This window comes from Pseudophryne corroboree, chromosome 5 (genome assembly GCF_028390025.1).
Source record: "Pseudophryne corroboree isolate aPseCor3 chromosome 5, aPseCor3.hap2, whole genome shotgun sequence".
Classification (NCBI taxonomy): domain Eukaryota; kingdom Metazoa; phylum Chordata; class Amphibia; order Anura; family Myobatrachidae; genus Pseudophryne; species Pseudophryne corroboree.
The window spans coordinates 782929484-783051379 of NC_086448.1; the positions used below are offsets into that span (position 1 = coordinate 782929484).

A 121896-nucleotide genomic window follows, 5' to 3' on the forward strand; every position below is an offset into this window, starting at 1 on the left:
CTTACTGATTTCAAGAACAAGATGAAATCAATGTTCCGTCTTTACCCGTTAAATGATCAACAGAAAGTCGAAATCCTTATCGGACAGCTGAAGGGGTCCGCACATCGAGAGGTCCTATCGTGGCCCAATGAGGAACGAAAAACCATAGAACAAATCTTACAACGGCTAGCAACTACGTTCGAACTCCAAACTATTTCGGAATTAAAGATGAAATTCTATGCGAGAAAACAACGGGTAGGAGAAACATTGAGGGATTATGCCCTTAGTCTACAAGAGGCCTTGAAGGCCATCCGGACAGTTGATGAAAGTGAAATTGAAAATGGAGACGAGGCTCTGGTCGCCCAATTAATAGAAGGGGCTAGCAGAGAGAGTGTAAGAGCTCAACTTAGACTACTAAGAATGCAAAAACCAGAACAGTCGTTTTTGGATTTTAAAGAGGCTGCAATTAAAGTGGTGGGCAAAGAATCCAGTCAAGAAGTTGAATTTCCGGAAATGCCCGGTTATCAAGAAAGATCGATATCAACTGAAGATGGTCATAGCACTCCAGTTAGGAGTAGGCGAATGGGAGACACCATTGGTCAGAGCTTACAAGCTCCCGCGGTGGATCCAATACGAGCTCTGAAAAGTCAGATGGAGGAGCTAGCCGTAGGAATGGCGGAAATGTGCAAAGAAGTACAGAACTTGGCCAGGAAACAAAATACCCGTTCCAATGACAGTAGGTGGCCGCGGGAGCGTAGGAGAGTAAGAAACGATTGGTGGGCCCCACCGCCGACCAGGGGAAGAAGGAGTACAGATCAATTCGACTCCCAAGGCCGCCCGATTTGTCGGCGATGCCAACAGCCGGGTCATATAGAACGAAATTGCGAACAGGGGGAGGAGTCTTTAAACTCCAGTGCCCCGAGGTTGGGGACCGAGCCTCGGGGGGAGATGCCACATTAGGCTCAAGGTCTGAGGAATGGTGGTCCCAATACGTTGGCCAATGCCCCCATATTCCTATCAATATCAATGGAGTAGAAATTATGGCTATGATTGACACTGGGTCACAAATAACTACCATTCAGCATTCAACATTTGTTCAACATTGGGGCAACCAACAAATTGTGATGCCCCCTCCTGCATGGTTACAACTGATCGCCAGTAATGGATCTAGTATATCATGCATAGGATATTGGGAAGCTAATGTAAAAATCGGAGACACTGAAATACCTCGCCAAGGGTGTCTGATAACGCATACGGATGACCTTAATGCTATTCCTATGATTCTAGGCATGAATATTTTACAAAACTGCCCGGAAGAACTTATTGCGATACTGAAGCGAGCTTTGGAGGAGAAACCGGTAACTAGACGATCCATACTCCAGAAGACTATTAGGACGTTACAAAGTCAACGAGCCTTTGTACATTGTGATGGCTTGGTGGGAAAAGTAAGGATTACGGACAGCAAGCCCATAAAGTTACTTCCCAATTCCGAAGTGATCATATGGGCCAAGGCTCCCGGGGGACCGGGAGGAAAAAGTTATGAAGCTTTGGTGGAGCCGTGTGAGAAGAATGAGGAGGATGGCATTGTAGTGGCGCATTGTTTAGTACATAGCCAGAATGGAAGGGTTCCGGTACGAATATTAAACCCACATAACCATATCGTGAGGTTATCCCGACAGCGACCCATTGCTAACTTAGCATGGATCACCTTTCAGGATGTGATATATGCTCAAAATGAAATTCCGCCTCGGACTGAGGATGTTGACAAAGAAGAAGAGGAGAAATCAACAGAATGGTGGCGAGAAATCCACATTGGAGACGAAAATACTCCGGCAGAACACAAAGAAGGAGCTTTACAAGTAGTAAAGAACAATTTCCGGACATTCAGCCAAAGTCCATTAGATTTCGGAACAGTAACAACCGTGAAGCATCGCATTGTAACCGGAACCGCGATACCTATTAGGGAGAAACATCGACCGTTAGCACCAGCCCTGTACCAACCAGTACGGAAAATGCTTGAAGAAATGAAAGCGACCGGAGTCATTCAGGAGAGCCATAGCCCCTGGGCTGCACCAATGGTACTAGTCAAAAAGAAGAACGGACAATTACGATTCTGTGTAGATTATAGGAAATTGAACCAGATCACTCATCGAGATGCGTACCCACTCCCCAGAATTGAAGAGTCTCTGGCTGCCCTGAAGTCGGCAAAGTATTTTTCTACCCTCGATCTAACAAGTGGCTACTGGCAGATTATGATGGCCCCTGAAGATCAGGAAAAGACAGCATTCACTACCCCTATGGGGTTACATGAGTTTAAAAGAATGCCCTTTGGACTGTGTAACGCCCCCGCCACGTTCCAAAGAATGATGGAACATTGTTTGGGACATCGAAATTTCGACATGATACTACTATATCTCGATGATATAATAATATTTTCTAAGTCATATCCAGAACATTTGCAACATCTGAACGAAGTTCTCCAGCGGTTAGCCCAATATGGACTGAAAGTGAACCCAGCTAAGTGTCACTTATTAAAACCACAAGTTCACTACTTGGGGCATTTAGTCAGTGCAGAGGGAATCGCCCCGGATCCAGAAAAAATTAGAGTTGTACAAGATTGGCCATCACCACAAAATGTCAAAGATGTGAGAAGGTTTCTGGGCTTCGTAGGGTATTATAGACGTTTTGTGAAAAACTTCGCGAAAATAGCCGCTCCACTCCACGAGCTATTACGCGATATACCGCAAGGGAGTCAAAGTCGACGACTAGCCATTATCTGGACTGATCGACAACAGAAGGCATTTGAACATCTAAAACGGATATTAACCCAAACACCAATTTTAGCGTATCCGGATTATAGTAAACCCTTCATCCTCCAAACCGATGCGAGTCAACAAGGGCTGGGTGCCGTACTGGCACAATTACAAGATGGCCAAGAGAAAGTAATTGCCTATGCTAGTCGAGGTCTTCGAAAAACAGAACGTAACGATGCTAATTATAGTGCATTCAAATTAGAATTCTTGGCATTGGTATGGGCGATTACAGAAAAATTTCGAGATTACCTGGCAGCTACGCCGTTTGTGGCTTATACCGATTGCAATCCCCTGGCCCACTTGGCTACTGCCAAGATGGGAGCCTTAGAACAGCGGTGGTACGCTCGCCTATCCAATTACCAGTTTACCATCCAATATCGGCCCGGACATAACAATGCCAATGCGGACGCATTATCACGAATTCACCATGTAGAAGATATGGAGGAGGGAGATCAATGAGAAGCAGTCGAACTACCTCCCTTCCAAGTAAAACAACCCACAGTGATACAACACAATTGTGTACTCAAACAACAGGGAACGGAAGTCGAGAATTACGTAGCCGAAGAAAAATGGAGCGAATGGCGAGGGTGGCAAGAAGAGTATCCACCTTTTCGGCAATTGAAGAGGCTAATACAACAAAAGAAAAAAATGTCCAGGTCCGAAAGACAGACATCCTCCCAGGAAGTGGTGAAATTATGGAGACAACGAGATCGGTTGGAAATCAGGCATAATGTTTTAACCCGAAAGAGTATCGACCCAAAAACACATTTGATCCTAATTCAGATATTAGTACCATCGACTAAAGCTCCCATTCTGCTAGAGGCCTATCATAATCAGTCCGGACATTTCGGGCATAAAAAGACGGAGTCAAACCTGAGACAAAGATTCTACTGGACCGGATTAAGACGAACCGTGGAGGACTGGTGTAAAAATTGTCACGAATGCAGCCTCAGAAAAGTACCTCTCTCTACTGAAAAGGCCCCACTCCATCCGATTGTTAGTCAGCAACCCCTAGAGTTAGTCACCATTGATCACGTGAAACTCGAAAAGAGTAGGCTCGGATATGAATATGCTATAATGATAGTGGATCACTATACGAAATTCGCAGTGGCTTTACCGGTAAGAGACCTTACAGCCAAGTCTACGGCAGAGATTTTCTGGAGAGCCTTCGTAAGACCTTATGGATTTCCCGATAAAATTCTGACCGATCAGGGACCGGCCTTTACATCTAAACTTTTCCAAGAACTATGTATGCTGTACGGATGTAAAAAAATTAAAACCACCCCATACCATCCTCAGGGGAATGGGCTCTGTGAAAGGACCAATCAGACACTCATCCAGATGTTGCGAACCCTACCTTCGCCACAACGCAAGGAATGGCCGTTATTATTAACGGAATTTATGGCCCTCATTCCGAGTTGTTCGCTCGTTCTTTTTCATCGCATCGCAGTGAAAATCCGCTTAGTACGCATGCGCAAAGTTCGCACTGCGACTGCGCCAAGTAACTTTACTATGAAGAAAGTATTTTTACTCACGGCTTTTTCTTCGCTCCGGCGATCGTAATGTGATTGACAGGAAATGGGTGTTACTGGGCGGAAACACGGCGTTTCAGGGGCGTGTGGCTGAAAACGCTACCGTTTCCGGAAAAAACGCAGGAGTGGCCGGAGAAACGGTGGGAGTGCCTGGGCGAACGCAGGGTGTGTTTGTGACATCAACCAGGAACGACAAGCACTGAACTGATCGCACAGGCAGAGTAAGTCTGGAGCTACTCAGAAACTGCTAAGTAGTTAGTAATCGCAATATTGCGAATACATCGGTCGCAATTTTAAGAAGCTAAGATTCACTCCCAGTAGGCGGCGGCTTAGCGTGTGTAACTCTGCTAAATTCGCCTTGCGACCGATCAACTCGGAATGAGGGCCTATGTTCATTTATAATAATACCAGTCATAGTTCGACCGGCTATACTCCATATTACTTACTCTTTGGACGTCCAGGGAAATTACCTGTGGATATAAGTTTAAACACCAACATGGACTCGGAACCAATGGTGGAAACTGATTGGGTAACCGAACATCAGCGCCGCATAAAGAAGGCTCACACCCTGGTAGAGCAATATAGGAAAATAGCTCAAGAGAGACAGGAAAGTTGCTATAATCGAAAGGCACAAGCAGAGTCATTACCGATTGGTAGTAGAGTGTTAAAAAGGAACCATCAACGTCAAAGTAAATTAGACTATCAATGGGAGCCCCTTCCTTATGAAGTAATTGGAAAACCGAATTCAGAAATTGCTGTATATTGTATTAGAAGGGAAGATGGAAGCAAACAAAGTTTAGTCCACCGTGACCAATTGAAACTGTGTCCAGAATGGCCGGAAGTAGAATGTATAGATAACCCCCTTACAGACGTAACTTCAAGTAGCGAGCCATTCCCTGATGCAATGATGAGTCTTTATTGGCCAGTAATGAGCAATTTAAGGTTTCCTACCTTGTCGGCAGATCCGGAACCCACGATCGAAAGTGTAATTACTCCGGTAGGAAACGAAGTAGAGGCCGTGAGACGCTCGGAGCGGAGCACGAAAGGAAAGTTACCCCTACGTTACCAGTCTTAATCGAAGATTAATTAAATTATAGTTAAGAGAATAAAATATGGAGTTGGTATTATCAGTTTAAAAGTAATGATAGATAAATGTTAAGCGTGAGGACACGCACGAATTTAAGTGGGGAGGTATGTGATGCCCTGATAAATATAAAGGAATGTTGTTATCATTCGTTTAGCTTTTTACCTATTGTATTATATACTGACAGGTTATATAGAGGAATGTTATTATCAGTTTTCAACCCCATGGAGTGAAGGGTACCTAATATAAACTGTTCAACCGTATGGAAAAATAAATATTAATTGCGGACCCTGGGAGGCAAGGTGGTACAGACTGGACTGAGGATAGGACAGAGGGGAGGTTGGCTCGTGGCCCTGAGACAATTCCATTTAGCCAAACTAAGGGGGATCCCCGTACAGTGGAGGAGTTCTGGACAGCGCGCGGCCAACAAACGGCGGGACAGATCCGGGAACCCCAGCAGAGGAGATAAAAAGGAGAAGAGACAGACCGTTAGGAGTTCTGAGGTACGGAGCGGAAGAGAGCGGAGTGACGCGACGGAGCAGTGCAACAGAGACGGGCAAGCGGCTCCGGTCGTACTGTCGGGTGACTGCCTGGGATAGTCCTACCTGACCGGTATCGCCGCCTAATTGCTGGAAGGGACAGACCAGGGTCGCGGTGGCGCTGAAGTCTGACCGCCGGTGACAGCCACAGTTGGCGAGGAGGAAACCGCCCTTAAGGAGGTGGCAGCGGCTCGTATACCAATCCAGTGGGACAAAGGAGGATCCCAAAATCATGAGTGACCGTGTGGGGGGGGGGGCCCGGTCAGGCCACATAAGGTCAGGGGTATCCCTAAATAAAGTGATACAAGAGACTCATACCCATACTGCACCGAGTCAGCACAGACTGAGCACAGATAGGAAAACTCTATTCTATAAGAAAGCGATAGATCTCAGCCTTACAAAAGGGGGAATCTGATGATAGTTGCTCCTGTCACCATTACAGAACAAGTAATTATAAAAAGGAGGATAACCTCAGCTTAGGAAAAGTCAGATTGCATTCATAGGCAGAAACAACGCATATGCCATACCATAACAGTACGATATTAGACAGTGCAGCCAAAAAGAAAGAAAGGAAGTACAGCCAGATATAGACTTACCTCACCTATCCCACAGACAAGGAGAATAGTCCGTTATCTAGCGGTGTATCCAGTTAGTAGCAGCTCAATGCCGTCCATCAACAGGAGTCGGGATACAGTATAACGTCACAAGTACCTGCGGATTACAAATATAAATAGCATTAGACTAAGAAACCCTCCCAGAAACCACGGAGATTAGCTCAGTTAAAGAATAACTTTCCAATTGAAGTGCAGTCAGGATACAAGCTTAAAGAACAAGAACTATATGTGCACCAACGAGATGGCCAGTATAAACTGAGTACTAAAGTTAATAGTAATGGTAAAACAGTAGGATGTAAAGTTATATAGTCGTAGTAAGATAAATACCGTATTAGTTTTAACAGAGGTACAGGGTATGTACATAGAAATCTATTGAAAAGGTATTGTCGTGGTGTTAACCCTTTTCTCCGATTCAGAAACGACCGACGTGGATGAGCAGTGCAGTTAAATAAAATTTCACTGTTGTTGTATTGTAAATTGATGTGTAGGGGTAAATTGTATTGACCGATTAAGGGTATTTCAGAGTTTTCTTTGTTCCAGTTACATTAATCTCACTCAACCCTGTGTATTGTAATAAAGAGCAGGAATACAGTTATCCTTTCAGAACTAAAAATCCAATGCACTGTGTCCTCGTGTGTTATTCAATTCATTAGTAGTGAAAAATTGGGTCGCTGAAGACGGCCGCGACAATTGAAATAGTGGCGTCACGAACAGGATTTGAAACTTAACCCGGGGAAGACTCCATAGAGAAAATATGTCCAAAGAACCGACTAAGTCGACAGGAGCGTCTGACGGAGCGCAGAGTAAAACCACTGCCGAAACGCCTAGTATGACCACCATAAACCCCATCACCTTACCCTATTATTTTGGGGCACCTTGGCTTCCCACCTATCATGGGGATAGACATCAGGCCGAAGGAAATACCCTTACTGATTTCAAGAACAAGATGAAATCAATGTTCCGTCTTTACCCGTTAAATGATCAACAGAAAGTCGAAATCCTTATCGGACAGCTGAAGGGGTCCGCACATCGAGAGGTCCTATCGTGGCCCAATGAGGAACGAAAAACCATAGAACAAATCTTACAACGGCTAGCAACTACGTTCGAACTCCAAACTATTTCGGAATTAAAGATGAAATTCTATGCGAGAAAACAACGGGTAGGAGAAACATTGAGGGATTATGCCCTTAGTCTACAAGAGGCCTTGAAGGCCATCCGGACAGTTGATGAAAGTGAAATTGAAAATGGAGACGAGGCTCTGGTCGCCCAATTAATAGAAGGGGCTAGCAGAGAGAGTGTAAGAGCTCAACTTAGACTACTAAGAATGCAAAAACCAGAACAGTCGTTTTTGGATTTTAAAGAGGCTGCAATTAAAGTGGTGGGCAAAGAATCCAGTCAAGAAGTTGAATTTCCGGAAATGCCCGGTTATCAAGAAAGATCGATATCAACTGAAGATGGTCATAGCACTCCAGTTAGGAGTAGGCGAATGGGAGACACCATTGGTCAGAGCTTACAAGCTCCCGCGGTGGATCCAATACGAGCTCTGAAAAGTCAGATGGAGGAGCTAGCCGTAGGAATGGCGGAAATGTGCAAAGAAGTACAGAACTTGGCCAGGAAACAAAATACCCGTTCCAATGACAGTAGGTGGCCGCGGGAGCGTAGGAGAGTAAGAAACGATTGGTGGGCCCCACCGCCGACCAGGGGAAGAAGGAGTACAGATCAATTCGACTCCCAAGGCCGCCCGATTTGTCGGCGATGCCAACAGCCGGGTCATATAGAACGAAATTGCGAACAGGGGGAGGAGTCTTTAAACTCCAGTGCCCCGAGGTTGGGGACCGAGCCTCGGGGGGAGATGCCACATTAGGCTCAAGGTCTGAGGAATGGTGGTCCCAATACGTTGGCCAATGCCCCCATATTCCTATCAATATCAATGGAGTAGAAATTATGGCTATGATTGACACTGGGTCACAAATAACTACCATTCAGCATTCAACATTTGTTCAACATTGGGGCAACCAACAAATTGTGATGCCCCCTCCTGCATGGTTACAACTGATCGCCAGTAATGGATCTAGTATATCATGCATAGGATATTGGGAAGCTAATGTAAAAATCGGAGACACTGAAATACCTCGCCAAGGGTGTCTGATAACGCATACGGATGACCTTAATGCTATTCCTATGATTCTAGGCATGAATATTTTACAAAACTGCCCGGAAGAACTTATTGCGATACTGAAGCGAGCTTTGGAGGAGAAACCGGTAACTAGACGATCCATACTCCAGAAGACTATTAGGACGTTACAAAGTCAACGAGCCTTTGTACATTGTGATGGCTTGGTGGGAAAAGTAAGGATTACGGACAGCAAGCCCATAAAGTTACTTCCCAATTCCGAAGTGATCATATGGGCCAAGGCTCCCGGGGGACCGGGAGGAAAAAGTTATGAAGCTTTGGTGGAGCCGTGTGAGAAGAATGAGGAGGATGGCATTGTAGTGGCGCATTGTTTAGTACATAGCCAGAATGGAAGGGTTCCGGTACGAATATTAAACCCACATAACCATATCGTGAGGTTATCCCGACAGCGACCCATTGCTAACTTAGCATGGATCACCTTTCAGGATGTGATATATGCTCAAAATGAAATTCCGCCTCGGACTGAGGATGTTGACAAAGAAGAAGAGGAGAAATCAACAGAATGGTGGCGAGAAATCCACATTGGAGACGAAAATACTCCGGCAGAACACAAAGAAGGAGCTTTACAAGTAGTAAAGAACAATTTCCGGACATTCAGCCAAAGTCCATTAGATTTCGGAACAGTAACAACCGTGAAGCATCGCATTGTAACCGGAACCGCGATACCTATTAGGGAGAAACATCGACCGTTAGCACCAGCCCTGTACCAACCAGTACGGAAAATGCTTGAAGAAATGAAAGCGACCGGAGTCATTCAGGAGAGCCATAGCCCCTGGGCTGCACCAATGGTACTAGTCAAAAAGAAGAACGGACAATTACGATTCTGTGTAGATTATAGGAAATTGAACCAGATCACTCATCGAGATGCGTACCCACTCCCCAGAATTGAAGAGTCTCTGGCTGCCCTGAAGTCGGCAAAGTATTTTTCTACCCTCGATCTAACAAGTGGCTACTGGCAGATTATGATGGCCCCTGAAGATCAGGAAAAGACAGCATTCACTACCCCTATGGGGTTACATGAGTTTAAAAGAATGCCCTTTGGACTGTGTAACGCCCCCGCCACGTTCCAAAGAATGATGGAACATTGTTTGGGACATCGAAATTTCGACATGATACTACTATATCTCGATGATATAATAATATTTTCTAAGTCATATCCAGAACATTTGCAACATCTGAACGAAGTTCTCCAGCGGTTAGCCCAATATGGACTGAAAGTGAACCCAGCTAAGTGTCACTTATTAAAACCACAAGTTCACTACTTGGGGCATTTAGTCAGTGCAGAGGGAATCGCCCCGGATCCAGAAAAAATTAGAGTTGTACAAGATTGGCCATCACCACAAAATGTCAAAGATGTGAGAAGGTTTCTGGGCTTCGTAGGGTATTATAGATGTTTTGTGAAAAACTTCGCGAAAATAGCCGCTCCACTCCACGAGCTATTACGCGATATACCGCAAGGGAGTCAAAGTCGACGACTAGCCATTATCTGGACTGATCGACAACAGAAGGCATTTGAACATCTAAAACGGATATTAACCCAAACACCAATTTTAGCGTATCCGGATTATAGTAAACCCTTCATCCTCCAAACCGATGCGAGTCAACAAGGGCTGGGTGCCGTACTGGCACAATTACAAGATGGCCAAGAGAAAGTAATTGCCTATGCTAGTCGAGGTCTTCGAAAAACAGAACGTAACGATGCTAATTATAGTGCATTCAAATTAGAATTCTTGGCATTGGTATGGGCGATTACAGAAAAATTTCGAGATTACCTGGCAGCTACGCCGTTTGTGGCTTATACCGATTGCAATCCCCTGGCCCACTTGGCTACTGCCAAGATGGGAGCCTTAGAACAGCGGTGGTACGCTCGCCTATCCAATTACCAGTTTACCATCCAATATCGGCCCGGACATAACAATGCCAATGCGGACGCATTATCACGAATTCACCATGTAGAAGATATGGAGGAGGGAGATCAATGAGAAGCAGTCGAACTACCTCCCTTCCAAGTAAAACAACCCACAGTGATACAACACAATTGTGTACTCAAACAACAGGGAACGGAAGTCGAGAATTACGTAGCCGAAGAAAAATGGAGCGAATGGCGAGGGTGGCAAGAAGAGTATCCACCTTTTCGGCAATTGAAGAGGCTAATACAACAAAAGAAAAAAATGTCCAGGTCCGAAAGACAGACATCCTCCCAGGAAGTGGTGAAATTATGGAGACAACGAGATCGGTTGGAAATCAGGCATAATGTTTTAACCCGAAAGAGTATCGACCCAAAAACACATTTGATCCTAATTCAGATATTAGTACCATCGACTAAAGCTCCCATTCTGCTAGAGGCCTATCATAATCAGTCCGGACATTTCGGGCATAAAAAGACGGAGTCAAACCTGAGACAAAGATTCTACTGGACCGGATTAAGACGAACCGTGGAGGACTGGTGTAAAAATTGTCACGAATGCAGCCTCAGAAAAGTACCTCTCTCTACTGAAAAGGCCCCACTCCATCCGATTGTTAGTCAGCAACCCCTAGAGTTAGTCACCATTGATCACGTGAAACTCGAAAAGAGTAGGCTCGGATATGAATATGCTATAATGATAGTGGATCACTATACGAAATTCGCAGTGGCTTTACCGGTAAGAGACCTTACAGCCAAGTCTACGGCAGAGATTTTCTGGAGAGCCTTCGTAAGACCTTATGGATTTCCCGATAAAATTCTGACCGATCAGGGACCGGCCTTTACATCTAAACTTTTCCAAGAACTATGTATGCTGTACGGATGTAAAAAAATTAAAACCACCCCATACCATCCTCAGGGGAATGGGCTCTGTGAAAGGACCAATCAGACACTCATCCAGATGTTGCGAACCCTACCTTCGCCACAACGCAAGGAATGGCCGTTATTATTAACGGAATTTATGGCCCTCATTCCGAGTTGTTCGCTCGTTCTTTTTCATCGCATCGCAGTGAAAATCCGCTTAGTACGCATGCGCAAAGTTCGCACTGCGACTGCGCCAAGTAACTTTACTATGAAGAAAGTATTTTTACTCACGGCTTTTTCTTCGCTCCGGCGATCGTAATGTGATTGACAGGAAATGGGTGTTACTGGGCGGAAACACGGCGTTTCAGGGGCGTGTGGCTGAAAACGCTACCGTTTCCGGAAAAAACGCAGGAGTGGCCGGAGAAACGGTGGGAGTGCCTGGGCGAACGCAGGGTGTGTTTGTGACGTCAACCAGGAACGACAAGCACTGAACTGATCGCACAGGCAGAGTAAGTCTGGAGCTACTCAGAAACTGCTAAGTAGTTAGTAATCGCAATATTGCGAATACATCGGTCGCAATTTTAAGAAGCTAAGATTCACTCCCAGTAGGCGGCGGCTTAGCGTGTGTAACTCTGCTAAATTCGCCTTGCGACCGATCAACTCGGAATGAGGGCCTATGTTCATTTATAATAATACCAGTCATAGTTCGACCGGCTATACTCCATATTACTTACTCTTTGGACGTCCAGGGAAATTACCTGTGGATATAAGTTTAAACACCAACATGGACTCGGAACCAATGGTGGAAACTGATTGGGTAACCGAACATCAGCGCCGCATAAAGAAGGCTCACACCCTGGTAGAGCAATATAGGAAAATAGCTCAAGAGAGACAGGAAAGTTGCTATAATCGAAAGGCACAAGCAGAGTCATTACCGATTGGTAGTAGAGTGTTAAAAAGGAACCATCAACGTCAAAGTAAATTAGACTATCAATGGGAGCCCCTTCCTTATGAAGTAATTGGAAAACCGAATTCAGAAATTGCTGTATATTGTATTAGAAGGGAAGATGGAAGCAAACAAAGTTTAGTCCACCGTGACCAATTGAAACTGTGTCCAGAATGGCCGGAAGTAGAATGTATAGATAACCCCCTTACAGACGTAACTTCAAGTAGCGAGCCATTCCCTGATGCAATGATGAGTCTTTATTGGCCAGTAATGAGCAATTTAAGGTTTCCTACCTTGTCGGCAGATCCGGAACCCACGATCGAAAGTGTAATTACTCCGGTAGGAAACGAAGTAGAGGCCGTGAGACGCTCGGAGCGGAGCACGAAAGGAAAGTTACCCCTACGTTACCAGTCTTAATCGAAGATTAATTAAATTATAGTTAAGAGAATAAAATATGGAGTTGGTATTATCAGTTTAAAAGTAATGATAGATAAATGTTAAGCGTGAGGACACGCACGAATTTAAGTGGGGAGGTATGTGATGCCCTGATAAATATAAAGGAATGTTGTTATCATTCGTTTAGCTTTTTACCTATTGTATTATATACTGACAGGTTATATAGAGGAATGTTATTATCAGTTTTCAACCCCATGGAGTGAAGGGTACCTAATATAAACTGTTCAACCGTATGGAAAAATAAATATTAATTGCGGACCCTGGGAGGCAAGGTGGTACAGACTGGACTGAGGATAGGACAGAGGGGAGGTTGGCTCGTGGCCCTGAGACAATTCCATTTAGCCAAACTAAGGGGGATCCCCGTACAGTGGAGGAGTTCTGGACAGCGCGCGGCCAACAAACGGCGGGACAGATCCGGGAACCCCAGCAGAGGAGATAAAAAGGAGAAGAGACAGACCGTTAGGAGTTCTGAGGTACGGAGCGGAAGAGAGCGGAGTGACGCGACGGAGCAGTGCAACAGAGACGGGCAAGCGGCTCCGGTCGTACTGTCGGGTGACTGCCTGGGATAGTCCTACCTGACCGGTATCGCCGCCTAATTGCTGGAAGGGACAGACCAGGGTCGCGGTGGCGCTGAAGTCTGACCGCCGGTGACAGCCACAGTTGGCGAGGAGGAAACCGCCCTTAAGGAGGTGGCAGCGGCTCGTATACCAATCCAGTGGGACAAAGGAGGATCCCAAAATCATGAGTGACAGTGTGGGGGGGGGGGCCCCGGTCAGGCCACATAAGGTCAGGGGTATCCCTAAATAAAGTGATACAAGAGACTCATACCCATACTGCACCGAGTCAGCACAGACTGAGCACAGATAGGAAAACTCTATTCTATAAGAAAGCGATAGATCTCAGCCTTACAAAAGGGGGAATCTGATGATAGTTGCTCCTGTCACCATTACAGAACAAGTAATTATAAAAAGGAGGATAACCTCAGCTTAGGAAAAGTCAGATTGCATTCATAGGCAGAAACAACGCATATGCCATACCATAACAGTACGATATTAGACAGTGCAGCCAAAAAGAAAGAAAGGAAGTACAGCCAGATATAGACTTACCTCACCTATCCCACAGACAAGGAGAATAGTCCGTTATCTAGCGGTGTATCCAGTTAGTAGCAGCTCAATGCCGTCCATCAACAGGAGTCGGGATACAGTATAACGTCACAAGTACCTGCGGATTACAAATATAAATAGCATTAGACTAAGAAACCCTCCCAGAAACCACGGAGATTAGCTCAGTTAAAGAATAACTTTCCAATTGAAGTGCAGTCAGGATACAAGCTTAAAGAACAAGAACTATATGTGCACCAACGAGATGGCCAGTATAAACTGAGTACTAAAGTTAATAGTAATGGTAAAACAGTAGGATGTAAAGTTATATAGTCGTAGTAAGAGAAATACCGTATTAGTTTTAACAGAGGTACAGGGTATGTACATAGAAATCTATTGAAAAGGTATTGTCGTGGTGTTAACCCTTTTCTCCGATTCAGAAACGACCGACGTGGATGAGCAGTGCAGTTAAATAAAATTTCACTGTTGTTGTATTGTAAATTGATGTGTAGGGGTAAATTGTATTGACCGATTAAGGGTATTTCAGAGTTTTCTTTGTTCCAGTTACATTAATCTCACTCAACCCTGTGTATTGTAATAAAGAGCAGGAATACAGTTATCCTTTCAGAACTAAAAATCCAATGCACTGTGTCCTCGTGTGTTATTCAATTCATTAGTAGTGAAAAATTGGGTCGCTGAAGACGGCCGCGACAGAATTACAGGAGGGTGTGAGCAGGGACACTGAGGGGGGAGTCACAGGGAGGCTGAGGTCAGGGACACTAAGGGGGAATAACAGGGAGGGTTCGGGTAGGGAAAGTGAGAGGGAGGGGCTACAGGGAGGCTGAGGTCAAGGACACTGAGGGGCAATTAGAGGGAGGGTGCGGGAAGGGACACTGAGAGGGAATTACAGGAGTGTACGGGCAGGGACACTGAGGGGGGAGTCACAGGGAGGCTGAGGTCAGGAACACTGAGGGAGAAATACAGGGCGGGTGCAGGCAGGGACACTGAGGAGGAATTACGAGTAGGGTGTGGGCAGGGAGACTGAGGGGGAATTACGAGGAGTGTGCAGGCAGGGACACCGAGGGGGAATTACGGTTAGGGTGCGGGTAGGGACACTGACGGAATTACGGGGAGGGTGCGGGCAGGGTTACTGAGGGGAATTATGGGAAGGGTGTGGGCAGGGACACTGAGAGGGAATTACAGGAGTGTATGGGCAGGGATACGGAGGGGGCAGTTACATGAATGGTGCAGGCAGGGACACTGAGGGGGAATTACAAGGTGGGTGCAGGCAGGGACACCGAGGGGATATATGCACACATACGTACAGTTAAAATCCCCTCTCTAGGTGTTATGGCACTAGATGTCCTAGCAAATCCAGTTGACAAGGTGTGCTGGGAATTGTAGTCTCAACACAGCTGGACAGGCAGTCACTGGTCTAGATACCTCTCCATACAGAGCTCTTTGTAAGCTGTGATCCAGACTGCCAGGATAGACCATGCAATGCAGCTACGGTACCGCAGAAAATGTACAGGTATGATAATGCTGCACTGCTGACTGGTGCTGATTGTAGTGGCTGGTGTTTGGTGACAAACTGCGTGGGACCAATGAGAAGGGGAGTGGATGAGGAAGAGGAGGTGCCTCGCCCCTCCCCATACCTGGAAGTGCCCCGCTCCCTGGCTATATTCACCATCATTGTGACTGTAGTCACAGAGTGTGTTAGGGTCAGTGGCGGAACAAGCGAGCGGTGGGCCCAGGTGCGACAAAATGCTTTGGCCCCCCCCCCCCCCCACATATCCCCACACACACACATCCCATCCAAGTCCACCCCCTCACCCCTGGAGAGGATCTGGTGAGGGGGACCTGCTCAGGGCCAGAGAAATGGATACCTAGCAACAGTGCCGTAACTAGACATTTTAGCACTGTGTGCAAGAAACAGCATCGGAGCCCCACCCCTGCATGCAAAACAGGGGCAGTGCGCGCCGTAGGCGCGCGCAAAAATACATAGTGGCGTGGCTTCGTGGGGAAGGGGTGTGGCCACAAAATAATACCAATTCATAAAACGGTGCACAGTAGTCTCCATTATTCAAATTACGTCGCACAGTAGCACCACTACACCAGGTAGAGACCCTTTTACACCTTACGGCGGACAGATTCCTCTTTTTACACATTACGGCAGACAGCGTGCTCTTTTTACACATTACAGCAGACAGCGTGCACTTTTTACACATAACGGCAGACAGCGTGCCCTTTTTACACATAACGGCAGACCGCGTGCCCTTGTTACACATAGCGGCAGACAGCGTACACTTTTTACACATAACGGCAGACCGCGTGCCCTTGTTACACATAGCGGCAGACAGCGTACACTTTTTACACATAACGGCAGACCGCGTGCCCTTGTTACACATAGCGGCAGACAGCGTACACTTTTTACACATTGCGGCAGACCGCATGCCCTTGTTACACATAGCGGCAGACAGCGTCCCCATTTTTACACATTACGGCAGGCAGATTCCCCATTTTTACACATTGCGGCAGGCAGATTACCCCTTTGTACACATAGCGGCAGGCAGATTACCCCTTTGTACACATTGCGGCAGCCAGATTACCCCTTTGTACACATTGCGGCAGCCAGATTACCCCTTTGTACACATAGCAGCAGGGTGATTCCCCCTTTTTACACATTACGTCAGGCAGTCCCCCCTTTTTATACATAGCGGCAGGCAGTCCCCCATTTTTACACATTGCGGCAGGCTGATTCCCCCTTTTTATACATAGCGGCAGGCAGTCCCCCATTTTTACACATTGCAGCAGGCTGATTCCCCCTTTTTATACATAGCGGCAGGCAGTCCCCCATTTTTACACATTGCAGCAGGCAGGCCCAAGAAAGAAAGAAAGTAAAAAAATAAAGAAAGAAAAAGAGAAAAAGAAAGAAAGAAAGAAGAATTATACTTACCCTCTCCGCCGGCTCAGGCTCCTCGGTGCAGCTGCGTCAGACGACGATTCCCGGGCAGTAGAGAATGAGGAGGAGGGAGGTGGAGGAGGGAGCCGCAGCAGCGCTTTGTTACTGGTGGAGGCGCTGCTGCTGCTGCTCCTCTGCTTCCCTATAGGCTGTTCTCGGAAGACAGCCTATAGGGAAGCAGAGGAGCAGCAGCAGCAGCGCCTCCACCAGTAACAAAGCGCTGCTGCGGCTCCCTCCTCCACCTCCCTCCTCCTTCCCCGTCCGTGCCGCTGCTCCTCTCCTCGCCGGGTGGCTGTGCGCTGCGGGCAGCGGTTGCCCGCAGCGCACAGCGGCATGTAATGAGTCAGTTTGACTCATTACATGCTTGGGCCCCTGGACAGAGGCGGGCCCCAGTGCAGTGCACTGCTTGCACTGCCGGTAGTTCCGCCTCTGGTTAGGGTGCAATACGCTTCTGAGAGTCCAGCAGTGGATGAGCACTGCTAAGGGATGTACTCAGTGAGAACTACCGTGTCACTCTACCCCATGGCGTGTCTGGCACTGCTGGGCAGCGCCCCCCCCCCCCCCCACACACCCCCCCCCCCCGCTCCCCTCACCCCACCCCCCTTGGCCGGCGCCCCTGGCAAGTGCCATCCTGGCCAATAGGAAGATACACCCCTGTGTTTAACCATCGATAGTGAGTCTGATGGTGACGTGAAAAGGTAAGTATATCGGAGATGGTGAACTCAGGAATACTTGGGTAGCTGAGGATATCCGGAGCCTGTGAGGGGAATCCTGGACTGAGCACCGCAGACTGGTAACACACTGAGATGGAGATAGTGGAAGTCTCTAGCGGCAGTAAGTAACCAGGAAAAGCAGGTACAGCAGGACATAGGTAAACGGATCTCTGGAGCAAGCCTGGAGCCTTGAGAGCGACGCTGGAGAACTTGCAGAGGAACTGACAAGTTGTTCAAGGCAATGGGGACTCTGGGAAGCCTGCTTATATCCCCCCAGAAGGATGCTGATTGGTTGCTGCTGGCAGCAGCAGCAGCATGCACATAACCAAGAAGTAATTACCTGGATCATGTGACTCTGCATCATGTGACTCTGCCAGAGTCAGTGGAAATCATGCTAGTAACCACAGAAAGCACCAGTGGCTGATCCACGGCACAGAATACACCAGCGTGCCGGTAAGGGGTGTGTGCAAGCAGTGCATGAACTGTGGTTCCTGACAGTAGCCCCCCTTTTAGGGTGGGCACCGAACAACCATGAGGCTGGGAAGGATTGTCCCTGTGGAAGGCTGAGATCAGACGAGGAGCGTGAACATCAAAGGCATTAACCCAGCTTCTCTCTTCTGGGCCATAGCCCTTCCAATCGATAAGATACTGGATATGCCCATATCTTTGGTGAGAATCCACAATTTTATTGACCTCGAACTCAACTCCTTGATGGGTGTACACTCTGGGGGACTCAGGGGAAGATTTTTGGAAGCGGTTGAGAATGAGAGGCTGCAGCAAGGAGATGTGGAAAGAATTAGGTATTCTCAGGTAGGCTGGTAGTTTTAACTTGTATGCCACAGGATTGATCATTTGTTCCACGGAGAATGGGCCTATGAATTGAGGGGCAAACTTCATGGAAGGAACCCTTAAACGTAGATTCTGAGTGGAGAACCAAACTTTGTCTCCAGGTTTTAGCAGAGGAACAGCTCGCCGTTTGAGATCAGCAGACTTTATATCGCTTGGAAGCTTTCTTGAGCGAGACATGGACATTTTTCCAAACTAGAGAGAAGTGCTTAAGTGTAGAAGATGCAGCTGGCATTTTTAAAGCTGGTAGCACCTCGACGTTAGGTGGACGTGGATGTTGACCGTACACAATATAGAATGGTGAATAACCCGTAGCCGTATGGTACCTGAAATTATGGGCAAACTCTGCCCAAGGAAGTAGACTAACCCAGTTATCCTGTGAATAGGAAATGTACAGCCTGAGGAATGCTTCAAGGTCCTGGTTGACCCTCTCCGTTTGCCCATTGGACTGGGGGTGGTACGCTCTGAAGAAACTTAACTTCACTTGTAAGGCAGAACAAAGGGATTTCCAGAAGTGGGCTACGAATTGTACACCGCGGTCGGAGACAATTTCTGTAGGAAGTCCATGAATCTTGAAAATATGCTGTATGAATATTTGGGCGAGCTTGGGAGCCGAAGGTAGACCGGTGAGTGGTATAAAGTGTGCCATCTTTGAGAATCGATCCACCACTACCCAGATGGTATTACACTCTTGGGACTTCGGGAGCTCTGAGATGAAATCCATGGATAAGTGTGTCCATGGACGCGTAGGAATGGGCAATGGGAGGAGAGCACGTGCAGGAGCTTGGCGATGTACTTTATGTTGGGCACATGTGGAACAAGAGGCCACAAAATCTTGGATGTCTTTACTCATTTTGGGCCACCAGTAAGAGCAACTAGCAAGTTCAAGTGTCTTGAGAACCCCAGGATGTCTGGAAAAGGGTGATGCGTGAGCCCAAGATAGTAACTTTGGACGAAGTTCAGGCGACACATATATCTTCCCTGGAAGTGGCACAGGAGACACATGAGTGGTGGCAAAGGCAGTGGGACTGATGATGGGATGCTGGTCATGAGGCTAAACATCTTCCTCCATGGACCGTGATAACGCATCTGCTTTTACATTCTGAGAGCCTGGGCAATACAAGATCTTGAAATCAAAACGCGAGAAGAATAGTGACCAGCAGGCTTGGTGAGGATTCAAGCACTGGGCCGCTTGGAGGTAGAGCAAGTTCTTGTGGTCTGTAAAAATGGTTACAGTGAATTTGGCACCCTCTAACAAGTACCTCCACTCTTCCAATGCCAACTCGATCGCTGACAACTCTTGATCGCCAATGGAGTAGTTTTTCTCTGCAGGAAGGAATTTTCGTGAGAAAAAACCGCATGGATGTTGCTTCCCATCTTCCATGGTCTGGGATAGCACTGCGCCAATACCCACATTAGAGGCATCAACTTCAAGGGAAAAGGGCTTATCAGGGTCTGGTTGCTGGAGAATAGGAGCCGAGATGAAGGTTTGTTTTAGCAGATGGAAGGAGGACAAGGCTTCTTCGGACCAGGCTGCGGGATTTGCTCCTTTTTTGGTCAGGGCTGTAATTGGAGAGATGAGCGTGGAGAATCCCCTGATAAATTTTATATAGTAATTGGCAAAGCCAATGAAGCGCTGGACAGCCTTTAGCGTAGTTGGTTGGGACCAACCATTGATGGCCTCAAGTTTTTCGGGGTCCATCTGTAATTTTGACCCGGAGATAATGTACCCCAAGAAAGGTATAGAGGGTACTTCAAAGGTACACTTAGAGAGTTTACCGTACAATTTATTTGTGCATAAACGGGACAGGACTTCTTTCACCTGATTGCATGGGTTTGGAGATCTTGGGAAAATATCAGGATGTCGTCAAGATATACTACGAGGAACTTGTATAATACATCTCTGAATATATCATTCACAAACTGTTGGAAAACTGCAGGGGCATTACTTAATCCGAAGGGCATTACAAGGTACCCGTAATGCCCATCTCTGGTGTTAAAAGCTGTTTTCCATTCATCGCCCTCACGGAAGTACTAAGTCAGGAGAAGGAGGAGACTTTATTAAATGGCCTAACCTGACTCCCCCATTGCAGGTTAGGGGTTGGTGTTCCCTCGGACGCTCAGGACAGAACCCAATAAAGTGACCGGAAGTGGCACAATACAAACACAATTTTTATTTTTGCCTCCTGGATCGTTCTTCCTGGGAGAGCCTAGATCTACCTGTTTGCTTAGGTTCTTCTGTGCTACCGGACACTGGACGATGCAGAGGCGGGGAAGAAACTCTGGAGAAAACTTTTTCCTGCCGCTCTAGACCTCTCTCTCTGAGACGTAGGTCTATCTTAACACACAGGGAGATTAAATCTTCTAACTGAACTGGAAGATCACGGGTAGCCAACTTGTCCTTAATGCACTCTGAAACTCCTAACCAGAAAGCAGCAGTTAGTGCTTCATTGTTCCACTTTAATTCGGAAGCCAAGGTCTGGAATTGGACTACAAATTGTCCCATGGGACGGGAGCCTTGTTTAATATGGAGTATCTCTGTAGAGGCGGACGCCACATAACCTGGCTCGTCGAATATGCGTCTGAATGTGGAAACAAATTTGACGTAATCAGTGAGTAAAGGGTCAGACCTTTCCCACAGCGGTGATACCCAACTTAAAGCTGAACCAGTTAGCAGGGAGACAATGTAAGCTATCTTGGTCCTAGAAGAAGGGAAATTCTGTGGTTGTAGTTCAAATTGGAAGTCACATTGATTGAGAATTCCTCTGCAGAGCTTGGGGTTGCACTCATATTTATTAGGAGCAGGAAGCTGTAAGCGAGAGACAAACACAGAAGAATGAGCAGCTGGTGGAGTGGACACAACAGGGGCAGGTGACCTGAGTGACTGCTGGAGGGCATCCAAGCGAGTGGACACTTCCTGTAGGTAGGTAGTGACTTGCTGCTGTGTGGCTTCCTGTGTCTCTATTCGTGAAAAAACTTCCTGAAGAGCCACTGGGCCCACACTGTGGTCATGTGCCGAGTCCATCGGCCTTGAACAATCTGTCACGGGCTGGTCTGATTGTGTTCCCGGTAACGACCTGGGTGAGCCAGTGGAAGGCGCAGGGAGGCAGAAGTTAGGTGGCTTGAGATATGGACAAGTCATATGCTGGAGCAATCTAGAAGGTTACACAGTGAGCACAGAGAATTGGAGAGACCTGAAGCAGAGGCGCGGAGTCTAGCTCACCAGGGGTTTTCGCCAGTGACCCCCGCCAGGGGATATGGTCTTCACTGCGCCTGACGGGCAGGTCGCGGCACTCTGCTTAGGTTCCTCTGTGGAGGCTGTTAGAGCTGATTAACTTACAGGACGAAAAAGCAATACCTTATTACAATAAAATTTGAGCCGCTGCGGCCGCTGAATATAATCCTTAACCTCTGTACTGTTTACACACTTTGCGTACACAAGCCCGTACTGTGTACGCACTTTGCGTACTCACGCAGAACGGGCATAATAAGTACACACTTTGCATACACACGCCGACACGCGGTGAGCACAATGCAGCAACACGTGTGGTTGAAATACACTTTAAACCTTTAGCAGAAAAGGAACACGACACCAATTGTATTTAAAATGTTGGGATCCAACCCACCAACAAATATTTACTCAAAAGGGGGTTACAACAATAATACAATCACATAAGAGAAGAGGCTACAATCAATGGATACATACGTTTGTTCGCCAGCGTGACTTGTCCGAATCCGTTCCTCAGTCAATCTGGATAGATGACCTTCAGAGAATGAGAGTAACCGGCCAGGCAGCTTGGCTTTTTATACATTAGTCCAAATCATGAAACAATAGAAACTGTAATCTCTTCACCTATAGGTCAGGGGCTGGTCATTTACAGTACAGAAGGGGTCATAGGTTGGTTTGAATAGGTGGGCGATGCCTGGTCCAGGTGTACTTGCAGATGGTCTCCACTGGGTTCCCGACGAATATCAAGAGTACAGTAAATACTATAAATTGTATTATCGCTGGTATCTGGTCCCGACTAGATTGCATTCTATTTATCCAATGTGCTCGGACGAGTGCTGGAGATTGTGTGGTTGCAGGGGGACCCTGTTGCATGTTTGGTGGTCTTGTTCAAAAATTAGCCAGTATTGGGGACAAATTCATAAATTGGTTTTAGAAGTTATGCACTTAACCATGCCGGACTCACCCTTTTACTCATTGCTCTCCCGCCCCGTCCCTGACACCTCGCACCACCAACGAGCCCTAATTAAACACATTCTGAACACAGCCAAATGCCTAATAGCATCTAATTGGAAATCTGTGGCCCCTCCCACCATGGCCGCTACTATTAACGCAATTTGGTACACATATAAGTTAGAGCGAATCACGGCTTCTCTCCGAGACTCCCCTACCTCCTTTATTGAGACATGGACACCATGGACCTTGCATTTTAACGCTGAACCACCATTGACAACCATTTAACAGCTAATACTTAGTGTTTCATTCTATATGTTTGACTCTGAATATTTGAGACATCAACCAGACCTTATTTACACCTGAATTTGGCTTCTATAGGTGGCTCGGACTGGCCGACCCTTTTTCTCTTTTTCTCTCTTCCTCCCTCCCCCCCCCCCTCTCCCTCTTCATGCTCTTTGTCTCTTTCACCCCTTCTACTAACTTTAAAGAATAGTTGTAGCAACTAGGTAATTTGGCTACTTGGAGGCAAGCGTCACAACTACTTATTGATATGTCTATTGTGTGCCCCTCCATCCTGATTATTATTTCTCACTAGTTCCTTATATGCCTTCTATTGTTACAACGATGTATCTATCTGTTTATATGCTTATATAACCAATAAAACGTTATTTAAAAAAAAAAAAAAAAAGAGTACAGTAAATACAGTGTAATATTAATATGGTACACCTGCGCATATCTATGCGCAGGAACGTGCTATCATCTGCCAACTGCTACCGGAATATTGCTCTTAAAATACTGTATAGCTGGATACCAGACACCACCTCCTAACCTAATTCTGTCCCCTCATATCCTGTAAAGTTGAATCCCTCTGTTGTTATACCTTTTAAGCAAGTGTAATTCGCTGATGTGGTGCATGTGGGCTATGTGTAAATTGTGCACTATGTGGATTAAATATCAGATATGTCTTTGTGGCTTTTCCATGCGAATGCATATGCTACCGTATTTACTCATACCACGCGCTAATACGCAGGACCGCGTGAGCGATTATACGCACCTTGCGAGCATGCGCACGCATGGCAGAACATGCACCCGCACGGAGGCCATCTGTGTGGTGTTTGTACGTGATGTGTGTGGCTGTAATATTTTCGACTTCGACAAGGCTGTGAGACACTCGGGTATACAGGGATGCGTATTACCGGATTATTCTGAAGTGTTTAACCATTGATGGTGAGTCCGATGGTGACATGAAAAGGTAAGTATATCGGAGATGGTGAACTCTGGAGTGCTTGGGTAGCTGAGGATATCCGGAGCCTGTGCGGGGAATCCTGGACTGAGCACCGCAGACTGGTAACACACTGAGATGGAGATAGTGGAAGTCTCTGGCGGCAGGTAAGTAACCAGGAAAGGCAGGTACAGCAGGACACAAGTAAACGGATCTCTGGAGCAAGCCTAGAACCTTGAGAGCGACGCTGGAGAACTTGCAGGAGAACTGACACCCATAGTGCAAGATAACCCACTTCAGTCTGCTAAAAAAAAAAAGAAAAACAATGCTTGCTAGCAAGTTCACCTTTCAGCAGGACAATTATCCCAAGCAGAAGAGCAAAGTAACACTGGTGTGGTTGAACACTGAAGAGGTAACTGTTCACCAAATTTTCAAATGGGACTCTTTTAATATTGCAGTCCACAAACTGAACAACCTGGAAAAATCACTCCCAGACAGTGCACAAACCCGGTAAAAATAATGGACTGGAACAATCTGTATACTGTAAGTGTAATTTGTAATAGCACAAATTGGTTGACTTTTTATGGGGTTGAACACTTTTGCAGGCCACTGTGGGGCATATACAGGGGGGGGATGATTTTTTTGGCAAAAACCCGTAGGAATTCTTTTAAAAATTAAAAAATCATTGGGTATATACTGTATATAGATGTTAATTACTAGCCCAAATAAAGATATTTTGATCTTTAAAAAAGTTTAATATGGATTTTAGTTTAAAGTTAAAAAAAACCCTCTAAAAAGCTTATTTTTTTTAATTTAAATAAATACTTAAATTTGGGGTGTATAAAAAAATGAAAAAGTTAATTTTTAAGTAATTTGAGGTCTCTTTAAAAAAAAAAAAGTAAAAAAACCCCCCACATGTAAATCCCACCTGCCCCATCCATATAACATCCCACATCTTCTAACCCATTATTCTGAATTTTACCCCAATATTTATATGTAATTATTGACCCAATTGAGCAAATTGCCTAAATAGTCATTAGAGGGGAAAGGTGAGTGGGGTGGCCCAGGGGCTCTGAACCAAGGGGGTCATTCCGAGTTGATCGCTCGCTAGCTAGTTTTAGCAGCCATGCAAACGCTATGCCGCCGCCCACTGGGGAGTGTATTTTAGCTTAGCAGTGCGAACGCTTGTGCAGCCGAGCTCTGCAAAAACAGTTTGTGCAGTTTCAGAGTAGCTCTTAACCTACTCAGCGCTTGCGATCACTTCAGCCTATACGTGTCCGGATTTGACGTCATACACCCGCCCAGCGAACGCCCAGCCACGTCTGCGTTTTTTAAGACACGCCTGCGTTTTTGCAAACACTCCCTGAAAACGGTCAGTTGACACCCAGAAATGCCCCCTTTCTGTCAATCTTCTTGCGGCCATCAGTGCGAAGGAAAACTTCGCTAGAACCTTAGCACAACCGCAAAGAGCTTTGTACCCGTACGTCGCGTGTGCGATTTACTGAGCATACGCATGCGCAGAAATGCCGTTTTTTCACCTGATCGCTGCGCTGGTAAAATCGGCAGCGAGCGATCAACTCGGAATGACCCCCCAAGTCCTGACACTTTTACCTTAAAATAATGTTTTTTTCTAAACTTGCCTATTCTGAAGCTGTGAGAAAAACACTGTGTTAACATCTATAGTAATTACGGCTGCTAAAATTCTTGCATCTAACTGAATGCTAAACCCACACATTTTGTGTGCCGTGGGGAAAAACAAATCTACAGCACATAGGAAGTTATTCAGTTAGCCACGGTAATTTACTACGGTTAATTGATCCAGAGGGGACTATCCAATTAGCCCCAACAGTTGGCAGTATCGTGGATTTTTTTTCACGTACAGTATAATGCCCCTTTTTTCGCGATTGCTGACGGAACTTATCCTGGATGATCCTATGTATATTCTCCCAGAAATGGGTGATTTTTCGCACAAAAAAAGCGGGCTACAATTGAATTGAATTGCTTGATAATGCCCATTTTTACGTCTGAAACATTTTTCGTGGGTAATTGAATAGCCCCCTTAATTGGATAAGCCCCATTATGTACATGGACTTTAACAGCTAAGATGTGAAAATGCTTGGATATAATATACAATAAAATCATCCAGCCATGTCCTGGAACAGAATCAGAGTGGGCGTTGTTAGATGATGGATAGTAACACGTTATATGTGTTTCTCACCATCACCCACTCTGGGCTGTGCCTTCAGGTATAACAGATTGCTGATTTCTTCTAGCTTTTTTTTTTTTTTTTGTAAATTGTTTCCCTAAAGACCTCTATGGCAAATGTTTGATACACAGGGCAATCCTATAACACAGAGATAATGAGATAATTAGCTGTTATGAAGAGTCGTTGGGTAGACACAACTTAGGTCAGCAGTCATTAGGTCGACCATGGAAGGTCGACATGCATTAGGTCGACTGGGACAATAGGTCAACATGGTCATTAGGTCGACGTGTACTAGGTCGACAGGTCAAAAGGTCAACATCTATTTTTTTATACTTTTTTTTGCGTTGTTTGCTTCGTAAAGTGACGGGGAACCCCAATTAGTGCACCGTGTCCCCTCGCTTGGCTCGGCACAGGTTACCATTCCAATCGTAGTCCATGTGGATCGTTAAGTATGAAAAAATCCAAAAAATTATTATATATTTTTTAAACTCATGTCGACCTAATGACCATGTAGACCTATTGACCATGTTGACCTAATTCATGTTGACCTTCAGTGGTTGACCTAATGACTGTCGACCTAAGCTGTGTCGACCTAACGACCGTATCCCGAAGAGCCAATAGTTGCAGATTAGGTTCTCAAACTCTGTCAAATCTCAATTCTTGCAACACAGTCCTTGGCCTCACCACTCCGGGAAAACGGGGGCAACACCGCCCCCCTCCCTTACCCCGAACGCTTCTGCCTATCAATCAGGCAGAGGCATTCTCATTACTGCAATGCGATCTCATGACCTGATTATTGGGAAACTGCGTTGAGGATCACTAATGCGATCCATACTGAACAAGCCCCTTAATTAGCACCTCTGTCAATTTGATTTAACCATCTGTGCTGAGCCACGGCTATATATAAAACCTGTACCGTTGGGGTGCCTTGAGAACGGCGTTTGAGAAACTCTGGGTTAGGGTGTGTTCTTGAGATAGTGATTAGTGACTCTGGACAGAACACTTATGGCATGAAGAGCTGTAGTAATGCTAATCTGGTGGATTGTTGATACTGTATATAGAAATGCTGACTGACTCTTAAGGTGCATAATAAACTGACAATAATACACACTGCAACAAAACACAAAACAACAGCACAACAGTCTGCAAATCGTTTACAGGCTATATTCTCAGCAAGTGGGTTTTCTGCTGAAATCGTCCTATTCTTCCCCTCCTTTTCTCTGTCTTCCTGGATAGACTGCCCATGCCTGGATACTAGACTGGATAGACTGGCCATGCCTGGATACTAGACTGGATAGACTGGCCATGCCTGGATAGACTAGGGTTTAAATTGGAAGTCCACCTCTCCCAGTTTAATTAAACATGCCTTTCATCTATTTTACACTATTCAAAATATAGTTCTTTATCAATAGTAATAGAAGAAATTTGCTGATCTAGCGCCAGACCAACTTATATTTTCCTTCCTGTTGAACTACAACAGAGCCAGTGGCGTAACTACCATGGGTGCAGGGGGTGCAGCTACTATGGGGCCCGAGCTGCTACCAGAACCCGCTGCTCCCCCTAGACCCAGTCATGGGCTGCCTCCAAGGCCCGCCAATCCCCCTTCACACCACCGCCAACAGCATCACCCTCCCCCCGCAGGCGTCAGCCACGCAGAGGATGTAGAGGCGGTTGCGGGGGCCCTACCTGGCCGGCTCCACGTTCCCAGTGCCACAATTTGTGGGTCATTTAGGGGCGGGCCTAATTCTGTGAAATGCCCACCCCCATCAGAGACCTCTGCTTTCATCAGGACAGGTAATGTATCTCCTGCTCATTCCCCCTCCCTCTATCTCTCTTCTTGTTCTTACCCCCCTCTCTCCCTGGCATATTCTCACTCTCTCTCTCTGACGTTGTCTCTCTCTCCCTGATACTGTACCCCTCTTTCTCTCTCTGACACTCTTCTCTCTAACACACACACACACACACACACACACACACACACACACACACACACACACACACACACTCTCACTCTCTCTCTCTCTCTCTCTCTCTCTGACACTGTCTCTCCCTTTCTCTCTGATACTGTCTCCCCTATCTATCTCCCGCTCTCTCTCCCTGCCTCCCTGACACTGTCTCTCTCTCTCTGACACTGTCTCTCCTTCTCACTCTCCCTGATACTGTTCCTCTCTCTCTCTCTCTCTCTGACATTGCCTCTCGCTCCCTGACACTGTCTCTCTCCCTCTCTACCTGACATTGTCTCCCTCTCTCTTTCTCTCTCCCTCCTTAATACTATCTCTCTCTCTCCCTGACACACTCTCTCTCTCTGACACTGTCTCTCTCTCTCCCTCTCTCTGACACTGTCTCCCTCTCTCTCTCCCTGATACTCTCTCTCTTTCCGTCCCCGACACCCTATCTCTCTCATTCTTTATAAATCATTTGACATACAGATGAGTCCCTCTCATCGTTGGCGTGATGTGTTCGCACATGCACACGCATAGTGGGGACTACACACGCCCAGGTGCGAATAATCGCACCCGCGATCGCACAATGCATTTCCTATGGATCACAGGTTGCGACTATTTGTATGTGCCTGAACATGGGCACTCTAATCGCGGTAAACCAGCTGCACCAGGGAATAGTCACGGGTGCGATGAAGATGGACATATCTATAGATAGGGTTGTTCAAAGTAAAATATTAATAAAGATTAATAACAACATAATTCTCTGTACATTCCGATACTCCACGTGAAGGTAATTCAAACACTGGAGGACTGTTCCCTGTTCATGCCAAAACTCTTGTTTACTGAGGTGACAGCAGAGAGTAACAAGAGGAAACATGACTGTCCTCTCGTACTGCGGTTACAATGGTTACACTGTTCCAGAGAGTTTGGCAGCCGCAGAGACAAATATTAAATATGTGTTCACATAATAACACTTAATAAATTAGCCTGTAGACAATAATCCTGGTTCGTTAAATGGTTTAAAAACAAATTTGTCATATTAATTATGTATTTATTTTGTCATTATAAATACCTGCCCAGACCTTGACCAAAGACACTGAAGTCAACTTATGTGCAGGGATTTTCTGTATGTACAATTGGGGTTACTGGAATAATCAATTTGTAGATCGGGGTCTGGCCGTAAATTATGCTATGTCCAATTTAGGACATCCCCTTCATTCACTTACACTTTTATCATGTTCTTCTAAAATACTACTGATTTACGGCTCAGAGTAGTAATAAATTGAGACGTTAAAGGTTTTCCCAAACTGTTCATTGAAATATTAAACTCAGCATGCATTACGTTGGGAAATGTCACGCGTTTCACCAGCAGAATTGGGCCTTAAGTATTCTTCATGGAATTCCCTTGTTCATTTTTGTTCCGCATTATTATTATTTTTCTTTTTATTATTAATAACACTTTGTTTATTTCCTGACCGCGGAATGCATTGATACTGTCTGTGTCCCAGCTCTACTTATACACTATAAATTCTGCAAAAAGTGCAATGTGTATTAACCCCTTTGTGTCCATTGCGGGAGGTAACGGAGCCGATGGTAGCTGCAACTAATTACTCGCTACAATATATAAAGAAGAGGGGGTGGGAGGCTTGAAGCAGCTCTTGGTAACCATTTTGGAAGTGGTAGATTTCCACATGCTTTAAAGAGATTATATACACAACTGTAATAACGTGATTTTAAAGTCACTTATCACTTACCCCTTTCCTGAAAGTGGGGAGAGGAAAAAGTGCGTGTACTCTTATGCATCTTTTCTAAACGGATTCATTGGAGGACTTTTTCCATTCTGAGCTATGCTGACCCAGGTGTGCACTTCTTTATATGTTTATAACAGTTAGTATATGTTTTATTAGAAAAAGAAAGTGTATATATTTATATATCACAAATTAGAATACTTTTATTATTTCAGCAATACGGTTCATCCATATTAGCGCAGCTCCATTTTAATATTTTGTGCAGATAACGGGTGTTTCTCTTAATTGGGTTCACCCGGATATCAATTGTAGTGCAGGGGCAGATTGGCCACAGGGCTCACCAGGAAGATTCCTGGTAGGCCGGCGTGTCTATGGGGCCTGTTTTGTGTGTTGTCATGTGGCTCCACCCCCAGTGGTGCAAGTAGAAAAAATGTCTTACGGGTACTGTGTGCGCGCGTCGAAGGCGCGCGCGCAAAAAAATGGGTGTGGCCAAATGCCACATGGGGCGTGGCCAATGAAAATGGGGGCGTGATACACATATGGGGGAGGGGCAGATACACATAACCCCACAGTGCCAGATATACATTGCCCCACAGTGCCAGATACACATTGACTAACAGTGCCAGATACACATTGCCCCACAGTGCCAGATACAGAAATGCCCCCAGAGTGCCAGATATACATTGCCTCGCAGTGTCAGATACACGTTGCCCCACAGTGCCAGATATACATTGCCCCACAGTGCCAGATACACAAATGCCCCCACTGTGTCAGATATACATTGCCCCCCGTGCCAGATACAGAAATGCCCCTACAGTGCCAGATATGCACCCAGTGCCAGATATCCCCCAGTGCCAGGTATACATGCCCCCCTGTGCCAGATATCCCCCAGTGCCAGGTATACATGCCCCCCTGTGCCAGATATCCCCCAGTGCCAGGTATACATGCCCCCCTGTGCCAGATATCCCCCAGTGCCAGGTATATATGCCCCCCAGTGCCAGATATCCCCCAGTGCCAGGTATATATGCCCCCCAGTGCCAGATATCCCCCAGTGCCAGATAGAAATGCCCCCCCAGTGCCAGATATCCCCCAGTGCCAGATAGAAATGCCCCCCCCCCCCAGTGCCAGATATCCCCCAGTGCCAGGTATAACATGCCTCCCCCCTTCCCCCGCTCACCGTTGCCGCTGGCCGCTGCCGTCCTGTGTGAGGGAAGGAGAGCGCAGCCTGTGCCTCTCCTTCCCCTCAGTCTCCGGCGGGTGTCTCACAGTTTAATTCAGCGCCGATCCGCGAGCTCTGATTGGCTAACGGATCGGCGCTGAATTAAACTATGACACCCGCCGGAGACTGAGGGGAAGGAGAGGCACAGGCTGCGCTCTCCTTCCCTCACATCAGCGGCGGTGCGAGGAGCGGCGGCCCGTCGGTGTGGGTACGGCGTACCCACGGCTAAATTCTTACGGGTACGCCGTACCCACCCGTACCCGCCCACTTGCACCACTGTCCACCCCTCACATGACAGGCAGGACACTGCACTCAGTACACTGCATTGTCCCCATTCATACTGTTATTCCATCTCTGCAGTACAGCAACACTGCCATCCGGTGATGCTGCCATGACTACACGGTATGTTACACCTCTTATGCTGCCCATGACGGGCCACTTCTACAAAATTTTACAGGCCCACTTTTAATTCCCAATCTGCCCCTGGTCTCAGACACAACTGCAGTAAAAGACGCAAGGAAGGCCGCAATTGCGTACAATCAGGCCCTATAAGGAGGGATCCTGTCCCCCTCAACAGACCCCACCCCCTCATCAGACCGCACCCCCTTTAGGGCTGCTTCCATAAATTTCCCGGTCTGCTTATCCATCCCAATCCGCCCCTAAGTGTGATCCACAAACACGCTTCAGAGCTGCAGCTTGGTCAAATTACATTGAGAAATATTTAGGATCACTGGACTAATTAGCAGCACCCGTGCTTTGGTCACTATATATAGTGAGAAAACAGTGAATTCCACGATATTGGAAATATTTCTCTACTCTGGGCTTTTTATTTTTTAAAGTTTGCAAGCAAGTAATAAAAGCTGTAAGAAACACTACTATAGTATAAAGACAAGTCACTAACTTGAATCAATAAATTAATACATATTGTAGGCAGCCTTTATAAAAGCAACATTACTGTGTACAAGTTGCTCCACATATGTCTTTGACATAGTTGTTTGGGAAAGTCTCTTCATCAGTGATATGGACGATATTAAAGGCTAGCTCCACTAGTAACTAACGTTTAGTAGAATATGCCCATTATCCTACCTGACTTATCTCCTGCCTTGTAAATTTACTGGTTCACAGATAATCGTCACTGCTACTACTCCTGCATCCTATTTGGCTGCATTAGGGGGTCATTCAGATCTGATAGCTGGGCCGCGAATTTTGCTGTCCTGCGTTCAGATAGTTGCCGCCTCCAGGGGGGGTATAAATTTGCCGTGCAAGTGTGCAATCCTATGTGTACGCCGAGCTGCTAATATCCACTTTGTGCAGCCTCTGCGCAGCCCAGCACTTACTCCTATAGTGCGATCAGATCAGGGTGATCGGGCCAGATCTGACGTCACACACCCTCCTTGAAAACGCTTGGGCGCGCCTGCGCTTTCCCGAACACTCCCAGTAAACGGTCAGTTACCACCCACAAACGGCCTCCTCATGTCAATCACCTTGCGAATGCCCGTGCGACCGGATTTTTCGCACCATCCTGTCACTGTCAACAATGCCCTTTGTTGCTGTCCAACGTGCGGGCGCATTGTGGTGCATACGCTTGCGCAGCTAGTTCCTGATCGCCCGCTAGCAGCGATCAGATCTGAATGACCCCCTATTCCGCTAATGTAAGAAAGTGAAAGTTCTCCTGTAATGTAAGAAAGTGAGAGTTCTCCTGTAATGTAAGAACGTGAGAGTTCTCCTGTTTTGTTTTGTTTTTTAAAGTGGCAATCGTATACATGGCAAAATCAGACTGACTTTCCCATGTAAATGATTACCACTTTAAAAAAAACAGAACTCTTCCAAAATCTCTCACTTTCTGATTCTTACACCCTATTACATTCCCCATCTCCAAGTGTTATTTAGGTTATGGGAATTATCAAGTGAACATCTAGAGAAAAATTGCCTGTACTGCCTTCTAGAATAAATATGGCAGCACGCAGCATGCAACTTCTGAATACTTTAATGATAAGAGAAGTAAGCACTCCTGGCGACCAAGAAAATGTAATATAATTCTATGACGTCAAATTTTTGTCTGGGTTTAGTTCCACTCTAATTGCCTGCCAGAAACTAGGATTCTCCACAATACACTGAGGTTATGTAAACAGTTATTTTATTTCTTTCAAGTTTGTTAAGTCTCAAAAACTAGCCGGCAATCTAGCAGCTCTGGGTGTTGGCCTGGGGTGAAGCACCATGGTGACTGAGGAGTGGCTTTGTTTGTGGAACAGGATTTGGGTCCTACTGTACGTACCTTCCCCGTCTCAGCTGGGGACAATGGGAGCAGAATCCTGGTGGTTTTGGATGTGACAGTGTACGGTGCATGGTGCTGCAATTAGAATGTAATACTATTCTGGGCACACGAAGACCCTGTGATTGCCAATATAGTTCCAGGGAATCTCTGCCCACCTGGTGCAATGAAGAATTTCTATAGACCGGGGTTAATAAATGACAGCTGACTGAATATAAATTTGTCCAAAGTACACCCATTCATACTTAGATCAGCGCTAAAGAAATGTTGTGTTTATTTTGCATTAGATATTCCTTCCTGGTGATGTTTCCAAGATTCCTATTTAATAATATTTGTCAGTAAATATTACTGACAGTCGGTAAATATTAGTCCATCAGTGCCGTGTACCACCCCGGTGATTCTATTAGCGTCATTAATTGGTCGTATGCTTTCACTACTTTAAAATACACTTAGTAATAAATAAATAAATAAATAAATAATTGGTATAAAATGCTGGCCGTCAGTAAATGCTTAGAAATCTGGCAGCAGCAAAAAGATTTACAAGGGGCGGGAACCCTCTTTTCCATCTACCTCATGAAATGTAACTTTTAAATAAAAGCGATTTAAGCTTTTGGGGTATATTCATGAAGCAGTGAAAACAGTGTAGAAGTGAGCCTGTGGAGAAGTTGCCCATGGCAACCAATCAGCTGCTCCGTACAATTTTGTAGTATGCAAATTATAAATGTTCCTTCAATGCTGATTGGTTGTCATGGACAACTTCTTCACTCTTTTCACTGCTTCATGAATAGACCTTTGTGAGCCAGAGGCTAATCTGTTTTGGTATCACCTCTTCATGTTTGGTTTTGCATTCCTGCATGGGCTGGAAGATGTGTACGGTCACTTCAACATTGTATCAAAAATTTGTGGTCTTTTTGCAGGGATGTATCTAGGGGTCCGAGCGCCCCTGGCAAAGTAAGGGGCTGGCGCCTTCATCCCCCCCCCCCCCCCCCTACACACATTTGGAAAAAGGTGTGAGTATTGGAAATGGGGCATGGTCTTGTGGGGGAAGGGCGTGAACACAATAGTACTTCCAATTCAAATTATGCCGCACAGTAGTGTCCCTCATTCACATTACACCACACCACACAGTAGTGTCTCGAATTCATGTTACACCATCCCTCCCCTCTAACCCACCTTACCCACAGCCTGACCTTAACCCACCCCTCCCCCAAAGCCACTTCAATGGTGCCTAACCCTAACCCACCCTTCCTAATCTCCCTCCCTGCAGCCTAACCCTAGCCCTCCCGCCCTTGCAGCCTAACCCTAACCCTTCTACGTGGCTTGCCAGGGGAGACTTTGGCACCAACTCGATCCGGATTTTGGCATTCTGCATCGCTATCTATGTTGGGATGCCAGCATCAGCATTCCGAGCAGTTTCGGGATGCTGGCGTCAGCTTTCCAACCGCCGGGATGCCAAACGCCCACATCTTGACTGTATCCTGAATGAAATGCTAATGAGATGCTGTGAGATGAGCCTCAAATGGACCCAGCCATTATCCAAACACCATTACTTGGATGGTAGAAGTGCTTCCGGTTAGAAAAAACATCAGGGTGCCATCACTTCCAAGACATTTCCTTGAACATGGCCTTGAAATAGGTAAGATATGTATTTTCTCTATTACACTCAACAAGTTAAAGTTTTCACTTACTTACTATTTACTTACATCTAACATGCATGAAAATCGTATAGTTTTCCAGGTACTACAGTCACTTCTCCCAAACACTGCCACTTTTTTATTATCTTCAACAACAAATAGACCTATAGCACTGTGCTATATAACAATTGCTGTGTACCTAGTGAGAGTCTGTTACTGCCGCTGCTGCTCCGGTGTCCGGCAGCACCGCACTGCACTAGTGATCAGACTAGTGTCCGGCAGCACCACACTTGTAATCAGACTGACAATAAACTACAGTTCCCAGCAGCCCTTACTGCTGGGAGCTCCCAGCAACAAGGGCTGCTGGGAGCTGTTGTTTATTTTGAGTCTGAATACAAGTGCGGTGCTGCCGGACACCAGCGCCGCTCCAGCAGTAACAGACTCTCACCTGGTACAGTCTGACAGTACTGCTTTTCTATCCTTTGTCCGTGGGTGGGGCAGCCAGGCGGCGCCCCCTCCTTGCCTGGTGCCCCTGGCGAGTGCCATCCTGGCCAATAGGTAGATACACCCCTGTCTTTTTGTGGACTTCAGTGCCAACACGTTGTCATCCAAATGAGATCTATGGACTTTCAGTCTTTCAGTCAATCTGGACACCAGATGTCCAGAGGCATCTTCTGGACAGTCCTACATTACAGTGGAAACAGCCATCCACATACTGTATGTGCTAACATTAAACTTCCTGAACGCTGTACCACTAACTCTGTGATATCTGAAGCAGTGTTCCAGTATTGTAGACTTTATGTGACCTCTTGGTTTCTTCAAGGATAAAAGAAACTGATGAACTGATGTCACAGTGTGGAAAATGCCACAGGAAAAAATACTTAGTGACCCTGTGTCTTATGGCCTGGTGACTGGTAGCCCACCAACCTGACATACAGTGGAGGCTATTGCGAGCCGTGAACCCAGGTGCATAAATATTCTTTGAGCCCCCTCCCTTCTAGGCCCCATGCTGAATTCATGATATGGCACATGGTAGTGCGCCATGTGACCGCCAACAATACAGATAGCATCCCAGTATCTACTAATAATCTGTGCCCCTTTAATAATAATAATAAAAAAAAAAAAAATAGTAATCTGAGTCTCTTTAATATAATAATAATAATAATAATAATAATAATAATAATAATCTGTGCCCCCTTCAAACTCATCAGTGTCTGAGGGTGCGTCTGCTGGCAGAGACTGATGGGGATAGGCAGAGGGTGATGGACAGATGGTGATGGGGAAAGGCAGAGATTGTTGGCGAGAGGGTGACGGACAGAGGATGACGGGAGAGGCAGAGATTGATGGTGAGAGGGTGACGGACAGACAGTGACTTGGAGAAGCAGAGGGTGATGGGGAGAGGCAGTGGGTGATAGACAGAGGGTGACAGTGCACGGCATGGGGTAACAGACAGAGGATGACGGGAAAGGCAGAGATTGACAGTGAGAGGGTGACAGATGGAGGGTGATGGGATAGGCGGAGATTGAAAGTCAGAGTGTGACAGGCAGACAGTGACTTTGAGAGGCAGAGTGTGACGGGTAGAGGCAGTGGGTGATGGGCAGAGGGTGACAGTGAGAGGCAGAGGGTGATGGGCAGAGGCAGAGGGTGGAGGGGAGAGGCAGTGGGTCATGGTCAGAAGCTGACAGTGAGAGGCAGGGGGTGACGGGAAGAGGCAGGTGGTGATGGGCAAATGGTGACTTGGAAAGGCAGAGGGTGATGGTCAGAGGGTGACGAGGAGAGGCAGAGGGTGAAATGCAGTCTGGGCGGTGGCGGATAGCCCTCTCCTCTCAACAGCAGCATTTACAAGATCGCCATGACTGCCTCGAGTCCCCAACAGGCAGTGCATGTTCAGCAGCACACCCTGTCTGGGACTGCTGACAGTCTTAGCTCAGTGCGTTCATGGTGGAGAACAATCTAGAAATATACCAGATGTGGCACTCACAGCATACACCAGCAGCAGAAAAGATCATTCACATGCTGTGAGTGCTGCACCTTGGTGTGTATATGTATGTATGTATGTATGTATGTATGTGTGTATGTATATATATATATATATATATATATATATATATATAGTCAGGTCCATAAATATTGGGACATCGATACAATTCTCATATTTTGGGCTCTATACACCAAAATATGGATTTTAAATGAAACAAACAAGATGTGCTTTAACTGCAGACTTTCCGCTTTAATTTGAGGGTATTTACATCCAAATCAGGTGAACGGTGTAGGAATTACAACGGTTTCAATATGTGCCTCCCACTTTTTAAGGGACCAAACGTAATGGGACAAACTAAACAATCCTGAATCAAACTTTCACTTTTTTAATACTTTGTTGCAAATCCTTTGCAGTCAATTACAGCCTGAAGTCTGGAACGCATAGACATCACCAGACGCTGGGTTTCATCCCTGGTGATGCTCTGCCAGGCCTCTACTGCAAATGTCTTCAGTTCCTGCTTGTTCTTGGGGCATTTTCCCTTCAGTTTTGTCTTCATCAAGTGAAATGCATGCTCAATCGGATTCAGGTCAGGTGACTGACTTGGCCATTGCATAACATTCCACTGATCTGCCTTAAAAATCTCTTTGGTTGCTTTCGCAGTATGCTTTGGGTCATTGTCCATCTACACTGTGAAGCGCCGTCCAATGAGTTCTGAAGCATTTGACTGAATATGAGCAAATATTGCCCAAAACACTTCAGAATTCATACTGCTGCTTTTGTCAGCAGTCACATTATCAATAAATACAAGGGAACCAGTTCCATTGGCAGCCATACATGCCCACGCCATGACACTACCACTACCATGCTTCACTGATGAGGTGGTATGTTTTGGATCATGAGCAGTTCCTTTCCTTCTCCATACTCTTCTCTTCCCATTACTCTGGTACAAGTTGATCTTTGTCTCATCTGTCCATAGCATGTTGTTCCATAACTGTAAAGGCTTTTTTAGATGTTGTTTGGAAAACTCTAATCTGGACTTCCTATTTTTGTGGCTCACCAATGGTTTACATCTTGTGGTGAACCCTCTATATTCACTCTTGTGAAGTCGTCTCTTGATTGTAGACTTTGACACATATACACCTACCTCCTGGAGAGTGTTCTTGATCTGGGCAACTGTTGTGAAGGGGTTTTTCTTCACCAGGGAAATAATTGTTCTGTCATCCACCACAGTTGTTTTCCATGGTCTTCCGGGTCTTTTGGTGTTGCTGAGCTCTCCGGTGCGTTCTTTTTAGGAATGTTCCAAACAGTTGATTTGGCCACACACACCTAATGTTTTTGCTATCTCTCTTATTGGGTTGTTTTGATTTTTCAGCCTAATTATGGCTTGCTTTGCTTCACTGATAGTGGCAACTCTTTGGATCTCATATTGAGAGTTGACAGCAACAGATTCCAAATGCAAATGTCACACCTGGAATCTACTCCAGACCTTTTACCTGCTTAATTGATGATGAAATAACGAGGGTATAGCCCACTCCTGTCCATGAAATAGCTTTTGAGTCGATTGTCCCATTACTTTTGGTCCCTTAAAAAGTGGGAGGCACATATAGAAAACATTGTAATTCCTATGCCGTTCACCTGATTTGGATGTAAATACGCTCAAATTAAAGCGGAAAGTCTGCAGTTAAAGCACCTCTTGTTTGTTTAATTTCAAATCCATTGTGGTGGTGGCGGCTTACAGAGCCCAAAATATGAGAATTGTGTCGCTGTCCCAATATTTATGGACCTGACTGTATATATATATACAATATATGTACAATTTTCATGCACCCCTATGTAAACTCAATTATCCTAAACCTGTGTCAGCTGTTCCTTAGTAGGTTATCAGCCAGTGTCAGGTGACTAGTGTACCTTTAAAAGCTATAATGTGTATGGCAGGTACACATTAAACCAAGTAGGCATATTTTCAGTTATATTATGTGTGATACAGTTGCCAGGTTTTAATTTTTAAGACTTTGATAGTGTAGGACCTGCTTGAAGAAGGTGGGGTACCTTGGCGAGCGGTTTGCAGGCTACCGTGCATTTGCCAATTCACTAACTAAACCCCCATCATTTATTTATTGATGTTGTGAGTATAAGTGAGCTTGCTTTGGTGAGTGCTGTATTTTCTGATTGTATATATTTAAGTAGATGGCCATGGGCTACATGCACCCCACCCTATGAGTGGTGAGTGCAGACATTGCACCCCGCTTCTGGGGTGGCAAGTGCTGTGGTTTTATATATATATATATATATATATATATATATATATATATATATATATAAAAAGAGAGAGAGAAAGCTAGAGCAAGAGAGAGAGAGAGAGAGAGAGAGAGAGAGAGAGGTGGTGGTATGGGGTAATTAGCTTAGTATGGGTTGTATTGGTGCAGTGTCTCAGTACTAAATCAAGATCCAAAGACAGCTTTTCCGGTGACTAAATGAAGTAGTAAAGCTGTGCTGACATCATTCAACACAAAATGCACAGAATGCAACAAACACCCATCTCCCATTCAGGGCACTGACTCACTTTTTCGACCCATACTATCATTAAGGAGCTAGTCTGCAAACACAAAGGGGGGAATTCAATTGTTTGAAAAGTCAGTTGGGTGTCTGTTTTTTCCCCGTCTATTAGACATTACTTACTTTTCAAACAATTGAATGCCCCCAAAGTCTCTCCGTTTTTCCAGTCCTGTCTCTCACAGGTGTAGCTAGCCTGGCCTGGCTTGGTCTCTGGCTTCTCACTTCCCAGCCTTTCTTGCTGTTTTCTGCCATAACACAGGATCCGGCCTGCTCACATTCAAGGCTCACTGTTTGGCCTGCTTCCTTGCATCTAATGCAGGCTCCTGCCCGGCTTCTTCTCAGCAACATGTCCTAGAGTTTGTTGGCCTTCCCTGTCTCTTACAGGTACAGGCTCAAGCCTCCTGACCCTCAGTAGCTTCCTAGCATACTGAGCTCTGTCTGGCTTTCCCAACTCCAGTTGGGCAGGATACACAGGCCACAGCCTGTCTTGGCTGCAGTCTTCCAGACTGACTCTACACTTCAACAAGTAGGTGTACTCACACCTCACTTTCCTTCCCTGTGGGTGTGTATCCCTCCTGTTCTACACTGAATACGTGTCAATAATGTAATTTTCCTTCATACTGCCACACTATATTTAAAATAACAAGACAGGAAGGCGCTTATAGTGTAATACGTATAACGCCACGTGAATGCGTTTTGAGCGTACTTGAGCATATATGGAAATCACCAAAAGAGCCTTAGATGACACAGCTGGTCAGCATATCCTTACAGGCTTTCATATCTGGAAACATAGCCCAACACTGAAAACACAAAACATCTCATAGTGTAATTAATATACAGTATATATGTAATACATTGCAAAAGCACACTTTTGTAATTTAGATACATTGCATATCAATAATAAGATCACCAGAATCCTAGGCCTGGTAGCGACCAGCCTCAGGGGGTATAACTGGATACACTACAGGGCAGTGGCGGATCCAGGGGGGGGGGGGGGGCACTCGGGCCCGTGCCCCCCTTGTCATTTGTGGCCTTCTGTCCCCCGTCCCCGGCGCCGCACAGGGAGATGCCGGGCGCCCGCTGAGATTGTGTTACCAGTGGACGCCCATCTCCCTGCACAGCGGCAGCCGGAGGCAGGAGCTCAGTACTGAGCTCCGGCTTCCGGCGCTGTCACTGTGCGCCGTGCGCTATGGGAGAGACGTCAGTCATGACGTCTCTCTCATAGTGCTGACTGAGGAGCGGACGCCCAGGGAGGAGGAGGACTGCAGCGGCCTGGAAGCGGGAACGGGGCTCGGTAAGTATGTTTTTTTCTTCCTTAATGCAGTGGGGGCATCTACTGGGGGCAAACTACGGTGGACATTACTACTGGGGGGGGGCATCAACAAGGGGCATTACTACTGGGGGGGGCAAACTACTGGGGGCATTATAACTGGGGGCATCACTACTGAGGGGTCATCTATTGGGGGCAGCTACTGGGGGACATTTTTACTGGGGGCCATCTACTGGGGGCATTACTACAGGGGGGTCATCTATTGGGGCAAACTCGTAGGGGGCATTATTATTGGGGGGTCATCTATTGGGGGCAGCTACTGGGGGCATTATTACTGGGGGGCATCTACTGGGGGATTACTACTGGGGGGTCATCTATTGGGGGCAGCTACTGGGGGACATTTTTACTGTGGGCCATCTACTGGGGGCATTATTACTGGGGGGCATCTACTGGGGGCATTACTACTGGGGGGTCATCTATTGGGGGCAAACTCCTAGGGGGCATTACTACTGGGGGCAAACTACTGGAGGACATTATTACTGGGGGGCATCTACTGGGGGCAAACTGCTGGGGGACATTATTACTGGGGAGCATCTACTGGGGCAAACTGCTGGGGGACATTATTACTGGGTGGCATCTACTGGGGGCAAACTACTGGGGGACTATTACTGGGGGCCAACTACAAAGGTGCTAACTACTGGCGGCGTAACTACAGGGGCATTACTACTGGCGGCTTAACTACAGGGGCATAACTACTGGCGGCTTAACTACAGGGGCATTACTACTTGGGGGCTAAACTACAGGGGGGCCAAACTACTGGGGGCTTAACTACAGGGGCCAAACTACTGGGGGATAACTACAGGGGCCAAACTACTGGGGGCATTACTACTGAAGGCTAAGCTACAAGGGGGCATAACTACAGGGGCTAAACTACAATGGGGGCAAACTACAGGGGGGCATTACTACTGGTGGCTAAACTACTGGGGGCATTACCACTGGGAGGCTAAACTAAAGGGGGGGGGGGTAAACTACTGGGGTCATAACTGCAGGGGAATTACCACTGGGGGCATAATGACTGGGGGCATTACTACAGACAACATTACTACTGGGGGCAATACGGGCATTGCAAAAGGGGCACCACTACTATGGGGTCTATATAAGGGGCGCTACCAGTACAGTGGACATTGCATAATGAGCGCTACAACTGTGGGCATTGTAAAAGAAGCGCCACCGCACGCAAATGTACTTGCCCCTTCCATGGTGCCCCCCCTATCATTTTCTTCTGGATCCGCCCCTGCTACAGGGGGTATAACTGGATACACTACAGGGGGTAAAACTGGATACACCACCAGCTTTGAACACGGATTATTGCACATGATCATGCTTAACCCGTGTTGCTGTTTGGTGTAAAAGGGCCGAGTTGGAATAATCCGAGTTGAGTGACCCGGTATTCCAACTCGGTAGCTTGCATGGTTGAACACGGGTTCAACCCGGCAAGCTGTGCTGTGTAAACGGGAGCCAGGTCGCATCGTTCACAGTGTATGTACAGCGGCACTTGGCGGTCATGTGATCTCCAAGTGCCGCCCCCGCCGCGTCACTGCTGACGTCACCAACCCATCAATATGCCATATTGGAAAGTGCGGCTATGAAGGTGCCTGAGGCGGGTCACGCCTCGGAAGCTCCCGTGTCAGGCTCAGGGGTGTGACCCGCTTAATTTGGTCTATAAGGGGTATAACAGTGCAACCTGTTTCATTGTAAAGTGTCGTATAATTTAGGCCAGATCCTAAATAACTGACACAGAAACAGTTACACCACTTCATACACCCTATATGGTCCCTATCCTGCATTTCATTGTTGTTTTTTTAAATACAGTTTGCAGAGGAATGAATCCAGATTCACTTTGCAGAGGAATGAATCCAGATTTCACTTTGCAGAGGAATGAATCCAGATTTCACTTTGCAGAGGAATGAATCCAGATACACTTTGCAGAGGAATGAATCCAGATTCACTTTGCAGAGGAATGAATCCAGATACACTTTGCAGAGCAATGAATCCAGGTACACTTTGCAGAGGAATGAATCCAGATTTCACTTTGCAGAGGAATGAATCCAGATTTCACTTTGCAGAGGAATGAATCCAGATTTCACTTTGCAGAGGAATGAATCCAGATTCACTTTGCAGAGGAATGAATCCAGATTTCACTTTGCAGAGGAATGAATCCAGATTTCACTTTGCAGAGGAATGAATCCAGATACACTTTGCAGAGCAATGAATCCAGGTACACTTTGCAGAGGATTGAATCCAGATTTCACTTTGCAGAGGAATGAATCCAGATTCACTTTGCAGAGGAATGAATCCAGATTTCACTTTGCAGAGGAATGAATCCAGATTTCACTTTGCAGAGGAATGAATCCAGATACACTTTGCAGAGCAATGAATCCAGGTACACTTTGCAGAGGAATGAATCCAGATACACTTTGCAGAGCAATGAATCCAGGTACACTTTGCAGAGGATTGAATCCAGATTCACTTTGCAGAGGAATGAATCCAGATTCACTTTGCAGAGGAATGAATCCAGATTCACTTTGCAGAGGAATGAATCCAGATACACTTTGCAGAGGAATGAATCCAGATTCACTTTGCAGAGGAATGAATCCAGATACACTTTGCAGAGCAATTAATCCAGGTACACTTTGCAGAGGAATGAATCCAAATTCACTTTGCAGAGGAATGAATCCAGATTCACTTTGCAGAGGAATGAATCCAAATTCACTTTGCAGAGGAATGAATCCAGATTCACTTTGCAGAGGAATGAATCCAGATATACACTTTGCAGAGGAATGAATCCAGATTCACTTTGCAGAGGAATGAATCCAGATATACACTTTGCAGAGGAATGAACACTTTGCAGAGGAATGAATCCAGCCCATAACTTTCAAAGGGGCATGTGAGCAGTAAGTAGTGCGTCCACCCCGCCTTTGGTGAAATTTAGTATAGGGATGGTGGGTAGACACCAATGCATGCTCTGCGCCACATCTCTGGTTATAGACACCCTTAATCACTGGTGCCTTAGTGAACCGCCTGTGTTCGCCTAGTGGTAGCTGCAGCCCTGCTTAATCTCTGTATCCGTAATAGTTTACAGAAACAATAGATTTGATGTAAATGAGGACTTGTCATAGTGCCAGCTACATATTCCGGACTGTAGAACGCAGATAATTGAGACTCGTCATCCTTAGTAGAATCTCGGACTGCTAGTGCTGAGTCATCAGTAGATGTCTCTCTCTTCCAGCCAGCCGGTTCTCTAAGTATGACCTGGCTGAGAGAGATCCTGGGCTGCATGACATCCGGGATGCTGTTTTCTGCTCACAGTAACAATGTACACAGAAATATCCTATTCCAAACAAATACTAAGTGACCAATTAGTGGGAAAGTGCACAGAGACTGTAACACCATTTGTTTGTCTTTTCACATTTACTGGTTGTGGACTTAAGGGGGGTACTGACGGGAGAGATGTGTGCCGAGCGATCTTAAAGGCCCATACACACTTGCCGATAAAATGAGCGACGTCGCTCATTTTCCCCCTTCCTGAGCGACGTCGCTCATATTATCGGCAAGTGTGTATGCCGCCAGCGACGACCGATGCACGGCCCCGCGGGTCGGCAACGATCGTCGCTGTCGTCAGTGCATGCATGCAGGATCTGGACTGTCGAAGACGTGACGTCACTGAGTGATATGAGCGGTCATATCGCTCAGTGTGTACAGTCGGCCGCCGACCGGCCGGCCCGGGAGGGGAAACATTAGACGACGTCGCTCACAGACCTTTAACACAGACCACTCAGCACACATCTCTCCCCCCACTCAGCACAGCGCGATGTGCTGAGCGAGGGGACGGACGGACGGACGGGCCGCTCACTTCACAGAGCGGTGAAGTGAGCAACCCGCTAGATTGAGCCTGCATGCAGGCTCAATCTAGCACCGGCGATAGCGATGCGCGGGGCCGCGCATCGCTATCGCTGGGGGGCATACACACGGCAGATCCGTGCTTAAAATCTAAGCAATATAGTCAGATTGCTTAGATTTTAAACACGGATCTTTCCGTGTGTACCCCCTAAAGAAGCATTGCACACCCGTTATATTGCAGCACACACAACTGATGGTGAATCTGCTGAATGGCAATCTCGCATAGGTGCATGCTGTATTTTCCATTCCAGGTGTAGCAAGGTAACACAGTGGTTAGAATTGCTGTCTCACAGAGTTGCTTTCAGTGGCTGGCTGGCAACTTTTCGGCTGGGGGGCAAATGCATGCAAGTGGCCCTGGCTTTTCTACCTGTGCACAGCAATGGAATAAGGGGCGTGAACCAAGCGTACAAGAGATGCAGAGTTGAACGCATCTCTAGCCAGTGCCAGATTAAGGTCCACATGGGCCTGGAGCTGAATTTCCAGAAGGGCCTATTATGAGCTGTCGCAGGTAGTGTGATCAGAGCCATAAAGAAGTTCTTCCAGGTGGGTAGGGGGATGTGGTGACATACCATTCTAGCGCATCTCCACTTATGGATGCAAGGGCATAACTGGGCTGTAAAGGGCTATCTCACATAGATAAAGTTCAGTGAGGGTGTATTGTCGGAACTGCAGCCATAAAAATGCCTGTTTCGCTGCGTTCCGCTCGCCACCCCTGTCGGGATTGTGTGGTCGGGATTCCGGCGTCGGTATTTCGACCGCCGGGATTCCGGCCGGCGGCATTTAGTACTGATCCCGTTTCCAGGGGCATCTTCTGTAACAAGTATAACTGATGGGCACTGTAACAAACAAAGCATAAGGATAGCGGGCAGGGGCATCACCAGACGTATAAAACTCTGCATACGGTGAAATAGACACAGTTTTTTTCTGTACACACAAAGTGGAGAACATGGGCCCTCATTCCGAGTCGTTCGCTCGGTAATTTTCTTCGCATCGCAGTGAAATTCCGCTTAGTACGCATGCGCAATATTCGCACTGCGACTGCGCCAAGTAATTTTACAATGAAGATAGTATTTTTACTCACGGCTTTTTCTTCGCTCTGGCGAACGTAGTGTGATTGACAGGAAATGGGTGTTACTGGGCGGAAACACGGCGTTTTCGGGGCGTGTGGATAAAAACGCTACAGTTTCCGGAAAAAACGCAGGAGTGGCCGGAGAAACGGGGGAGTGTCTGGGCGAACGCTGGGTGTGTTTATGACGTCAAACCAGGAACGACAAGCACTGAACTGAACGCAGATGCCGAGTAAGTCTGAAGCTACTCTGGAACTGCTAAGTAGTTTGTAATCGCAATATTGCGAATACATCGGTCACAATTTTAAGAAGCTAAGATACACTCCCAGTAGGCGTAGGCTTAGCGTGAGCAACTCTGCTAAATTCGCCTTGCGAGCGATCAACTCGGAATGAGGGCCATGCTCCGAATTCTGGCTGACCATTATTACGTCCAGAGGGAGCAACTCTCCCTCTCTTAGGGGCCCCATTTTATTTATCAAGAATTGCCTATGCCATGTGATCTGGGCGTGATATTAGCACCAAGAATCGTATTGCATTATGTGATTCTTACAATGGGACGTATCATTGAGCACCGGCAGGAACAGGGGCCCTGAAAGGAGCCAGTCCCTGAAATGTGCTCTGAATGTTGTCAGGGCTCCTGCACATGCGAGGTCCTGCAGACCACCAATGCGTGAAGGCCATTGCCAGAAGGGTTCCAGGGGAATCCTCGCATGGCTAACTATGCAATATGTATCCCATAGGCTACAATGGGCTACCACCATCTTCAGATGACAGTAGCTGCAGGTGCTAATCTAAGGAATGCTTTGCATTCTGGAAGTTGGTAAACCTGACAGCATTGCATACACCATAGAAACCTATGAGAGTTGTGGCTTCAGGCAGGAATGGAGTGATTGCAGCAGATATTGGAGACCATGGTTAGGTGCCGTTGTAGAGAGTATGGAGTAGATGATAGTCTAAGTAAGTAAGGAAGAGCACATGAGGGGAGAGGCCTCTATTCGTGATGGCTTACATTCTAATGGAAAGGGGCAGACAGACTGTGTAACACAGATGGAGTAGGCTGTGAGTGTGGAACAGAGGGTTAGGATGAGAGATGGCTGGGTTTGGTGAAGAAGTAGGTCTTGAGCCCATTTGAAGTTTTGTAGAGAGGTGGAGAGTCTGATAAGGAGAGGGAGATATTTCCAGAGATCGGGAGCAGCAGGTGCAAAATCTTGGAGGCAGGAATGGGGGGAAGTGATAGGTTGGCAGGAGAGACTGCATACATATGTGGAGAGAAGAGGGCGGGTGGGAGTGTAAAGGGAGATAAGGTCAGATTTGTAAATGAAAGTGGAATGGGTGAGGGCTTTGTAGGTAAGTGTGTAAAGGTTGAATTGGGTTCTGATGTGGAAGGGGAGCCAGTGAAGGGCTTGTAGGTGCGGGGAGGTAGACATAGTATGTTTGGAGAGGAAGATGAGTCAGGTAGCAGCATGGAGGAAAGATTGGAGTGGAGAGAGGCTGTAGTCAGGGAGGCCAGATTGGAGGAGATTACAGTAGTCCAATCTGGAGATGACCAGTGAGTGGATGAAGGTTTTACTAGCATCCATGGTGAGAAAAGGTCTAATCCTGGAAATGTTTTTGAGATGGAAAGGGCAGGTTTGTGAGAGGTGCTGAATGTGTGGTTTGAAGGAGAGGGAGGAGTCAAGGATAACTCCAAGACAGTACACTTGAGGGCTAGAGGAGATGGTGGTGCTGTCAATAGATAATGGTGTTGTGGGAGGTGAGGTTTTGCTATTAGGCCTGTCCATCCCTATTCATACGCAGTGCTTGCTACTTGTCACCATCATGAGTGCGCAAGTGCTTAGTATGCAACTCCTGTAAACCCATACAGCAAAGATCCCTGGGAAAAGTCCAGATCCTAAATAACTGAAACCATATATATAACCCCTATCCTGCATCTAAATGTTTTCTAAATACACCTTGTAGAGGAAAGTAGTATACAGTCCATACATTTATATTCATCATTCTCTGGGGTGGGGTGCAACAGTAGACACATACCTGAAACTGCCCCAGGTGTAAACTGAAGACTGGAACACTTGGCCACCAAATCTGCAGGAAAGGTAACCCCTGCCTGGTCAGGTCACAAGTACACTTATTCCCTTAGACTGATCTGGTGGAGTGGTCAACTAACCCTTACCACTCGGGTCAGTATCGGTGGAGAAGTCGAGTCTCATTCATCTGCCTGGTAAATTGCGGTGACAGCTGATTTGGTTTTTTTTTTTGCTGCGATTAGCTGCAATTAAAAAAATTGGCCTTATTGGCCCTCTTTCCGAGTTGTTCGCTCGCTAGCTGCTTTTAGCAGCATTGCACACGCTAGGCCGCCGCCCTCTGGGAGTGTATCTTAGCTTAGCAGAATAGCGAACAAAAGATTAGCAGAACTGCTACTAAATAATTCCCTGCAGTTTCTGAGTAGCTCCAGACCTACTCCTAGATTGCGATCACCTCCGTCCGTTTAGTTCCTGGTTTGACGTCACAAACACGCCCTGCGTTCGGCCAGCCACTCCCCCGTTTCTCCAGCCACTCCTGCGTTTTTACCTGGCACGCCTGCGTTTTTTAGCACACTCCCTGAAAACGGCCAGTTTCCGCCCAGAAACTTCCTGTCAATCACACTACGATCACTCGAGTGATGAAAAAACGTTGCTCGAGCTTGTGTAAATCTACAAAGTTTTGTGTGAAAGTACTTAGCGCATGCGCATTTTTGAAGTTTTTTTACTTAATCGCTGCACTGCGAAAATCGGCAGCGAGCGAACAACTCAGAATGACCCCCATTAATAGAGACTACAGCCTGAATAAAGTTTATATTGATCATAGACTACGTTGATCATAATAGTATAATAATAATAATAATAATACAAAAATAATATCAGATATCAGGATATTCTTAATCAGCTAATAATCGGTAAATACTATTTTTTCTTTGTCAGGGGTAAATAATAAAGATTGCTGTAGTCTGACCAGGTACACCCCTGATCGTGAGTCATCACATAGACAATGTACCAAGCAGGGGTGTATCTGGAAATTTGGGACCCTGCAAAGCAACTGGAATGGTAGAGACAGGGCTTAAAAAAACCAAGAACCCTTCAATGGGCGGAGTTGTGCGTTACTTGCCACTGACTGTAGCTGACATGAGAAGTATGCGGCTTGGAAAGACGCTGTGCGCACATTGCAGATTTGGAAACTTATTTTGGAAAAGGGACAAGTGCTGGCCAGGATTTCCCATACATTTTAGGTACAACCTTCTGCAGACCGTTCTCAAGCTATTCAGTGATAGGTATCGCAGCCACTTGTTGACTTTTTGTGTTAAAATCCATCTATGTATCACAGCGTACAGCCCAAAAGTGTATTTGCATTAGATACTGATAGTGTACCTTGGCTGAAGTCAGACATCTTTCCCCAGAGATTAACACGACTGTTGCAGGCTACTGCCAAACAGACTGCAGCTCGCCAATACTATAACTGAATACCCCAGTTGTAACATGTAACCTTTTCTCATACCCACTGAGGGAGTCCCCAGGGGTAAACATGTAACTCTAAACACTGGCTGAGTGTAACTATGGTCATTTGAGTCAGAGGGGCTGAGTCAGATGTGGACGGTAATTTTGCTTCCAATGTGACTTTGGTGGTCATTCCGAGTTGTTCGCTCGCTAGCAGTTTTTAGCAGCCGTGCAAACGCTATGCCGCCTACCGCTGGGAGTGTATTTTAGCTTAGCAGAAGTGTGAACGAATGGATCGCAGAGCGGCGGCAACATTTTTTTGTGCAGTTTTTGAGTAGCTCCAGACCTACTCAGCGCTTGCGATGACTTCAGACTGTTCAGTTCCTGTTTTGACGTCACAAACACGCCCTGCGTTTGCCCAGCCACGCTTGCGTTTTTCCTGGCATGCCTGCGTTTTTTTCGAACACTCCCTGAAAACGATCAGTTTACACCCAGAAACACCCTCTTCCTGTCAATCACTCTGCGGCAACCAGTGCGACTGAAAAGCTTCGCTAGACCCTGTGTGAAACTACATCTGTCGTTGTAATAGTACGTCGCGTGTGTAAATGGGATGCTTCCCGTCACCACCCCGCTGCCGTCCCCAAACGCTAGCAGGATGTCAATCAAGCTGCTGAGTTTGGGCCACTGCAAGTGACATTGCATCCCCTGATCTGCACATGCACAAACCTGAACATATCAGAGATTTACATAAATATCCAATTTACGTAACTTTCTGAATTAGGCCCAGAGTTACTACAATTATATTAATATGTGAGATATATATATATATATATATATATATATATATGTTACTGCTATCCTGGTGTGTCTTGAAAAAGGAGTGGACGCTCCGAAACGTTGATGGTTGATGACCTGCAAATACGGCAGTGTCTTATTGCACTATACCTAATGCCTTGTGAGTGCCGCTTATATTCCTCCGTTGTACTTGCATATGTTTGAGGATTCGGGCACCAAGGCTGGCTGATACTTAACAAATGGAGTGCCGACTGAATATGTGCTGCAAAGTGACCCTAGTGCAGTAAAGTGATGCTGCAAAGCGGCAGCGTACTTTACAGCACCGGGGGTCACCGCAGCGCACAGGATCCGGCGCCGGGCAGCCCAGCAGGAACAGCGCGAACCGGCTCCCTGGACTGGTGAGTATATTGATCTTCTGGGGGGGGGGGTCCACGGCGCGCGAGGGTAGTCGCTACGGGGGGTCGACCGGGCGGCGGCGGTAGTGGCAATGACGGCGGGGGCGGCGCATGCGCAGCGCATGCGCAGCAGGACATCAGGGTATTTTTTTTCGAAGAATACCCCGATGATGCTGCGGGGTATCATCACAGGGACAGAGCTTGACCGCAAGCTCTGTCCCTGCACGCGATAATTGATACATCCCTGCGATGTAGTCCATTATCGCAGTGCGAGTTGGGGCAATTTTAGCACCTGTCATCCGCATCCTGGATGCAGATGGTGATAAATAGGCCCCTAATTCTCTTACTTCCCGTTATGTTAGGAAGATGAAAGTTAACATAGGTATTCTTCTACGTAATTAGAATTTTAATAAACCTCCTCTAAGGGGATGAAAAATGGGTTGACTTAATGACATCATTACCGATGCGTGGCTTGCGTTGCGTGAACGATAACGCCCAAACGGACAATCGGATCAAAATTTGGATTGCACTTCCAGTGGGTAGAATTTAATAAACTACAAAATGGTCCCGTCACTTTTTACCGTATCTGCTACGGGTGCTCCTTGGGTAACGCCAAGAACCATGGATTAATATTAACTAACATTAAGACGTCTCAAATTTACATCTCTATAGATTTACCACATTTTTAACACTCATTTATATTTACAATTCATACTCAACATACTGCACAAAAGAGTTCTTTTTGCTGCTAGTTTTGCATGAAAATACAATTTCAATAAATTGGTGCAGTATGTTGAGTATGAATTTGTGGCAATGAAGAGGCAATAGCGGTAGACGTTAAACACGTACAGTAAATTCTACTGGGGCATATTTACCAAGGAGATTTTACACAAAAAACAACCCAAAGTAGCCCCAGGTTTTTAGAATGGGGGACCACAGCAGATATCCGTAATCTGCCGCAGCCCCCATAGGTTTCTCTACATTGTCAAATATACCAAGCTCCGAAGAAACACAATTTCTTATTGCCGCAAGAAAACACAACATAAGTTTTGGGACCAATCTGGGATAATTAGTAAATATACCCCTGAATAACGTTCCTAAAGGCTCTACAATGATGACGCCGACTGAATGCCATTGTAAAACAACATTTCTCTATGCTGAGGTGTCCTAAACCCTCACATCTACAAAACACTTTCAACTGAGCGATATTTTCTTTGTTCTCTTCTTGTACAAATATTTGCTTGTGTCATACTGGGAAATATATGTTGCTCGTCAGAGTTCACACTGGCCATCTGCAGAGCTGAAATGGCCAACACCCAATTCTGTTGGAGACGGATATTGGAATAGATCCTGTTCCGCCAGTTCAGCTACTTATTTTTTTTTTTGTCCGCCGGGCCCGAGGAGATAGATAAGAATTTTTATTTTAGTGACCAATTTATTAGTCTATACAACAATATCCTGATTGCAGTGAGGCAAGAGAGATATAAATGAGAAGGGGACATCGGGATTAGTACTACACGTGGCACGTTTGTGGATGTAAGCCTTCCTTTTACATGTGGCAGTAAGAAGGTGGAGATGAGAGTTAAGCACGCCTCTATTTGCAGTTACACGTATCTTTAGCTATGCAATCCAGTAGCTGGGTTTTGTGCGTCCAGAGGCTAGGAGCAAGATTGTGCATTGCACTGTCGCTGAGAGAAGGGAGAGAGGGGTACTAATTACCTGGCCATGGGCTTGTTGGAGGGGCCAGGTTTGTGCCCCATCTTTCTTACCTGTAAGCCTGCAGCCTCTCTTCCCTGCCCAGCAAACAGCAGCATGCAGTGGGTCCGGGGAGGCGGCTGCCCCTCAGTTCAGCAGACTCCTCTGCCTGCAGGGGAGTTTAGAGATTGCACCTTCTGTACCCAGTGTATGTGAGTGCCTAACTCTATGTTGCATATTTCTGCTGCGGGGTACACTGGGCTCCACAAGTCTGGACAATGGGGTGTAGAGTTGGATCTTGATCCGAGGCACCAACAGGCTCAAAGCTTTGACTGTTCCCAGAATGCACAGCACCGCCTCATATATCACCCCGCCTCCCAGCTAGAGATGTGCACCGGAAATTTTTCGGGTTTTGTGTTTTGGTGTTGGATTCGGTTCCGCGGCCGTGTTTTGGATTCGGACGCGTTTTGCCAAAACCTCCCTGAAAATTTTTTGCCGGATTCGGGTGTGTTTTGGATTCGGGTTTTTTTTTACAAAAACCCCTCAAAAACAGCTTAAATCATAGAATTTGGGGGTCATTTGATCCCATAGTATTATTAACCTCAATAACCATAATTTCCACTCATTTTCAGTCTATTCTGAACACCTCACAATATTATTTTTAGTCCTAAAATTTGCACCGAGGTCGCTGGATGGCTAAGCTAAGCGACACAAGTGGCACTGCAGTGTCAGGCAGGATGGCACTTCAAAAAAATAGTCCCCAAACAGCACATGATGCAAAGAAAAATGAAAGAAAAAAGAGGTGCAAGATGGAATTGTCCTTGGGCCCTCCCACCCACCCTTATGTTGTATAAACAGGACATGCACACTTTAACTAACCCATCATTTCAGCGACAGGGTCTGCCACACGACTGTGACTGAAATGACTGGTTGGTTTGGGCCCCCACCAAAAAAGAAGCAATCAATCTCTCCTTGCACAAACTGGCTCTACAGAGGCAAGATGTCCACCTCATCATCATCCTCTGATTCCTCACCCCTTTCACTGTGTACATCCCCCTCCTCACAGATTATTAATTCGTCCCCACTGGAATCCACCATCTCAGATCCCTGTGTACTTTCTGGAGGCAATTGCTGCTGGTGAATGTCTCCACGGAGTAATTGATTATAATTCATTTTGATGAACATCATCTTCTCCACATTTTTTGGAAGTAACCTCGTACGTCGCCGATTGCTGACAAGGTGAGCGGCTGCACTAAACACTCTTTCGAAGTACACACTGGAGGGAGGGCAACTTAGGTAGAATAAAACCAGTTTGTGCAAGGGCCTCCAAATTGCCTCTTTTTCCTGCCAGTATACGTACGGACTGTCTGACGTGCCTACTTGGATGCGGTCACTCATATAATCCTCCACCATTCTTTCAATGGTGAGAGAATCATATGCAGTGACAGTAGACGACATGCCAGTAATCGTTGGCAGGTCCTTCAGTCCGGACCAGATGTCAGCACTCGCTCCAGACTGCTCTGCATCACCACCAGCGGGTGGGCTCGGAATTCTTAGCCTTTTCCTCGCACCCCCAGTTGCGGGAGAATGTGAAGGAGGAGCTGTTGACGGGTCACGTCCTGCTTGACTTGACAATTTTCTCACCAGCAGGTCTTTGAACCTCTGCAGACTTGTGTCTGCTGGAAAGAGAGATACAACGTAGGTTTTAAATCTAGGATCGAGCACGGTGGCCAAAATGTAGTGCTCTGATTTCAACAGATTGACCACCCGTGAATCCTGGTTAAGCGAATTAAGGGCTCCATCCACAAGTCCCACATGCCTAGCGGAATCGCTCTGTTTTAGCTCCTCCTTCAATGTCTCCAGCTTCTTCTGCAAAAGCCTGATGAGGGGAATGACCTGACTCAGGCTGGCAGTGTCTGAACTGACTTCACGTGTGGCAAGTTCAAAGGGTTGCAGAACCTTGCACAACGTTGAAATCATTCTCCACTGCGCTTGATTCAGGTGCATTCCCCCTCCTTTGCCTATATCGTGGACAGATGTATAGGCTTGAATGGCCTTTTGCTGCTCCTCCATCCTCTGAAGCATATAGAGGGTTGAATTCCACCTCGTTACCACCTCTTGCTTCAGATGATGGTAGGGCAGGTTCAGGAGTGTTTGCTGGTGCTCCAGTCTTCGGCACGCGGTGGCTGAATGCCGAAAGTGGCCCGCAATTCTTCGGGCCACCGACAGCATCTCTTGCACGCCCCTGTCGTTTTTTTAAAAATTCTGCACCACCAAATTCAATGTATGTGCAAAACATGGGACGTGCTGGAATTTGCCCAGATGTAATGCACGCACAATATTGCTGGCGTTGTCCGATGTCACAAATCCCCAGGAGAGTCCAATTGGGGTAAGCCATTCTGCGATGATGTTCCTCAGTTTCCGTAAGAGGTTGTCAGCTGTGTGCCTCTTATGGAAAGCGGTGATACAAAGCGTAGCCTGCCTAGGAACGAGTTGGCGTTTGCGAGATGCTGCTACTGGTGCTGCCGCCGCTGCTGTTCTTGCTGCGGGAGGCAATACATCTACCCAGTGGGCTGTCACAGTCATATAGTCCTGAGTCTGCCCTGCTCCACTCGTCCACATGTCCGTGGTTAAGTGGACATTGGGTACAACTGAATTTTTTAGGACACTGGTGACTCTTTTTCTGACGTCTGTGTACATTTTCGGTATCGCCTGCCTAGAGAAATGGAACCTAGATGGTATTTGGTACCGGGGACACAGTACCTCAATCAAGTCTCTAGTTGCCTGTGAATTAACGGTGGATACCGGACACACGTTTCTCACCACCCAGGCTGACAAGACCTGAGTTATCCGCTTTGCAGCAGGATGACTGCTGTGATATTTCATATTCCTCGCAAAGGACTGTTGGACAGTCAATTGCTTACTGGAAGTAGTACAAGTGGTCTTCCGACTTCCCCTCTGGGATGACGATCGACTCCCAGCAGCAACAACAGCAGCGCCAGCAGCAGTAGGCGTTACACTCAAGGATGCATCGGAGGAATCCCAGGCAGGAGAGGACTCGTCATACTTGCCAGTGACATGGCCTGCAGGACTACTGGCTTTCCTGTGTAAGGTGGAAATTGACACTGAGGGAGTTGGTGGTGTGGTTTGCAGGAGTTTGGTTACAAGAGGAAGGGATTTAGTGGTCAGTGGACTGCTTCCGCTGTCATCCAAAGTTTTTGAACTAGTCACTGACTTCTGATGAATGCGCTCCAGGTGACGTATAAGGGAGGATGTTCCAAGGTGGTTAATGTCCTTACCCCTACTTATTACAGCTTGACAAAGGCAACACACGGCTTGACACCTGTTGTCCGCATTTGTGTTGAAATAATTCCATACCGAAGAGGTGATTTTTTTTTGTATTTTGACCAGGCATGTCAATGGCCATATTCGTCCCACGGACAACAGGTGTCTCCCCGGGTGCCTGACTTAAACAAACCACCTCACCATCAGAATCCTCCTTGTCAATTTCCTCCCCAGCGCCAGCAACACCCATATCCTCATCCTGGTGTACTTCAACAGTGACATCTTCAATTTGACTATCAGGAACTGGACTGCGGGTGCTCCTTCCAGCACTTGCAGGGGGCGTGCAAATGGTGGAAGGCGCAAGCTCTTGCCGTCCAGTGTTGGGAAGGTCAGGCATCGCAACCGACACAATTGGACTCTCCTTGGGGATTTGTGATTTAGAAGAACGCACAGTTCTTTGCTGTGCTTTTGCCAGCTTAAGTATTTTCATTTTTCTAGCGAGAGGATGAGTGCTTCCATCCTCATGTGAATCTGAACCACTAGCCATGAACATAGGCCAGGGCCTCAGCCGTTCCTTGCCACTCCGTGTCGTAAATGGCATATTGGCAAGTTTACGCTTCTCATCAGACGCTTTCAATTTTGATTTTTGGGTCATTTTACTGAACTTTTGTTTTTTGGATTTTACATGCTCTCTACTATGACATTGGGCATCGGCCTTGGCAGGCGACGTTGATGGCATTTCATCGTCTCGGCCATGACTAGTGGCAGCAGCTTCAGCACGAGGTGGAAGTGGATCTTGATCTTTCCCTATTTTAACCTCCACATTTTTGTTCTCCATTTTTTAATGTGTGGAATTATATGCCAGTATCAATAGCAATGGCCTACTACTATATATACTGCGCACAACTAAAATGCACCACAGGTGCAGATAGTATACTTGACGACACAGAGGTAGGTAGAGCAGTGGCCTTCCGTACCGTACTGCTATATATACTGGTGGTCACTGTCAGCAAACTGCAAAACTAAAATGCACCACAGGTATAGAATCTAGATGGATAGTATACTTGACGACACAGAGGTAGGTAGAGCAGTGGCCTTCCGTACCGTACTGCTATATATACTGGTGGTCACTGTCAGCAAACTGCAAAACTAAAATGCACCACAGGTATAGAATCTAGATGGATAGTATACTTGACGACACAGAGGTAGGTAGAGCAGTGGCCTTCCATATCGTACTGCTATATATACTGGTGGTCACTGTCAGCAAACTGCAAAACTAAAATGCACCACAGGTATAGAATCTAGATGGATAGTATACTTGACGACACAGAGGTAGGTAGAGCAGTGGCCTTCCGTACCGTACTGCTATATATACTGGTGGTCACTGTCAGCAAACTGCAAAACTACAATGCACCACAGGTATAGAATCTAGATGGATAGTATACTTGACGACACAGAGGTAGGTAGAGCAGTGGCCTTCCGTACCGTACTGCTATATATACTGGTGGTCACTGTCAGCAAACTGCAAAACTAAAATGCACCACAGGTATAGAATCTAGATGGATAGTATACTTGACGACACAGAGGTAGGTAGAGCAGTGGCCTTCCGTACCGTACTGCTATATATACTGGTGGTCACTGTCAGCAAACTGCAAAACTAAAATGCACCACAGGTATAGAATCTAGATGGATAGTATACTTGACGACACAGAGGTAGGTAGAGCAGTGGCCTTCCGTACCGTACTGCTATATATACTGGTGGTCACTGTCAGCAAACTGCAAAACTAAAATGCACCACAGGTATAGAATCTAGATGGATAGTATACTTGACGACACAGAGGTAGGTAGAGCAGTGGCCTTCCGTACCGTACTGCTATATATGCTGGTGGTCACTGGTCAGCAAACCTCTGCACTGTACTCCTCCTATATAATATACTGGTGGTCCCCAGTACCCACAATAAAGCAGTGTGAGCACAGATATATGCAGCACACTGAGCACAGATATGGAGCGTTTATCAGGCAGACAACGTATACTGGTGGTCACTGGTCAGCAAAACTCTGCACTGTACTCCTCCTATATAATATACTGGCGGTCCCCAGTACCCGCAATAAAGCAGGTGTGAGCACAGATATATGCAGCACACTGAGCACAGATATGGAGCGTTTTTCAGGCAGACAACGTATACTGGTGGTCACTGATCAGCAAAACTCTGCACTGTACTCCTCCTATATAATACTGCTGGTCCCCAGACCCCACAATAAAGCAGTGTGAGCACAGATATATGCAGCACACTGAGCACAGATATGGAGCATTTTTAAGGCAGAGAACGTATAAAACTGGTGGTCACTGATCAGCAAAACTCTGCACTGTACTCCTCCTATATAATACAGCTGCTCCCCAGTCCCCACAATTAAGCAATAAGCACAAACGGAGAGGACGCCAGCCACGTCCTCTCCCTAACATTTCCAATGCACGAGTGAAAATGGCGGCGACGCGCGGCTCCTTAAATAGAATCCGAATCTCGCAAGAATCCGACAGCGGGATGATGATGTTCGGGCGCGCTCGGGTTAACCGAGCCATACGGGAGAATCTGAGTATGCCTCGGACCCGTGTAAAATGGGTGAAGTTCGGGGGGGGTTCGGTTTCCGAGGAACCGAACCCGCTCATCACTGCTCCCAGCATAGGAGCTCAGTTTGTCAGTTGGTGCTGCAGTAAGCAGGCACTTAACAGAGGGGCTGCTCCAAGCAGCCCTGAGAAAAGCTTTTTATGAGGTAAAAAGTGAAGACTTCAAGGGCAGCAGCGGTGGTAAATGTCTTGTGACATTCACTGCTGCAGCTCCAGCTCTCCCCAGCGGCGCTGTACACTCCCGAGCCCTGGTTGCCGGGTACCTACAGCGGAGGCTCCGGTTTTCTTCATGTTAGACACACACCGCTGGGCCTCTCCAGGATCACGTGGCCGCGCTTCGGGAGGTGGTAAGTGGGTCCCGTTCGCGGGACCTGGTCTTTATCGTGATCCGGCGCGGTCAGTGGGAGGCGGGCCGAGCGCGCTGGCGGTGGACACTGTGGCAGTACAGGCGATCCCACTAGATCACCAGGGCATGGGCGCAGGTCAGGTTTTCTCTTCAAACCGATTTTAATATCGCCCACAGTACCCGGTGGTTTTGCCAGCAAGGGGGATAAGGCTTCGACCTGAAGCCCCTCCCCCAGCCCCAGGGCGCCATTTCCAGCAAGTGTTCCCGCCCTGGAGCTGCATCTCTGTCTTTTCCTCACTCCCTGTCAGTGTCTGCAGTGCCATTACTCCTCAGCTCACTGTTCCTGGGACTGCTTTGGCAAATCCTCCTATGTAAAGCCGCCTGGTTGTCAGCGCTGTGTCTTTACATGACACTTAAGTATTCTACCTGCCTTTTTAGTCAGTGTTAATAAGAAAGAGTGCATTTAGTCAGGGGTTTATAGTACAATTACCCTGTGATATACATCCAGTTTCTTACTGTGTAGTGTTATATCTATTAACTATATAGCTGTGTAAGCTAGTCCAGTGCAGTATTATTGTCTGTAATAACCTCTGCATTGTACAAACTGTGACTTTCTGTGTGTGCATTGATAGCTGAGTGGTGTCCATCTCGTGTCTTTCACTCAACTTGCTATCCCTATATTCTATAACCTGAGGGGGCTTGGTGCGTCAGGTGTTATTTAATATAGGATTTTCACAAAGATATACTGTATTACGTATTTTTCTCTGTGATTTAGTCACAATATCTCTCCTTTATCTCTGTTGGTGCTGACTACACTGCGCAGGGGTTTGGGTTTAGGGATATAGTGCTGCTAATAATTGTACTGTGTTACCTCATACTGCAAGTTATATCGTGTCTGCTTCTGAGGGTAACGGTTCTGGGGCGGAACACACTGCTGGTGTTGCTGAAGCCACAGGCACATATGGGGAGAATAAAGCAGCTGTGGGCTCTGGTTCTGGGGGCTCCTTGCCCCCCAGTGGGACTGTGGCAACGGAAGCACATACTGACCCTCCGTGGGCCGCTTTTTCCACGCTTCTGCATACGCTAGTTCATAAACTAACACCCCCTATGGGACCCCCAATGCCGGTACAACCATATGTGGTCCCTGCAGCTAACCCGCCGTGGGCGGACGATTTATCTGCTCAATTAAAGAAGTTGAACCAGTCCCCGACTACTAAAAAGTCTGACCAACGCTCGCCTAAGTCCAAGAGGTCCTCTAAGCGAGCGCTCGTCTCCTCACAATCCACTGCTGTCACTGACACCTCGTCTGATGAAGACAGCACATACACTGACCCCACAGGTTCTGACTCAGATACGGCTGATGGGGAGGGAAGTTCACATGTGGATGTTCCTGATCTTTTGGAGGCTATTAAGTTAATTCTGCAGATTACGGATGATCCCGAGCCATCCGTTCCTCCTAAGAAACCAGATAGGTTCAAGCGTCAGAAGGTGATTAAACAAGTTTTACCTCACTCTGACCACCTAGTGGATATACGTCAGGAACCCTGGCAAAGCCCGGGTACGAAGTTTGTGCCTCAAAAGAAGATGCTGGCTCGCTATCCCCTCGCTCCAGAGCTGTCAAAGAATTGGGAAACGCCTCCTCCAGTAGACTCACATGTGGCTAGGATGGTGGTTTCCTCAGCTCTACCTGTCACTACCGTCACGTCTCTAAAAGAGCCTACGGATAAACGTGTCGAGGGTTGTCTAAAAGCGATTTACACCCTCGCGGGTGCTGCACAAAGGCCCACTATTGCAGCTACATGGGAGGCAGAGGCTGTTGAAGCATGGGCCTTGGAGTTAGAAGCTGAAATCTCCTCTGACCATGCCAGACAATGCTTGTCATATATTGTCACAGCTTCTCGCTATATTAAAGAGGCGGCTTCTGATGCCGGTATCCTAGCAGCCAAGGCCTCTACTACGTCAGTCCTGGCTCGCAGGATATTGTGTCTGAGATCCTGGTCTGTGGATCTGGACTCTAGAAAAACCCTGGAGGTACTCCCTTTCAAGGGGGATATTCTGTTTGGGGAGGACTTAAATAAGATAGTGGCTGACTTGGCTACTGCCAAAACTGCCTGTCTGCCTAATACAGCTCCTTCTGTGTTGAAGGCCAAAGGCACGTCCTTTCGCCCCTTTCGTCCTTCAGGTAAAGCAAAAGGTCAGGCGTACTATAAGCAGGCCCGCACTTCCAAACCTGGTAAGCCGAAGCCCAAAAGAGCCTGGGCTGCCCGTCAGCCAGCAGCCAAGACCGATAAGCCTGCCGATAAGCCAGGGTGGGGGGCCGGCATCTAGGGTATACCCAGGAATGGTTGATGACCACTTCAGATGCCTGGGTACGGGAAGTCGTCACTCGAGGTTACGCCATAGCCTTCAAAAACCGATCCCGATTTTGCCAGACAGACGTCCCTTTGGACCAGACAAAGGCAAAAAATCTACACTCTGTGGTACAGACCCTCCTGGATACAGGAGTCGTAGTACAGGTGCCTCTTGCTCAGAGGGGCCGGGGGTACTATTCTCCGCTGTTTCTAGTCCCGAAACCGAATGGGTCCTCCCAGCCCATTCTCAACCTCAAGGCACTGAACAAGTTTGTGAAGGTTTCCAAGTTCCGTATGGAAACCCTTCGCTCTATAGTTCTGGCCTTGGAACCTGGGGACTACATGGTCTCCCTGGACATACAGGATGCTTACCTGCATATTCCTATAGCAGTGTCACATCAACAATACCTGAGGTTCGCTATTGGCAACCTCCATTACCAGTTTCGGGCGTTACCTTTTGGTTTAACAACGGCTCCGCGAGTCTTCACCAAAGTTATGGCGGTGATGACGGTGGTACTCCGCCGTCAAGGGGTCAGGATACTGCCGTATCTGGACGACTTGTTAATCCTGGAAAATTCCCCAGATCTTCTCCTGCGTCATCTGGATATGTTGGTCCGGTTTCTACAAGCCCACGGGTGGCTCATCAACTGGAAGAAATCCTCCCTGGTCCCTGCTCAGAGCATGGTGCATCTGGGAGCGCTGTTGGACACTCACAACCAGAGGTTGTTCTTGTCTCAGGAGAAAGTCCTGGAACTTCAGGACAGGATTCGTTGCTTCCTTTTTCGTCCGCAAGTGTCGATACATTCGGCAATGCAGATGCTGGGCCTCATGGTATCAGCATTCGACATGGTGGAGTATGCTCAATTAAATTCTCGCCCCCTCCAGAAGCTGATTCTAGCCAAGTGGGACGGCCTGCCTCACCGGATCAGGTCTCAAATGATCTCTTTGACTCTGGAGGTCCGTCTGTCGCTGCTCTGGTGGCTCCAGGACCGACAATTGTGCAGAGGCCGTCCCTTCTGGATATCCAACTGGGTCCTGTTGATGACAGGTGCCAGTCTAAGAGGTTGGGGTGCGGTGCTGTAGCAGCACTCCTTGCAGGGTCGGTGGACCAAGGAGGAATCTCTCCTCTCGATCAACATTCTGGAATTGCGGGCGGTCTTCAATGCGTTGAACCTAGCCCAGCATTTGATTCAGAACCGTCCTGTTCAAGTATAGTCGGGCAACGCCACCACAGTGGCTTACATAAATCACCAAGGCGGCACTCAAAGCCGTTTGGCAATGAAGGAAGCCTCACGGATTCTACGTTGGGCAGAACACCATCTACCGGCAATATCGGCAATATTCATTCCGGGAGTCCTGAACTGGGAAGTGGACTATCTCAGTCGTCAGGACGTGCATGCCGGCGAGTGGGGCCTCCATCCAGAAGTGTTTCAACTTCTCGTGGAAAGGTGGGGTCTTCCAGATGTGGATCTGATGGCGTCTCGACACAATCACAAGGTTCCGGTCTTCGGTGCAAGGACAAGGGATCCTCAAGCAGCATTCGTGGATGCACTGGCAGTGCCGTGGAGGTTTCGGCTGCCATACGTGTTCCCTCCGGTGTCACTCCTGCCCAGGGTAATTCGGAAGTTCAAGCAAGAAAATGGAAATCTGCTTCTCATAGCTCCGGCGTGGCCCAGACGGCACTGGTTCTCCGACCTGCAAGGCCTATCGTCAGAGCGTCCACTTCTACTTCCACAACGCCCAGACCTCCTCGTTCAGGGCCCCTGTGTCTACCAGGACCTAGCCCGGCTGTCTTTGACGGCGTGGCTCTTGAAGCTTCCGTCTTAACAGCAAAGGGTTTTTCTGAAGAGGTCATTAAAACTATGTTGTGGGCGGTCTGGCATTCCTACTTTGTTTGGTGCGCATCTAACCATTATGACGCTTCCAAGTTTAGTACAGCCAAACTTTTGGCTTTTCTACAGCAGGGCCTAGATTTAGGCCTGCGTCTGGCCTCCCTCAAGGTTCATATTTCTGCCTTGTCGGTGTGGTTTCAGAGAAAAATTGCGACTTTACCTGATGCTCATACTTTCACTCAGGGTGTGTTGCGTATCCAACCTCCCTATGTCCCGCCTGTGGCTCCTTGGGACTTGTCGGTGGTTTTGGAGGCGTTGCAGGAGCCTCCATTTGAACCTCTTGGTTCAGCTGACCTTAAGTGGCTTTCCCTTAAGGTGGTGTTCTTGCTGGCTATTGCCTCTGCTAGAAGAGTGTCGGATTTGGGTGCCTTGTCTAGTAGTTCCCCATATCTGATTTTTCACCGTGACCGGGCGGTTCTTAGGACTCGTCCCAGATAATTACCTAAGGTGGTTTCTTCGTTCCACCTTAATCAGGAGATTGTGGTTCCAGCTTTTGTCTCTCCTCATTTGTCTCCCAAAGAGCGGCCTTTGGATGTGGTACGGGCTCTCCGTATCTATGTGAAGAGAACTGCTTCTATTCGAAAGTCTGATTCTCTCTTTGTTTTGTTTGGATTTCACAAACGTGGCTGGCCTGCTCACAAGCAGACCCTGGCCAGGTGGATTAGAATGGTGATTGCGCATGCTTATGTGAAGGCTGGTCTGTCAGCTCCTGTTCATATTACGGCCCATTCTACTCGGTCTGTTGGACCTTCTTGGGCGGCCCAACGTGGTGCGACCCTTGATCAATTGTGCAAGTAGGCTACGTGGTCCTCCGGGAACACGTTCATAAGGTTCTATGCCTTCGATACTGCCGCTTCCCAGGATGCTTCCTTTGGACGCCGGGTTCTTGTGCCCGCTACAGTGCGTCCCCTCCCATAAGGAACTGCTTTAGGACATCCCCATTGTCCAGACTTGTGGAGCCCAGTGTATCCCGGAGCAGAAAACGAGTTTTATGGTAAGAACTTACCCTTGTTAAAACTCTTTCTGCGAGGTACACTGGGCTCCACAAGGCTCCCACCCTGACGCACTTAGCTTCTTTGGGTTGATATGGCATTAGCTGCTGACACTTCTCTTGTCGTGAGAGTGTGGTGTATGTGGCTACTAACCGTTGTCGTCTCTTTTCCTGCTACTGCATTGGGCTGGTTAACTAAACTGAGCTCCTGTGCTGGGAGGCGGGGTGATATAGGAGGCGGCGCTGTGCATTCTGGGAACAGTCAAAGCTTTGAGCTTGTTGGTGCCTCGGATCAAGATCCTATTCTACACCCCATTGTCCAGACCTGTGGAGCCCAGTGTACCTCGCAGAAAGTTTTAATAAGGGTAAGTTCTTACCATAATACTCGTTATGTACCTTAAGATACAGCCCCACACATCCCTAAACAGTGTTATATGTAAAATTCATTTAAACGCTCCACCCTGATAAAGTGCTGATGACGAAACGTGTTGTGGGTGGGGCTTGGCGTGAGTTTTAACGCGCTCTCCTCTAATATGTAACATGCCACTGTGGCTTTGGACAGTGCTAACAGATGCACATAGTACAGCTTAGATGGTGCTGCTTTCCTCTGTGTGTCAGCATAAGGTGACTATTATTACCCCATGGCAGCGCCCATTTCTGTATTTCATATTAGAGCTTTAAAAAGTCCCAGCTGACACAAAACTACTCACACTTGATAAGTCATTGGAACCTGTTTTGACGGGGCATTTACCTATAGTTATATGTCCTCAACAGTACTTGTTTGTACCCAAGACTAACATCCAAAGTAGTAGCATTTTATCAAAGAGAAGTAGGAGACTGATATTACCGCACCAGGGCATGTGCAGGATGATATTCCAATGGTAGCCAGAAGATAATGGGGGTTATTCAGACGTGGTAGGAGGTGCACTGTGCATCGTACAGTACAGAGTATCAATACTTTGCACATGTGCAGGACGCATTCTGCGTGTACCCGAACAGCTCCTGTGACGTCGCAAGCAACCCGGCATCAGACTGTCAGTGATTGGTGGTCTGATGCTGTATGGGATCAGGGAGGGGGCAGCCACCGCCTCCATTTCTCCAAATGAAGGCAGGTCGCTGCCATTTAGGTGGAGGGAAGAGGCCAGGGATCTCTGTGGTTGGGCGTATATATTTTTTCCTGGCCTCTGCGACGGGCGGCTTGCGCGTCCCCATGGGTGCTGCAGGCTGCCCAGTGGTGAGTGAGTGTTCCGACGCTGCACCATAGGGCATAGCTCAGATCACTACTGCAGCAGGAGGCGTCTGCTTGTAATAGACGCCTCCTGCTGCATCACCGTACAGCACTAACACTGCTGCTTCCAAGGAAGTGATAGCACCTCCAACCACATCTTAATGAGCCCCAATGTTCAGACAACATGGGGCAACAGAGGGCCTAATTCAGAGATGTAGGCAAATGCCATAGCAGCTGCGAATTTGTACTCAGCGCTTGTGCAAAAATTTGCAAATGTCGTAGCTGCCAAGATTTGTATTGATGTGCCCACTGGAGGCACAAAGATGCAACCATCGGATGCACATCGGTCAAACACCGAACTTCTGAGTAACCCTAGGGTCTGCCCCAGGCAGAGAAAGCTGAGCGTGGACCGGGCTCCAGTGATCAGCACTGTGTGTAAAAAATGTTAAAAAATAAATAAATCATACTTACCAGTCCTAGGAGCGGGTGATCAGTGCTCCTGTGCTGGCGCCAGGTACTCCCTGTGCTGTGCTGTGACCCCCGGTGCAGTAAAGTGACGCTGCAAAGCAGCAGCTCACTTTACAGCTTCGGGGGTCACAGCACAGAAGAAGGACCCGGCGCCCGGCAGCCTCCTGGAAGCAGCGGACACCAACTCCTGGGACTGGTAAGTATAAACCTGGGGGGGGGAACTCTTCTGCGGCGCGGTGGTAGTAGCGACGGAGGGGGGGAACCCCGCTGCGGCAGTAGCAACGGACGGCGGCGCATGCGCAGCAGGACATCAGGGTATTTAAAAAATAAATGCTGCGGAGAGGCATCGCAGGGACAGAGCTTGCCTGCAAGCTCTGTCCCTGCATGCGATAATTGATACATCCCTGCGATATACTCAATTATCACCTGTCATCCGCATCTGATGAAGCGGATGGTGATAAATAGGCCCCTTAAATATAGAGAACCTACATAACATTCCTCAGACTTTCCATTGTTCAGTGTTTTTCGGTCAATGGTTGGGTGAACACTTATGAGGATACTTGCGTGGGTCACTTATATACGCAATATATCACTATTTTTATACTGCTTCTAGACTTGTCATGGTGATAATAATAAATATAGTGTACAAGAGAGTATATAATTAAGCACTAAACACAGAGAAGAAATGCACACAACAACATTTGTTAATTTTCTAGAAGATTGTTATATTCTCATAGATTACTATAAAACATTGAATTGTTCAGTTTTTTATCACTTTTATTAGCACACACTTTGGAAGGAGCGGCGGCACCAATGCAGGGACTTCTGGGACAAGAGCCACAAAGCCACTGGTAATTAGCTATATGTTGGATATTCATTTTGTAAGGACTGAAGTGAAAAGTAATGTAAAAAAGAGTAAAAAATGGCCGGTGATGATTTCAGTCTTCAGGTCCCGTTATTGCTGCAGTCCAGATAGACGGTCAGAGCTCTGTTTGAAGAAGACGCAACGCTTTCTTCATGTTTTCTATCACTGCATAACAAAAATATTTTTTATTATTATTATTGCTTATATATATTATATTATTCTTATTCTGAAAGAATTAGAGTGCAGCTGATTTTTTTCCTATCTTTACATCTGCAGAGGGCTCCCTTGAGAATCAACGCTGGGAGTGGTGAGTGCCAGTCTATCTTGCAAGTCTATATATATAATATTTTAGGCAGCGTAGTGCAGATAAAATGTCATCATTCACAATAATTCCTTTCCCCAGAGGAGCTTACATTCTAAAATCCATGCTGCATGGACACGCACAAAATCTATCGGGGAGATCCAGTTGTTTTTTGGGGCACTCTAAAGGGCCCCATATACTACAACGATATGTCTGAGGCTGAAGTCGGATGTAATTTCCCTTAAACTCCCCCTGGGACCTTCCTGGGAGTGATTCCATACGATTTGGTACGATTGATGAAGCCGCTATACATCGCATGCAATATATCGTACGGCATACAACTGTACCATGAGATATATCTGATGGGCTGGATAGAGGTCTACTGGGGCTGGAAGTGTCCTGAGAATGCCAGTCACACTTCCCTGTGATACATCGCATGTGATATATCACATGCACGAAAAACACACTTTTTTCATCCGATTCCATCCAATTCCGATATATCATTAGTGCAGCACCAACGACCTAGGGGATCCTGTCCGACCGCCACGGGGCAGCGCATCAGATTGGATACGTTCTAAAACAAATACGATTGTACATAATTTCATACAATAAATCAGACGGATATATCGGAATTGTATGAAATCGTGTAAGATCATCCCAGTGTATGGGGCCCTTAAGTAATGTGCGCAAGATGGAGCTATGCAATTGTTGCTCCGATCGGGCGCCCAAACAGAGGCGGCAAACAGAAAACAGCTAAAGGTTCATCTATTGGGCGGTCAAATTGCTGCATGGGCAACACGCCCAAAAATAAGAATTTACTCACCGGTAATTCTATTTCTCGTAGTCCGTAGTGGATGCTGGGGACTCCGTGAGGACCATGGGGAATAGCGGGCTCCGCAGGAGACTGGGCACTCTAAAGAAAGATTTAGTACTATCTGGTGTGCACTGGCTCCTCCCTCTATGCCCCTCCTCCAGACCTCAGTTAAAGAAACTGTGCCCGGAAGAGCTGACATTACAAGGAAAGGATTTTGGAATCCAGGGTAAGACTCATACCAGCCACACCAATCACACTGTACAACTTGTGATAAACTTACCCAGTTAACAGTATGAACCACAACTGAGCATCACTCAACCGATGCTACATAACCATAACCCTTTGTTAAGCAATAACTATATACACGTATTGCAGAAAGTCCGCACTTGGGACGGGCTCCCAGCATCCACTACGGACTACGAGAAATAGAATTACCGGTGAGTAAATTCTTATTTTCTCTAACGTCCTAGTGGATGCTGGGGACTCCGTAAGGACCATGGGGATTATACCAAAGCTCCCAAACGGGCGGGAGAGTGCGGATGACTCTGCAGCACCGAATGGGCAAACACCAGGTCCTCCTCAGCCAGGGTATCAAACTTGTAGAACTTTGCAAATGTGTTTGAACCCGACCAAGTAGCAGCTCGGCAAAGCTGTAATGCCGAGACCCCTCGGGCAGCTGCCCAAGAAGAGCCCACCTTCCTTGTGGAATGGGCTTTCACTGATTTTGGATGCGGCAATCCAGCCGCAGAATGAGCCTGCTGAATTGTGTTACAGATCCAGCGAGCAATGGTTTGCTTTGAAGCAGGAGCACCCAGCTTGTTGGATGCATACAGGATAAACAGCGAGTCAGTTTTCCTGACTCCAGCCATCCTGGCAACATAGATCTTCAAAGCCCTGACTACATCAAGCAACTTGGAATCCTCCAAGTCACGAGTAGCCGCAGGCACCACAATGGGTTGGTTCAAATGAAAAGATGACACCACCTTTGGCAGAAACTGCAGACGAGTTCGCAATTCTGCCCTATCCATATGGAAAACCAGATAGGGGCTTTTACATGACAAAGCCCCCAATTCTGACACACGCCTAGCTGAGGCTAGGGCCAACAGCATGACCACTTTCCACGTGAGATACTTTAGCTCCACTGTCTTAAGTGGCTCAAACCAGTGGGATTTCAGGAAAGCCAAGACCACGTTAAGATCCCAAGGTGCCACTGGTGGCACAAAAGGAGGCTGAATATGCAGCACTCCCTTAACAAACGTCTGAACCTCAGGCAGTGAAACCAGTTCTTTTTGAAAGAAAATGGATAAGGCCGAAATCTGGACCTTTATGGACCCTAATTTTAGGCCCATAGTCACACCTGACTGTAGGAAGTGCAGGAGTCGACTCAGCTGGAATTCCTCTGTAGGGGCCTTCCTGGCCTCACACCAAGCAACATATTTTCGCCATATACGGTGATAATGTTTTGCTGTCACGTCCTTCCTAGCCTTTATCAACGTAGGAATAACTGCGTCCGGAATGCCCTTTTCTGCTAGGATCCGGCGTTCAACCGCCATGCCGTCAAACGCAGCCGCGGTAAGTCTTGGAACAGACAGGGCCCCTGTTGCAACAGGTCCTATCTGAGAGGCAGAGGCCATGGGTCCTCTGTGAGCATTTCTTGCAGTTCCGGGTACCAAGTCCTTCTTGGCCAATCCGGAACAATGAGTATTGTTCTCACTCCTCTTTTTCTTACGATTCTCAGTACCCTCGATATGAGAGGAAGAGGAGGAAACACATAGACCGACTGGAATACCCACGGTGTCACCAGTGCGTCCACAGCTATCGCCTGAGGGTCCCTTGACCTGGCGCAATACATCTTTAATTTTTTGTTGAGGTGGGACGCCATCATGTCCACCTGTGGCAGTTCCCATCGATTTACAATCTGCGTGAAGACTTCTTGATGAAGTCCCCACTCTCCCGGGTGGAGGTCGTGTCTGCTGAGGAAGTCTGCTTCCCAGTTGTCCACTCCCGGAATGAACACTGCTGACAGTGCTTGCACGTGATTCTCCGCCCAACGAAGAATCCTGGTGGCTTCCGCCATTGCCACCCTGCTTCTTGTGCCGCCCTGGCGTTTTACATGAGCGACTGCAGCGATGTTGTCTGACTGAATCAGCACTGGTTGGTCTCGAAGCAGAGGCTCCGCTTGACTCAGGGCGTTGTATATGGCCCGTAGCTCCAGGATATTTATGTGCAGACAAGTCTCCTGACTTGACCACAGCCCTTGGAAGTTTCTTCCTTGAGTGACTGCCCCCCACCCTCGGAGGCTTGCATCCGTGGTCACCAGGACCCAGTCCTGTATGCCGAATCTGCGGCCCTCGAGGAGGTGAGCACCTTGTAGCCACCACAGAAGAGACACCCTGGCCCTGGGGGACAGGGTGATCATCCGATGCATCTGAAGATGCGATCCGGACCACTTGTCCAGCAGATCCCACTGAAAGATCCTCGCATGGAACCTGCCGAAGGGAATGGCTTCGTATGACGCCACCATCTTTCCCAGGACTCGTGTGCAGTGATGCACCGACACCTGTTTTGGCTTTAGGAGGTCTCTGACCAGAGTCACGAGCTCCTGAGCCTTCTCCTCCGGGAGAAACACCTTCTTCTGGTCTGTGTCCAGAATCATGCCCAGGAAGGGCAGACGCGTCGCAGGAATCAGCTGCGACTTTGGAATGTTCAGAATCCAGCCGTGCTGACGCAACACTTCCTGAGAGCGTGCTACGCTGATCAGCAACTGCTCCCTGGACCTCGCCTTTATGAGGAGATCGTCCAAGTATGGGATAATTGTAACCCCTTGCTTCCGAAGGAGCACCATCATTTCCGCCATCACCTTGGTAAAAACTCTCGGTGCCGTGGACAGGCCAAACGGCAACGTCTGGAATTGGTAATGACAGTCCCGTACCACAAACCTGAGGTACTCCTGATGAGGCAGATAAATGGGGACATGCAAGTAAGCATCCTTGATGTCCAGAGACACCATAAAATCCCCCTCTTCCAGGCTTGCAATGACCGCTCTGAGCGATTCCATTTTGAACTTGAATTTCTTCAGATAAATGTTCAGGGATTTTAAATTTAAAATGGGTCTGACCGAACCGTCCGGTTTCGGTACCACAAACATAGTGGAATAGTAGCCCCTTCCCCGTTGAAGGGGGGGAACCTCTACCACCACCTGCTGGAGAAAAAGTTTGCAGATTTTAGGTAACGGTGAGGGTGCGTCACCTCGAATTCCAGCTTGTATCCCTGAGACACAACTTGTATAGCCCAAGGATCCACCTGTGAGCGAACCCACTGGTGGCTGAAATGTCGGAGACGCGCCCCCACGGCTCCTGGCTCCGCCTGTGGAGCCTGTGGAGCCCCAGCGTCATGCGGTGGATTTAGTGGAAGCCGGGGAAGACTTTTGTTCATGGGAACTAGCTGTATGGTGCAGCTTTTTTCCTCTACCCCTGCCTCTGGCAAGAAAGGACGCACCTCTGACCTTCTTGCTCTTCTGAGAACGAAAGGACTGCATTTGGTAATACGGTGCTTTCTTAGGCTGTGGAGGGACATAAGGCAAGAAATTTGACTTCCCAGCCGTAGCTGTGGAAACTAGGTCCGAGAGACCGTCCCCAAACAATTCCTTATAAGGTAAAACCTCCATGTGTTTTTTAGAGTCGGTATCCCCTGTCCATTGCCGAGTCCATAAGACCCTTCTGGCAGAAATGGACATTGCGTTTACTCTAGAGCCCAGCAGGCAAATGTCCCTCTGGGCATCCCGAATATATAGGACCGCGTCCTTGATATGTGCCAGGGTCAGTAGAACAGTGTCCCTGTATCTATCTCCTCATACAGAGTATCCGTCCATGCAGCCACCGCACTACACATCCAGGCCGAAGCAATTGCTGGCCTCAGCAGTGTGCCAGAATGTGTATAAACAGACTTCAGGATAGCTTCCTGCTTTCCATCTGCAGGATCCTTTAGGGCGGCCGTATCCTGAGACGGCAGGGCCACCTTCTTAGACAAGCGTGTCAACGCCTTGTCTACCCTAGGGGAGGATTCCCAGCGTAACCTGTCCGTTGGCGGGAAAGGATACGCCATAAGTAATCTCTTGGAAATTATCACCTTCCTGTCAGGGGAATCCCACGCTTTTTCACATAATTAATTTCATTCATGTGAAGGGGGAAAAGTCACTTCATGCTTTTTCTCCCCATACATATAAATCCTCTTGTCAGGGACAGGATTTTCCTCAGAAATGTGTAATACATCCTTCATTGCTACAATCATGTAGCGGATGGCTTTAGTCATTTTAGGCTGCAACTTTGCCTCATCGTCATCGACACTGGAGTCCGATTCCGTGTCGACATCTGTATCAACTATCTGTGATAGTGTGCGCTTTTGAGACCCTGACGGCCTCTGCGCTGTAGGATCAGGCAAGGGTTGAGACCCTGACTGTCCCAAGGTTACAGTTTTATCCAATTTGTTATGCAAGGAGTTTACATTATCATTTAACACCTTCCACATATCCATCCAATCAGGTGTCGGCGGCGACACCACACTCAGCTGCACTTGTTCTGCCTCCACGTATCCTTCCTCATCAAACATGTCGACACAGGCGTACCGACACACAGCACACACACAGGGAATGCTCTGACTGAGGACAGGACCCCGCCAAGGCTTTTGGGGAGACAGAGAGAGAGTATGCCAGCACACACCCTAGCGCTATATAACCCAGGGATTACACTGTACCTTAGTGTTTACCCCGTAGCTGCTGTTAAATATATTTCTGCGCCTAAATTTATGTGCCCCCCCTCTCTTTTTACCCTCTATTGCACCTGTATACTGCAGGGGAGAGCCTGGGGAGCGTCCTTCCAGCGGAGCTGTGAAGAGAAAATGGCGCTGGTGTGCTGAGGAAGAAGGCCCCGCCCCCTCAGCGGCGGGCTTCTGTCCCGCTTTAATGTGTAAAATATGGCGGGGGCTCGGGCATATATACAGTCCCAGATTGTATTTATGTCTATTTTTGCCTAAAAGGTAATTAATTGCTGCCCAGGGCGCCCCCCCCTGTGCCCTGCACCCTACAGTGACCGGAGTGTGCGGTGTGCTGTGGGAGCAATGGCGCACAGCTGCAGTGCTGTGCGCTACCTTAAGTGAAGACAGGAGTCTTCAGCCGCCGATTTCGATGTCTTCATGCTTCTGCTGCTTCTGTTCTTCTGGCTCTGCGAGGGGGACGGCGGCGCGGCTCCGGGAACGGACGATCAAGGTTAGGTACCTGTGTTCGATCCCTCTGGAGCTAATGGTGTCCAGTACCCTAAGAAGCGCTACCTAGCTACTGTGAGTAGGTTTGCTTCTCTCCCCTCAGTCCCTCGTAGCAGAGAGTCTTTTGCCAGCAGAAGCTCTCTGAAAATAAAAAACCTGACAAAATACTTTCTTTTCTAGCAAGCTCAGGAGAGCCCACTAGGAGCACCCAGCTCTGGCCGGGCACAGATTCTAACTGAGGTCTGGAGGAGGGGCATAGAGGGAGGAGCCAGTGCACACCAGATAGTACTAAATCTTTCTTTAGAGTGCCCAGTCTCCTGCGGAGCCCGCTATTCCCCATGGTCCTTACGGAGTCCCCAGCATCCACTAGGACGTTAGAGAAATTTAGACGGGTTTAGCCTCTTTACGCGGCTAAACTTAGTGCTATTGGGCACGACAAGAGCAATAGGTAATGGATAACTGTGGTAGTTGCACCCGATCAGAGCAACAATTGAATAGCTCTGTTGTGTGCACATTATTTAGAGCGCCCCAAATAAATTATTGAATCTCCCCCCTATGAGTCCTTTTTGCCTAAAGTCAATTAACCAACTGAATGTTTTTACAGTTTGGGAGGAAAGTGGAGTACCTGGAGAAAGCTCACGCAAAAACACCGGGAGAACATGCAAACACGCCAAATCAGCTTAGCCGTAGTATAATGTGCTATGACTACATACTATAAAAAACATTCTTCTCTCACCTAGTAAGTAATAATTATTTTTATAGCGATTGAGTGTTTTATGGAAACCTTTCATACCCTAAGGTGTCGCCATTTTTATTGTGAAGTTGAGGAATTAAGTGTTAGGGGGTATGTGAGGATGTGGGGAAGTTGTACTTAACGCATTTCACCATCGGTATGTGGTAACGCGTTTCACCATCGGTATATGGTAACGCGTTTCCCCGTTGGTATGTGGTTTCTGCAGAGTTTTCTTCCTTTAAGTAGAAATTGCAGTGCATAAACTTTCAATATTTATTACCAATGGATGATTTGGTTATAAAATACTACTATTTTATTGGCTAGTTTAAAAGTAGTGACTTTGCTGGCTTTCCTATTGTGTGTTCCAGCAGTTGTTATATGTTGTGGAGGTATAGTTTCATTTCATCTGTGTGGCTCTGCCGGTTTTCCAGTCACTTTTGTGCATCATTGGTCTGTGTCAGGTGATACATAGTTTACATTAAATTATTTTGGAAAATTATTTAGGTTCAAGGAGAAAGTGGGTGGTAAAAGGGGTGTAATTAGTGACACTGCACTGGTTATAGGGCCTAATTCAGACCTGATCACTGGACTGTTAATTTTGCTGTCCTGCAATCAGATAGCCACCGCCCAAGGGGAGTGTAAATTTGCCCGTGCAAGTGTGTGATCGCATGTGTACGCCGTGCGAAAATGTCCCTCAGTCAGCGGCCAGCTGCAAATCTGTTCGCACCTCACTCACCATCTAATGATTTTTCCACTGTGTGCAGTGTGTGCGCAGCCCAGGACTTACTCTTACAGTGCGATGAGAACAGGCTGATCGTGGGCCGGAGCTGACGTCACACACCCTTCCTGAAAACGCTTGGGAACGCCTACATTTTCCCGGACACTCCCAGAAAATGGTCAGTTACCACACACAAACCGCCTCTTCCTGTCAATCAGCTTGTCGCTGTTCGGCGATGCCTGTTATTGTTTGGCGACGCGCATGTGCAGTCTATCGATAATCGCCCGCAGTGCAAAAACGCACAGCAGCGATCTGTCTGAATCGGGCCCCTAGTAAGGAAATATGAAGAAGATTGAAAAGGGAAGCATACCTGATCTCATGATGTCACAGAATAGGAGGCTGGGAGCAGGAAGCTGGACATCAGGAGCGACCTAAGGATGCGCCCTTCACTTCACCATGCTGCGTGGTGCCCCTCCAAGCCCCGCCCCCACTTCTGTGGGTCTCGGGGGGAATAGGAGGGGCTAAAATTAAAACTACGCTATCACTAGGATGTGGGTGGGATGAAGGAGATCTGCCTGCTCTTCTGGGAGTGCGGGGGACTACCTGAAATATCAGGAGTCTCCCGCAACTTCAGGAGAGTGGGCAAATATGATTTAGGGGTCACTAGCATAGCAAGTCCTATGATGTTGCATTGAGTTGTTTTTGCGGATGAGTGCTATTTTGAAGTATTTGACTAGGGGCCTAATTCAGACCTGATCGCTGGGCTGCGTTTTTTGCTGCCCTGCGATCAGATAGACGCTGCCTACAGGGGGAGGGTATTTTTGCTGTGCAAGTGTGCGATCGCATATGTAGCAGAGCTGTACAAAATGAGTTTGTGCAGGCTCTGCGCAGCCCAGGACCTACATATCCAGTGCGATTGAATCCTGCTGATCGGGGCCGGAGCTGACGTCAGACACCCTCCTTGAAACGCTGAGCCCGCCTGCGATTTTTCCAGACATTACCTGAAAACGGTCAGTTGCCACCCACAGACGGCATCTTCCTGTCAGTCACCCTGCGAACGCCCGTGCGAATAGATCCTTCGCACCATCCCGGCGCTGATCGGTGAAGCCCATTGTAGCCGTCCGACGCATCGGCGCATTGCGGTGCATACGTATGCGCAGTTCGGATCTGATCGCCCGCTGTGTGAAAACGCACAGCAGCAATCAGATCTGAATTACCCGCTAGGTTTTGTGTCGCTTTGTATTATATGTTGTTCATATGTTTAGTGGTCTTGCTGTGCAGCCTATATACATAACTACATTCCTGATTTTAGCTTTTATTGATTCCTATTATCTCTTCAGTTGTTGTGGAGTAATGTAAAGTGAATGCATTTATTTGGTTTGCATTGTTTTTGCATGCTTTGAATGTCAGCCCAGCAGGTGTATCTTGTTAGGTTTTATTTGTCATTTGACAAAACAATATGGCTTCTACACAAATCACTACAGACACGCATTCTTCATCTTGTGCCCCTAGCACCCACTCTTTGCCCAGGACACCACCTCTGCAGACCCCTGGCTCCAGTGCAACCCCAAACAACACATTAGTCTAAACCACAGGTTCTTATACCTGGACCTCAGTACCCACACAGTTCATGTTTTCCTGGTCACCTGTGGATTTTTAAAATATGACAGTTGGTGATACACAGTGCACCTGCCAGGTGATCTGGAAAACGTGAACTGTGTAGTGTCCTGGTGACCGAGTTTTTGAACCACTGGTCTAAAGGATATCATTATCAATGCACCCTGTATAGACTCCACTGCTGCATAAGGGTAAGCCCCGGGAAAGGTCGGCATTGTTACAGGGTGGGGGATTAAAAGTGGAAAATCACCACCTAGATCATTTCAAGTGAACACAACCTAAGGGCGGAGTTGCTAAAGATACTAGCATTACTTACAAATTGGTAAGTCTTGTGGTTCATAAGTATAAAGACGATTTGAGTAACGTCCTGTGATGTCAGCTCTCACTGTAAGGGACGGATCTGTGCAGAAGACATAAAGTGCCATTATTTTTCTTGCATTACAGTACAGGCATAAGGGGGCATATACTGTATGTCATATAGATGATGCAGAAACTTTCTATTATCTCAGTTCTGTATATAATGTATTCTGCTTACCGACAAACATAATACGGGGAACGTATTTTCCATCTGGTGCCAGGTTTTTATCTGTTGTTTCATGCTGAAAGAAGAGGCAAACTGTGTAACACACGTAATAACTGCAGCCGCTGTGTAAGATGTGTAATAACTGCAGCAGCCGTTGTGTAAGACATGTATTATCTGCATCCACTGTGTGACATGTAATAACTGCAGCAGCCATTGTGTAAGACATGTATTATCTGCATCCACTGTGTGAGACATGTAATAACTGCAGCCGCTGTGTAAGATGTGTAATAACTGCAGCAGCCGTTGTGTAAGACATGTATTATCTGCATCCATTGTGTGAGACATGTAATAACTGCAGCAGCCGTTGTGTAAGACATGTATTATCTGCAGCCGCTGTGTGAGACATGTAATAACTGCAGCAGCCGTTGTGTAAGACATGTATTATCTGCAGCCATTGTGTAAGACGTGTAATAACTGCAGCAGCCGTTGTGTAAGACATGTATTATCTGCATCCACTGTGTGAGACATGTAATAACTGCAGCAGCCGTTGTGTAAGACATGTATTATCTGCATCCACTGTGTGAGACGTGTAATAACTGCAGCCGCTGTGTAAGACATGTACTATCTGCATCCACTGTGTGAGACATGTAATAACTGCAGCCGCTGTGTAAGACATGTAATAACTGCAGCAGCCATTGTGTAAGACATGTATTATCTGCATCCACTGTGTGAGACATGTAATAATAACTGCAGCAGCCATTGTGTAAGACATGTATTATCTGCATCCACTGTGTAAGACATGTAATAACTGCAGCCGCTGTGTAAAATGTGTAATAACTGCAGCAGCCATTGTGTAAGACATGTACTATCTGCAGCCGCTGTGTAAGACATGTAATAACTGCAGCCGCTGTGTAAAATGTGTAATAACTGCAGCAGCCGTTGTGTAAGACATGTATTATCTGCATCCACTGTGTGACATGTAATAACTGCAGCAGCCATTGTGTAAGACATGTATTATCTGCATCCACTGTGTAAGACGTGTAATAACTGCAGCAGCCATTGTGTAAGACATGTATTATCTGCATCCACTGTGTGAGACATGTAATAACTGCAGCCGCTGTGTAAGATGTGTAATAACTGCAGCAGCCGTTGTGTAAGACATGTATTATCTGTATCCACTGTGTGAGACATGTAATAACTGCAGCAGCCGTTGTGTAAGACATGTATTATCTGCATCCACTGTGTGAGACATGTAATAACTGCAGCAGCCATTGTGTAAGACATGTATTATCTGCATCCACTGTGTAAGACGTGTAATAACTGCAGCAACCATTGTGAAAGACGTGTAATAACTGCAGCAGCCATTGTGTAAGACGTGTAATAACTGCAGCAGCCATTGTGTAAGAGTCGACATGTACTATCTGCAGCCACTATGTAAGACGTGTAATAACTGCAGCAGCCATTGTGTAAGAGGTGTAATAATAACTGCAGCATCCATTGTGTAAGACATGTAATAATAACTGCAGCAGCCATTGTGTAAGAGGCGTAATAACTGTAGCAGCCACTGTGTAAGATGTGTAATAATAACTGCAGCAGCCATAGTGTAAGACATGTAATAACTGCAGCAGCCATTGTGTAAGATGTGTAATAACTGCAGCAGCCATTGTGTAAGACATGTAATAACTGCAGCAGCCATTGTGTAAGACGTGTAATATAACTGCAGCAGCAATTGTGTAAGACATGTAATAACTGCAGCAGCCATTGTGTAAGATGTGTAATAACTGCGGCAGCCATTGTGTAAGACATGTAATAACTGCAGCAGCCATTGTGTAAGATGTGTAATAATAACTGCGGCAGCCATTGTGTAAGACATGTAATAACTGCAGCAGCCATTGTGTAAGACGTGTAATAACTGCATCAGCCATTGTGTAAGACGTGTAATAACTGCATCAGCCATTGTGTAAGACGTGTAATGACTGCAGCAGCCGTTGTGTAAGACATGTAATAATAACTGCAGCAGCCATTGTGTAAGACATGTAATAACTGCAGCAGCCATTGTGTAAGATGTATATCACACTAGATTAATGTGCGCTCGGCTTGTGGGCTTCTCAGATCAATTCTGAGATCCTATTTCTCCATTTGCAAAGAGGAGCAATGAAATGACCTATATTGATGGTGTAATCAAACAAGAAATTTACATTGTTCCCAAAGTATACATGTAACTGAGCAATCATCCGTTATTGTTAGTTAAGATACAGGGTGGGATGTAATGAAGACCGTGTTCGGCGGCCCTGCGGGATGACAGACGATCTCTGACGTTTTTTTAAAGGGGCAATCATTTACAAGGCATGGTTTAGGCTTGTAAATGATTGCCCCTTTAAAAAAAGTCCGAGTTCGTCCGTTGTCCCACATTACTGTGCCACATTACAGTGCCCCCTGTTCATATTATGTAACATTAGAGTGCCCACCAGTTCATTTTATACCACATTACAGGGCCCAGTTCAGTTTCTGCACCTTACAGGCCGCTCTTACTATTATAACATCCGCTATGCACATCATTCACTAAAAATGTAACGCCACCCTACTGAGGCCTGGCAATGGGTCAGACCCTATTGTTTAGCAGGCAATTGTGGGAACTTAGTAGACAACTATATGATATATATGACCTGTGTCTGGGCCGCACCAAGCCACTGGTACCCATAGCAGTGACACCCCTTACACCCACTATAGCTGTGCCCACTCCGATAAGAGTCAGAGGCCCAAATGTATTAAGCTTTAGCAAGAGGCAAAGTGGAGACGGATAAAGAAAGATAAAGTACCAGCCAATCAGCTCATAACTGTCATTTTTCAAACAGCCTGTGACATGGCAGTTAGGAGCTGATTGGCTGGTACTTTATCTCTTTTTATCCGTCTCCACTTTATCTCTTGCTAAAGCTTAATACATTTGGGCCAGTATCTGTTATGAGTCAAGTAAACTTATGGCATCAGCAGTCACTTTACTTTGAACTGCGAGACCTCAGACGGCCTACAGTGCATGCGGTGTCATCATTCCATGCACCTGTGATTGGCTATTACCTGGGGGTTGGTCCGGAGGATCCCTCTCCTGGAAAAATCTGCTGTACAGTATGTAGCCCATAAGCCACAATGGCTAATGATGCACATTCCAGAGCTTTGTAAATCTCACAATACAGCAGCCCCATAGAAACCTATTGCTAGTGTGGTTGGAATGGGAGGAAACTGGGAAGGAAGTTTGTATAACTCGTGTGTATGATGGGCAGAGGTCCCCCCGTCTAGGCCTGATTGGGGGAGTGAGCTGATCGCAGCACAGCTGTGTAGGGCTGTTATTATTATAATTATCACTACCAGTTATTTATATAGCGCACACATTTTTCGCAGCACTTTACAGAGAGTATTATTTGGCCATTCACATCAGTCCCTGCCCAAGTGGAGCTTACACTCTATATTCCCTAGCATATTTATACGCACACACATTCATACTAGGGTTAATTTTGTCAGAAGCCAATTAACCCATCAGTATATTTTTGGATTGTGGGAGGAAACCGGAGTACCCAGAGGAAACCCACGGGGAGAATATACAAACTCCACACAGTTAGGGCCATGGTGGGAATCGAACCCATGTCCTCAGTGCTGTTCTCTCTTCACCACCATTTTTTCGCTTATTTTCTCATACGTCCTAGAGGATACTGGGGTCCACTTATTAACCATGGGGTATAGACGGTTCCGCAGGAGCCATGGGCACTCTTAAGACTTTTCAATGGGTGTGAACTGGCTTCTCCCTCTATGCCCCTCCTCCAGACTTCAGTTTTAGAAATGTGCCCAGGAGACTGGATGCACTCTGAGGAGCTCTACTGAGTTTCTCTGAAAAAGACTTATGTTAGGTTTTTTATTTTCAAGGAGAACTGCTGACAACAGTCTCCCTGCTTCATGGGACTGAGGGGGCAGAAGTAGGAACCAACTTCCTGAAGAGTTTCATGGCTCTGCTTCTGGCTGACAGGACACCATTAGTTCCTGAAGGTAACTGAACGCTAGCTGTGCCTAGATGCTCACTCCCACAGCACGCCGTCACCCCCCTCACAGAGCCAGAAGTCTGAAGACAGGTGAGTATGGGAAGATAGGTATTCTAGCAACTAAAGTGACGGCTGAGGTACGGCGCAGCTGGCGGGAGCGTAGAGCGCCATTGCTGCCCACACACACAGAGCACTGCAGGGTGCAGGGCGCGGGGGGGGGGGGGCATCCTGGGCAGCAAAATATTACCTTAAACTGGCGCAAAGGTGGCATAAGATGCTGCTAGCACAGCCCTACCCCCGCCAGTATAAATATTAACAGACCTTGCTGAGTGAAAAACGTGCCATTTGCGGGGGCGGAGCTTCTTCCTCAGGCAGCCAGCACACTACTCAGCACCATTTCCTCTCTCTCCTCAGCTGCAGAGACAACGCTGTTCCTTTCTTCCACTTCTGTCAACAGGTACAGGGTGCAAATAAGGGGGGCACAAAGCATTTTGTGGTGCATTACTAGTGTGAATTACTGTATAAAAGCGCTGTTGTCTGTGGGCATTCTGTGTTCACAGACATTACATACTGGCGCTGGGGTTGTGAACTGGCTGCTCCTATACTGTGTCGCTCTGACAGATTTTGCTGTGGATCTGTCCCCTTATAAGTCCCAGTGTGTCTGTGAGTGTGTGCTGTACACGTGTAAGGCATGTCTGAGGCAGGGAGTTCCTCCCCGGAGAAAGGCATTTTAGGGACACAGAGTTATAATGTGGTGGCGCTACCGGCACACCAAGAACCTGCATGGGTGAAAGAAATACGTGACAGTATGCATCTTATTAACAGAAGGTTAGATAAGTCTGAATCTCAGACTGAATGCTGGAGAAAATCTGTGGAAGATGTGATTTTTCAGGACTCCGTTTTTCCTTCTGCAGGCGGCCCCTCTGAGTCACATAAGAGACCATTTGTGAATACTGATACCGACACAGACTCTGATTCTTGTGTCGACGATAGTGACTCTAGAGAAATAGATCATAAATTGGCAAAAAATATACAATATATGATTGTGGCTATAAGGGACGTGTTAGAAGTTACAGAAGCCTCGCCTGTACCTCAGGAGAAGGCTTATTTATGTAAGGAAAAGAAATCCAAAGTCACGTTCCCTCCTTCCCACGAGCTAAATGCTCTCTTTGCAGGGATGTGGGTGAATCCTGAGAAAAAATGTCATATTCCTAAGCGGATTCAGGTAGCTTACCCTTTCCCAGCAGAGGACAGGAAAAAATGGGAATCGCCCCCTGTGTTAGACAGTGCACTATCCAGGTTTCCAAAGAAGGTTATTCTCCCTGCACCTGGCACGGCTTCACTAAAAGAGCCAGCTGACCGTAAGATGGAAACTACATTGAAATCCATTTATGTTGCCAATCGTACACTGCTCAGACCCACTATTGCCTGCGCGTGGGTCAGTCACGCTATTGAAAAATGGTCAGACAGCGTGTCATCAGAAATTGACACGGTTGATAAAGATGAGATACTCCTTAAGTTAGGGTATATCAAAGACGCTGCTGCCTACATGCTAGAAGCGATGAAAGATATTAGACTCTTGAGTTCACAAGCCGCTACCATGGCGGTATCAGCTAGGCGGGCATTGTGGATTCGCCAGTGATCTTATTTGGCGATGGTCTGGATGCGTTAGTCTCGGCGGCTACCGCAGGTAGGTCAACGTTTTTGCCCTCTGCACCTGCACCGGCAAAAAAGACCTATCACACACACATGCAGTCCTTTCAGCCCAATAAATACAAAAGAGCGAGAGGTTTCCCCCTTCTTTACAGGAAGGGGGAGAGGAAGGGGAAAGAAGCCCACAGCGGCTCCAGGTTCCCAGCAGCAGAAGTCTACCCCTACTTCTGCCAAATCTTCAGCATGACGCTGGAACTCCCTTGGGGGAGGCCGCTCGGGTGGGGGCACGTCTTAAACTGTTCAGCCAAGGTTGGATTCTGTCTGGCCTGGATCCCTGGGTATTGCAAATAGTATCCCAGGGATACAAGCTGGAGTTTCAAGACGTTCCCCCATGCCGATTTTTCAAATCAACATTGCCAGCTTCTCTTCCAGAAAGAGAAGCAGTAACAGCGGCAATCCAAAAATGATGTCAGGACCAGGTCATAGTCCTGGTGCCTTTGCCGCAACAAGGGGAGGGGTTTCATTCAAGCCTCTTTGTAGTTCCGAAGCCGGACGGCTCGGTCAGACCGATCCTGGACCTAAAAAATGTGAATCTCTACTTGAAACGGTTCAAGTTCAAGATGGAATCACTCCGGCCAGTGATTTCCAGTCTGGAGGAGGGGGATTACATGGTGTCGGTAGACATCAAGGATGCTTATCTGCATGTTCCCATTTATCCTCCTCACCAGGCCTATCTGAGATTTGCGGTTCAGAATTGCCATTACCAGTTTCAGACGTTACCTTTCGGTCTCTCCACGGCACCGAGGGTATTCACCAAGGTGATGGCGGAGATGATGGTCCTCCTTCATCAAAAAGGAGTCAATATAATTCCTTATCTGGACGATCTCCTGATAAAGGCGAGATCCAGGGAGCAGTTGTTCAAAACATCATGCTCTCCCTGTCGATACTCCAACAACACGGTTGGATCATAAATTATCCAAAGTCACAATTGGAACCGACAACAAGATTGTCTTTTCTCGAGATGATTCTGGACACGGAAGTTCAGAGAGTATTTCTTCCGGTGGAAAAGGCTTTGGAAATCCAGAAAATGGTAAAACAAGTATTGAAATCATCCAGTGTGTCGAACCATCAGTGCATTCGGTTGTTGGGGGAAATGGTGGCGGCCTACGAGGCCATACAGTTTGGCAGGTTCCATGCCAGAGTTTTCCAGTGGGACCTGTTGAACAAGTGGTCGGGATCCCACCTTCACATGCACCGAAAAATAGTCCTGTCGTCAAAAGCCCGGATTTCACTCCTGTGGTGGCTACACACTCCGCACCTACTAGAGGGACACAGATTCGGGATTCAGGACTGGGTCCTGGTAACCACGGATGCAAGTCTCCGAGACTGGGGAGCTGTCACTCAGGGGGAAAGCTTCCAAGGAAAATGGTCAAGTCAGGAAGCCTGCCTTCACATAAACGTGCTGGAATTGAGAGCCATTTACAACGGCCTCCGACAAGCGGTACATCTTCTTCAAGATCATCCCGTGCAGATCCAGTTGGACAATGTAACAGCAGTCGCGTACATAAACAGGCAGGGCGGAACGAAAAGCAGAGCAGCAATGGCAGAGGTGACAAAGATCCTCCTCTGGGCAGAAAGGCATGCAAAAGCTATGTCAGCCATTTTCATTCCTGGAGTGGACAACTGGGAAGCAGACTTCCTCGGCAGACCCGATCTCCATCCAGGAGAGTGGTGCCTCCACCAAGAAGTCTTCGCAGAGGTGACAAGTCTTTGGGGAGTTCCTCAAGTAGACATGATAGCATCTCGTCTCAACAAGAAGCTTCAGAAATATTGTTCCAGGTAGAGAAAACCTCAGGCAATAGCAGTGAATGCGCTAGTGACCCAGTGGGTATTCCAGTCAGTGTATGTCTTCCCTCCACTTCCGCTGATCCCAAAAGTTCTCAGGATCCTTTGAAGAACAAGGGTTCGAGCAATCTTCATTGCCCCAGACTGGCCAAGGAGGGCTTGGTACCCAGATCTTCAGGAGTTGCTTATAGAATATCCTCGGCTTCTTCCTCTTCGCGAGGACCTGCTGCAGCAGGGGCCGTGCGTGTATCAGCACTTACCGCGGCTACGTTTGACGGCATGGCTGTTGATCGCCGGATCCTAGCCCGTAAGGGTATTCCGAAAGAAGTAATTCCCACACTTATTCAGGCCAGGAAAGGAGTAACGTCGAAACATTACCACCGTATTTGGAGAAAGTATGTGTCTTGGTGTGAATCCAAGAAGGCTCCGACGGAAGAGTTTCACTTGGGACGTTTTCTCCATTTTCTGTAGGCTGGTGTGGAGGCGGGCCTCCGATTGGGGTCAATCAAGGTCCGGATTTCGGCCTTGTCAGTGTTCTTCCAAAAACAATTGGCCTCACTTCCAGAGGTTCAGACCTTCGTTAAAGGCGTTCTGCACATCCAGCCTCCATTTGTGCCTCCAGTGGCACCATGGGACCTTAATGTGGTGTTGCAGTTCCTTCAATCGGATTGGTTTGAGCCTCTACGAGAGATAGAGTTGAAGTTTATCACTTGGAAAGTGGTGATGCTTTTGGCATTGGCATCCACACGGCGGGTGTCTGAATTGGGGGCCTTGTCTCACAAGAGCCCTTACCTGATCTTCCATGAAGATAGGGCAGAGTTGCGAACTCGCCAACATTTTCTTCCAAAGGTGGTTTCTTCTTTCCACATAAGCCAACCTATTGTGGTGCCAGTGGTTACTGACACGTTCACTGAGTCAAAGTCTCTAGATGTGGTTAGAGCTTTGAATATTTATGTCGCTAGAACAGCTCGAATTGGGAAAACAGAGTCTTTGTTTGTCCTGTATGCTCCCAACAAGATTGGGTGTCCTGCTTCCAAGCAGACTATTGCACGTTGGATCAGAAGTACGATTCAGCAGGCTCATACTACGGCTGGATTGCCGTTGCCGAAATCGGTGAAGGCCCATTCCACTAGGAAGGTGGGCTCATCCTGGGCGGCTGCCCAGGAGGTCTTGGCATTACAACTTTGCTGAGCAGCTACTTGGTCGGGGTCAAACACGTTTGCAAAATTTTACAAGTTTGATACCTTGGCCGATGAAGACCTCAAGTTTGGTCAATCGGTGCTGCAGGGTCATCCGCACTCTCCTGCCTGTACTGGAGCTTTGGTATAAACCCCATGGTCAATAAGTGGACCCCAGTATCCTCTAGGACGTATGAGAAAACAGGATGTTAATACCTACCGGTAAATCCTTTTCTTCTAGTCCGTAGAGGATGCTGGGCGGCGGCGCCCGTCCCAGTGCGTACTTTACCTACAGTTTAGTTATACACAAGTTGTGTTATGTTAGTTTCAGCTTGTTGGTTCTTGCCTGTTGGCGTGTGTTATGTTGATTGCCATGTGTGCGGCATGGTTGAGGTGTGAGCTGGTATGTATCTCAGCACTAGTATTAAAGTAAATCCTTTCCTCGAAATGTCCGTCTCCCTGGGCACAGTTCCTATAACTGAAGTCTGGAGGAGAGGCATAGAGGGAGGAGCCAGTTCACACCCATTGAAAAGTCTTAAGAGTGCCCATGGCTCCTGCGGAACCGTCTATACCTCATGGTCAATAAGTGGACCCCAGCATCCTCTACGGAGTAGGAGAAAAGGATTTACCGGTAGGTATTAAAATCCTGTTATTTAAATAATGCTGACACTTTTCCCCACCAATAAGTCTCCGTGTATATATTTAATGACACTGAGTAATGGCTTATTATTAATGCCTGCACATAATGTAGTCAGACGCCTGAAGATGAAATTAACAAGTCACGCTAAGATAATAAATATATTGATCAATATGGGGTGGCAGAGAGATAAAAGTGTGAGAATAATAACCGCAGTAATACCACTACTGATGCAGAGTAACACAGAGCGGCCACCTACCATGAGATTGAGCAATATAAAACTTTCTTTGGCTAATTCTTGAAGTTCTTCATTTTCTGCAAACACTTTCTTCAGTGCTGATGGGAAATGAGATCTGGGTGATGTTACATGAATATAAATAGTTGTCATCTAATAATGGGGATGTACTTAAATTGCTAATACTTATGCTGTCGACAATCCAAATGTTGATGGGAGAAGGCCCATAATTAAAGTTATCATGCCGACATGTTTAACATGCTTTGCGAACACTACGCTAGAAATTTTTCAGTGGCACCGAGAACGGGAGCTGAGAGGGTACTAATCATCTAGGCCCAGGCTTGTTGGAAGGGCCCAGTGGGGATCCGGGTACACGCGCCCCCCTTAAGCTGACTACACACCGGCCGATATATCGGTCGTTCAATTGAACTGCCGATATATCGTGGTGTGTCAACGGGTGTGTTTCAGGGATATGTCTGTGAACTACGTCATTCACAGACATAGCGCGTCGGCCCTGCAGCGCAGACGTGAACTGCAGACCACCAGTACCATTACAGCAGGGTCCGCCGGTGACTGACATCACAACTGGGCTCAACATGTAAAAGCCCGCTCAGTTGTGATGTCAGGCACAACTCATCGGGCTGTCAGTTGCGAAGTATGTATGCACTTACCAATCGTCAGGTCGACGGGTCAGTTGGATGGCCGATCTGTCGTCCTAGTGTGTACCCAGCTCTACAGTTCTCATCATATGCTTGCCCACCCCTGCCAGCTCCCGTTCTGGCTCAAGTCAACGATACACAAAGCGATAGATATAGACCTATCAATATGCATTTACACTGCGCAAATCTTACACATGAGAACAATTAGTGTACTGTTCACCCAACTCTTAATAAGCCCCACAATAGTAGGACAGATAAATATGCGCAATACAACAATTGTTGCTCCTGATCAGTATGTATGTAGAGTGGTATGATATTGTTATATACCTTGACAGTACTGACAGTCTTCCAAGTGATGTATTACCATCAGAGGTTTGTTACTGAAATAGAAGAACACAGAGAAGTTATGTTAGGGTGTACACGCATGCGGCATCCCCTATACTGGACATTACATAATACATGTATTACACAAAAATACCTAATATATATATACCAGCGATACAAACACTGTGGAGGGTGTTTGTGACCTAAGGGTATATTTACTAAAATCCAATTTTGAAAACCACTGTATGAATCTTCAAAATCGATTGAAATCGATTCCTTTTGAGTTTCTAAAATTTTTGGAAAATCCATTATTTATTAAAAATCGATTTTGCATTCGATTTTCAAATCGAATTCGGGAAGGGATTTTGAGTTGAATTTATGAAATCGAACCTCAAATCCCCATTAAAATCCCCAGCAAAATCGAATGCAAAATCGAACAGAACTTCCTCATTGCTTCCTATTGGTCCAAATGTATCACATGCACACTAATTAAAGGGGAAGCTTGCTCTTTACACTGTTTTATAAATGAAAACCTAAGTGATGATTATTATACATTTTTTTGAATACTGAAATAGTTGACAATAAGTTTAGCTCTAATCTGCCTTCCTGTCTGCCTGCCACTTTATATGCAAATAAGTTGTTGCTAAAAAACAAACAAACAAACAAACAAACAAACAAACAAACATGTGCCTGCTCCCTGTTTATTGCATAATTTTTTGGGGAGGGAGTGGTTTATTTAATGCGGGATTATGCAATAGACGGCAACAGAGCACAATATCGAACACTTTTGCCAAATGATATAGGGGGTGATTCCGAGTTGTTCGCTCGCTAGCTGCTTTTAGCAGCATTGCACACGCTAAGCCGCCGCCCTCTGGGAGTGTATCTTAGCTTAGCAGAATTGCGAACGAAAGATTAGCAGAATTGCGAATAGAAATTTCTTAGCAGTTTCCGAGTAGCTCGAGACTTACTCACACATAGCAATCAGTTCAGTCAGTTTCGTTCCTGGTTTGACATCACACACACGCCCAGCATTCGGCCAGCCACTCCCCCGTTGCTCCAGACACTCCCGCGTTTTTCCCTGACACCCCTGCGTTTTTCCGCACACTCCCAGAAAACGGCCAGTTTCCGCCCAGAAACACCCACTTCCTGTCAATCACACTCCGATCACTTCAACGATGAAAAATCTTTGTTTGGGCGTGAGTAACTCTACTAAGTTTTGTGTTAAAATACTAACCGCATGCGCACTGCGAACCATGCGCATGCGCATTTTTGCCTTAATCGCTCCGTTGCGATAATTGGCAACGAGCGAACAACTCGGAATGACCCCCATAATACTATGCCTTCCAAAAATTAAAAACACAAAAAACAAAACAAAAACAAAGATGCACTCTGTCATGGATTGGGTGGCTATATGTACCTCTTCATACTTATGCTCAGCAGGAGTTTGTGGATTTGACAAAGGAGTCAGAAGCCAAAAGCAACAGCCATAGCCTAAATTACCTTTTTTGGTGAAAGGGGAACAAATTAGAACAGTATAGTAACATTTGCTATTAGCTGCTTTATTATTACATACTGGTATCTAACACAACAACCATCCCCCTGGCATTTGTCCCACAAAAAATTTTGCAGACAGGGATGAATAACTGAGGATATAGGCATCATGGGTTGAATCAGGATAGCCAGTTACAACACTCATGATTTAAAATGTCTCTATATTTCCAGCAGAATTGCCCAATATTGTGCTCTGGTGCTATGTATTGCACATTCATGGAATAAGTATGATGTCTATAAGTATAAATATGTGCACCATTCAACTCATAAAGCTGCTGATGGTGCTCTGATTGATCCTCCAGGGTTATCTCAGTCAGGTGGTGATTTGAATTCTGTAGGTAGGTCCACAACATACCATAACCTTGGCCATCCATTATTACTACTTCCACACTGCCCTACATGCTTTTGGGTACTTAAAAGGTCATCACTATCAATTTCCTACCATTAGAATGGTGTTTAAAAGCCAAAATCGAATGTCTAACATCATTGTAAACAGTTGTGGATGTGAGGTTCAATTTGGAGTTCGATTTAGATTTTAAATCAAATTTTAGTAAATTAGGGGATTTTTTTGTTGGGCTATGGGAAAACATTGATGTATTTCAGAAATTTGATTTCTATTGTGAAGTAAGTTGAACTTGGCTTTAGAAATGACTTGACATTCAATTGGGTCTTTAGTAAATCTGTTCAATCCAAATCGAATGGAAATCGAATGCCAAATCCCTTGAAACACCAAAATCAAACGTTAGTAAATTTTGCTCCTGGTCTAAAGCCATATTCATGTCAAGGGAGTTCATCAGTTTTCTAGGAACCAGGGACATCACTGAGGCGTTATATGAGAAAGTATTATTAGGTTCTGTGCTGGTTCGTAGTAGGATGATAAATGTTAAGACCATAAAACCACTTCTTCCTCACGCTCATTATTATAGGAGACATTTTGCATAAACTATGTGGAAAAAATGGTGCTGCCCACAGCAGCCAATAAGGAGTTTGCTTTCATTTTCTCAACCTTGCCAGGAAAATGGCAGCTACAATCTGATTGGATGCTCTGGGCAAAACCCCATTACCTTTAGTTACCTATAGAAGAATAAAACTGTTCTCTGTTATCAGTCACCTTAATGTTGCTCGTGACAATTATGTCACAAAACATCCCAGTGTCCGCTGCCGCTGGGTTACTCACCTGTTACCCCATTCCTGATTACAGCTACTCAGCAAGCAAGTCACATCTGTCAGTATCCTGCAGGTCAGGATATTCTGCTTTGCCTAGTTTCTTGTCTGAGAAGTCTGCTCAGCATACAAACTGCAACACGTTCATTTTGAGCATGGGACTGAGACACTAAGGGGGTTATTCAGAGACGGACACAGATCTTGCTTCCGCAGCAATATCTGCATCCATCTACTCACATGCCCAACACAAGACAAGGCCGATCTGCATGTGTGACGCGCCGCCCCGTGATGCGTTCACAATTTTATTACGAATGCATTGATTTGAGGTTGGTCCCTGCCTGCGCAGGGGGTCCGGCGCCATTTTTTTTCCTCAGAGCGGCTGTGTGTGATGTCATGCAGCCGGCCCGAAAATGGTCTGGACACACCTGCGTTGTTCACATTATTTTAGTATCACTTAAAGCTAATAAAATAGGTAAAAAAAAAAAAATCTACTTGCTTCCCGAAGGCATTAGAGAATGAGGGCGTTATGGCGAAGGGGACTTCTGAGAACGTCACAAATCAAGACGCTAACATTAACTTGATTATCGGAAGGATATGCACACAAGGAAAAGGGTGGCTGCAATCAATGATGCGGTGCAATCAGATAAATTCAGGACCCAGTCTACAGTATTCTCCATGGAAATCAGCAGCTTGTCGCCATCTAGTGGCGCAATGAGATTACACATGTATGTGATCACAACTCATATTAATATTATTTTTACAAAAAAAATGTGAAAAAGGTTGTATCTGTCCCTGCATGCGATAATTGATACATCCGTGTGATGTAATCAATTATCACAGTGCGGACTGGGTCGATTTTATCACATGCCATCCACCGAGGATGCGGATGGTATGAAATCGGCCCCATAGTGCTTTGGTTTGTTTGCTAAGTAAATTGTGTAATGAATTTCTCTTTTTTAAATATGACACTGGTGGTAAAAGCTAAGCAGATGTGCTAGGATGGCATAATCCAGCTGTGAATACAAATCCGTATTTTATGACCCAAAATAATGGTCCCCAGAGCTAACAATCTACCTATCATACCTTTTTTTTGCATTGTACAATCCTTCTTCATAGGTCTGAACCCAGGAAATGCTGTCTCCCCAACCTAGAAGAGAACATGCTGTTAAATGTATGATTTGTGACAAAGTAGTCACTGTACTGTACAACACTTTCACATATAGGGGTGTATTCAATGCTTGTCGGATCCTTTCCAACGGAAAGGATCCGTCAATGCAGTATTCAGTTAGTTCCCGTTAAATGCCAATCCGACTTTTCGGATTGACTTTGTCGAAAACGGGGCTAAAACCTGTCGGATTTGGCCGCGATTCTGACAAAACACGTGGATCCGCGGCTATTCCGCCAATCCACGTGTTTTCTGACAGGTCGGAATTGCTGACTTTTCAGAAAAACGGCAGCCTCATTGAATAGGTCAGAACAGTTTCTGACCTAAAAAAGTCGGAAACTGCTGTCTTTCCGACAAGACGGCAGTTCCGACTTCAATTGAATAGACACAAACCAACCTTTGAAGCCATAAAAAAAGACAATTACTAGGTAGCTTTATTCACTACATTTATTGTGACTTCATATACTATTGAAATTGATATACACCGGTTTTACGTTTTAAATGTTGCTGAAATGTTAGTAAAGGTCTTTTATTTATGTACAGTAAGAGTAAACACTGTTTTACAGTATCGATTTATTATTACATTGACTTATGCACTTATATGTGTGGCGGGTCACCGGATGTCTCTTGCTGAGTGCAAATTAGCCACTAAAGGGCCCTACACACTACCCGATCCCCGCCAGCGCCGATATTGGCGGCGGCGGGGACCCGGCGGGGACCCGGCGGGGGGGGATTAGGCATTGGCAAGTGCATACACACTTGCCGATGCGGCCGGGACAGGCAGCGACGCCGGGGGGACTGCAGGGGGAACGATGGACATCTGCAGCATGGCTGTCGTTGACGAGGACCTCCCTCGTCCGTACATGTTCGGACGAGGGGGGGGTCATTAACGATGTGCGGTAGCGCGCATCGTTAACGATATTTAGTGTACACACTGGACGAGATTGTGAAAGATCTCGCTCAGATCGCCCATTCTGAGCGAGATCTTTCAAAATCTCGTCTAGTGTGTATTTGGCTTAAGGAGTAAATTTTCTGATTGGTTGGTATGGGCAACATCACCAATTCTCTGTTTTAGAAGCTTTAGTAAATATACCCTAAGTATTTACATAGACCATCGGTAGCAAATATTAATGATTTACTTACAATGGTCGATGTTCTCCTAATGGTCTGACTCAGGGGGACAGGTACATGCAGTTGCATTTGTCCCAGCGAAGATGCCTGGGTCCAGTCCAAATTCACAGTGGCTGACTAGGATACGCTCAGAAGACAACATACCTGCATTTTTGTATTCACCCTCCATTACCTCATCCCAAAGAGTGCTACAAATAAAGCATAAGCTCCACTGCGTCCAACATTGACATTGTGTGCAACTCTGAATCAGGCTGTCAGTTCCTACGTTTCTCCACCATCGATAGGTAAGATCCTATTTTGCACATCGCTAAGTCCCACCCTCCTGTTGGCCGTCTCTTAGCCCTGCCCTCCTTCTCTGGTTGGCCCTTCACAGTCACATGCACACACCTGTCCCACCCACTGATGGTTCAAGCCGTCGATAGTTTACTGCCATCAATGGAAGGAACCAATTGCTCCATCAATAGGGATGGTGAACAATTCAATGTTCCCTGAATGTACTTCTTTATGCGCACACCACACAAAAAGAAGATTTGATATTGCAGGACTAGACTATTTAATAAGAGCAAGGTTTGAAATATCAGTGGGGTGTGAGTATTTCCCAAATCATTCTAACGCAAGAATAGCACATGTGACCAAGACAGCCCATGCTTAGGATTAATGTAAGACCTAAATAGGGCATAGCTGCCGGTTCTCTAGGAATCTCCGGGAGACTCACATATTTAGGGGGAGGTCTCCCAGGTTCCTGAAAGAGTACACAGACGTCTTACACCTTGTAAACCAAGTCGTCATGGCAATGCCCCACGATTTAATACTGCAGAATGGAGCATTATGTCATGGGGCAGGGCTGCAATGACACCATTTACGGTGCCACATGGCATCGTCCGTCCCAGCTGGTCCTCCCCAGATCACAGAAAGAAAAGGCAGGAAAGCATGAAACAAGCCTAAGCCCAGACAGACTTCGGGGGAGATGTATCAATCCTTGGGAGAGAGATAAATTGGAGACGTTGTCCAAAGTAACCAATCAGCTTCTGTCATTTCTTTAGCACAGTCACTTTATCTCTTTCCAAGGCTTGATACATCTCCCTCTTTAAGAGAAAAACAGGAATAAAGTGTCAGGATAATGGGCTTTATAGTGATGTTTTAACCATTTCCAGGCTTGCAATACCCCAAACACAGGAGAAAAGTACTATTATTATTATTATTATTATTATTATTATTATTATGGTGATGATGATGATGATGATGATGATGATGATGATGATGATTTTGAGCTATACATTATATTATACATTTATATTCCTATCACAGTGATAGGACACATTCAGATGGAATATGGTGAAATAAGAAAGAAGATGCTAAACAGTCCTCTCCTGTTGTCTATAATTTAAATCACAAACTAGTAATTAGTATCTGACTGTTCTACTAATGGGAAAATGAATGCAGTCAAAATATCAGCTACAAGACCTCTTGACAGCGTCTGTGGCGCCCGGATTTCCTTCTTAACAGCCATGGCCAAATTGGAGGAGAAGGTAAGTAGGACGAGTGACATGGCCAGCACATGGAGAGACATTATGGCTTCCGTTGCGTGTTGTCAGTGGCCTTCTGTAATTAAAAAAAAGTTATTAAAAAACAATTCGATACAGGCTAAGGGTGAGATTCAAATGATATATCACGCCCAATTTCCTTTCTAAAATGATTTCCGTTATCGCGCATATTGCGCCCAGAGTAATCAGGTTTAGCTGTGTAAAGGGTTGGGTGCCTCGCTACTCCAGGGGTAGCGAGCTGAAATAATGATACAACGTCCCTGAGGGCAGAAACAGAACGGGTGTGGAAAGGGGTGAAAAGAATTGAATCCCACCCTAAATGTCTCAGGAACAGTGAGTAAGACAGTGTTGGGTACAGAGCTGGATTTCCCACTAGGCACATGAAGCATGTACTTAGGGGCATCACTGTCTCAGAGCAGCACAGCAGTCCCCCTGCATCAGAGCTTTCCAGTTCCCCAATTCTGCCGCTGGTCTTTGGACACAGAACAAAGACTGTATCCCCATAAGGGTCCAGGGAGAGTCTTTGGAGTGCATGCATGTGCAGTCCAGGAGTCCAGAAAATTAGGAGCGTTTGCATGTGCAAGCCTGCAAAAGGCACAAAAAAAATAATTTAGCTGGAGGGGGCGGTCTTATCAGAAACCGGTGGGGGAGGGGAATGAGTATCAAGTGCCCAATAATATATAGTAGATAGTATAGATAATATAGTAGATATTTACATGGTTGTACTACCAGGAGTCCATAGAAACATGATGAATATGTGGATAAATGGTGTACAGGCCAGGAGGAACAGTCGATGAATGCATGGATTAATTGTGGGGATGCCAGGTGGTACAGTAGATCAATACATGGATGAATAGTGGGGAGGCCTTACAGAATAGTAGATCACTGCATAGATGAATGGTGGCAAGACCAGGAGGTACAGTAGGTCAATACATGGATGAATGGTGGAGAGGCCAGGAGGTACAGTAGATCAATACATGGATAATGGTGGGGAGGTCAGGAGGTACAGTAGGTAAATACATGGATAAATGGTGGCAAGGCCATAAAGTACAGAAGTTTTATACATGGATGAATGGTGGGGAGGCCAGGAGGTACAGTAGATCAATACATGGATAATGGTGGGGAGGTCAGGAGGTACAGTAGGTAAATACATGGATAAATGGTGTCAAGGCCATAAAGTACAGAAGTTTTATACACGGATGAATGGTGAGGAGGCCAAGAGGTACAGTAGGTCAATACATGGATGAATGGTGGGGAGGCCAGGAGGTACAGTAGGTAAATACATCGATAAATAGTGGGGAGGCCTTACAGTATAGTAGATCACTGCATGGATGAATGGTGGCAAGACCAGGAGGCATAGTAGGTCAATACATGGATGAATGGTGGGGAGGCCAGGAGGTACAGTAGATCAATACATGCATAATGGTGGGGAGGTCAGGAGGTACAGTAGGTAAATACATAGATAAATGGTGGCAAGGCCATAAAGTACAGAAGTTTTATACATGGATGAATGGTGAGGAGGCCAGGAGGTACAGTAGGTTAATACATGAATGAATGGTGGGGAGGCCAGGAGGTACAGTAGGTAAATACATGGATAAATGGTGGCAAGGTCATAAAGTACAGAAGTTTTATACATAGAGGAATGGTGGGGAGGCCAAGAGGTACAGTAGCTCAATGCATGAAAGAATGGTGGGGAGGCCAGGAGGTACAGTAGATCAATACATGGAGGAATGGTGGAGAGGTCAGGAGGTACAGTAGATCAATACATGGATGAATGGTGGGCAGGCCAGGCGGTACTGTCACAACTGAGGGCCTGAGCTGACGGGAGGCAGCCTCAGTTGTAGGGGCTGAGATGTACCGGAACCTGGGAGGTTGTATCAGACCCCTGGACATGTAAGTAACATGAATAATAACTGCCCGAAGGCGTGACCACGACAACTTGGATAAAAGTCAATGATGTTTATTATGACAACTCCGCAACACAGCTGCAGTAAAAGAAAACGTAAAAGTCAGCAAAGAATAAATACAGTTCCTGGGTACTACAGGATGGCAGGAGCCACAGGGCACTGGTAGTGTGAGATAGTTCTTATGATCTTCTAGATGGAAATTCCTTACCAGGCCCGACTGTAGCAATGGAGATAACCCAGGATTGTGCCAGCTGGTGTTCCAGGAAAAGCTGGGTTGCTGAAGATAAAACAGCTGCTGTGGATACTGGCTGGAACCAGACTGTTGTTAGCACGGAGTGGATACTGGCTGGAACCAGTTAAATAATAAATGAACTTGGGAGCGATGAAATATGAACTGAAATGTAGAACTTGAGAGCGGAGAAATAATAATACCGGTGGAGAGTGGTAAAGTGTAGAAAGGACACCGGCCCTTTAAGGGAAGCTGTACTCTGCTGGAAGCTGAGCTGGAAGCAGGTAATGTTGTAGCTGGAAACAGATGAATCCACAATGGATTGGAGAGTCAGGCTACACCGCAGGTGGAATGCTGGTGCGGGTCTCTATGGTGGAAGTCTTGAGACAGGAGCTGGAACCTGGAAGACAATCACAGGAGAGAGACAAACAGGAACTAGGTTTGACAACCAAAGCACTGACGCCTTCCTTGCTCAGGCACAGTGTATTTATACCTGCAGCAAGGAAGGGATTGGCTAGGCAATTATGCAGATTAACAATACTGACAGATTGGAGGAAATGATCAGCTGACAGAATCCAAGATGGCTGCGCCCATGCAGACACTTGGAGGGAAGTTTGGTTTGTAATCCATGTGGTAATGAAAACAGTAATGGCGGCGCCGGCCACTGGAGACAGGAGACGCCAGGCTGACAAGTGCACATCCAACCACGCGGACACAGCGGAGGCCGCGGCTGACGTAATCGCCACTCTGACACTCTGCATGCAGAAGCTCAGGGACGGCGGCGGAGGCCGCGGGAGACGCCATGCCAGATGTAATAAGGCGTTACTGTGACAGCGTCTCAGAGAGACAGGAGAGGATGCAGGAATGTGAACATTAGGATAACAGATGGGATCCGGTCCTGGAGCGCTGAGCCAGCCTTAGGAGGCATCTGATGGGTAAGAAATGGCGTCCAGATACCCGGATCGTGACAGCACCCCCCCCTTTAGGAGTGGCCCCAGGACACTTCTTTGGCTTTTGAGGAAACTTGGAATGGAATCTCCGGACCAAGGCAGGAGCATGGACATCAGAAGCATTGGTCCATGAACGTTCCTCAGGGCCGTAACCCTTCCAGTCAATAAGATACTGTAGTTGACCGTAACGGTGACGTGAGTCCAGGATCTTGGCCACTTCATACTCAACGCCTCGTTGAGTTTGGACTTTCGGAGTTGGAGGAAGTGAGGAATGAAACCGATTCAAGATCAGCGGTTTCAACAGGGAAACATGGAATGTCCTGGGTATTTTTAAGAAGGGAGGCAACTGGAATCTGTAAGCAACAGGATTGATGACTTGTTCAATCTTGAAAGGACCGATATAGCGAGGTGCAAACTTCATACTGGGAACTCTTAACCTCAAATTCTTCGTGGATAACCATACCCGATCACCCACCTTGAGAGCAGGAACTGCTCGACGCTTCTTATCCGCAAACTTCTTGTACCTGAACGATGCCTTGAGCAGAGCTGATCGTACGCTCTTCCAAATATTGGCAAACTGATGCAAGGTGATATCCACTGCGGGAACAGAAGTTGCTGGAAGCGGTTGGAACTCAGGAACTTTAGGGTGGAATCCAAAGTTAGTGAAGAATGGTGTTGAAGCAGATGAAGAATGATACTGGTTGTTATGACAGAACTCGGCCCAGGGAAGTAATTGAACCCAGTCATCTTGAGAGGAGGACACATAGATGCGGAGGAAGGCCTCCAAGTCCTGATTCACCCTCTCGGTTTGACCATTGGTCTGAGGATGGTAAGCCGTGGAAAACTTTAGCTTGACTTGGAGGACTTGACATAAACTTCGCCAGAATTTGGCTGTGAATTGAACTCCTCGATCTGAGATAATTTCTTCAGGAAGACCGTGGAGTCGGAAGATCTCTTGTATGAATACTTGAGCCAACTTGGAAGCTGACGGAAGACCGGTGAGAGGAATGAAGTGTGCCATCTTGGTGAACCGGTCAACTACCACCCAGATGGTATTGAACTTGTTGCACATGGGTAAGTCTGTAATGAAATCCATCGACAAGTGGGTCCATGGTCGACGGGGAACGGATAGTGGAACCAGTTGCCCCGCAGGCGACTGGCGGGATACTTTATGTTGGGCACACTTTGGGCAAGATGCAATAAACTCCAAGACGTCCTTTTTCAGAGTTGGCCACCAATAGGACCTAGAGATAAACTCCAGGGTTTTTTGGATACCTGTATGTCCGGCAAAACGGGAAGCATGGGCCCAATGCATGAGCTTCTTCCTTAGCATCGGCTTCACAAAACTTTTCCCTGATGGGGGCGTAGAGTCCATCCCTACCGTGGAGAATGCCAACGGATTTATAATAGGATGCTTGTCTGAAGACTCTGACTCATTTTCTTGCTCCCATGAGCGGGAAAGGGCATCGGCCTTGCGATTCTGAGAGCCCGGACAGAACTGGAGTTTAAAGTCGAACCTGGAAAAGAAAAGTGCCCATCTGGCCTGACGAGGGTTGAGACATTGTGCGCCCTTCAGGTATAAAAGGTTCTTGTGGTCTGTAAGTATGGTGATTGAATGAGAAGCTCCCTCCAACAGATACCTCCACTCTTCTAGAGCGAGCTTGATGGCTAGCAACTCCTGGTCGCCAATGGCATAGTTGCGCTCAGCTGGGGAGAACTTCCGGGAGAAGAAACTGCAAGGGTGTAAATGGCCATCTTTAGCCCTCTGAGATAACACCGCTCCTACTCCAACGGAGGAGGCATCCACCTCTAAGATGAAAGGAGAGTCGATGTCAGGCTGTTTCAGAACAGGCGCAGAGATGAACCTTTGTTTTAAAAGATGAAATGCTTGCATGGCTTCTTCAGACCACTTGGACGGGTTAGCACCCTTCTTAGTGAAAGCAGTAATAGGCGCCACAATGGTGGAAAAGTCTCGTATAAACTTTCGGTAATAGTTGGCGAACCCTAAGAACCTCTGGACCCCTTTGAGGGTTAAGGGTACCGGCCAATTTTGGATTGCTTGTAGTTTCTCAGGATCCATCTCTAGTCCGGAACCGGACACAATGTACCCTAGAAACGGAATGGACTTGACTTCAAAGACGCATTTTTCTAATTTGCAATAGAGATGATTGACACGGAGACGGGACAGAACCTCTTTAACCCAAAAACGATGTTCCTCTAAATCGTTGGCAAAAATGAGGATATCGTCTAGATAGACCACGACATGACGGTATAGAATGTCTCTGAAGATCTCATTGACAAAATGCTGGAAGACAGCTGGAGCATTGCTCAATCCGAAGGGCATGACGAGGTACTCATAATGTCCGTCACGGGTGTTAAAGGCGGTCTTCCACTCGTCACCCTCACGGATCCGGATGAGATTGTATGCACCTCGCAAGTCCAGCTTTGTAAAGATGGTAGCTCCGCTAACTCTGTCAAAGAGCTCAGTAATCAGGGGTAAAGGATAACGGTTCTTGATGGTAATGTCGTTCAAACCTCTGTAGTCGATGCACGGCCGCAGACCACCATCTTTCTTTTTTACAAAAAAGAAGCCTGCGCCGGCTGGAGAAGAAGAAGGTCGAATGAACCCCTTTGCTAGGTTCTCTTTAATATATTCCTCCATAGAATGCGTCTCAGGCAGAGACAACAGATAAGTTCGGCCTCGAGGTGGAACCTTCCCTGGAACGAGATCAATCGGACAGTCCCATTCTCTATGAGGAGGAAGGATATCAGCAGAAGCTTTACTGAACACATCCGTGAAATCTTGATATGGAGGAGGTGGAACATCAGACGACCTGGGGGAGGAAGAACAGACAGGCAATACTTTAAACAAACATGTCTCAGCACAGGAGGAACCCCATGCCAGGATTTGCGTAGTCGTCCAATCAATTGTAGGATTGTGAAGACGGAGCCATGGAAGGCCCAGGACCACAGGATGTGTGGCTCTTGGAATCACTAAAAAAGAAATAAGTTCGGAATGAAGAACTCCCACTCTCAGACGAACTGGTAGAGTCCTTAAAGAAATGACTGCATCAAAAATTTTGCTGCCATCCACGGCAGTTAAAGAAATGGACGAAGGAAGTCTCTCGGTGGGTAGGGACCACCGTTTAACATAGGCTTCGGTAATAAAGTTCCCAGCTGCTCCGGAATCAAGGAGGGCAATGACGTTCCGATAACGTTGAGCAACTTGAAGCGAGACTGGGAGATTACAATCTTGAGGAGATGGAGAGGAGATCATTACTCCTAGCCGGCCCTCTCCTTGGCGAGCTAGGATTTGGAGTTTCCCGGACGTTTGGGACAGGCATTAATGGTGTGAGACGGAGCTGCACAATAGAGACAGAGAAACTCGGAGAGACGTCTTCGGCGCTCAGCAGGAGTTAAACGGGAACGACCAAGTTGCATGGGCTCATCTTTAGATGGTGACAGTTGACGAGGAGGAGGAGCAGAAGATTTTGGAGCAGATGATCTTCCACGCTCAGTTGCTCTCTCTCTGAAACGTAAATCAACTTTCGTGCAGAGTGAGATTAGCTCATCTAACTTAGAAGGTAAGTCTCTGGTAGCTAACTCATCTTTAATACGCTCAGATAAGCCATGCCAGAATGCAGCATACAGGGCCTCGTCGTTCCATGCCAGTTCGGATGCCAGGATCTGGAACTGTATCAGATATTGTCCTACAGTACGTGACCCCTGGCGTAAACGGAGAATCTCGGATGAAGCTGAGGTTACCCGGCCTGGCTCGTCGAAGATGCGCCTGAATGTTGACACGAAGGCAGTGTAGGAAGATAGCAGGGTGTCGGACCTCTCCCATAACGGTGATGCCCAATCAAGGGCTGAGCCACTGAGAAGAGAAATAATGTAGGCAATTTTTGTACGGTCACTGGGAAAATTGCCAGGTTGTAGCTCAAACTGAATCTCACACTGGTTGAGAAATCCCCTGCAGAATCTTGGAGATCCGTCAAATTTTGCTGGCGTTGGAAGATGAAGACGTGGAGCAGAAATGGGTAAGGTGGGTGGGGTTATAGCTGGAGTCACTGTGGTTGACGCACCAGACGCGCCTGATCCACGGAGAGTTGTCTGAATCCCATCCAGCCGAGTAGAGAGATCCTGGAGACAGCGGATGATGTGGCCCTGTGCAGCCTCCTGATGTTCTAGTCGGGCTGCCAGTTCTTGCATCGGCCTGGCCGCTTGATCCTGGTCTCCGGCTGGATTCATTAGGTCAGTGCTTACTGTCACAACTGAGGGCCTGAGCTGACGGGAGGCAGCCTCAGTTGTAGGGGCTGAGATGTACCGGAACCTGGGAGGTTGTATCAGACCCCTGGACATGTAAGTAACATGAATAATAACTGCCCGAAGGCGTGACCACGACAACTTGGATAAAAGTCAATGATGTTTATTATGACAACTCCGCAACACAGCTGCAGTAAAAGAAAACGTAAAAGTCAGCAAAGAATAAATACAGTTCCTGGGTACTACAGGATGGCAGGAGCCACAGGGCACTGGTAGTGTGAGATAGTTCTTATGATCTTCTAGATGGAAAGTCCTTACCAGGCCCGACTGTAGCAATGGAGATAACCCAGGATTGTGCCAGCTGGTGTTCCAGGAAAAGCTGGGTTGCTGAAGATAAAACAGCTGCTGTGGATACTGGCTGGAACCAGACTGTTGTTAGCACGGAGTGGATACTGGCTGGAACCAGTTAAATAATAAATGAACTTGGGAGCGATGAAATATGAACTGAAATGTAGAACTTGAGAGCGGAGAAATAATAATACCGGTGGAGAGTGGTAAAGTGTAGAAAGGACACCGGCCCTTTAAGGGAAGCTGTACTCTGCTGGAAGCTGAGCTGGAAGCAGGTAATGTTGTAGCTGGAAACAGATGAATCCACAATGGATTGGAGAGTCAGGCTACACCGCAGGTGGAATGCTGGTGCGGGTCTCTATGGTGGAAGTCTTGAGACAGGAGCTGGAACCTGGAAGACAATCACAGGAGAGAGACAAACAGGAACTAGGTTTGACAACCAAAGCACTGACGCCTTCCTTGCTCAGGCACAGTGTATTTATACCTGCAGCAAGGAAGGGATTGGCTAGGCAATTATGCAGATTAACAATACTGACAACAGATTGGAGGAAATGATCAGCTGACAGAATCCAAGATGGCTGCGCCCATGCAGACACTTGGAGGGAAGTTTGGTTTGTAATCCATGTGGTAATGAAAACAGTAATGGCGGCGCCGGCCACTGGAGACAGGAGACGCCAGGCTGACAAGTGCACATCCAACCACGCGGACACAGCGGAGGCCGCGGCTGACGTAATCGCCACTCTGACACTCTGCATGCAGAAGCTCAGGGACGGCGGCGGAGGCCGCGGGAGACGCCATGCCAGATGTAATAAGGCGTTACTGTGACAGCGTCTCAGAGAGACAGGAGAGGATGCAGGAATGTGAACATTAGGATAACAGATGGGATCCGGTCCTGGAGCGCTGAGCCAGCCTTAGGAGGCATCTGATGGGTAAGAAATGGCGTCCAGATACCCGGATCGTGACAGGTACAGTACATCAATACACGGATGAATAGTGGGGAGTCCAGGAGGTGCAGTAGATCAATAAACAGATGAGTGGTGGGGGGAACAAGGAGGACCAAACAGTTTATGTAGTGCTATAGAGGAAAAATACAAAACTATAACCTGACATAATAATGGCATCATGACTGTCATTACTATGGTACAGTACTAAGTCTAACAAACAAACAATGAAGTAGGTATGGGATGACTTCCTATGTCTTGGCAACAAATGTAAAAGTCAAGGGGTGAGCATATGTATTTAGGGGGTCATTCTGACCCATTTGCACGCTGCTGTTTTTCGCAGTGGTGCAAATGGGTCGGTACTGCGCATGCGCGACGGCCACAATGCGCAGGCGCATTGTTGCCCAGCGATGGCCGTCACTGGGCAATGACAAGAAGACCGAAGAAAGCGATCGCTACCGCGATCGCAAGAAGATTGACAGGAGGAAGGCGTTCCGGGGCGTCAACTGAACGTTTTCTGGGAGTGGTGTGGCGATCGCAGGCATGTCCAGGCATTTGGAGGGCGGATGTCTGATGTCAATTCCGGGACCTGCAACGCTGGAATAATCGCACAGGGTAAGTAACTTTTACCCTAGTCTAGTTCTACTCAAAAACTTTTTTTGCATAGCAGGGCTGCACAAGTGTTTGCAGACTTGCTATGCAAAAAAACCCTCCCCCATAGGCGGCGTATAGTTGATCGCACGGGCAGCAAAAAGTTGGAATGACCTCCTTAGTGTCCCTGAAAGGGAGTAGGAGAAATCAGATGAGGCCCTGGAACCAAGGATTGTGCTAGGGATAAAACATGAAGGAGAGCCCTGTCCATGAGAGCTTACATGTTAAGTGGAGTGGAGAACTTTTGCAGAGTAAACTGGGGAGAAGCATAGGAGAGGGAGGGAGCAGTGGATAATTCAGAAAAAGTATGGTAGGCTGTAATGAAGAGGTGTGGTTTTTATTGCCAGCTTAAAGCTGAAAAGATTGGGGGATAGTCTGACTTGGTGAGGTAGTGAGTTCCAGAAAAGGGGGGCTGACCAGACATAGTCTTGGACAATAGATCACTATATGAATGAATGCTGGAGAGGCTATGAGGAGCAGTAAATGAATGCATTGATGATGGTTGGGAAGCCAGGAGGAACAGTAGATGAATGCATGGATGGAGGTTGGGAAGCTATGAGGAGCAGTAGATGAACGCATGGATGATAGTTGGGATGCCAGGAGGAACAGTAGAGAAATGAGTGGATGATGATTGGGAGGCCAGGAGGAACAGTAGATAAATGCTTGGATGATTGTTGGGTGGCCAGGAGGAACAGTAGATAAATGCATGGATGATTGTTGGGAGGCCAGGAGGAACAGTAGATAAATGCATGGATGATTGTTGGGAGGCCAGGAGGAACAGTAGATAAATGCATGGATGATTGTTGGGAGGCCAGGAGGAACAGTAGATAAATGCATGGATGATTGTTGGGAGGCCATGAGGAACAGTAGATAAATGCATGGATGATTGTTGGGTGGCCAGGAGGAACAGTAGATAAATGCATGGATGATTGTTGGGAGGCAAGGAGGAACAGTAGATAAATGCATGGATGATTGTTTGGAGGCCAGGAGGAACAAGAGATAAATGCATGGATGATTGTTGGGAGGCCAGGAGAAACGGTAGATGAATGTATGGATGAAGGTTGGGAGGCCAGGAGGAACGGTAGATGAATACATGGATGATGGTTCGGAGGACAGAAGAAACGGTAGATGAATGTATGGATGAAGTTTAGGAGGCCTGGAAGAACAGTAGATGAATGCATGGTAAAGTACTAGATAAATACATGGATGAATGGTGGGGAGACTAGGAACAATAGTAAATGAATGCATGGATGAAGTGTCAGGAGGAACAGTTTCTGCATGCACTGCACTGACGCGAGGAGGAATAATACTACATGATAGAGCTGTCAGCCGCGCAGAAAGAACATTGGCAAAATGTTGTATGGATAGTGGGAAGGACAAGACAGAAGCTGGAAATCATTACCAACCTATTGCATTCCACCAGTAATACATTTACTCTTTATGAAAAAAAAAATGTTAGAAACTATTTACAACAAATGAACATTAATGACATAAATGAAAAGGGTCTAGTTAAGATTCTTTGCATTTGTTATCACTGGGTTGGGTATGAAATGTCGGCAGTCATACTATCTACATTCATCACGTTGACATGAGCATGTTGACATGGTAATAATAATATTGATATTGACCCGGTTTGAAAGTTTAACCTTATAGGTGTTTACAATTGATACAGTGGACGTTTAGCCAGCATTGATAGTTACTTATAATTCATTTCACCTTTATAGCTATTATTACTATAGACGATCATACATATTTTTAAATATATTGTGCACGTTATTATGTTAGCAATAGATTGCTTTAATACTTTTCGGATGGAATGCCGGCAGTCATGTGATAGGCGCTGAAATTTCGACACCATTCGGGAGACTGGCGGTGGAACACCGACAGCCGACATCCTGAAGGTAAGTATTGGGGTACAGGCTAGTGTCAGAGCCCGGGGGGGGGGGGGGGGCGGGGTAGGTTTAGGCACTAGAGGGGTTAAGCACTGGGGAAGGGGGGGGGGGGGTTAGCTATAGCCACCACCCTCAAGGGTTTCCCATAGTCGCCACCTCCATAGGGTTAGCCATAGCTTCCCCCTCCCTGATGATTAGGGGACAGGGACGGGGGACGGTAAATATACTTATCCCCTCCAATTTCGGGATCTTTACTGTTGGGATGACGCTGTCGGTCATGTGACTGCCGGCATCTAGACCAGCAGTGTTACATACCGAACCCTTTAACACATGTTCAGTGATTGTTTATATAGTTTATTTTATATTATATGTGTCTTGATTGATGTTTTTTTCCACCATGTCAAACCCTTAATGGTTCTATAAGCGCAGTCCCTTATTTATACAAGTGGTAGCACTGCACACACCTTGAACCCAAGCACCTCCACACAACATATCTGTAACATTTCCCTTACACAGCAATCAGGACTGGGAGCTACACAGCATTCTTGCCCATATACTGTAGATCAATCACAGCCGTGGTTTGGATTCCAGTGTTGTTGTGTCTACAAGGCATAATATAGTATTGCGTTGTTCTTGACCTTTTCCTTTAAATATTCTAGATTCTCTTCTCCGTAGACTGAGGCTACCACCCTCACTATTCTATTGTCTTCTCTCCATTACACTGTCCCCTCCTTTGTTACAAGTTTTTTCTCCTCCTAACCTTGCATCGTATTGTCCTCCTATGTTCTCCACAATGTATAATGTTATTACATAGAAACGTAGATAGGAACCACTTGGCCCATCCAGTCTGCCCCTTTTTTTTTTAAACCATATTGTTACCGCAAACCCTAATGACTCAAGGGGGGTACACACAGAGAGATCAGTGCTTAAATTCTAAGCAACCTGACTAGATTGCTTAGAAGTTAAGCACGGATCTCTACGTGTGTATCTCCTACAGCGATAGCGATGCGCGGTCCCGCATGTCGCTATCGCCCATGCTAGATTGGCACAATCTAGCAGGTCGCTCATTTCACCACTGGGTGAAATGAGCGCCCCTCCCGTCGCTCAGCACACATCGCACTGTGCCGTGCGGGGGGGGGGGGGGGGGGTAGGGGGGGAATGTGTGCTGAGCGGTCAGATAGATCGCTCAGCACACATCTCTGGGGAAATCTCCCCGTCAGTACTGACCTTTATACAGTGGCATCATTACTTTCTGCTGATTCCTCTTCCTATGTAACCAAGCATCTGACTAGCCTTCCTCATTGCTTTCTTACATTGCTTACCTGCCTTTAAGTCACCTGAAATAGTGACTCCTAGATCCCTTTCCTCCTCAGTAGTTTCCAGTATAGTTTGTCACGGACCTGGGTTGAGAGGGTTGAGAACTCAGGGTTTCTTCCGATGGTCGGGTGGAAGAACCGTAGTTGGGTCGAAATAGAGACGGTCGGATGTAGGTCTTCCTCATGCAAGACTAATAGAGAACAGAGTCCATGAACAATGCTGGATGCACTGAATGAGAAATGAAACGAAGACTCGAGAATGGTGCTGGAGAAGTAAATGATGACTTGAGAACAATGCTGAAGAACACTGAACGAAGAGATGAGTGATGACTTGAGAGCGACGCTGAAGAACACTGACCGAAGGGGTGAGAGATGACTTAAAAATGATGCTGAAGAACACTGAACGAAGAGATGAGTGATGACTTGTGAACGATGATGAAGAACACTGGACGAAGAGATGAATGATGACTGGAGAACGATGCTGAAGAACACTGGACGAAGACACGAGTGGCCTGGTGTCTGCAAGCTGAGAGACACACAAGAAGCGCTGGCAGCACCGGAGTCTGTGAGCCGAGAGACACACTTGTGAACCGGAAGCACTGGAGACTGCGGGCTGAGAGTCACACTTGTATACTGGTAGCACTGGAGACTGCGGGCTGAGAGTCACACTTGTATACTGGTAGCACTGGAGTCTGCAAGCTGAGAGACACACTTGAATGCTGGAAGCAATGGAGTCTGTGAGCTTGAGAGACACTCGTGAATGCTGAAAGCACTGGAGCGACTTGTCTCCTTTTAAACTTCCCGCTGTCTTCTCATTGGCGGAGGGGCGGTGTTGACGTCACCAGCCCCATCGCCCCCACGTGGACGGACATGGCGGTGCCCACGGAGCTGAGGACCGTCGGCGGCAGCGTCTCCTGCACTCCGGGAGCCAGGAGCCGGCGGGAGAAGTGGACTCCCCGGAGACCAGCGCACCCGAATGGGTAAGCGCGGCGGCCGCCGCTGCGCGGCCGTGACATAGTGCCATTAATACTATATTTAGCCTTTGGATTTTTGAGACTCAAGTGCATAATTTAGCATTTTTTGGTATTAAACTGTAATAGCCACGTTTCCTCTAGTCTACCTAGATCCTCAATCATTTGTTTTACCCCACCTGGTGTGTCTACCCTGTTGCAAACCTTTGTGTCATCTGCAAAAAGGCATACTTTCCCTTTAATGCCATTTGCAATGTCACCAAAAAAAGATATTAAAAAGCACTGGTCCAAGTACAGATCTCTGGGGTACTCCACTGGTAACATTTCCCTCCTGTGAATGCACTCCATTTACCACAACTCTCTGTTTTCTATCCTGCAACCAAGATCTTATCCATTCGGTCGTCTTAGTATCCAGTACCAGTCTGCGATGTGGAACAGTGTGAAAAGCCTTACTAAAGTGTAGATATGCTATATCCACGGCTCCACCTTTATCCATCACTGTAGTCACACAGTCAAAAAAAGTCAAAAAGGTTTGTTTGACATGATCTACCCCCTTTATTATACGGACATTGTTTGTACCAGATCCCCCTCGTCTGATGCTTAGGATGGAAAGGTAGGTTGAGTGGTTTAGTTTTTATACCACAATAAAATATATAATACATGTTATATACACACTCGCAAAAGTAGGCAAGTCTGGCGGAGGCTGGCTGTTATCACTTGTGTCGGCCACTTCCCGAGTGACGTGGGCGTTCTGGACAGCTTGATGATGTGATTCTTGCAGAATCACATCACTGTCATACCGCCCTCTGGCTTAAGATGACGGGAATTGCTGTCTATGCAGGGGGTGGGGCACAATGACGCTATAAAGAGGCAACACTCATTGCACTGCCACCTGGCTACATCATACCCGGGATTTCCCATCTGCCTGTCACCAGCCAGGATATCAGCAACTATGTCAAGTAGGGTAGTTTTATCAAATGTTGGAGAGAGATTACGTGGAGAAGCGATGATTGGTCGGTACTTTATCTCTCTCCAAGGTTGAAAAGAATAGATAAATAGCTACAAAAACACCTATTTGCCTGAAAACTAATACAATAAACTACTTTAAGGACAAATAAGCATTTTTTTTATAGCTGAAATAATTTTTAATGGAACATGGTGAAATGTATTACCCATTCTTTCACAGATGCGTTCAAGAACATTTACCAGTGGTTCTCAAACTTGGTCCAGAGGGCACTCTAACAGTCCAGGTTTTAAGGATAGCCATGCTTAAGCGCAGGTGAGTTAATTAGTACCTTAGTTTTATTATACCATTTGTGCACAGGCATAGATATTCTGAGAACCGGAACCAGGGGCGTTTCTAGAGAGGACGGGACCCGTGTGCAGACTCCGTGTGTGGGCCCCCTCCTCTCCCGTAGCCGGCCGCCGCTGCTGTTAGCGTTGATAGCGCTCTGTAGACTCTGACAGTGTGCCAGCGTCTCTAGTGCGTAGTGCGCTAGCAGAGGCGGTGACGGCTACGGGAGAGGAGTCACCGATGGACGCCGGAAAGGAAAGGTAAGTATAGAAGAAATGGGTGCAGTGTGTGCGGTGTGGGCCCCCTCTGGACGCAGGGGCCCGTGTGCACCGCACACACTGCACACATTATAGCTACACCAGTGACCGGAACTGTTGTTAGGGTGCCTTGTGTACAGGGGATGCAGTCAAAACGCCGGCTGTTGGGATCCCTGCGTTCAGGACACTGATTCCGGAATCCCGACAGCTGGCATTTTACAGACGGACTGAATCCCGACCACCCCGCCGTAATTCCCACTCGGTTGGTGGGTCCATGCCACAAACTGAGTGGAAATAGAACCTGTGGCGAGCGAAGCTCCTTATGGCGGTATACCGGCAGACGGGAACCGCTTTCGATATACTAACAGCTGGCATCCCGTCTGCTAGTATGCCGTAAACACAGTAATTAAACACCATCTCCCTTCCCAAATGCAGAGTTTACCCCCAGTGAGATTATGAGAATAGTGGTATGCATAGAACCATAGCATCTGACGGCAGATAAGAACCACTTGGCCCATCTAGTCTGCCCAGGTACACAGTCACACACACAATAGGGTTAGTTTTTGTCAGGAGCCAGTTAACCTACCTGTATATTTTTGGATTGTGGGAGGAAAGCAAAGGATCTGTACCCACGCAAGTATGGGGAAAACATACAAACTCCACACAGTTCAGATCATGGTGGGAATCAAACCCATACCACAGTACTGTGAAGCATTAATGCTAACCATTACACCAACTGTGCTGACCCACAAACGCTGGTACTCTGATGCTGCAATGGTAACATTCAGCTAGTACTCTGCTTATTAACTTGAATATCTTAACGTTTTTGTTTTTTCCTCCTATTTTTGAATAGTGACTTGGGGGGTCTATTTACTAAGTCGCTGCTTCTTGGTGTGGTTAAGCCGAAACACCACACATTTTGTTATTAGAAGAATCGCCCTCTTACAGTTCAGCTGTACAAGCAGCCTCTTAGAATAAACACTTAATACCTTAATGACTGTATAATATATAAATACACATATTAGAGGAAAATCCTCTTGGTTGCTTGGTTCATATTTAGTCATTTTGTTTCCAACTTATATTGTCACTGTCACGCAACGTTCCCAGGGTCTTCATCCCGGTCTCATATTGCAACTTTCAAACAATCTATTCACTATTCCGTGTACTGAGGATACATTTCTCATTGTAAAGGACTATTTCACGCTGCTGAAAACTGAGCTACAAGAGGAAATGAATCATGAATGTGAATAGATTGTTATTAAACTCAGCTTTTAAAGTACAAGGAAAAGTTTCAATTATATAGCACTATGGTGATCATTCTGAGTTGTTCGCTCGCTATCTGCTTTTAGCAGCATTGCACACGCTAGGCCGCCACCCTCTGGGAGTGTATCTTAGCTTAGCAGAATAGCGAACGAAAGATTAGCAGAATTGCGAATAGAAAATTCTTAGCAGTTTCTGAGTAGCTCCAGATCTACTCCTAGATTGGGATCAGCTCGGTCCGTTTAGTTCCTGGTTTGACGTCACAAACACGCCCTGCGTTCGGCCAGCCACTCCCCCGTTTCTCCAGACACTCCCGCGTTTTTCCCTGACACGCCTGCGTTTTTTAGCACACTCCCGGAAAACGCTCAGTTACCACCCAGAAACGCCCCTTTCCTGTCAATCACTCACCGATCAGCAGTGCGACTGAAAAGCGCCGCACGAACACCAGCAAATCTACTAAGTTATGTGTAAAATAACTTAGCGCATGCGCTGTGTGTACCATGCGCATGCGCATTTAGCAACAAATCGCAGCATAGCGAAAATCTGCAACGAGCGAACAACTCGGAATGACCACCTATGTCTTGTGTAGACTGATCAATCTATTTGAACTTCGTATTTTAAAATAAACACTTTTTTTTGTAACATTTTGCTTCAATGATGACGTGCTTGTTTATTTAAAACAAAAAATCTGTGCAAAGCCAACCAATTATTCCATAATCTCACAGTATAATATTTTACAGGTGTCTTCCCTGAGTTCACCTTTCTGATGTTATGAAGGATATTTAATTTTATATACAGCAAGACAACCTCTATGTGTGGTAATGAATGCAGGTCTATAAAGAAATCGGGCCTGACGCCAAGGCTGTAACTTAGGGGTGTGCGAGCTGGGTATAAGGCTAAGGAGTAGACACTGTCCATGCCTTAGTGACACCCAGTGTTGTACTAGGGCGTGAAGGGCCCCTGGGGGAATGTAGTGATAAGGACCCACGCCCGTTCATGGCCCTGGTCTGCGGAGTAACTGACCCACTGATAGAATTACAAAGTATTATTTAAGTGCACGGTCTGGAACCTGACCCATAAAGAAAGAGGAGGGGCCCTCCAGCAATGGGGCCCACTGGAGATGTCCCCTGTAACCCCGTGGTCCAGTCCAACTCTGGTGGCACCTGTATTTGGCTGGTGGGGAACCTGCTGCCCGGAAAACCACCCTCATGCGTCCTTATGACGAGCCCCACACTCGGCTTCCTGGTTCCTGCCCCCTCTTTGTGATGTCATGATGTCACATGTGCGGGGTGGTGGGGCTGGTCCAGGGTGCATTAGTACCTTGCTATGGCTCTGGCTGATTCAGGATGGATGGAACTCAGATGTATGTTGCTACTGAACTGCGTGCCAGGAGAAGTGCAATATATTCACCTGTATGCAGTAGAGAAGGCCGTCGACCATTGATGAATCAAAATCATAGATGGGCGATGCCTGATGTCAAATACTTTTGCCATAGATGGGGAGAGGAGAACCAAATGGTTTCCCACCATCAATGGTATAGAACCGTGCGCACAGCGTTTATTTACTGGAGACAGTAGGGCTGGGGCATGCCAGCAGCTCACAGAGCTCTAGGCATGCCGCTCTAAGTGATGAAATTGGGAGGCGGAGCTTGTGAATGCATCATCCCCATGAATCTCCATGAAGCCATGTCCCCTTTTCCTGAGGCCATGCCCCCTTTTCGGGCGCGGGAAGTCCCGACTCCCACTTTGTCGATATTGGGAGATATGCTTTCACTCACTTTGCAAATATATCCTCCTGCAACCCGCCAATGCAAGACCGTGGCGGCACATGGACTGTGCGACTTACATATAAGCGCAATAGCAAAATATCGCTACACTGCATATAACGTCGACATTGCGCCCATCTGTGAATCAGGCCCTTGACCATTAACTGAATGTCACTGCATGTTTTCATGGGTTCCAGTCAATGGATAGACAGTCAATATGTCAACCACATATAGTCGACTTGCAATAGGTCAACAGGTCAAAAAAGTTGACATGACAGTGGTCGACACACAAATGGTCGACACAGGTTTTCCCCCCAGTTTTTTTCCAGCTTTTGCTTCATTTTCCATTCACGTGGACACATATTGGGAATAGTAACCTGTACCAAGCGCAGCGGTAGCGGAGCAAGTCACCTCGTGAAATTGACAAAATTTGACCCCAAAAACTTGTGGTGACCTTTTCTTGTGTCGACCATTTTCATGTTGACCTTAGACACAGTTGACATTTTCGTGGTCGACCTTATGGAGTCTACTTATTGACTGTATCATTTTAAATATGGAAAACAACAACAACAATAATAATAATACATTGTAAAATTCCTATTAGAGATTCACCTGGTATATAACTGAATTTAGACTGCGCTTAGAACAACAGTGGTGTCTATATATAAACCAGCAGAAAATAGCAGACAAGCTACTGTATGTACATACATTCTCAGGTATCAGTACACTGCGGATATCACCCACCAGATATATCAGGATACCTGTGCTTCTCCAAGCTGTAGAACCGCAAGGATTGCTTGAGTATAAGTATGTCAGCTGTTAACGTTATAAATGCATGGGCAAAACATAGGCAGATATCCATTCATTTGCTTTGGAAAAAAAAGAGAGAATGAAATAGAGAACAGAAAAGTTGACTTACATTGGGCGAGTCTGCAATCACACAGCCTCTGTACAAAGATAAGACATGAGTTTTATAGGCGTACATTGGACAGGTAAACCGCACCTTTCTGCAGCTATGGCAACAAGGAAATAGTTACCTGTAAAAAAAAAAGGGTGAAGCTTAAATTCTCTTTTAACTTTTTTTTCTTTCTGGTCTCATTTGTTCTTGTTAGTTCTCATGGCAGAAGACTGACTCCACTCTTCCGTAGCCTGGATCACGTATCACTAAATTAGAACACAAGAAAAAGGCCCCTGTGTGTGTTTCGCCCGGACAACCAGGGGCTGGGGTAGTCTTAGTGAAAAGTGAGACCAGCGAGGAAAGTTGGAATTGTATGCGTCTATTGTCTAACGTCAGTTGTCCCTGCATCGCTGGAGCCTAGAGCTTAAATGATACATACTTGTTATCTTGTATTAAGAAACATAAATTAAAAAATACATATATCTTCACACAACACATTGTCGGAGCGATGACACGGAACGCTATTTGAGCCAGGAGAATTCTTTGGCGAGGATTTTAGCCTGCGTTCACTAAGGGGGTAATTCAGACCTGATCGTAGCAGCAAATTTTTTAGCAGTTGGGCAAAACCATGTGCACTGCAGGGGAGGCAGATATAACATGTGCAGAGAGAGTTAGATTTGGGTGGGTTATTTTGTTTCTGTGCAGGGTAAATACTGGCTGCTTTATTTTTACACTGCAATTTAGATTGCAGATTGAACTCACCACACCCAAATCTATCTCTCTCTGCACATGTTATATCTGTCCCCCCTGCAGTGCACATGGTTTTGCCCAACTGCTAAAAAAGTTCCTGCTGCGATCAACTTGAAATTACCCCCCATGTGCACTGCGGGGGGGCAGATATAACATGTGCAGAGAGAGTTAGATTTGGGTGAGGTGTGTTCAGACTGAAATCTAAATTGCAGTGTAAAAATAAAGCAGCCAGTATTTACCCTGCACAGAAACAAAATAATAACCCACCCAAATCTAACTCTCTCTGCACATGTTACATCTGCCCCACCAGCAGTGCACATGGTTTTGCCCAACTGCTAACACATTTGCTGCTACGATCAGGTCTGAATTACCCCCTAAGTTCTTATTATGCTTATTTTATAATCCTACATTCCCTATGGTACCTGTTAGGCTGCGCGCTTGTGGTGCAATTTAGTATTCGAGTTATGTCACATTTGACCTGCGTTCAGTGCTGGCTGATCGCAGATTATTTGCGGCATTAAAGAGGTTGAATTGTTCTCTGTGGAGATGAATCCTTGTTACCCTGGGCACGGGGGTTTCTGATAATTAGTAATCCAATGATTGTGTGGGTCTTCCACATTAAAGATACAGAATCAGAATGTCTGGTAGACAGTGGTGAATTTCCCATTAGGCATGTGCCTAGGGGCAGCAACTGTTAAGGGGCAGAGCCGTAACAAGACATTTTGGTGACCTGTGCCATAGAGAGAATTGGCGCCCCCCTCCCCCCCCCCATTTTTTTCAATAGGAACATAAGGTGCATGCCTCGCGGTGAAAGGACATGACAAGATTGATCCCAGAGAAATATTTGTATATATAAAATACACACACATTTTTAGACCACTGCAAGAAAATGGATTTGGACACAAATGCACTTTTTACCACATTCATACACTTAACTTGAGAGCTCATTGTTATTCAGTTACAATACCCTTTACTTAATAACACATTTCAATATATACTGCCATAGCCAGGATTCAGACCTATAACCTATTGAATTCTAATGAAACACCCTACTCATTGAGCTATTTGATCCTGCATAAAAACTATGAAAACTATAAGAAGCTACTGGTACTCTGTAAAAAAATAATCAGCATTGCAATTAAGCAGATCTATGTAGTGTGCAGCCACACATCCAATCTCCTGCAGTCACACACTCAGTGTCGGACTGGAGCATGAAGGGCCCACCGGGGATTTGCAGCGGTAGGGGTCCATGATTAGAGGTGTGGCCAGCCTCCAAATGGGTGTGTAGCCAGCCACCACAGAGGTTTGGCTAACCATTATAGAGTACCTGGTCTGGACTCCTTGATAATGTATATTGTAATTAATGCTAATGCATGCATGATAATGCATACCTCCCAACTTTCTTATCTTGTGGAGCGGGACACTCGCGCGGCTTCGCCGCACGCGCTCCCGAAAAGGGGCGTGACCTATGAAAAGGGGGTGTGACTTCGTGGGAGGGCCCACGATCACGAGCCACGCCCCCATTTTCATCACTGAGGGGGCAAGCCCAGCGCTCTGTGAGCCGCTGGCATGCTCCCTCTCCCTCTGACTCCACTGAATAGACGCTGTGCACATGCGCACAGCGTCTATTCACCGCTGCTCTGCTAAGCAGACCAGCGATTGACAGAGCCTCCCAACAAACCCCCCCCCCCACCGCAGGACACTGTGGCCCGCGGGTGGGACAGCGGGACAGTCCCCAAAAAACGGGACTGTCCCGCGAAAATCGGGACAGTTGGGAGGTATGATAATGTACCAGATTAATGACAGCAATGTACTGTAGAGAATACATCATAATCCTGTGCAGTATAAGATAACATATGTATAATATATAATTCAAGTGCACAGTCTAGAACCTGATCCCTAGCGGAGGAGGGTTCCCCAGGCAGTGGGGCCTACCGGTGGTTTCCCCTGTACCCCTGTGGGCCAGTCCGAGCCTGCACACACTACATAGATATGCTCAGCCGCAATGCTGATCATTTTTCACAAAGTACAAGGTATGTTTTCTATGCAAGGGCAGATAGCTCAATGAATAAATTGTCTGACTGCAATGCCACAGGAAATGGGTTTGTATCCCGGGTATGTCAGCATCTTGAAATGTAATAAAGGGCAGTGCGACTGAATAACAAAGAAATCTGAAGTTGAGTCCATGAATGTTTCATAGGTATTAGTGACAGAAGGGGTCAGGGTAGGAGACAGCGCCGGTCAGGAGATGCTGGTCTTCAAAAATGGGGGAAGATGCAAGTGAAAGTAATAAAAACAGATAATTGACAAGTGCCACCAACAGCGCCCCCTACCCTGCAGCGCTGTGTGTGGTGCCCCCTCCGCACACACCTAGTTACGGCCCTGTTAAGGGGCAGTACTTGTACACATTTTATTACTTTTAGTCCAAAATTACCAGTAGCTACAAAATATTTCCACTATAGCCCATTGTACACCATCTTGAGTGGAGTGTGAATGGAGTCCCATCCCACAGCCTAAACCTGATTACTGTCAAGAGTCTCTAAGGCGGTTAAGGGTGCCGAAAAGCTGTTGTACCTTTGGGGGTAATTTAGATCTGATCGGTTTCTCAGACATGCGGGGGGACGCCCAACACAGGGCTAGTCCACCCCTCATGTCTGGCTCTGCCCCCCTGCACGGATGCAAAAGCATCGCACGGCGGCAATGCTTTTGCACCCAGCGAGTATCTCCCTGCCTGCGCAGCTCCTGCACGTCCCGGGTCGCAGCGGCTGAGTGTGAAGTCACGCAGCCACTGCGGCCCACCCCTGCAATGTTCCAGACATGCCTGCGTTGTCCGGACCGTGCCCCGCCAACAGCGTTCTAATGCCGTTGGCATGTCCCCTCCCGCTCCACGACCGCCTTTGTCTGGCAATCAGGCAGAGGCGATTGCAGCCCTGGGATGCTTTTAGCATCTCACTGGGGCTCCCGGGGTGCGTGGTCGCACTCCACATAGGGCTTCCGTCTGAATTAGGCCCTTTACTTGGTTGGGTTGAAGAGCTTCTTTCATTTAAAGACTATTTAATTTTTTGTATCTATTCATTTTAGTTGTTTTGTATTTCCACTGTGACTCGGTGAGACAGTAGTACATTTTTTTATTTTATTATTACTTTATTGTGTTTAGTTTCAATTTAAAATGATTTATTTATTTATTATTTGTTTCTTTATTTTTATTGCCCCTAGCTTTATGCTTATTCCCACTTCACTTTGTGAGTGAGTAATAGCTGCTGAGCACCACCGGCATGTGACCTACTGGTGTCTCTACAGCGTGGCATAATGTGACCTACTGGTGTCTCTACAGTGTGGCATAATGTGACCTACTGGGGTCTCTACAGCGTGGCATAATGTGACCTACTGGTGTCTCTACAGCGTGGCATAATGTGACCTACTGGGGTCTCTACAGCGTGGCATAATGTGACCTACTGGTGTCCCTACAGCGTGGCATAATGTGACCTACTGGGGTCTCTACAGCGTGGCATAATGTGACCTACTGGTGTCTCTACAGCGTGGCATAATGTGACCTACTGGGGTCCACTCTCTACAGCGTGGCAATATGTGACCTACTGGTGTCTCTACAGCGTGGCATAATGTGACCTACTGGGGTCTCTACAGCGTGGCATAATGTGACCTACTGGGGTCCACTCTCTACAGCGTGGCATAATGTGACCTACTGGGGTCTCTACAGTGTGGCATAATGTGACCTACTGGTGTCTCTACAGCGTGGCATAATGTGACCTACTGGGGTCTCTACTGCGTGGCATAATGTGACCTACTGGGGTCTCTACAGCGTGGCATAATGTGACCTACTGGTGTCTCTACAACGTGGCATAATGTGATCTACTGGGGTCTCTACAGCGTGGCATAATGTGATCTACTGGGGTCTCTACAGCGTGGCATAATGTGATCTACTGGGGTCTCTACAGCGTGGCATAATGTGACCTACTGGGGTCTCTACAGCGTGGCATAATGTGACCTACTGAGGGCACTACAGTGTGGGATAGTGTGACATGGGTATGGGACTCAGGGTCGACAGTGTCTAGGTCGACACCCATTAGGTCGACACTGCCATTAGGTCAACATGAACAAAGGTCGACATGAGTTTTTCATGTTTTTTTTGGTGTCGTTTTCTTCATAAAGTGGCTGGGAACCCCAATTAGTGCATTGTGTCCCCTCGTAGTTACCGTTCCCAATTGTAGTCCACGTGGATCGTAAAGTATGAAAAAGTAAAAAAAAAAATTGTGACTAATCCATGTCGACCTTTTTGCATGTCGACCTGATGGTCATGTCGACCTATTTATAGTGTCGACCTAGTCACTGTTGACCAATAGGTGTCAACTCAATGGGTGTCCACCTAAGTGGTGTCGACCCAGAGTCCGGATACCGGGTGACATACTGAGGGCACTACAGTGTGGGATAGTGTGACATAATGTGACAAATGGGGCACTAAAATGTGTTTAAAGAAGGTCCTGCTCCCCCTCCCTGCTTCCAACATAGGACAGCTCCCCAGGGTTCCTCTCACTGGCGGTACCTCACTGCCACCACATTAGGTACAGCAATGCTGGAGCGCACACTGGAGGAGGCATGTCATTCCCCTGGGTGGTTGATGAAAGGGGGAAGTACACTTATGTGCTTGTCTACATCCCTGATTCCGAGGTGAACGCAGAAGCGCATGAGCAACGTCTATTGGCGGTCGCCTGGCTGCGACTTTGTGCAAAAGCCAATACAAACTCTGTGGCTGAATGCGCAAGTCTATGAGACGTCCCACTGTCAGGGTCCGCAGGGTCCAAGTGTCGACCTTTCTGTGTCGACCATTTAACTGTCGCCCTTTTGACGCTGTCAATCTATTGACTGTCGACCAACTGGTCTATCTTCCATCCGGGTACTCTTTTAACCCTACGTAATGGTAATTGTATGCAGGGGTAGCAGTTGATTTACCGACGGATACAATACCGACACTGTCAAAATACCGACACTGTCAAAATACCAACATTCATTATGCCGACATGGTCAGACATTTGAAATGCCGACATGCGTTTTAAAGAATTTTTTGCCCCAAAACAGACTTGTTCATACTTTACCACCCCAGTGGACCTGGAGAGAAAATATAATAATGCCCATGCGAGGGGACACGGTTCACTTAGAGAGTGTCTATGTCAACCTATGTCGACACTGACACACACAAAAAGCAAAAAACTGATATCAGTATTTTCAAATGTTGGCATTTTGAACATGTCGGCAGAATGATTGTCAGTATTTTGACTGTAGACCAATGGCCGTCGGTATTGTGTCCGTCGGTAAATCATACTGACCCCGTATACAGATACAGTTGCTATAACACACAGAATATAGGCAGGCTGCATATTATTTTATACAGCAGGAGCTGCTTGTGCGCTTCATCCCCAAAATTTTGCGTCTTAGATGCATTGTCCGGGGCAAAATGTCCAAAAATTATATGTACAGTACATAGACGATTATGAGAGATCAAAGTATTTTTTGTTTTTGTTTTTAAGGTTAGAAATAAAAAAAAAATATTTATTTGTTGTAAATGTGCTATAATTGTGTACATGGGATGTAGTCAGGATGCCGGCGGTCAGAATGCCGGCAGCGCAGCCACAGCTATTCCCACTCCTGGGTGTCCACAACACCCATGGAGTGGGAATAGAACCTGTGGCAAGCACAGCGAGCCGCCAAACCCGCAGCATGGCGAGCGCAGCGAACCCGCAAGGGGCTTTGCTGTGCTCACCCCCCTGCCGGCATTCTAATGGTCAGGATCCCGGCGTTGATATTCTGACCGCTGGGATTCCGTACCCAACCCGTGTACATGCAGGTATTTATCCATTATGCAATACCATTAGGGAGGCGTCTGATTGGCTCCAGAATTATTCTGCAGCAGGACAACAACCCCAAACATACATCCAATGTCATTAAGAACTATCTTCAGCATAAAGAAGAACAAGGAGTCCTGGAAGTGATGATATGGCCCTCACAGAACCCTGATCTCAACATCATTGAGTCTGTCGGGGATTACATGGAGAGAGAGAAGAATTTCAGCAAGCCTATATCCACAGTAGATCTGTGGTTAGTTCTCCAACTCCACAATGTTTGGAACAACCTCCCTGACGAGTTTCTTCAAAAACTGTGCAAGTGTACCTATAAGAATTGATGCTGCTTTGAAGGCAAAGGGTGGTCACACCAAATATTGAAAAAAAGAAAAGAAAAAGAGAGAGCGCAAGCAGACTAGACTATAGTAATTTTAATCTTAAAATATGCACAATCCCAACGTGATGAAATTTACCATAAGACTTATATACATAGCATAAAAACAATTAATTCCGTATTAATATAGGATCCACACTGAAATTCTTAAATGTTCCCACAACACTAGTGCACTAGTAATACCCAATTGGCTGATGTAATGATCCTTTATATGGAGCCAACGTATCCTTCAGTTCGTATTTAAAGTGCTCACAACTGATGGCTCTATTAGGGGGATTTCAGATAGCACTCATAAATTAGTTCCGTAGTTAAGAGTAACTTTTCTTTAGCAGATTGCAATTAATAAACTTTGTAGCAAATGCACTGTTACTTTGGATGTTATAATGTCTCTATTCCTTAAGCAACATGCTATGCCTAGATTCAAAGCACACCGTAGAGGCTCCGTCTGTCACTCTCTCACTGTGACAGCGTATCGAAGCGGTGGGTGCTTACCACTTCCAGAGATGTTCTGGCGGCACTGACTGGTGACCGGGTGCCGCTCGCTCCAACGGCTTCGTCTGTTGCTCTCTCACTGTGACGTGTCAGAGCGGTTACCACTTGCCGCTTCCAGGAGTTCCGGCGGTGCTAAAAATAACCAGACGCCGCTGGCTCCAAGGGGGTTAGCTGATGGCCACGGTCCCCGTGTTGCAGGGGGGACCAGTGCAAGTGGCTCCAATCAGACAGCCTGGCGGTATTGGAAGTGGAATAGATAGGCTGTGGAACTGTAGAAAGTGCTTGGTTCCTGATGCAGCTGACCGTGGCCGTCAGCTAACCCCCTTGGAGCCGGCGGCATCTGGTTATTTTCAGCACCGCCGGAACTCTTGGAAGCGGCAAGTGGTAACCGCTCTGACACGTCACAGTGAGAGAGCAACAGACAAAGCCGTTGGAGCGAGCGGCGCCCGGTCACCTGTCAGTGCCGCCAGAACATCTCTGGAAGTGGTAAGCACCCACCGCTCCGATACGCTGTCACAGTGAGAGAGTGACAGACGGAGCCTCTGCGGTGTGCTTTGAATCTAGGCATAGCATGTTGCTTAGGAGAACGAATTGACAGAATAGGAGAGGAGTGGGTTAAACCTCAGCTAGTCTGGGGGCAGGACGGTAAGGCATTATGGGAGTTTTAATGTTAGCCAATAGGAATGAATGTTGGGGGTAGGTGGAATGGGTTCTTAAACCTGAGAAAGGGGCTGGGTCAGCCTCTTCTGCTTTTGTCGTGGTGAGGGTGAGTGCTCTTCCCCCCTCTTATGTCTCTTGCTGTGCTGCTTGTAGTAGTAGTTCTCCACCTTTATATTGGAGTGCTGCTGCTGTGACTTTGTGCTGCGTACTGCCCCCTCTGTCCCCATTACCTGGGTTTATATTGTGGCCTGCCATGCCCCGTCCCCGCCGCTCCTCTGCCCCCCCTGCCCGCTACCTTGATTCGGCTCCTGCTCGGGAGCCGGCGTCCGATGCAACTGGCCGGAGCGCGCTGCTCTCGGCCGGGATGGGGCCTGCTGGCGCTGCTGCGGGCGCTCGTTCTCGGGCGCGCCCGTCCGCTCCTTTGCCGACTAGGCCGCTGCTGCCGGGGGATCCCTCCGATGCGGCGGCGGCTGGCGAGGGACAGGGCGGCGGCGGTCTGGAGCGGGCAACCGGCGGAAGGAGCCCGCTGGAGGGCCCGCTTGTGTGGATTCCCCGCCGGATGCTGCGGCGCGGGGACGCGCGTCCGCGCGTTCCCGGCGCCCTCCACCGCTGAGAGTCACCGGAGGCTCCCCGGAATATGAGGGGATGGCCTCCGTTGATGTGAGGCCCTCGGACGGCGGCTCGTACACGGGCCGTCCCGAAGGGCAGGCGCTTCCCTTATCGTGGGCGCCCGTGGGGCTGCTGGACTCCCCAGGCGCTCTCCCCGCTCTGGCGGGGGAGGCTCCCGGGGGCCTGTGGTGGTGTCGACACGGGGCCAGAGGGGGGGGGGGGTGATGTTTGGAGGCGGAGGTCAGCGGGTTCTCCCGGTGGGCGGGGCCAGTGGGGGGCCGGGGCGGCACTTTGGCTCGCGGTGCACCGCAAGAGGGAACGGGGGTTCTTAGGGCGGCTAGTGCCGGTCCCCGGCGGGGCCGGCCTGGGCGGCACACCGGCGCGGTTGGGCCCATCCCTGCTTCAGACCCGGGGGCTGGGGGGACCTCTGGAGCTACGGCTGTGGCTCCGGGTCCCTCAGCCGTTTCGACGGCACTATCGGCCATGACGGCGGCATTCGCGCCGCTTTTGTCGACTTTGTCCCCGGGTGGCAATTCCTTGGTTCCCACTTCGGTCGACGCGGCCGTTCTCCCGGGTGTTTCTGACCCCGCCATGGCGCAGTTCCTACAGGCGTGTCGCAGTCTGGGCTCCGCTGCTGCGTTGCTGGGTGGCGCTACCCCTTCGCCCGCAGGGGCGTCTGCTTTCATTCCCGCCAGGGGGTCTTCGGCTCCAGGGGCGGTTGTCCCTTCTTTTTCAGGTGCGGATCCGGATAGCGATCAGGACGAGGAGCCGGTCGTAGCCGATGTTTCGCCTTCCGGAAGCGGGCCCGCCGGTGAGTGGGACGCCGATACTGTTGCTATGTCGCTGGGGTCCTCTTCTTCCTCATGCGGCAGTATGTCCAGTAGATCTTCTTCCTCTTCTTC

The 121896-nt window shown here is 47.0% G+C and overlaps 1 protein-coding gene across 2 annotated transcripts; it reads right to left on the reverse strand.

Annotated features, from left to right (window-relative positions):
• Nucleotides 1-66045: 66045 nt before the first annotated feature.
• LOC134929462 (anterior gradient protein 3-like) lies at nucleotides 66046-112591 on the reverse strand. Of its 2 annotated transcripts, XM_063925080.1 has the most exons (9): nucleotides 112374-112591; nucleotides 112256-112283; nucleotides 93210-93347; nucleotides 90533-90596; nucleotides 86738-86790; nucleotides 85776-85852; nucleotides 76188-76251; nucleotides 75969-76052; nucleotides 66046-66375 (listed from the first exon to the last, which is right to left on the reverse strand). In XM_063925080.1, exons 3-9 carry the CDS (start codon nucleotides 93313-93315, stop codon nucleotides 66326-66328), a joined length of 498 nt encoding a protein of 165 aa, XP_063781150.1. In that variant the 5' UTR covers nucleotides 93316-93347; nucleotides 112256-112283; nucleotides 112374-112591; the 3' UTR covers nucleotides 66046-66325. The 2 variants fall into 2 exon arrangements, with proteins under 2 accessions (XP_063781150.1, XP_063781151.1); XM_063925081.1 differs by lacking the exons at nucleotides 112256-112283; nucleotides 112374-112591 and adding an exon at nucleotides 112081-112204.
• Between the last annotated feature and the right edge of the window lie 9305 nt (nucleotides 112592-121896).

What these genes read in the sequence shown, in the direction of transcription:
- LOC134929462 (XM_063925080.1), bottom strand. Translation starts at nt 93,315, where the DNA reads ATGTCTCTCCATGTGCTGGCCATGTCACTCGTCCTACTTACCTTCTCC. An exon ending in AGACTGTCAGTACTGTCAAG is followed by an intron (nt 85,853 to 86,737) that starts GTATATAACAAT and finishes ATTTCCCATCAG; the next exon opens with CACTGAAGAAAGTGTTTGCA. An exon ending in TTATATTGCTCAATCTCATG is followed by an intron (nt 76,252 to 85,775) that starts GTAGGTGGCCGC and finishes CTCTTCTTTCAG; the next exon opens with CATGAAACAACAGATAAAAA.